Genomic DNA, 144,179 nt, shown 5'->3' with positions numbered 1-144,179 from the left:
TAGATAGGGGTAATACAGGAGTAGGTTTAATAATGAATAAAAAAATAGGAGTGCGGGTAAGCTACTACAAACAGCATAGTGGACGTATAATAGTGGCCAAGATAGACACGAAGCCCACGCCTACTACAGTATTACAAGTTTATATGCCAACTAGCTCTGCAGATAACGAAGAAATTGAAGAAATGTATGATGAGATAAAATAAATTATTAAGGTACTGAAGGGAGACGAAAATTTAATAGTCAAGGGTGACTGGAATTCGAGAGTAGGAAAAGGGAGAGAAGGAAACTTAGTAGGTGAATATGGATTGGGGCTAAGAAATGGAAGAGGAAGCCGTCTGGTAGAGTTTTGCACAGAGCATAAATTAATCATAGCTAACACTTTGTTCAAGAATTATCAAAGAAGGTTGAATACATGGAAGAACCCTGGAGATACTAGAAGGTATCAGATAGATTATATAATGGTAAGGCAGAGATTTAGGAACCAGGTTTTAAATTGTAAGACATTTCCAGGGGCTGATGTAGACTCTGACCACAATCTATTGGCTATGAACTGTAGATTAAAACGGAAGAAACTGCCAAAAAGTGTAAATTTAAGGAGATGGGACCTGGATAAACCGACTAAACCAGAGGTTGTACAGAATTTCGGGGAGAGCATAAGGGAACAATTGACAGGAATGGGGGAAGAAGTAGAGTAGAAGAAGAATGGGTAGCTCTGAGGGATGAAGTAGTGAACGCAGCAGAGGATCAAGTAGGTGAAAAGACGACGGCTAATAGAAATCCTTGGGTAACACAAGAAATATTGAATTTAATTGATGACAGGAGAAAGTATAAAAATGCAGCAAATGAAGCAGACAAAAAGGAATGCAAATGTCTCAAAAATGAGATCGACAGGAAGTGCAAAATGGCTAAGCAGGGATGGCTAGAGGAAAAACGTATGGACGTAGGGGCTTATGTCACTAGGGGTAAAATAGATACTGCCGACACGAAAATTAAAGAGACGTTTGGAGAAAAAGAGAACCAATTGTATGAATATCAAGAGCTAAGACGAAAACCCAGTTCTAAGCAAAGAAGGGAAGGCAGAAAGGTGGAAGGAGTAAATAGAGGGTCTATACAAGGGCGATGTACTTCAGGACAATATTATGGAAATTGAAGAGGATTTAGATGAAGATGAAATGGGAGATACGATACTGCGTGAAGAGTTTGACAGAGCACTGAAAGACCTGAGTCGAAACAAGGCCCCGGGAGTAGACAACATTCCATTAGAACTAGTGACGACCTTGGGAGAGCCAGTCCTGACAAAACTCTACCAACCGGTGAGCAAGATGTATGAAACAGGCGAAATACCCTCAGATTTCAAGAAGAATATAATAATTCCAATCCCAAAGAAAGCAGGTGTTGACAGATGTGAAAATTACCGTACTATCAGTTTAATAAGTCACAGCTGCAGAATACTAACGCGAATTCTTTACAGACGAATGGAAAAACTAGTAGAAGCCGACTTCGGGGAACATCAGTTTGGATTCCGTGGAAATATTGGAACACGTGAAGCAATACTGACCTTACGACTTATCTTATAAGAAAGATTAAGGAAAGGCAAACCTACGTTTCTACATTTGTACACTTAGAGAAAGCTTTCGACAATGTTGACTGGAATACTCTCTTTGAAATTCTAAAGGTGGCAGGCGTAAAATACAGGGAGCGAAAGGCTATTTACAATTTGTACAGAAACTAGATGGCAGTTATAAGAGTCGAGGGGCATGAAAGGGAAGCAGCGGTTGGGAAGGGAGTAAGATAAGGTTGTAGCCTCTCCCCGATTTTATTCAATCTGTATGTTGAGCCAGCAGTAAAGGAGTAGTTATTTAAATCCATGGGGAAGAAATAAAAACTCTGAAGTTCGCCGATGACATTGTAATTCTATCCGAGACAGCAAAGGACTTGGAAGAGCAGTTGCGTGGAATGGACAGTGTCTTGAAAGGAGGGTATAAGATGAACATCAACAGAAGCAAAACAAAGATAATGGAATGTAGTCGAATTAAACCGGTCGATGCTGAGGGAATTAGATTAGGGAATGAGACACCTAAAGTAATAAAGGAGTTTTGCTATTTGGAGAGCAAAATAACTGATGATGGTCGAAGTAGAGAGGATATAAAATGTAGACTGGCAATGGCAAGGAAAGCGTTTCTGAAGAAGAGTATAGATTTAAGTGTCAGGAAGTCGTTTCTGAAAGTATTTGTATGGAATGTAGCCATGTACGGAAGTGAAACATAGACGATAAATAGTTTGAACAAGAAGAGAATAGAAGCTTTCGAAATGTGGTGCTACAGAAGAATGCTGAAGATTAGATGGGTAGATCACATAACTAATGATGAAGAATTGAATAGATTTGGGGAGAAGAGGAGTTTGTGGCACAACAAAAAGAAGGACGGTTGTTCTGAGGCATCAAGGGATCACAAATTTAGTATTGGAGAGCAGCGTGGAGGGTAAAAATCGTAGAGGGATACCAAGAGATGAATACACTAAGCAGATTCAGAAGGATGTAGGTCGCAGTAAGTACTGGGAGATGAAGAAGCTTGCACAGGATAGGGTAGCATGGAGAGCTGCATCAAACCAGTCTCAGGACTGAAGACCACAACAACAGCAATAACACATCTATGTCATACGATTACGAGAAAGGCATAAATATTTTGTAAGGAAGCTAAAAATCAATGTGCGGAACTATTCAAAGAACACTGAAAACATCGCTGACTGGAACGCAACTAAAGCAGTACAAGACGATGACAGTGACGGTTATTCCACGTGCCTGTGAAAGGTGGACATTAAGACAGAAAGATCACAGCCATATATAAGCCACAGAAATGGAATTCCTAAGGGCACTATTGGGACACGCGCGCCTCCACAAAATAAGGAACCAGGGCATACGAAATCAGTTACAAATTTTTGCAATATGGGATAAAATGGATGAATATAGAACCAAATGTGAAGAGCACTTAGAAAGAACGGACAGTACAAGGATTCCGAAAGCGGCACTGTCATGCAGACCTATTGGCGCAGAGACCTAGGAAGATATAGACAAATATGAACTGAGGCTTGCACCAGCCGATAGGCCTAATCTCTGAAAGGTTGATGATCATGATGATGATGATGGTGTTTATTCAGGTACGGGTCAGGTTTAATATAATGGAGTAACATTTCAGAGCACAAAAAACAGTCATATGCTATTATGAACTGACAGTTAAATGTAGAAAGAGGAGGGCGAATTTTCAAAGAGAACAAGAAAAGAAAGGATGCGCCATGTCAAAATAAAAAGATAAAAAATAAGTTAATCATGACACAAGGATGGGACAATAACAAATACAGGGAGTCTGCTCGAAAGTGTCCATTTCTGCACATCAGCGAAAGCAAAGCCTACTGCTGGGCAACATTTAATACCATGTAGTTACATTGTCATACTTTGTAACAAGCTTTGATCATCTTCAGCTAGTTGCCCACAAGTTGCATAGATATTGCTTTTGAAGCCCGTCCCACTTTACTACGGCAACCTTCATGATGTCGTTCGGGTTATGAGATGGTTTCGTGCAACGACAAACTGCGAGTTTCAACTAGTCCCAAGTATAACAAATTGGATTCATGTCAGCAGATACCGGATACCATTTCATTCGATTGACTCAAGGTTTTCCCAAGATGTGCACAGTGTGCCCCTATTGACTGTCAGCCTGGACAGTAGTATGCAGGACATCTGACATGATACTTCGCAGCCCCAAATTATCCTCGATAGCTATGATAGGCGTCCAGCATGCGCACATAATACCGGACCTAGAAATGCCTGAACTATGAACCCTGGTTCTGCTTGCCTGAGATACGCTTTGATACCTGGTCACATCCACTCATTTCCAAGGCAGACATAAGGTGTAAATTAAATCCTACATTCATAAGTGAAGAGGACTTGACATTGTTGATCTAGGTTCCATCTCAGATATTCCCTAACCCATATTCTTCGGATATGGTTGGGCTCTGGGAAGGGAGTTGTACAGTTCTCAGTGAGATTATCTGATAAGCGATACTACATGCGATGTGACTCATGATACTGGAACAGGCAACAAGAGCGTGTACCTAGATCGAGGAGACAAACAAATGGTTCAAATGGCTCTGAACACTATGGGACTTAACATCTATGGTCATCAGTCCCCTAGAACTTAGAACGACTTAAACCTAACTAACCTAAGGACATCATACAACACCCAGCCATCACGAGGCAAAGAAAATTCCTGACCCCGCCGGGGAACGAACCCGGGAACCCGGGCGTGGGAAGCGAGAACGCTACCGCACGACCACGAGATGCGGGCGAGGAGACAAACAGTCATGTCTGAGAGAAAGGGCGGCGGAAAACCATTGAACGTTATTTGTTATTAAGTATATCCTCGGAAATTTTATTAACCAACAAGAAATTAATTAATACTTGTGCTTCGAAACTGATAAATGACCTTTACTTTCAGAGAACATGATTATTTTCTGTTCAAAAAGAAAAATATAAAAGATCAGCTTTAAGGAAATACCAGATGTTAAACAATTTAAACATGCTTCACAATTTTAAAAACATCGCAAACGATCGAATAAATTAAATATTAATGAATTACAACTGACCATATCGATGTCAGGTCGGGGCACAAACCCGCTGGCGGCATAATAAGACCCATCGTAGACCTCGGGCGCAGAACCCAGTGAAGACAAGGCATCCGAGAGGATGCTGGCCGCTGCAATATGTACAGCAAACACTCTCTTAAACAGGGAGAGGGTAAAACAAAACTAAAGCTTTTGGCCCAACCCTGAAATATATCACACTTAGAGCTGATATAGACTTGGGGATAACGAAAAACCAAAGATATTTTTAAATGTAAAATAAGCATTTGAATAACATTTTAAACATCCCACTTATTCCACTAAAGAGTAAAGAGGGAGATATACTGCTGGCTACAAGAACCAAGTCACTGCCACTGATTAAAGTGGATCTCCTTTTTTAAGTTCAACACAGTGGCAAGATGAAATCAAAACTTAAAATTGAGCACAGGCCGCAAGATCTTAAACTCCAAATCATAAGAAAACTACAGTTTCTAGTATGATAAAAGAAAAAAATAAGTTAAATATATTTCCATATTTTCAATTTTAATCTGATAATTATATATATATTGTGTTTCATACAAGAATATCGTGTTCCCAGTTTGGTACATCTTTGCCACAGAAAACACGAAAGCTGTCGAAGACCCGTCTTCTGGTCGGTTCCTGATCGTTGTCAGTAGGAGGATAGTTTTTGATTACGCAAAGGCTCCTATTACTTGTAAAAGAACAAGCCGGATTTCTTTACGTAATCAGTATGAATTTTATAATTACCTAAGTTACCTTTAACAACGAACAATAAAAAAATTGCATTTGCATATGAAATCATTAATAAATGGTGCAGCTATGAGTTGTATAGAAGACAAGGAGCGGCCTTTTGTCTACGACCTGGATGCCGCCGTATTCTCTGCTGTAGTAAAGGCTGTTTGACATTTATAAAAATAATATGACATGGAGGTAAAAAAATAAAGGGAAAGAATAGAATAAGAAATCTGGTAAACACTAAATATATTCAAATAATTCTCACAAGCAATTACGGCTTATTTATAACCATTATCACTTACATAAGCAATTTTCTGACTGTATGGTGCGATCAGATTTCAGCCTGCCAGGTGCTAACTTCTTGGTTCACGTTTTTGTCACTAATTACAGTCATTACTTTTCTCCTTCTTCCGAGACAATTCTTGCACCGTTCAATACCTTCATAACAATAACTTGCCGATTTACAGTATCTAACATAAATTACTTGAATTTTACTAATCAATAACTGTTGTCTGCACGCTGGCAAGACCGCTCACTTTTATGGCTTAAAGCCGACCTTCTTTACGCTTTCACATTACAAGAAGAAGTACGACAAAATCTGAATATCTACAAAGGTTTTCTACCGTCATATTTTTGTTTAGATTGACGCGGAACGCTCATTTCAGCTTCTGTTAAAATGTTTCTGTGACTGTGCAATCGATGTATTAGCGTTTGCGCTGGATGCGTATCTTTACAGTTACGTAAATTATGAGAAACAAATGTCTTTCAAACAATAGGTCTCATCTCATAAGTTGATCATTTAATACACAGCTAGGTGAATGCCTTGCCAAGGGTACTCACAGTTTTCATACGATGGAAAGTATCAACTTTTACTTAAAATCTTGCACCCGAAATTTTAGAAAAAAAACGTCATCTAAACAGATAAGCCAAATTCTACATGTGAGGGAGCTAAGCACACGCCAGAGACCCCTTCAATTAATCACCATTTAAATGTAAAAATGCAGCTGAAGTTGAAAACCAAGCAGAAGGCAAGCACTATGCTGCTTTACACCAACGGCAGACAACTGAGACGAGTTTCTGGCGAACACTTCAAACGATGCTAACCATAAACAGAAGGAGGCAGGAGGTGGCTCTGTCCTCCACTAGAAAACCAAAAAAGCCCTTGACCAGGTGTCCAGCAAACTCCCACAATGAAGGCACTCCAAGCGACTTGGGCAGTCTGGGGCACTATCTGTACACTTCGCCGTATCACGATGACTTTTGCAGGAGGAACCCCAAAACCACCCGAACTAGTACAGCCAGAAAAGGGATAGCCTCGCCAACCACGTCACGTCAACCACCTCTTGTGCGGTATACACTGGCTCTCGATGCTAGTACCGAAAAGTCCGTGGGTCAGCAATACTGACCAATTCGTCACCAAGAAGCATGTACTCTCAGCCGACACCACTATCAACAACCGTCCGCTTCAATCACCTCCCTCTCCCTCGCATGTCCCTTTTGTTGCACCACTGAGAGAGACCAAAGATTCTCGAACCGGTAAAGAAAGTGCTCAACTCGCCGGGTGCGAGTTATCGACCTTGTAGCATGGTCACATGCCACACAGAAGCAGCGCGCATTGGTGGAGTGTGGAGGAATGTAGTTGAAGCGAATGAACTGGTTCACACTGGCATGACAGCGCTGCAACACTACTAGCGGGGCAAAGCCAGTTATAATATCAAACTGATATACAAATTAATTAATGACCAAATAATTACCCATAGCCCATCCTCACCCACGGATGACATTATTGGTTTTCCCCCGCTGGCTCATGGGTCCTTGTCCTCCTCCCCTCCCCTCCTCATCCCGTCCCACTTCCTCTCTTGCCCTATTAGCGGGAATTTCGAATTTTGGCGGGAAATTAAAAAAAATGGTGGGAATATCAAAACTGGTGGTAATTTCTTAGTCCTGAGACAGTGGTGACGTCCTACCTCTATTAATGGGAAATTCTGATTTGGGTGTCCTCTCTGGGATCAAACCCCAGTCATTCTAGGCGGAAAGCCCAACTGCATCCTCTACACAGAGAAATGGTCAGTATTTGTCCCGCTCCATAAAAGGAAGGTTAGGTTAGTGTTTTTTATTTATTTTAGATGGGAAACTACAGTACAGATGGGTCCTAATTAGTCATAAAGATTGGGCCTACTTACTCAACTATACACACAGCGTTATATGACTAAAATCGCAATACAGCTCAAAAACTGATGAAGAAGTATAACTGGTGTTATCTGGTTACGAAAAAACTTCACAATATCGATTGAAACTGCTAGCAGACGTACTCAAAGAAACTCTATATAGGATCATTCCTCTACTTATAAGTCGAAATAAATCTGTCTGCTCCACTTGTGAACAGGCAGGAAACAGGCTGGAGCGGAAGGTGCTATATATTTGGTGGGAAATGTGCTCAACTGATAGATGTTGGTGCTCGACAGAGAGAAGTTTAACAAGTGTATCATCTGTAAGCATGCAACTGAGGACTGTGTCAATAGCCTCCTACATAATATCTCATAACTTTTTGAAAAAGTGAATGAAATGAAATATACTGTTAAATTTCGAATAAATGTTTTGTTAATAATTCTCTTTTATGTTCGTTAAAAGCCATGGCTAAATTTTCTCAGGGCGCTATCTCCAGAAACATCATATGCATTCCAACGTGAAGACGTCCGTCTTACCCACGATGGATACGAAAATATTTTTATTTAATCTTACACAATAAGCAAATTAAATATAATACTCAATTAATTATTTATTTTTGTCTATGGTACTTGATGCTCCAGTATAGCTGCCTATGTGCAATGGCAGCGTATACAACTAAAATAATTATTTTTGCCGGCCCATGTGGCCGAGCGGTTCTAGGCGCTTCATTCTGGAACCGCGCGACCGCTGCGGTCGTAGGTTCGAATCCTGCCTCGAGCATGGATGTGTGTGATGTCCTTAGGTCAGTTAGGTTTAAGTAGTTCTAGGGGTCTGATGACCTCCGATGTTAATTCCCAAAGTGCTCAGAGCCATTTGAACCATTTTCATTATTTTTAATAAAACTGTAACTCTGGCCTACAAAAGGAAATGAAAAATATTACAAGACGTGGTTCTGAAGTTATGTAGAGTACTATCTATAATACATTTTGCAGTTAAATGATTATTAAAATAGTTTTATCATTTTTAACACCAATGGCGTCGCTGCAACAGTGGACTTACACAAAATGGCCTGTGCAACATTTATTTATACGTAAATAATAATTGTGGGTCAGGGAAGGTACTTTTTGCTAATCCCAAAACCCACAAACCACCAAGCTATTTGCCTGTGCATTTAACAAAAATTATTACGACACTACACATGATTGAAATAATTACTTACAGACTGTGATCTATATGCGACCGTCAGATAGGACATCAGAACTAACCAGACGTAGAAGACAAAGAAGAAGACAAGAGCGTGAAACAAAGAAATGTTTTTCTTATATACTACGATACAGAGATAGTAGTAATTACAATTCTATGATCTCGTATAGCTGTGCCATTGCAGTTACCTATCGATAAGTTTATTTACATTTCTTTTTTTAAGAAGCGATGCTATAGTAAGAAGTGGAAGGATGTGATACAGGATGAGCATAGGAGGAATGTCCCTACATAATATGACGTGATAGCTCTATGGTATATACCAAAGTGCATGTATTATTCGCGTCATATCTATGATATGTAGTGAAACGAATGGTTCACCATTTGAACTTACAGATGCAACAAAGACACAAATTATCGAACTATTCTACATGCAAATATAACTCTGCAAGGAAATTAATTAGTATTATTGTAATATTCCGACTGCGGGTACCAACGATGATGCGCTACCGCAACTGAGACGACAACGCTCTTTGCTGTTAAAAATAAATAAATAAAGAAATAAAAATAAAAGAAATAAAAAATCTATGCTTTTTGTAATTTTGGAGATAATGAATACATATTAGACATTGGTTTTTGGGGGTCAGATACATAGTTTGCATATCGATGTAATTTGAAGTGTAGAGGAGATAGATTTTCAATCACAATTATCAAGAACAAGAAAATTATTTTTTGAAAAAGAGTTAATATCGTCTATGAACTTTTATTCTCTCTTGAGTCCCCGGACCTTCATAAAATGGGTAGTATGTTTAGCAACCCAGTGCATAGTGATTTCTTCACAAATTAACAACACTGGGCGAATCTGCTACTATCACGGTCCGCCGTCAGCTTGTGTGTTAGAGACGTTTCCTAAGCGACCAGTTTGTTAGTAAGAAGTTATCGTATAGCCACTGTTGTTTCATCCTTCTCAACCTGAAAGTATTTCCAGAAAATCTTACCTCAGACCGCCAACTCATCCTGTACCTAACGCGTTCTCTCCTTACAGTAACCATATTCATCTACAGGCAAATTTTTTCACAGACTTTTATATTAGAGAGGTCAAAATTTTAAAATCTTTGTATCTTGGTAAAAAGATCAAAAGAGAGTTTAAACGCAGTACCTATGTTATCTGTGTCGAAGTCAAAGCTCAAAATAATTTTTTTTGACGATATAGCAGTCCATTATAAACGGGATGAACTGAAGATGTATTTCACAACCAATAGATACCCTTGCCTGTGTTACTGAAACCGACGCTCAATGCACAGTGCAGGAGACGACTTCACATGCGCTCAGGCATCCCTCTGTGTGTTGTTTAGCTAAAAGTGAGCTGCGGCAGCACTTCCCCTGCCGCAACCGATTGCTCCTGCTGGTGCCCACCGCTCTGTGAGAAGCATTTCAGTGTAACAGTTATGTTTAACATCAACAGAACTCTTATAAGTGAATATCTATTTTAAAAAAACACAATCGCGATAAGAATTAGGAACAGTGTCACTTTCCGAAAATAGGCACGGTAGACTTTCTTTTAGTTTTACGAGCAAAATAAGTAAAGTTGGACGGCATTCCTCCCGTTCACATTATAAATTGTAGTGCATGAAGGCATTACATTCTTTTCAGACAATATAGAACACCACCTACATAGTATTTTTTTACGTTCTACTCCTAGACACAATCTCTCTCTGTCTCTTTCTTTCTCTCTCCCCCCACCTCCCTCTATTTTGTGACATCCAATGACATCAAAAAAATTACTACAACTCCGTCGATTAGAAATTACCAAACTGCAGAGGTCGGATCTCTATAGTGATACATCCGACAGATGTATTAACTTCTCACATCTTCTATACATATCCACCAAGCATAAAATTGGAAAGACATCCGCTATTTTCCTGCAAAAACTACCGACCACTGCAGAATGTCGTCGTTATATCGAAACATTCATAGGAGTAAAGAAAAAGTGAGAATTTAAACTCTGAAGAAAAAAGAACATTCAGTCTAACGAAACACCTAATTTAACCGATGTCTTTCAGTTTGATGGACAAAATTACGTGGATTGAGAGCGTCCCTGGCGTTCAAATCATTGTCTGCGGATAAATGATCACGCACGTGGATATTACAGGCATTTCTAACATGTGAAATAACATTGGAGAATACAGTGATCCACGCTACCTGTTCACATGCGGGATATAACATAATCGTTTTGCGTTCGGTAACAAAAAGCTATTATTCAAGAGGATCCCATTTAGCCAGTGCATCCCATTTAACACGTGCATAAGAATAATATTAATTATACTCGCGATGGACTGTCTCCCTCCATTCAGAGGACATCTAGGACACTGCGGAAATGGAATGATCATGTGCCATCGTCGTGGATCTTTAAGAGTTTAAAAGGAGGTGTGATAGACGCAACAGGATCCTTTGGTTGGTTGTTATTAATGGATAATCTAGACAATCTTGTTACAAAATACCGACAATACACTCCTGGAAATGGAAAAAAGAACACATTGACACCGGTGTGTCAGACCCACCATACTTGCTCCGGACACTGCGAGAGGGCTGTACAAGCAATGATCACACGTACGGCACAGCGGACACACCAGGAACCGCGGTGTTGGCCGTCGAATGGCGCTAGCTGCGCAGCATTTGTGCACCGCCGCCGTCAGTGTCAGCCAGTTTGCCGTGGCATACGGAGCTCCATCGCAGTCTTTAACACTGGTAGCATGCCGCGACAGCGTGGACGTGAACCGTATGTGCAGTTGACGGACTTTGAGCGAGGGCGTATAGTGGGCATGCGGGAGGCCCGGTGGACGTACCGCCGAATTGCTCAACACGTGGGGCGTGAGGTCTCCACAGTACATCGATGTTGTCGCCAGTGGTCGGCGACCTGGGACCGGACCGCAGCGACGCACGGATGCACGCCAAGACCGTAGGATCCTACGCAGTGCCGCAGGGGACCGCACCGCCACTTCCCAGCGAATTAGGGACACTGTTGCTCCTGGGGTATTGGCGAGGACCATTCGCAACCGTCTCCATGAAGCTGGGTTACGGTCCCGCACACGTTAGGCCGTCTTCCGCTCACGCCCCAACATCGTGCAGCCCGCCTCCAGTGGTGTCACGACGGGCGTGAATGGAGGGACGAATGGAGACGTGTCGTCTTCAGCGATGAGAGTCGCTTCTGCCTTGGTGCCAATGATGGTCGTATGCGTGTTTGGCGCCGTGCAGGTGAGCGCCACAATCAGCACTGCATACGACCGAGGCACACAGGGCCAACACCCGGGATCATGGTGTGGGGAGCGATCTCCTACACTGACCATACACCTCTGGTGATCGTCGAGGGGACACTGAATAGTGCACGGTACATCCAAACCGTCATCGAACCCATCGTTCTACCATTCCTAGACCGGCAAGGGAACTTGCTGTTCCAACAGGACAATGCACGTCCGCATGTATCCCGTGCCACCCAACGTGCTCTAGAAGGTGTACGTCAACTACCCTGGCCAGCAAGATCTCCGGATCTGTCCCCCATTGAGCATGTTTGGGACTGGATGAAGCGTCGTCTCACGCGGTCTGCACGTCCAGCACGAACGCTGGGCCAACTGAGGCGCCAGGTGGAAATGGCATGGCAAGCCGTTCCACAGGACTACATCCAGCATCTCTACGATCGTCTCCATGGGAGAATAGCAGCCTGCATTGCTGCAAAAGGTGGATATACACTGTACTAGTGCCGACATTGTGCATGCTCTGTTGCCTGTGTCTATGTGCCTGTGGTTCTGTCAGTGTGATCATGTGATGTATCTGACCCCAGGAATGTGTCAATAAAGTTTCCCCTTCCTGGGACAATGAATTCACGGTGTTCTTATTTCAATTTCCAGGAGTGTATATAACGTGCACCGACGATGTTATACTCGTTAGCAGAAGGAATTTAAATGTGCTTAGATCCTCTGCAGAACATCAACATCAACATTTGTATTCCGCAAGCCACCCAACGGTTTGTGGCGGAGGGCACTTTACGTGCCACTGTCATTACCTCCCTTTCCTGTTCCACTTGCGTATGGTTCGCGGGAAGAATGACTGCCGGAAAGCCTCGGTGCGCGCTAGAATCTCTCTAATTTTACATTCGTGATCTCCTTGGGAGGTATAAGTAGGGGGAAGCAATATATTCGATACCTCATCCAGAAACGCACCCTCTCGAAACCTGGACAATGAGCTACACCACGATGCAGAGCGCCTCTCTTGCAGAGTCTGCCACTTGAGTTTGCTAAACATCTCCGAAACGCTATCACGCGTACCAAATAACACTGTGACGAAACGCGCTGCTCTTCTTTGTATCTTCTGTATCTCCTCTGTCAACCCGACCTGGTACGGACCCCACACTGATGAGCAATACTCAAGTATAGGCCTATAGGCCGAAAGACTGTTTTGTAAGCCACCTCCTATGTTGATGGACTACATTTTCTAAGGACTCTCCCAATGAATCTCAACCTGGCGCCCGCCCCACCAACAATTACTTTTATATGATCATTCCACTTCAAATCGTTCCGTACGCATACACCCAGATATTTTACAGAAGTAACTGCTGCGAGTGTTTGTTCCGCTAACATATAATCATACAATAAAGGATACTTTCTATGCATTCGCAATACATTAAATTTGTCTATGTTAAGGGTCAGTTGCCACTCCCTGCACCAAGTGCCTATCCGCTGCAGATCTTCCTGCATTTCGCTACAATTTTCTAATGCTGCTACTTCTCTGTATACTACAGCATCATCCGCGAAAAGCCGCATGGATCTTCCGACACTACTAGGTCATTTATAAGTATTGCGAAAAGCAATGGTCCCATAACGCTCCCCTGTGGTACGCCAGAGGTTACTTTAACGTCTGTAGACGTCTCTCCATTGAGAACAATATGCTGTATTCCGTTTTCTAACAACTCTTCAATCCAGCCGCACAGCTGGTCTTATATTCCGTAGGCTCTTACTTTGTTTATCAAGCGACAGTGCGGAGATGGATCGAACGCCTTCCGGAAGTCAAGGAAAATGGCATCTACCTGGGAGCCTGTATCTAATATTTTCTGGGTCTCATGAACAAATAAAGCGAGTTGGGTCTCACACGATCGCTGTTTCTGGAAACCACGTTGATTCCTACAGAGTAGATTCTGGGTTTCCAGAAATGACATGATACGCGAGCAAAAAACATGTTCTAAAATTCTACAACAGATCGATGTCAGAGATATAGGCCTTTAGTTTGCGCATCTGCTCGACGACCCTTCTTGAAAACTAGAACTACCTGTGCTCTTTTCCAATCATTTGGAACCTTCCGTTCCTCTAGAGACTTGCCGTACACGGCTGTTAGAAGGGGTGACAAGTTCTTTCGCGTACTCTGTGTAGAATCGAATTGGTATCCCGTCAGGTCCAGTGGACTTTCCTCTGTTGAGTGATTTCTGTTACTTTTCTATTCCTTGGACACTTATTTCGATGTCAGCCATTTTTTTCGTTCGTGCGACGATTTAGAGAAGGAACTGCAATGCGGTCTTCCTCTGTGAAACAGCTTTGGAAAAAGGTGTTTAGTATTTCAGCTTTACGCGTGTCATCCTCAGTTTCAATCCCACCATCATCCCAGAGTGTCTTGATATGCTGTTTCGATCCACTTACTGATTTAACGTAAGACCAGAACTTCCTTGGATTTTCTGTCAAGACGGTACATAGAATTTTACTTTCGAATACCGTTTTGCGAAGAGTATCTCGCTATTTTCGGGGCTGTAGCTCCGTCGAAAATAAAGTAAGAGTGGTTGAAATCAACACTTTGCGATTGGTAATTGCATGCGGAGTCTCTATGTATATGTGTGTAGAACTGTCATGGGGGACAGTTGCGATTCGAATGGATAACTTGCTAACTGTTCGGCTATACATTATGTTGCCCGGGAGACGCAATCTGTAAGTAGGGAGAAAGGAAACTCTTAGGGTGCAGGATGCTATGTGCAGTGGACACGCTGTCAACTAACGAATAACTTGTTACTAGAGGAAAAACAACTGAAATCTATAGTTCGTATATGTCCTGACAGGGTCCTGGCAATGTATCAGAGTTGGAAGGTATAAGCAGAAGTAGCGAAGCTCACCTTGGTAAGCAATAAGAGCATATATTTATGGGAAAAATATCCGACCAGCAACAGAAATCAACTCTGTACACATGTCAGCTCCCTGATGCAGATCCCTACAGCACAGAGTGGAAGTCAAATGAACATGCAGAGCAGATTCCAGACTTTGAAGTTCTGTCAGGTGCATCAACTCATGAGTCTGCAGAGAAGCTCCCTGATGTGGTGTAGCAGCACTAGGAATTGTTTCCATACTTCGAGTATCCAATGTATGCATCATCTCCACCACTCGTTGAGCCTCATCTAGGTATGAGGCTCATATTACTACAATTTTCATGATCGTGCTATCCAAAAGGCACGCATGTAGATCATCGGGAAGAGGGGAATTCTTCGGATTCTTCAGTAGGCTGGTATATAACACACGAAAATATTCTCGTATGAAACAAAACAACGCATTGGTATGTCAGCAGTGTGACCATATACATATGAAATTCTTTTATTTTGAAAGTGATAAGTGCAGTAACCAACTAGAAAGTGTTCATCGTGTGATTGTATGTGTTCTGAAAGTATCCGGTAATTTCCCAATAAAATTATTTAACAAAAAATTGGGAAGATCGAGATTATAGCTCATAATATAATGTCTACATCTGCAAAACATGTTTCAGTTAACTCTCAAACATCATATTTTATCGTACGTCCCCTCTAAAAGGAACAGGAAGGTCTAAAAAACAAACTATGGAAGAAATTTGTGCTGGTTGTACACAAAAACAGCAAATTTACTGAGTGAGTTTCGTGCATCAACTGTTCTACATTATTGTGTTACCAGTCGAGGACGACTCATTTAAAGAAACTCCCATACTAACACAGCTCCCTCAGGCATACCATCAGTAACAAAAAGTGGTATACCAGCAGACTGTGTTGCAGTGAGTGCAAATGCTATGAGGCTCTTTAATGCTATTTGCGGTCAAGGTTTCAAACAACTAGGTCAAGAATATCTAGGTGCACATAAGGGAGAAGTCAGTGTTTCAGATGTGCTACATGTGTCTGCTCTAAGCAATCATGTCAAGGAACGGGTTGAACGAATTTGAAATAGTATAATGCCTTCTGTTATTGTGGCAACATTTCGATGGACCATCATCATCATTTAAGACTGATTATGCCTTTCAACGTTCAGTCTGGAGCACAGCCCCCTTATAAAATTCCTCCACGATACCCTATTCAGTGCTAACATTGGTGCCTCTTCTGATGTTAAACCCATTACTTCAAAATCATTCTTAACCGAATCCAGGTACCTTCTCCTTGGTCTGCCCCGACTCCTCCTACCCTCTACTGCTGAACCCATGAGTCTCTTGGGTAACCTTGTTTCTCCCATGCTTGTAACATGACCCCACCATCTAAGTCTGTTCGCCCTGACTGCTACATCTATAGAGTTCATTCCCAGTTTTTCTTTGATTTCCTCATTGTGCACACCCTCCTGCCATTGTTCCCATTTACTAGTACCTGCAATCATCCTAGCTACTTTCATATCCGTAACCTCAACCTTGTTGATAAGGTAACCTGAATCCACCCAGCTTTCGCTCCCGTACAACAAAGTTGGTCGAAAGTCTTGGTACTGACTTCCTTCTTGCAGAAGAGAGTAGATCGTAGCTGGGCGCTCACTGCATTAGCTTGGCTATACCTCGCTTCCAGTTCTTTCACTATGTTGCCATCCTGTGAGAATATGCATCCTAAGTACTTGAAACCGTCCACCTGTTCTAACTTTGTTCCTCCTATTTAGCACTCAATCCGTTTATATTTCCTTCCAACTGACATTACTTTCGTTTTGGAGATGCTAATCTTCATACCATAGTCCTTGCATTTCTGATCTAGCTCTGAAATATTACTTTGCAAACAATCGAATCTGCCATCACAACTAAGTCATCTGCATATGCAAAACTGCTAATTTTGTGTTCACATATCTTAATCTCGCCCAGCCAGTCTATTCTTTTCAACATATGATCTATAAATAATATGAACAACAGTGGCGACAGGTTGCAGCCTTGTCTTACCCCTGAAACTACTCTGAACCATGAACTCAATTTACTGTCAACTAACTGCTGCTTGACTATCCATGTAAAGACCTTTAATTGGTTGCAAAAGTTTCCCTCCTATTCCATAGTCTCGTAGAACAGACAATAACTTCCTCCTACGAGCCCGGTCATATGCCTTTTCTAGATCTATAAAGCATAGATACAATTCCCTGTTCCACTCATAACACTTCTCCATTATTTGCCGTAAGCTAAAGATCTGGTCCTGACAACCTCTAAGAGGCCTAAACCCACACTGATTTTCATCCAATTGGTCCTCAACTAATATTCGCACTTTCCTTTCAACAATACCTGAGAAGATTTTACCCACAACGCTGATTAAAGAGATACCTCTGTAGTTGTTACAATATTTTCTGTTTCCATATTTAAAGATTGGTGTGATTACTGCTTTTGTCCAGTCTGATGGAACCTGTCCCAACTCCCAGGCCATTTAAATTATCCTGTGTAGCCATTTAAGACCTGACATTCCACTGCATTTGGTGAGTTCCGACTTAATTTCATCCACCCCAGCAGCTTTATTGCACTGCAATCTATTGACCATTTTCTCCACTTCCTCAGATGTGATCCTATTTCCATCATCATTCCTATCCCATTCTACCTCGAAATCTGAAACATTACTGATCGTATTTTCACCAACATTGAGCAACTCTTCAAAATATTCCCTTCATCTGCCCAAGGCATCCACGGGATTCACCAGCAGTTTTCCTGACCTGTCCAAAATACTTGTCATTTCCTTCTTACTTCCCTTTCGAAGACTGCTAATTACACTCCAGAATGGTTTTCCAGCAGCTTGACCCATAGTCTCCAACATTTTTCTAAAGTCTTCCCAAGATTTCTTCTTGGGTGCTGCAATTATCTGTTTGGCTTTGTTTCTTTCTTCAACATAACTTTCTCTGTCTACCTGAGTTCTAGTATGCAGCCATTTTTGATACTCCTTCTTTTTCCTTTTACAGGCTGCCTTGACGTGTCATTCCACCAACTTGTTTGCTTCTTCCTACTTTTACACGCTACTGACATTCTTTAGCCACTTCTAGTACTGTGTCCCTGTACCTTGTCCATTTCTTTTCCAATGAGTGTAATTGGCTACATTCAACTAACTGGTGCCTTTCTGAGATCGCTGTTATGTACTTGTGCCTGATTTCCTTATCCTGAAGTTTCTCCACTCTTATCCTCCTGCATATGGACCTGACCACCCGCACTTTCGGCCTCACAATCCCAATTTCACTGCAGATTAAATAATGATCAGTGTCATCAAAGAATCCCTCACAGCCTTCCTGAATTCCTGATCTGTTATTATATAGTCAATGACAGATCTGGTTCCCCAGCCTTCCCAAGTATACCGGTGAATGTCCTTATGTTTAAAAAAAGGAGTATAAGAACAGTCACCGGTATACTTGGGAAGGCAGGGGAACCAGATCTGTCGTTGACTATGTCGGGTATGTTACATAATTTCGATTTTGTGCCCTAACAGTGTGGCAACGTAAACACAGATTTCTGTAATCGCGAAAGGTTTCTCCGAGGCACTCATCCTCTTAACACAGCACATAGCTACAGATTCGAGAATTCTGCTTACAGATTAAAGGGACATCATAATGAGCTACCAGGAGGAATTGTAGATTTCCAAAACTACTTAAAGAGACCACAGGTGAATTAGAAGGCAAAAAGAACCTAGATACTGACAGATATATATTTATTAACAGGTAGTACAAGGGATTAAAAATCGTAGTCTGATGTCTTTCTGTGATGTTAGTATGCCTGACATAAGTGAAAAGCGGGAAATTCTTAGCCGTGTGCGATAAAAGTGTGCTGGTTTTGCAGTTGCAATCATTAATGTAACCGCTTTTGTGTCGTTAGTACATGGTGTCGTATAGAAAAACGGAAATATTTTAATTCGTATAAAATTTTACTAACATGCTGTTCTCTATCCCATGCCTCTGTGTTGATTATGAACTTTGAGCCTTCAAGTACAGTGTCATCCACACTCAGAAGAGAGATCCTTTCAAGGACTGGAAGAATAATATAATCTCCGTTGCAGAGGATGTAGAACTCTACATTTTAATGCATGTTGCAGATGATGACATGTGAAAGTGATTTTGTAGACATGAAAAGGACCTACCAGTGCTGCTTCAGTTTCATGACATATTTTATGTATCCCTTCAGTAAGCACACCTGGTGGACGGTGCTTTACATTTTGGAAACACTGACATGTTATTAACAAATCGGCCCAACCATTTGTATCCAGAAAGCGCCTATGATCTACAGCTCATCAACAGTAGCTACGAATTTTCTTGAAGTGAAAAGTTTGAGAAGTAGCAGCTGTGAATATGTAATGTTCTTCGTATGTTTTCGGTAGTGCTTATTCAAAGTGTATGTAGTTTCCTGTTACTGACAACCAGAATACACCTTCCGTTTAGAATGAGTCTCTTTTTCTGTGCTCTTACTTCTTCTTCTTCTTCTTTCTCTTCTTCACGACATGTATCAGACAAGCTGTTTGTTACGGTACCAGTCTCTTGTATGGTCTTTCTGAATTTCTTCTTCCTGTTCATTAATTAAGAGCCTTTACCGGGAATCTTTCACCAGCCACATGGTCTACATGTTCCTTCCAGTTTCTCCTATTTTTCTATATTTTTTCGTTTAGGTTATGTACACCTAAACCTTTCCTTATAAGTTCATTTCTTTTTTGATTTTCCCTTGTTAGAACCTTCCACTCTTCTCAATGTTGTCATTTGTTGAGCCTGTATTCTACTTCCTCGGCTTCTTGATGTTGCCCGTGCTTCACTTCCATAAGTAAGGGTTGGTCCTGCTATTGTTTTGTAACAATTCAGCTGGGTTCCTTTCTTGGCTTCATTCTGCAAACATTTTACAGTGGTTCCACATATGTAAGTAAATTTACTTAACTTTTGGTTCACATCATGGTCATATTCGTACGTGATGTCGGATCGTAGATATTTAAAATATTTTGCTTGCTCCAAGATCTTATTATTCAGGACTGTTTTAGATCTTACTCGTTCTGGCCTGAAATGACGTTACTTTCGTTTTATGTATCGACAATGTTAGGTTGTAATCTTAAGCTATCTGTTGCAACTTATGGACATGAATCTGAGGTCATGCTCATTCTCTCTAATCAGAGTCAGTCATCCACATATATGATTACATTTAGTCTAGTGTCACGATCTAAAGGGACTCCACTTACATTCAACATTTTCCATTTGCTGATACCTTCATCTGTAATACAGTCTCCTTATATTACTTCTTTGTTTCTGGTCATTGGCTTTATTGTTATACTTCCATATCTATAACTATGTCGATGTTTGTGTATAGACTCTTGCCAACGGCCTTGCCGCAGTGGTAACACGGGCTCCCGTCAGACCACCGAAGTTAAGCGCTGCCGGGCTGGGCTAGTACTAGGATGTGTCACCATCCGGTCTGCCGAGCGCTGTTGGCAAGCGAGGTGCACGCAGCCCTTGTGAGGCAAACTGAGGAGCTACTTGATAGAGAAGTAGCGGCTCCGGCCTCGTAAACTGACATACGACCGGGAGAGTGGTGTGCTGACCATATGCCCCTCTATATCCGCATCCAGTAGCGCCTGTAGTCTGAGGATGAGACGGCGGCCAGTCGTCACCGTTGGGCCTTCCAAGGCCTGTTCAAACGGAGAGAGAGTATAGACTCTTGATGGAGCTTGTCAGGTGAAACGGATAACCTCGCTCAGTCATAATATTTCATAGCTTTTGTCTAGTCACAAAGTCGAACGCTTTTTCAAAACCACAAAAGCAAGATAGGTTTCCCTATTGAACTTTCGTTTCTTTTTTATAACTTGTTGCAGCGTAAAATCACTATCAATAGTCGATGGTCGTTTTCTAAAACCTGACTGTTCTTCAGATATTACCTTTTCCAGGATTTTTTAATATAATTTGTAGACTGAATCCAGCAGGATTATACCTCGTTAATTACTACAGTTTTGTTCTCCACATTAAAAGATAGATATTATTTTGGCTCTCAGCAAGATTTTCGCACCTTATAATTACTCTAATATTGATTAAATAGATGCAAATGTCTTAGATGTAGGAATAACACTCCCGGAGTCCCATATTAATACCATCTAAATCAGTAATTTTCCTACGTTTCTACTGTATATCCGAGCCATTATCCCATAAGTACCCATTCTTCTGAATATCAGCTTATTTTCCTCGTACTGTACGAAGTTAACTGTGTCACTTACCCGTTCTTGGTAACATCGCTTTTTCTTTTGCATGGAGCCACAGTCATACAATTTTTTTGAAAGATATAACTGCCATTTGACTGTAGAACAGGTTTATTTTACAATCTAGATTTCGGCCTTAGGAAATTGTGAAGTGTTACGAGTATTATAAATCATTAGATTTGAGTAGAACCCAAGTCATCGTCAAAACATACTTATGTTTACGTCATTGGCTGCTTAGACACAGTGTAGCAAAGTTTGGAAACCTGCGATTTGGTCATCTATTTTTCCACAAAAATATCAACTGAGTCATGCTAATTGCCAGTAAATTAGAGTATTACGCAAATGTTCTTGCATTTATTTTTGACAAAATTCGTTTATGTAACCGTAGATACATGTTTTGACGATGACTTGGGTTCTACTCAAATCTAATTATTTATAATACTGGCAACACTTGATGACGGCCTAAGGCCGAAGTCTAGATTGTGAAATAGTAGCTGTTCTACAGTCAAATGGTGGTTACGTCTTTAAAAACATTACTTTTACTGTTAAAAAAGAGAGAGAGAAAGGAAGAAAGAAAGAAAAAAAGAAAGAAGGAAGGAGACAGATAGGTTTGTGCAGTACGACGAGGCGAGGGGCGGCGAGACGAAGCGACGTGTCATGACCTGTTATTCGTGTATCTAGAGTCCTGAAAAACGGACGAGATGGGAGTACGTCACCGAGCCAGGTCATGTGCTACCGGATACTGGAGGCTCGGTCTTCCCTTCAGCAGGCGGGACGTAACCGGCCAAACATAGAGTACTGACGCACTCGGTCTGTTGACCGCGGGCGGCTAGTATGAGACCAAGCTTCACTTGTTTTGTGTCTAACAGTCACGGTTGGATTTTCTAATGTTATCGCGGTGGCGTGCGCCAGTTTGACGAGCAGTGTTTTCGTTCTGAGAACCTTTGTTGCTGTGAAGTTAAAAGGATACGCGGTTACAGCTCGAAATGATCCATCGAGGCATGCTGACAGACCAAACACTGTTCGCGAGTCGCAATGTCCGGCTCGCGACTGGAGAGACACTGTGATCTAGTTAGTTACACTTAGAATTATTCATGTTTAACTTTACCACCGTTACACATGTGGCTGCGCATACAGATATGCTGTGGTTAAAAAAAAATTCTGTGTCACTGAAGATAAGTAAGAAATGGACAAAATTAACAAAATAGACCATGCCGTCATCGCTGTTGCTTTTAATGCTAGAGTGGAAAACTTACATACACAAGGAATAGGAGGACCATTTGGAGAAAGAGCTCTCGGTAATAGTGGGCAAAAGTACCGTCGGTTTATATTTTTTAATAATTTTAAAATTACTAACACATTTTGCAGGAAGACGTTCACAAGTTTCCATGGAGTGCTCGAGGATCAAGGTCTCTGATTTATTACGTACTAATCTCATGAAAGATTAAGGTATTTATAGAGGAAACGACGTAGAAAGAAAATATTTCCTTTTAGGCAGTAAGATGGGGCTACTATCAAAGTGGAAGAAACCAAAGGAACTTCAAAAGAAGTCACAATATGATTGGTTCGAGGTACACCTCCTATTGGGATATGGTATTAGATAACTTTACCAGCACAGACTTCAACAAAATCTTGCTACACCGGCGCTCAACAAAGACATCAATATAGAATGTATTAATATTAATTTTTGGTTTTAAGACTCTAACCACGCCGTGTGTACATGAAATGTAAAACTAACGTATTTTAATGTGTTGTACGATATCACAGTACTGAAAGCCGGATAAGGTCATATTTTTCTCTTCTCTCATACGGGCTTTGTGCCTGAGACAGTTGTGCTCTCAACTACAAGGATTGTAAGACTTCTTTATTATGGACGTCATCAGATATTGCTTTCTCTACACAGATCTGTGCAACATAACATATACAATAACACTTTTACCCTGTGACACATGTAACAGAGGCAAACTGTAAATGTTGAAGGGAGCGACATATCTAACAGCTAAAGCACGAAATAATGAGATAATATATATACACCCTACGCAGGAAAATGCCCCCCTCAAGAAATTCGCAGCGGCAAAGGATCCATGTACACAAAATATTATTGACAGACATTAACACGTACATGATCGAAGCAGCCGCAGAAGCATCCGGTAAAAAGGAAGAAAATAGATGGTTAACGACTATACAGAATATGGAATACAGAAGTTAAAGAGGCTGTTACACGAAAACAGGTAGCTTATTTGAAGCTTCTACAGATAAAAGCAGAGTGTTCGGAAACATACAAAAAAAAGAAACGCTACAAAAGCAGTAGTGCACATGGCACATCAAGAGCCATGGGGCACATTTATAAGTGGCTTAGAATCCGACTTAGGAGGCGGGCAGCAAGGTGCATACAAAGTCATGAAAAACTGGACAAGGATGATAAAGACACTGCATCACTGAAAGTTATGTCCAGTGATCAATGCATAAACTATTATACGGCCTTATTGTGCCGATAGAAGGCCGCACATTACATCGGAGAAAGTACGTTCAATGAAACAGGAGGCTCTGAACGATATTAAAAACAGAGAAGCTACCGGAACTGACGGAATAAACGTCGAACTAACTAAATATGAAAAGCTTATTACTAGAAAAAAGATTTATACATTTAACAAATGAAAGTTGGAGAACTTACAAGACCTCAAATTCTTGGTACCTATACAGCCGATATAAACTCGCTCTTTAAGAAAAACTAAGGCGCAGTCGCTCTAAAGGCTATTGCGTCATCCGTCTTTTGAATAGTGGCTAAAATCTGTACCCGAAAGAAGTCAATAACAACGTGAAGAATATCACAGACGCCGTTTTTCTCAGGAACCAAGTGTGTTTAGGTCAGTTCGTTCGTATATGGACAACTTATTTGGAATTAAGAATATTGTAGAGAAACCCAGTGAGTTTAATCTAGAAACCCATATACTCTTTATGGATCTTGAGAAGAGTTTCGACCATGTGAGCAGTGAGCCGTAGTAGCCCATGGAAGATTATGTCTGAACGTGGATATCGTTATCCCGTAATAAAGGTGAAAATGTGTTTTTATAGAAATACACGGATTGTATTAACCATAAGCAGAAATCAGTTAGAAGGAATAATTATTAACCAAGGCATAAGAAAGAGACTGTCGTCTGCTCTTTTCAAATTTTGCATTGCTTTCATTCTTAGTAAATCGACATCTAAAGTAGACAAAGAATTAAAATAGCGAATGATGAGAACCTGAACGTGTTACTCTTTGCAGAAGATATCGTTATTATTCAAAAGAATGAAGATGACCTCCAAAAATGAGCACTGAACAAAATACACAATGAATACAATTTAAAAGGTTGCTAGAAATAAAACGGATATAATGGCGTTCCGAGCAAATATCCAGTCGGATTAAAAATCGTTTTCAATAATTCAGTTTTAAAATAGGTCTCTGGAATCTCTAACTCGGGCAATGATGCAACTTTTGATTTTGACTCTGATATCGAAAATAAATTACATGAATTCCAAGCTGTCTGTGGTGCCATTAGCAGAACATTCTGCCGTAAGGAACAAAAACAGTCACCGTGAAACTCGATCAAGTGGAGTGGGATCCGTACCAGATAGGGTTGATAGAAGAGATAGAGAAGATTCAACAGAGAGCAGCGTGCTTCGTTACAGGATCATCTATTAATCGCGAAAGCGTTACGGAGATGGTAGATAAACTCCAGAGGGAGACTCTGCAGGCGAGACGCTCAGTAGCTCGGTACGAGCTTTTGTTGAAGATTCGAGAACATATCTTCACCGAAGAGTCAAGCAGTATATTGCTCCCTCCTACGTATATCTCGCGAAGAGACCATGAGGATAAAATCAGAGAGATTAGAGCCCACACAGAGGCATACCGACAATCCTTCTTTCCACGAACAATATGAGACTGGAATAGAAGGGAGGACCGATAGAGGTACTCAAGGTACCCTCCACCACACACCGGCAGGTGGCTTGCGGAGTATGGATGTAGATGTAGATCGTAGATCTTGCCATCTGCCTGCAGACAACTCTATCACCTGCGAACATTCTACATATAACATAAACACAATGCAAGCTGCTGTACAGTGCTTGATGGAGTATACATCACACCAGTGTTATTGATTACCCTTCCATCCCAGTCTGACTTTCTGAGTGAGTTAAAAAATGATTCTGTATGTACTTCCATACATACCTTAATCAAGCTTTATGTTTCCAAGAAAAATAAATCCTCTTTTCCATTGATTCTCCCTTAAATATTTGAATGGGATATGCCAACCTATACGATCCTAGTACCAACACCAGATGTTTTTATACCCGTGTCAGCTACATAACATGAACAGATGTGGGCTCACATGGTTTTTAGACAGTGACTATGTAGTGTTTTGTTGAATTGAAGTTAGTGTTTACAGATGGATATCGTTTAACGACAGGTGGGTCTATGCGTATTAATGTCAGGACAGCAGGTGACATGGCCTTCTAGGCGCTACAGTCCTGAACCGCGCAACCGCTACGGTCGCAGGTTCGAAACCTGCCTCGGGCTTGGATGTGTGTGATGTCTTTAAGGTAGTTAGGTTTAAGTAGGTCTAAGTTCTAGGGGACTGATGACCTCAGAAGTTAAGTCCCATAGCGGTCAGAGCCATTTGAATTTTTTTTTTTTTTTTTTTTTTTTTTTTTTTTTTTTTTGTTATATGGCCTCACACAGGTATGAAAACTGGGTCCCTTCCTTTCAGCTTCCTAGTTTCGGTTACTTTTAAAGGCCATCCAACTACACATTTCCTCTACCTAAAATAAATTCTTGTAAATCATTGTAAATAGGAAATGTCTCAGGATTTTTGGCAGTTGGCGAAGAAGACAAACAAAAATTCTCTAACAAAATGGTTATTAATTTCTGCATATACATTTACACATAGAAAACAACCCTTTCTTTATGTTTGTTGGGTGTAGTTTTAATAATATCTAGCCTAATCATTAACTTATGACTTAAATTCTTATCTGAATCAGATATTTCTTTTTCCAGCTAGTAATTTGACATTTACAAACAATGTATGTTCTCGAATTCAAATATATATCTATTTTTGATCCTGTAAACTATCTCCATGGCTTTAACATTTAGCTCTGTTCTTTCTTGCAGGTCTTCTAAATGAAAGTATTTGGGGACTTTAATTTTACGACTTATTTCGTCTATGACACTATTGTTGAAGCGCTCCACATTTTCTTGTCTGCACACCAACAGCTCTACTCGTACACGTTCTAGCAAAATTTCTGTATAGAACTTCGTGTCCACTACATGTAGATTTTCCATTGCTTTTAATCTCTTCAAATGGCTTTTCTGTTGTGGCATGCACAAGATCCAGTTCCCCACATTTAGATATAATATAACCATTTTTCAGCCAGTCCAAATGGGAATGGAAGTTTATAAAAATATTATTCTTGTATTCTTTAATGTATGAAACATTCTCGATTCCACTGATTTCAGCAAGCACTCCAACACATGATAAATTTTCAGTGCTATTTACTGTAAATGCAGATATTATACTGGGTGAGTCACTAACTACTGCCACCTAGAAGGTATGATAGTAGCTCAAAAGTTTGTGGGACAAATGTTGCATGGGACAATGGGGACATAATATGACATTGGTTTTTTGTTGCTAGGTGGAGTCGTGGCAGAGATATAAGGGTCAGCTTTATTTTTTTTTTAATGGGATCTGTAATTAGGTACTGATTTTCTGATAGTGGCTATCGAGACGAATCCAATGATGCGTAACAGTAAGGTCTTCGCAGTTCAACGAAGGTCAAAAAGGTGGCATGAACGTCCATTTACAGAAGGTATTCAAAGTGATGACCATTGGTATCAATGCAGTGCTGCAATCTCCTTATCATGGACTGAGTGGTATTCCTTATCTGTTCAGCACTTTTTAAAGCACGTGCTCTGACAGTTCTCGCTCGTATATCGGTGGTAATGGTAAAATCCGACCGGGTAGGATGTTTACAGTCGCTTATCGTTTCCTACTGCTTCTGCAAGTTTCCCTCTGTAGCACTGGTTAAACCAATTTTCGTGTACTCCACGAAATTACAGGCCCCTGCGAGTTACTGCTGCGATATTAATAATTTTTAGTGGTTGGGATTAACCTATCGGTAAAAATTTGAATGCAATAGATAACGCAATCTTTGGAACCACTACAGAAGGCACCTATGTAGGTCTTAATAGGGAGCATAGAGCTTTTATTTTATTTTCATTTGTCGAACCAGCATTTAGGGGTTGGTGCTACCCTACCACAGAACCACTCTACTCATGCAGGCTACAACCTCTGACTAAAGCTTTCTGCTACTTCACATAATTTCTCATTCATACAGCCCAGGTCAGACAAGGGAAAGGATGAAGGGAAACTTGGCACATACGACATAAAATCAATATATAAACAAACGCCGTTTGGTCCATTCACACCTGAATGTTACTAACTGATTTATTTCTGCAGAATAAAATAAAAACCCTCTGGCTATTAATTCTCTTGTACCGTAAATTTATTGAGAAAAATATGGAACAGTACAACAAGTTCCGTTTCAACTTCCAAGCTGAAAGATTTCCTCATCGCACTCACCATACATGTCGTACATTTCAATATATGTATGATAAATTGACCACACCTGGATCTTTAACGCATCGGAAACATATCCAGCAAAGAAAAGTTACTAATGAGGAAACAGAAATTGGTACTCTCGCCACTGTGGTTCAAGATCCTTGTGTTAGTTCACGTCTAATCGCAAGGAAATCCGGCATGAGCCCGAGTAGTGTTGTTCGTGTTCTGCATCATTATCAATATCATTCTTATCATATCAGTCTGCACCAAGAATTGACTGGTATCGACTGTATGCATTGCACTGAATTCTGCTGATGAGCTCAGCTTCAGATTCAGATGGATGACACATCTATTTATTTGATTTTATTTACTGACAATGCTACATTCACGAACCATGGAAACGTTAATTTGCATAACATGCATTACTGGGCAACTATAAACCATGTTGGCTGCGGCAAGTTGCACACCAACAACCATGGTGGGTGAATGTATGGTGTGGGATTCCGGAGGACAGAATTATAGATCCCCTATTTCATCGCGGAACTCTTAATGGTAAGAAGTACAGCACATTCCTGCAACAAACGTTAGGTCTGTTGGAAGAAATACATTTAGGAACAAGGAACAGAATGTGGTATTAACATGATGGGTGCCCGGCAGATTTTTCGTTGATGGCTAGAAATGAGTTGCAGAGACAATTCCCAAATCGTTGAATTGGTTGTGGCGGACATGTTTCGTGGCCGGCTCATTTACCAGATTTGACACCTCTGAATTTTTTCTTGTGATTATTCGTAAAAGACATTGTTTATAAAAACGTTCCAACTACACCTGAAGGAGGAGAAATGTCAGTGTGTGTGCTTCGATAAGTGCTGATGTGATAAGAAATACCACTCATTTCATGATAAGAAGATTGCAGCGCTGCATTGATACCAATGGTCATCACATCGAACACTGTATAATGGAAGTCCATGCCACCTTTGTGATCTTCAAAGACCTTCCTGTTACACGTAATTGGATTCGTCTCGATAGTCGGTATCGGGAAATAAGTACCAAACTATAGCATCCCACTTAAAAATAACAAAGTTGACCTTCATATCTTTGATGTGACTCCACCCAGCAATAAAAATCCAACGTCATATTATTGCCCCCATTGTCCCATACAACTTTTGTCCTACAAACTTTTCAGCTCTTATCATAAATTCAGAGTTATTCTTGGTAGCAATAGTTAGTGACTCAGTCTGTATATCCCTCAGTTTTAAACGTATTTCCCCATACACTATGTTTAAAGCCGTAAATAAACCTTGCTTACACATCTGCAATAGTTACTTCTTTTTCTAATAGCAACTTATATTCATCATTTATGGCGGTTGTCTTCGCCATGTATTCGACTCTTCGTTTCTTGACTTCAGTGTTCTCCATTACTGCCGGCCGGTGTAGCCGTGCGGTTAAAGGCGCTTCAGTCTGGAACCGCGTGACAGCTCCGGTCGCAGGTTCGAATCCTGCCTCGGGCATGGATGTGTGTGATGTCCTTAGGTTAGTTAGGTTTAAGTAGTTCTAAGTTCCAGGGGACCGACGACCATACGTGTTAAGTCCCATAGTGCTCAGAGCCATTTAAACCATTTGTTCTCCATTACTAGTTTTCTTTTCATGTGGATAACACGTTAACTGTAATTAGATGAGTGATTTTCTTAATAGTGAATGGTTTAATGCTGTTTGACATACTGGTTCTTTTCCTTGACACTTGTCAAATAACGTTGTTTTTTGAAAACAAGACCCAATTCGGCAATATCTATATTTGATGATATTCTGGCTAACAATGTCTTAGACTGTGAGAAATATGTTTCACCTACTTTAATATAACACTTATACCATCTTTGTTGGAGTCAGTGTTTAGGATCTCCACATATTTTACAAGAAGACAATTAAATCTGTAAGCAGACTGAAAAAAACTTATAAGTTCATCCCACTTTTGAGATCCTAGCAGACTTACTTCTACATTAGGCAATTTATGGGTATTTGTACTCTAGTATACAAACTCCAGAACACTGTTAAACACAGCACAGCACCTAATCTTTACATTATTAGTAAGCTGATACCACAAGGATTTGATTGGCACAAAGTATAGTGAATAACAGTCTAAATGCTGTTTGTTGGAGTCTAATACACTTAAACAGCCTTGCACTGGGTTCTGTAATGATGTACTGTAGCCACCAGACCCAAACGTCCATCTATCATGGATCTGGCCGTGAGTCATGCTCAAATAGTCAAATGGCAGGATGACCACTCGCGATAAATAGGAATTACGTTTTCGAGTCCTAGTCAGGTACAAATTTTCAATATACAGCTGACAGTTAATCATATTCACCATTGCACGTAAATTTCTTGTATTGCACAACAGTTGCAGTCGCCACAGTGCCTGTTCCTTCAGCCATGCATACATGAATGTCTGTAGGAGCACTGTATCATAATTCGGAATAACAGAGGCATTGCAATATCGTAAAATTCGAATCTTCTCACTGATTTTTGAATACCTACCAATAGCAGGCGAGTAGTTAGACCATGATGAACCGTGAATTTACTTTCAAAATCTTTTCTTAAAGAATTTACTTTATTTACTAGCGATTCATCAAGAACATTAACAAATTTAATCACACTATGTGAGCGTGGAAGTAGTAGCCAGTGGGTAACTGACGAAAACAAATTTCTTTCAACAAATTAAAATTTTAGTCCTAAAAACCCTTTCTTCTTTTTTAAAAAAGAAATACAGATTTAAAAATTATAATCAGAAAGCACCCTCTAAATATCAAATTACAATTTATTCAGAGGCAGAAATAATTTTTTTTTTTTTTTTTTTTTTTTTTTTTTTTTTTTTTTTTTTTTTTTTGAGAGTATGAGCTTTCGGGCTGAGAAGCTTGCCGCTTCGTAGTCCCGTAGTCACGACCGCCCACAACAACCTCTGAAAGACTACACTGGTGCAAATTTGCAACACACCAGATTACTTTACACTAAAAATTTTAACAACTCACACAAACACACAAACTATGCACCCCGTAGGAGGGATGGAAGTGGTACAAAGCACTCACATTTAAAAAAGTTACTTGCCACCGAAGGTGCAACTTGTTTTTAAAATAAAACTCTTACGGTCGAAGGGTGGCCACTTTATATACTAAAATGACTAAAAGAACCATGAAATACAGTCTTACATAAAATATACAAACATGCTCTGCATTACACATATACCGCATCTCTAGATGATAGGCAAGATAAAAGCACATTTCAGGAATTCGGCCTTTACGCCTTAAGCAATAAATTCGTTAACACCGAATCCGACAAACATGACAGAGGCAGCTACTAACGTACGGCAGACCGACAGACAGCCACTAACTGCCTAACAAATGCGGACGGGAGACAGACGATCAAGCTGGGGACGAGAGACTGACCAGGAAAACTAGAAGAATTTAACAAGTAAATGAAACAACATATAACGAATCAATAACTTCTAATAAACTGCGACGTCTGGCAAAGACACAGAGCAGCACCCCAAAACCCTCTCCCGAACCGTCCGCTGCCAGCCGCGTCAACGGACGCAGGAAGGCGCGCCGATCTCCCGTCTCACGGCGTCGCAGCTCGCCCCGGCCAGACCGATGTCGTGGGTTGACTCCTGTCGCTCTCGTGTCGTCCGCGAAGCCACTACCCCTCGCTATACGGCGCGGCCAACTGGACTCACGTGGCGACCTCACATGCGCCGACGTTAAAGACGGACACGTCATCTTGTGTCCCAGTGCGCGACCTACCAACCGATCGATCCAACCGCCAATCGCCATTGCCTGAACAAACTCGAGCAGACTGGCGGACTAACACATACTGGCACTCCGGACGACAGATAGACACTCTCTGTCCCACACTGACCCGGCTGACCAACTGACCAGACTCACCGCCTAGCGAGCTCATAGCGCCCCTCAAATGCTCGTGAACAGGCAACATTGCCCCTTTCACACCAGAAGGAGACACCACAGCTGCGATAGCCACAGCGGCGCCACCGCCAGAAACGGAGGGCTACTACTTTACACTACGCGCTGCGGCGCGCTCTTCAAAACAACAAATTTTGCCACGAACCACAAGCCAGTATTCTGGGTTGTTCGTCTTGTGTTCTGACGTCATAGTTAGAGAGTGTCAGTATTCCAAAGCTGATGAAATAAGGGCAGTACCTTACATCCTTCCACACCGCTGATATGGAAATTGAATTTAAATAACTCCGACTCCTCTCCGTCCAAACAGGCCTTGGAAGGTCCAATGGCACAGACAGGCCGCTGTGTCATCCTCAGCCCATAAGTGTCGCTGGATGCGGGTATGGAGGGGCAGGTAGTCGCCGCACCGCTCACCCAGACTGGAGCTGCTACTTCTCAATCAAGTAGCTCCTCACTTTGCCTCACAAGGGCTGAGTGCTCCCTTCTTGCCAACAGCGCTCGGTAGACCGGATGGTCACCCATCCAATAGCTAACCCAGCTAGACAGTGCTTAACTACGGTAATCTGACGGGAACTAGTGTTGCCACAGCGCAATAAATACAGAATAAATTATTATTATTATTTTCTTCTTCCCTTTCTCATACCTTAGGTCTGGTTAAAAATGGAAAGTGATGCGGACCTTGATCAAGCGTGACTTCCTTTTAACTGTGCGGTATATGTTACATTGCATTTAGGAACTTTCGGTAATTGAACATGTATTAATAATTACAGATTTCTGTAGTTGTATATATAAGTTTGGATGTAGCTGTATTGCGTTGATATACTGGTAGATATTGTGTGGTATGATTCCTGTTGTTGATAGTATAATTGTTATAATGTCAACTTTACCCTGGTGCCAGATGTCCTTGACTTCCTCAGCCAGTTGGATGTGTTTTTCAATTTGTTCTCCTGTTTTCTTCTGTATCTTTGTTGTATTGGGTATGGATATTTCGATTAGTTGTGTTGATTTCTTCATTTTATTGGTGAATATGATGTCAGGTTTGTTATGTGGTGTTGTTTTATCTGTTATAATGGTTCTGTTCCAGTATAATTAGTATTCATCATTCTCCACTACATTTTTTTATGCATAATTGTATGTGGGAACATGTTGTTTTATTAGTTTATGTTGTATGGCAAGTTGTTGATGTATTATTTTTGCTACATTGTCATGTCTTCTGGGGTATTCTGTATTTGCTAGTATTGTACACCCACCTGTGATGTGATCTACTGTTTCAATTTGTTGTTTGCAAAGTCTGCAGTTATCTGTTGTGGTATTGGGATCTTCAATAATATGCTTGCTCTAATATCTGGTGTTTATTGTTTGATCCTGTGTTGCAATCATGAATCCTTCCGTCTCACTGTGTATATTGCCTTTTCTTAGCCATGTGTTGGATGCGTCTTGATTGATGTGTGGCTGTGTTAGATGATACGGGTGCTTGCCATGTAGTGTTTTCTTTTTCCAATTTACTTTCTTCGTATCTGTTGATGTTATGTGATCTAAAGGGTTGTGGAAGTGGTTATGAAATTGCAGTGGTGTAGCCGATGTATTTATATGAGTGATTGCTTTGTGTATTTTGCTAGTTTCTGCTCGTTCTATAAAGAATTTTCTTAAATTGTCTATCTGTCCATAATGTAGGTTTTTTATGTCGATAAATCCCCTTCCTCCTTCCTTTCTACTTAATGCGAATCTTTCTGTTGCTGAATGTGTGAGATGTATTCTATATTTGTGGCATTACAATCGTGTAAGTGTATTGAGTGCTTCTAGGTCTGTGTTACTCCATTTCAGTACTCCAAATGAGAAGGTCAATATTGGTATACAATAAGTATTTATAGGTTTTGTCTTGTTTCTTGCTGTCATTTCTGTTTTCAGTATTTTTGTTAGTCTTTGTCTATATTTTTCTTTCAGTTCTTCTTTAATATTTGTATTATCTATTCATAGTTTTTGTCTGTATCCTAGACATTTATAGGCATCTGTTTTTTCCATCGCTTCTGTGAAGTCGCTGTGGTTATCCAATATGTAATCTTCTTCTTTAGTGTGTTTTCTCTTGACTATGCTATTTTTCTTACATTTGTCTGTTCCAAAAGCCATATTTATATCATTGCTCAATACTTTTGTTATCTTTAGTAATTGGTTGAGTTATTGATTGGTTGCTGCCAGTAGTTTCAGATCATCCATGTATAGCAAATGTGTGATTTTGTGTGGGTATGTTCCAGTGATATTATATCCATAATTTGTATTATTTAGCATGTTGGATAGTGGGTTCAGAGCAAGACAGAACCAGAAAGGACTTAATGAGTCTCCTTGGTATATTCCACGCTTAATCTGTATTGGCTGTGATGTGATATTATTTGAATTTGTTTAGATATTAAGTGTGGTTTTCCAATTTTTCATTACTATGTTTAGGAACTGTATCAATTTAGGATCTACTTTGTATATTTCCAATATCTGTAGCAACCATGAGTGGGGTACACTATCAAAAGCTTTTTGGTAATCAATGTATGCATAGTGTAGCGACCTTTGTTTAGTTTTAGCTTGACATGTCACCGCTGTATCTATTATCAGTTGCTCTTTACATCCTCGTGCTCCTTTTCAGGAGCCTTTTTGTTCTTCAGTTATAATTTTGTTCTGTGTTGTATGTGTCATTAATTTCTGTGTAATGACTGAAGTTAATATTTTGTAAATAGTTGGTAGGCATGTTATGGGGCGATATTTAGCTGAGTTTGGTGTGTCTGCTTGATCTTTAGGTTTCAGATAAGTTATTCCATGTGTAAGTGCACCAGGGAATGTGTGTGGGTCTGTAATGTAACTGTTAAATAATTTAGTTAGATGTGAATGTGTTGAGGTGAACTTCTTTAGCTAGAAATTTGCTATTTTATCTTTTCCAGGGGCTTTCCAATTGTGAGTAAAATTAATTGCTTGGGTGACTTCATGTTGCAAAATTATCACTTCAAGCATTTGTGGTATCATCTTGTATGTATCTGTTTCTGCTTGTATCCACCGTGCATGTCTGTTATGTTGTACCGAGTTTGACCATATGTTGCTCCAAAAGTGTTCCATGTCTGTTACGTTTGGTGGATTGTCTATTTTAATGTGTGTGTTGTCTATTGTCTGGTAAAATTTCTTTTGGTTTGTGTTAAATGTTTGGTTTTGTTTCCTTCTAATTTCACTTTTTTTGTATCTTCTATGTCGTTTGGCCAATGCTTGTAATTTCTGCTTCTTTTCATCTAATTGCTCTACCGCTTCTTGTTGTGAGATTTTACCTAACCTTTTCCTTTTTTTATCTGATATTTCATTTCTTATAAATTGTGATAGCTGTCCAATGTCTTTTCTCAGTTTTAATTCTGATCTGTAGCCTGTGTTGCCATGCTGGTTTTGTGGGTTTCTTCTGTGTGTTGGTTGGTTCTGATCTCTGCCTAGTGTATATATTTAGTGTAGTGAGTGCTCGTACATAAACCAGTAGTTGTATTTCTTCCATAGTTGTATTTTCGTTTATTTTGTTGTGTATGATTGTGTTGATAGTTGTTATTGTTGTTTCAACTTGTGGGTTATTTGGTGGTCTATGCAAGAATGGCCGAATGTCTGTATTTGTGTCTTTGTATTCTATATATGTCAACTGAAATTTGTCTTCTATATCTAACATGTGTGTCACTTCATGTTCTATTTGTGCTTGTTCTGGTGGCTGTTTTAAGATTTCGTTTTCCTCTGATTGTTTAATTGGTGCGTGTTGTTCTTTGTTTGTTCGCTCTGGGATGTTTGAGTCCATTACTGTATTTTCTTCTTCTTCTAATTGCACATTATTTTGTTCCAGAATTTGTTGTACTTGTTCTTTGATGTTTTCTAATTCTGACTGAGGTATCCTGTTATTTTTGATTATTACACAGATCTGATGAGCTAGTCGTTGTTCTGTTAGAAATTTTAATTCTGGGTATCTGGTAATAAATGTTGTGTATACTTGTGATCTGTATCCAGTTGTGTTGGTTCCTAAGTTTGTTGCTTGGTAATACCAGAACATGAGGTGTCGGTTAACTTCATCTGACCATCTCATCCTCTGCCTTTGTTTTCCTTCTAGAGTGGTTGCAGTCATTTTAATATAATACAGATACATCCATAAGAAATAGTTCTGGTGCTATTAACGCATGAACATATTTTAAAGTGTAAAGAGACAGTTCAGAGGAAACTGATGTCAAATTTTTATAAAACCGATTGCGTATGGATTAGTATCTTTCACAGAACGCCTAAACATATTGACGGTATACAGTTATTCAGATAGACTGACCCAATTTATTAATTTGCATTTCACGATATGTAAGTGACACATGAACAGTCTACATACGGAAGAAACGAGGTAGGTCCGAAGTTTTGTTTGTTAACTATTGGCAGCGTAAACGACCGCTAGATCGGTAATAGTTGCGTGAACGGCCGCTATGGTACTCGCGCCAATAGGCAGTTGTGAGTACGATGGAGCTATGATATAAATAACGGAGGATGCCGTGTTTTAATTTTTAGCGACGAAGCTACACTCAACTTCGCGGAAAAGTGAATGAACACAATGTTCTTATATGGGGTCTGCAAAATCACCATACAACATTGCAGCATGAGATTCAGCGAAGCCAAACGTGTTCTATGCTTTTTCGCGGATAAAAGTTTATTTATCGTGCATTTTTGCGGGAAGTACTGTAAGTAGAATAAAATACCTAGACATGTTGAACGATGGCTTTTTCCTCAACCTGCCAAAGATTCATTTTCCTACATGATTCAGCCCCGCCCCATTGGAACCGTCATGTCCGAGGATTCTTAAAACAATGCCCACCTCGGCCATCGATAGGTCGTATGGGAAATCAAGCCTAAGTTCTAGATTTCTGGCCTCCGAGATCTCCTGATCTCACGCCCTGCGACTTTATCATGTCAGACTATGTTAAGGAAGTTGTTTAGGTCCCACCTCTACCAATAACTCCGGCGGACCCGCAAAAGGGCGTCACTGCTGCGGTGAACTCCGTAACACAAGGCATGTTCCCTCGCGTGTGTGACGAGTTTGGCTACCGCTTAGACGTTTGCCGTGCAGCCAAGGAGGGCACACTTAACATTCATAATCTGTGTTAAAAAAAATTAAACTTTCTCCTATCATTGGTTTGTAGACTGTTCACGTACAATCGAAATAACAACCAGTTTAATTGAGTCCATCTTGTTGAACAACCCTGTATTCTACTTCAACAAATAAATATAAGTAGTCAATGTTCAGTTTCTGCAACTACAAACAGATCGAAACCTCATCTAAAAACCCATACCCTAAACCCAGCGAAGTGTCATGGAACAGCTAATTCCCAGTACGCAGGATTAAAGTTTTAATTTATTCAAAAACTGATTTGTTCTGCAAATTTACCGTAATCAACGATCAATAGGATTATTATTTGTTCAGAGGCGACTCAGAGAAACAACATTTTCAGAATACAGAAGTCTTATAAGAATCCTGTCTGATATTAATCGTGAAAGACCTTGCCGTTTCCTGTTCTTTGAAAAGTTTCCTAATTTGACAATCGTCCATCAACACTTATACTCAGTGTTGTCCTTTATTGTTGCTTGCAGTTCCCTTCCCTAAATGGAAGTGCAAAGCGTGGTTGTAACACTACAGCATAAAGAAATCTCAGTGAATACTTATAGTGGCACAGAATAAAAGCAAGTACAAGTGTTCACATGTACTCAAAAACCCACCTCACCATATTAAATGATTGTGTGATTTAATAGTGAAGTTTAGGAGTAATTAAAGAAATGTGTGGTAGTCATTTCCTTCTAGTCTGTCTTAAACTTAATGTCTTTGATTCTAATACAGATCACATTAATACTGAAATTCTGTAATATTTTAACTGTAAATCGTTCTGTTATAGCGTCTGAAGCTCCGAAATGTGTTAAATATGTAGCTTCTGAAACGTTTGATCTTTTTTTTTCCGATTACATATAGCGAGGTGACAACGGTTAAGGGGGGTAGTGATATCCACGTTTACAGATGGCTGTGGTATCGCGTACAGACGGTGTAACAGGGCATTGCGTTGACGAAGCTGGCATTTGTATTCAGGTGATTCATGTGAAGAGCTTTCTGTCGTTATTATGGCCGCACGACGAGATTTTATAGACTGAGCGCGGAATGGTAGTTGGAGGTAGATGAATGGGCATTCCACTTCGGAAATCGTCAGGGAATTCAACATTCTGATTTCCACGGTGCCGAGTGTGTGCAGAGAATACCAACTTCAGGCATTACCTTCCACCACGCAGAACGCAGTGGCCGACGGCCTTCACTTAACGGCCTAGAGCAGAGGCGGTTGCGTAGAGTCGTCGTTGACAACAGACAAACAACAATACTTGAAGTAACAGCAGAAATCAGTGGGGGACGTACGACGCATGTATCCGTTACTACAGTGCGGAGAAATTTGGCGTTAAAGGGCTACGGTAGCAGGCAACCGACGCGACTGCCTTTCTTCATAACGTGACATCGCCTGAAGCACCTCTCTCCGCTCGTGACCACATCGGTTGTACCTCAGAGGCGTGGAAAATCCACCCTGGTCAGATGAGTCCCGATTTCAGTTGGTTTGGAGTAAGAATGTTTCGAGTGTGGGGTAGATTCCGGGAAGCCATAGACCCAAGTTGTCAACGAGGCACTGTGCAAGCTGGTGGTGGTTCCATAATGGTGTGGGCTGTTGTTCGGTTACTAGGAGACCAGTTGCAGCCAAAGAACGATGGAATTCTTATTTTTTATGGATGACATTGCATCATGTCACCGGGCCACAATTGTTCGCGATTAGTTGAACAACATTCTGACGCTTCGAGTGAACGCTTTGAGCACCCAGATAGCCCGTCATAAAGCCCATCGAATATTTATAGGACATAATCGAGAGGCCAATACGTGCACAAAATCCTACACCGGCAACACTTTCTTAATTATGGACGGCTATAGAGGTATCATGCCTTAATATTTCTTCAGGGGACTTCCAACGACTTGTTGAGACCACGCTTGTAGAGTTGCGGCACAATGCCGAGCTAAAGAAGGGCCGACACGATATTGGGAGGTATCTCACAACTTTTGTCATCTCAGTATAACATGTGCGTCAGATAGAAAAGGAAATTTGCTATCTAATATGAAATTCTTTGTTGCGATCAACTAATTATATTCCATAGACATCTCCCTACTAAACAAAAGTGCCACCTGTAGTATAAACTTCGCTGATAATCTCATCGTTGAGTGCCTATAACCCTTGCCCCTCCTCCTCCACCATGTAGTGTAAATACATTTAAATTATCCTCTGAGGTCTTTTGTTTCTATATTTATGAAGCTTCATAAATGTACTATAACACACACTTTTTGTTTCTTAATATGTTCAGTAGATGTGTAATAACAAAATTTTCAAACAGATTTCTTTATCGTTCACTTTGTACATTTGATTAATGTTTGCTGTTTGTAGGAGGCAATGATGTGTCTTCTAGTCTTCTAAAACGGATGTATAGCTTCACAGGAAACGCCTGTTATGGCTGTAACATCATCACTTTCAATATCAACTGCAGTTCAATAGTCGTTAATTTGAATATAATCTTCTGCTGGGTTTCTAAGTCCAGTCTGTAATGAATGGTTCACGACTAAAGTACATTTTATCTCGTCATGGTGACAGAAGGTAGATACTAAGAATATCATCATACATGAGTTAACATGTCATTTAGCTACTAAGGAACAGAAGATTATGCACAAAAACAATGTAGGTATGTTCCACTGTTTAAATTATTTATATGATTTTTCCATCATTCACATGTCAGTAATTCAGTGATTCAACAGAACTTAAATTATATGGTTTTCATTGTCACTGTTAGGAAAATGCAACTTGAGAACCGGAAATAAACGCAGAACTGTAAAACTCACAGCAAAGAGAAACATCACTAACTATATCAAAAGTCCAAAAAACAAATATATGCAGTTTGAAACTCCAGCAAAAGAATATGCTTCCATCAGAGTAATCTGGAATGTATCCTCATCTCTGCCTTAGTAGCCAGTGATAGCAGTCACTAGAACACGTTATGAAAGAGGTAGAGAAATACACTGTGATCAGCAAACCGTTAACACCTGTACGTACTGAAGATTATCTCAGCACAGGGATCTAAGCGCCGATCGTTTAGAAGTTGAAGATGAACGTGACGTGGCTTAATGCCCTAGAATACTTGTCCTTCAACACCTAAACTCATGACATAGCTTTCCATGTACTTCTTTCATTTGTACCCTTCTTAATCTACGTCTATACCCCGCAACTTAGCTTATGGTGAAGTTGGATGAGAATCTTGGCGCTTTCACGCTTACTAAATGAACCGGTAAAGAAACCTTCTGGTACCTCTGCGTCTTCTTCATTTCCTTTACTAATCCTATCTCGTATTGATCTCAGTCTGACGAACAATATTCAAGTACGGGTTGAACGAAGGTTTTGTTCAAAAATGGTTCAAATGGCTTTGAGCACTATGGGACTTAACATCTTAGGTCATCAGTTCCCTAGAACTTAGAACTACTTAAACCTAACTAACCTAAGGACATCACACACATGCATGCCCGAGGCAGGATTCGAACCTGCGACCGTAGCAGTCCAGCGGTTCCGGACTGCAGCGCCTAGAACCGCAAGACCACCGTGGCCTGCCAAGGTTTTGTAAGTTGCCTCCTTTATGGGTAAACCACAGATTCTGAGAGTTCTTCCAGTGAGTCCGAATCTGGCACCTGTCATACCTATAATTAGTTTTATGTAGTCATTCCACATTCAATCGCTCGTTACGGACAGACTTGTGTGTCCTATTCAATGCGTGTAGCTATTTCCAATCATTGTCTTTCTGTCGTGTAATCACACAATAATAGATCTTTCTACCTATATATCGCTATACTTTACACTTGTCTACGTTGAGTGTATACTGGCAATGCAGCAACGGCCAATTCTCTGCAGGTCTTCCTACATTTGGCCAAAAAAATTTCTAGCGCTTTGACTTCTGTGCATACAACAGCATCAGCCGCGAGAAGCTGCTTGGTACTTCCAACGTTACCCAGTAGGTCAGTTGCAACTTCGGTGACACTAGCTAACTTAGAGAATATCCTTAAGAAGAGTGCTTTGTATTCGCGTGCGTTGCGGTGTATCCATCCACCTTTCCGCTGCACTGTCGGACCTCGTGCAACAAACACATATTCCGTTTCTGCTCCCGTGACGTATGACGTCCGATATGCTTTTGTTATCACATTTGTCTTCCGTAGCGGTCGCTCGGTTCTAGACTGTAGCGCCTAGAACCGCACGGCCACTCCGACCGGCAGTCGCTCAAAAGTGAAACTAATTACGCCATTATGAGGATTCAAATCGGATTTGTTCTAGTAAAGTGCTGAGCGTTAGTTACCTTTGGGATTGAGCGTGGTGAGTCTATGTTAGCCAAGAATCCCTTTAAGGCGACAAAAATGCCATTATCAACATCTTACTGAGTTTGAACAGCGCTACTAAAAGCTGCACGTTCCTTCTGCGGTAGTGCAGAAAGGCGGGAATGCAGCCACTATAGATCAGTGCAGGCAGCGATATAGTCACGAGAATATTTGGTCGCGAGAATACAGGGCTGCGAACAGCCACGTGGCATTGCTTCGAGGGAAGACGTGAGACCATCGTGTTCGGTAGCATCGCAGCACTTGGAGCAGCAGTGACTCAACGACCTTTAGAAATCGGTTACTTCGAGCACAGCTCCGAGCCAAACGCTCTTTAGCGTGCATTCCACTAAACCCAAATTATCGCCATTTGCGACTTCAGTAGAGTCAAGCGACAGCTTATTGCAGCACCGAATCGAGGTTTGTTGTGTTTTCTGATGAGAGCAGGTGCTGTCGATGACGGTGATGGCCTTGTGTTGGGGAGACGGAAGCTTGAGGGACTGCAACCAAACTGTATGCTGGACCTAATGTGGTGAGATTCGCATGATAGCAGGAGCAATCTAGTGGCTATCCAGCTTACCCTGACTGAAAAATCCGTACGTCGATCTGCTGATTCGACCTGTTGTGCTGCCATGCATAAACCGCATTCCAGGGGATGTTTTCCAACACGATAACGCCCGCCCACAAACCGCTGTTGTAACCGAACATGCTCTACAGAGTGTCGACGTCTTACCTTGGTCTGCTCAATTACCAGGTCTGTCTCCAGTCTAGCACATATGTTATATCATCGGACAATAATTCTAGCGTCATCCACGAACACCATTACCAGTCCCTATACTGCACTGACCGACCAAGTGCAACAGACAAGAAACTCCATCGCACAAACTGACATCCGGCACTTCCACAACACAATGAAAGCACGTTTGCGCGCTTGCATTCAACATTCTGGCGGCTACACCGGCTTAATGTACCAGCATTTCACCATTTTAATGTCTTATATCGCGGTTACATTAACATGTGATCTTGCAATGTTGATCATTTCAAAATTCACGAATTTACATTTATTTGTTGGTGTTGCAATGTTTTCCGTCAGCGTTTACAGCAGATGGGGAATATTAGCGGGCAGTGTTCATTTACGGTTAGTATTGAAATATCACATAAAAGAATTGAGCCGTGGTAAAAATTGCGGTTTTGAAGAGCGCGCCGCAGCGCGTAGTGTGAAGCAGTCGCCCTCCATTTCTGGCGGTGGCGCCGCTGTGGCAATCGCAGCTTTGGTGTCTCCCTCTGGTGGGAAAGGGGAAATGTTGCCTGTTTACATGCATTTAAGGGGCGCTATGAGCTCGCCAGTGGGGTCAGTCTGGGTCAGTCTCTCGTCCACAGCTTGCTAGTCTCTCTCTCGTCCGCATTTGTTAGGCAGTTAGTGCTAGTATGTCCGCCGTCTTTCAGATCAACTTTTAAAGCAGGCAGAATGAGAGTCCTTCCACTAAGCGAGTGGTTGCCCGGTCGGGGCTTAGTTCCTACATCTGAGTCTGCGCGTTAGGCCGCCAGTCTGCTCTAGTTTGCTCAGACAATGGTCATTGGCCGTTGGATCGATCGGTTGGTCGGTCGGGCACTGAGATACAAGATGACTTGTCCGTCTTGAGCGTCGGCGCATGTGAGGTCGCCACGTGAGTCCAGTGGGCCACGTCGTATAGCGAGGGGTAGTGGCTTCGCGGTCGACAACAGAGCAACAGGATTCAACCCACGACATCAGTCTGGCCGGTGCGGGCTGAGACGCTGTGAGACGGGAGATCAGTGCGCCTTCCCGCGTCCGTTGAAGCGGCTGGCAGCGGACGGTTCGGGAGAACGATTTGGGGGTGCTGCGCCAGGTCTTCTCGATAAATCGCACATAATTAGAAGTTAAGTGATTGGTGACATGTTGTTTGATTTACTCTTGTTGCCGGGAGGCCGTGGTTTTAGGCGCTTTAGTCTAGAACCGCGTGACCGCTACAGTCGAGGGTTCGAATCCTGCCTCGGGCATGGATGTTTGTGATGTCCTTAGGTTAGTTAGGTTTAAGTAGTTCTAAGTTCTAGGGGACTGATGACCACTGATGTTAAGTCCCACAGTGCTCAGAGCCATTTGAACCATTTTTTTTCTTGGTGAGGTCACCAGCCGTTTTGCTTTGGGGTCGTCCCACCATTCTTCACCGTTTGCCCACCCGCGGTAAGGTGGTTGTTTATAAATTGGGTGGTCCGTTTTTTCCCTTGTGGAGTAGGGGCGGGTTAGAGCAAACTGCGGTTCGGCTTGTTCTGTAATCTCGCTATCAATCTACCGTACGTTAGTAGCTGCCTATGTCATGTCTGTCAGATTTGGTGCGTTAACAAATTTATTGCTTGGAGTGTAACGGCCTAATACCTGAAATATGTTTTGATCTTTGGAAACTTTGATATTATTGCCTATGATCTTGAGAGGTGGAATCTGTGTACTGTAGAACACCTTAACTATTGTTTGACCAACATTGTAGAATTTTATATAAGATTGCATTTCATGGGTTTTTAGTTAAATGATCATTTTAGTATATAAAGTTGCCACCCATTCACCGTAAGACTTTTCTTAGAAGTTAAAATCAAGTTGCACCTTCGGTGGCAAGGTTAATATTTTAATTGTTAGTGTTTTGTACCATTTCCATCCCTCATACGGGTGGGAGGGGGGGGGGGGGGGGTGCATAGTTTGTGAGCTTGTGAAAATTGTTAAAACTCTTACTTTAAAGTTATGTGGTGTGTTGCAGATTTGCACCAGTGTAGTCTTTCAGAGGCTGTTGTGAGCGGTCGTAACTATGGCCGTGTCAAAAAGGAGCGGTAAGGTCCTCTGCCCGAAAGCGCATACAGTCAAAACTTGTTTCTTTCTGCCTCTGAATAAATTGTAACTATTATATTTAAGGAGTGCTTTCTGATTATAATTTTTGTCTTACCAGAAGAGCCAACACCGTGTTACGAGTGGAGGCCGAAATGCACGCGAATTAGATCACGCAGGCTGGCGTGAAGAGGGAAGAACTATACTGACGTGAGGTCTGGTTACATGACAAGAAATAAGAATGCAGAAAACGGAAATAATTATTTTGATACTTAACTATAATCTGTTGATGATAAACGTCGCTCTTGACGGTACATGAGTCACAATATTATCTGTTCAGGACACATTCTTGAAGATATCAATTATAGTAACTGAATATGGCGCCTTGCTAGGTCGTAGCAAATGACGTAGCTGAAGGCTATGCTAAACTGTCATCTTTGGAAATGAGAGCGTATGTTGCATGCCCCCATGCAACATACGCTCTCATTTCCAAAGACGACAGTTGATTAATTTATAATGCTAATAATTTTAATTTTAGTCGCTGTTTGTCCGGTTACGCAGTCTCGTAACCGGTTGACCCTGAAAATATTAGTACGCAATCTGACTGCAGAGAATAACAACAAAGAATGAAAGAAAATTTCCGTTAATACAATTAATTAATTAAGTCCCCAGCAACTATAAGAGCTATGAAACAACAAAGCACAAGTATAACTATTATGTGTGTGGAAGTGTGATTCAACGTACACATCTGGCACGGTTCTACCTCAATGTGATAAGATGCTTTAAACGCCATTTACAATGAAGCAATAAAAAAAACAGAAATACCATGATTGCACATAGAAACCAGAATTAAACTCTATTACATAAACATAAGCCAGATGCTTTATTGACTGAACCTGTGACCAAGAGGCATTTTAATGAAGACATTTGAAATAAAAAAATTTCTTTAGCTTCAAATATATTGACGAAAAATACACTCTGATCATTACAACATCCCCAATCCAACAACATCTGGTGTCTTGCCCAACAGAACAACTGCACACGACATGGTCACAATTAGTTCTCTAACTACGGCTACCTCAGTACTACTACTGCCCTCAGCAACTTCTCAGCTGTTAACTGCCAGTGGAGGCGGCTGAATAATACTCTTTGGCGCAATCTCTGGCGCTGTGACTCAGTGTAGCCATCTTTCATATGCCCCTCCTCCACGGGCTAGAATTTGATGGTATTTTTGCCAGCATTGGTGGTGAAAATACCACCAAATTCGTCCAAAAAAAATACAGACAAAAATGTAGTTGACAGTTCCAACAGTAGCACCCAGCAATGGTCAACAGGTGAAAATAGCAGTCTCATAACATTTCATCAGCAGTATTTAAACAGCGAGCAGAAGCAGACACCAACAAGTGACATTATCTCAGTAGAAGCAGTTCCATCAGTGGCACCCAGCAATGTTGAGCAGGTGCAGACACCAACAAGTGGCATCATTCCAGTAGAAGCAGTCCATCAGTGGCACCTAGCAATGTTGGGCAGGTGCAGACAGGAACAAGTGACATCATCTCAGTAGGAGCAGTTCCATCAGTGGCACCCTGCAATGTTGAGCAGGTGCAGACACCAACAAGTGACATCATTCCAGTAGAAGCAGTCCATCAGTGGCACCCAGCAATGTTGAACAGGTGCAGACGCCAACAAGTGACATCATTCCAGTAGAAGCAGTCCATCAGTGGCTCCCAACAATGTTGGACAGGTGCAGTCACCAACAAGTGACATCATTCCAGTAGAAGCAGTCCATCAGTGGCACCCAGCAATGTTGAACAGGTGCAGACACCAACAAGTGACATCATTCCAGTACAAACAGTCCATCAGTGGCACCGAGCAATGTTGAATAGGTGCAGACACCAACAAGTGACATCATTTCAGTAGAAGCAGTTCCATCAGTGGAACCCAGTAATGTTGAGCAGGTGCAGGTACATCTACATCTACATCTACATGACTACTCTGCAATTCACATTTAAGTGCTTGGCAGAGGGTTCATCGAACCACAATCATACTGTCTCTCTACTATTCCACTCCCGAACAGCGAGCGGGAAAAACGAACACCTAAACCTTTCTGTTCGAGCTCTGATTTCTCTTATTTTATTTTGATGATCATTCCTACCTATGTAGGTTGGGCTCAACAAAATATTTTCGCATTCGGAAGAGAAAGTTGGTGACTGAAATTTCGTAAAAAGGTCTCGCCGCGACGAAAAACTTCTATGCTGTAATGACTTCCATCCCAACTCGTGTATCATATCTGCCACACTCTCTCCCCTATAACGTGATAATACAAAACGAGCTGCCCTTTTTTGCACCCTTTCGATGTCCTCCGTCAATCCCACATGGTAAGGATCCCACACCGCACAGCAATATTCTAACAGAGGACGAACGAGTGTAGAGTAAGCTGTCTCTTTAGTGGACTTGTTGCATCTTCTAAGTGTCCTGCCAATGAAACGCAACCTTTGGCTCGCCTTCCCGACAATATTATCTATGTGGTCCTTCCAACTGAAGTTGTTCGTAACAGTCCATAATATTCACTATCACTAATAAGACATTTCATCAGAGTTCATTAGCAGAAATTAAACATTTCCAAGTGGCACCCATCATGCTGAAGAAGTGCAGGTAACAGTCGACAATATTCACTATCACTAATCAGACAGTTAATCAGAGTTCATTAGCAGAAATTAAACATTTCCAAGTAGCACCCACCAATGATAATACGTGTAAGTACGAACAACAGTTTGAATTCACACACAATTGCTTTTACAAAATTATTATCAATGCTCTTACACTAAACATACAAATTATAACAAACACACAAATGATATTAGTTTATAGTCATATTATCTATTACAATACACAAATAACAGTAAACCTATAACATTTATGGGTGTCAGTGCAAGCCACAACAAACAAGTGTAATAATATTTAACAGATAGGTCGGTACCAATTATTTGGGGTTAGGAAAGGAAAATACACAAAACACACTCACTCATCTTTTATCCACATTTAAGTACTACTGTGTAATTGAGTAATATTAAGTGTGTAAATGCAATTCTGTCAAAATTTGATGCTCAATATGTGTATCAAGTAATAGTGGTACAGTGTATAAGTCAATAATAGTTAGTCAACGTCATATTCATCATGTAAAGGCCAATGTTTGCCAAGCCAACTTTTTCTGAACAACTGTCAGTGTGCCATGATATGCAATTACTTCCACTCTCCAAATATATATATATATATATATATATATATATATATATATATATATATATATATATATATATATATATATATATATATACTGCTTATTGATTTAACAAAGTGTGTGTGTGTAGACAATCTTCTAGTGTTCTAGTCTGCAATCTTCGTCCTCTTTGTTCCATATAAACCAACAAAAAAATATGCTCCTCACTCACTTTACCTCTTATCCACCAAAACTCCAATAATCATCGGCATCACATAATCTTAATAACTCAATAATACCTCTTATGTCGATACATATAAACCTTATTATCAATATCATTTGTCTTACCTCTTGTCCACCAAAACTCCAATAATCATCAACTTCACACAATCTCAATACCTCAATAATACCTCTTCAATATGTCGATACATATACCAATATCATTTCACTTCCATAACAACTCTTTCCTCTAGTCAGTCTCCTCGAACAAGTACAGATAAAATCCTAGTGCAAACTTCAATTCATTATCCTATACAATCCAAAGACATAATGTCCACACACAACCTCTGTGTAATCCATCTGACCCAAATCCTCAACTCATTATGAATTATAAAATACCTTTTGGTTACCTTGTCCATCATTAAATAAAAGAAATGCGTACATGACCTCTAACAGCCTTTAGTTTGAATAACTTTCAGTAAGTAAGTACGAGTACGGAGTGTGAATGATCGTAATATTTCACAGTGTGTACACCACTTCAAGAATCATGGCACAACATGTGGAGTATTTATTGTGTCAAGTGTCACTTGCTATTTCAATTGCTCACGAAGAATGCAGTGTAATAACTGTCAATGGTCTAAACCTAGTGTTGGTATGCCATGTTGTTGGCTTCCTCTCTATTAGCATAAATTTAAACAGCTTCCATAAAACCTCCAGCTCATGTTACTTCCATGAAGTTTCTTGTACCAATGTCGTTCATAGAATTATAGCAGATCATTTTCTTATCTTAAAATATAAAGCACTGAGCGTAAGCAAAACATGCAATAGCGAGTAAATATACCAGTAGAGAACAGAATGTTAACAAGTGGATGTAGCACAATCCCTAGAACGAGGCTCTGCCAAGTGAACAATCTATAATTAATACCACAGTGTGACCCAAACTCCATGTTCGTACACCGCATATCAGCATTTCTACATACCAAATTAAAGAGTAGTTATGACAACAAAACAGAAATGTGTAAATATGCAATCCAAAGCAGCAAATATACATCTCACATAATAAACAGATCATTAGCATCATATCAGCTTAAGCAAATAAATGTAAATATGTAATCTTAATAAGTAAACATGAAGGCGGAAGCAGATAAATGACAAAGTATGACTTACATACATAAACATATCAGCACGACTAATCAGGTGACAATTATAATTTAAGTAAATAAGGACAGCAGGCACATAATAAAAAAAAATGGGACACCAGTAAAAGAGCAGTGCAGACAAGCGATAATATACACAAGTAACAACCCTGTTGTCAAAATCAGCAAATGTACGCAAGCACTTCGCTTCAAGTAAATTCATAGAACATAAAATTTAGCACAAAGTATAAATCACGTAATCGCGAGAAGCAAATTACGTATAAAGTACATACCTAAGTAGAAATATGTTACCTGGAAAATAAAGTCAATAGTTACTTTTTTAGTTTATTACTTTCTTCTTCGAAATTAGATTCTTACTGATTTTTTTTATTTATTTTTTTTTTTTTGTTAACAAGTCCTCTTCACGTCGGACACACACAGAATTCACCTGAAGTTCTTAAATATTTTATACGACCGTATCCTGAAACATACTGAACGTTAATAACATAATTCATCAAGTCGCTATAGCTTTATACTGAATTTATTCGGTGAAATTAGACTGTGTATTTGTTTACGGCTATCAGTGCATTCGCACTGAGCGCTCGATCAGCTGTAGGTACGCGTGACGTAGGTTGTAATTGTTTGCGGTCAACGACTGCCTTGTGCGGCGCGCAGACTTGACTGTTGCTTTGAGTATGTGCCGCCGCCAGAACACGCCGCGGTATCCTTGTATTCTCTGCGTGTTTACGTATAACTGTTAGTTGCTCAAAAGTATGTCATTCCACAAAAATTTTCACGTTCGATATGTGATGTATTCCCTTAGAGCGCCGAGATTTAACAGTTTCTACTTCGACAGTGTTATCATGAATAATTTTGCGAATTCTATATGGACCGTTATAAAGCACAAAAATTTTTCGACACAGGCCTTTTCCTTTGTGAGACCAACGATGAGGCTTAATTAACACCTTTTGACCAACTGACAAGGTTTTTTAAACGACCAGGACGTTTAGCTGATTTCTCTCTTCTAGCACCCGCAGATGCAAAATTTTGTAGAGCCAGATTGACAATGTCAGAATGCCGCAGTTTCCGTGAAGGCGGAAAAGGAACGATTTCAGAAATGCGATTTGTCGGTGCTTTATTTTTTAATATCAATATAGGCGGTAAAGAAGTTGAATCATTAGGGAGTTCATTCAGAATGTTTTGAAAAATATGAAGATACTGATACCACGTTCTGAGATTCTGATGACAATAAAGTCGACACAATTTATTGATTTCCTTCATCCATCTCTCTGAAGCGTTAGATTGAGGTTGAAAAAGTGAAATGAAAATTGGTTTAATTTTACGACGCCGTAGAGTATGAAGCCAAATTTTAGAGCGAAACTGTGACCCATTACCTGATATAACCTTATCAACATGACCCACTTCTTTAAGAAAATGTTTGATGAAAGCATTAGATACTGAGCGAGCTGTTGCTTTGCGTAAAGGTGTAAAACACATATATTTTGATGTCAGTTCCACTGCTGCCAAAATGTACGCAAAACCATTAGTAGAACGAACCACTGGACCGAACAAATCGACTGCAGCCATGTCCTTTAATTTCGCTGGAATGATAGGAAACAACGGTGCTCTGTGAGAAATAGTTGGCGGCTTAGCTTTCTGACATAATTTGCATTTGGCAAGAACACATCGAATACGTTTTTCCATGTTACTGAAGTAGCAATTTTCTCGTAATTTATGAAAGAATTTTCTGGGACCAAAGTGTGCATAACTGAAATGTGTATACCAAATCAATTTATTAACCCACTCATCAGGAATGCAAACTAACCGAACAGAGTTGTCGACCGATTTTCGTTTAAAAAGAATATCATTGCGAACTAAATAATACTGTCTAATCGCTACGCTTTCCTTCCTCCTCCACTTCTCCTTAATATCCTTCCAGATTGGATCCGTATTTTGCTCCTTAGCGATGTCCTGAAGCGAAGACGAAATAAAATTTTCAAACGCAACACCTTGAATATACATCAAACAATAATTGTTTTCTTTTCAGTCCTCCTGAGCACTTTGTTTCAAACCCATAGGTGCACGTGATAAAGCATCAGCAATAATATTTGAAGAACCCGATATGCAAACAATACTACAATCAAATTCCTGTAGATACAGCGCCCATCGTGATAACCTTCCATGTGTTAATTTTGTTGACATAAGATATTCCAGAGCACGATGATCGGTGTAAACCTCAGTATGTCTGCCGTACAAAAAGATGCGAAATTTTGTGAAAGCCCAAACAACAGCCAAGGCTTCAAGTTCCGTAATCGAATAATTCTTTTCTGATTTAGAGAGAACACGACTTCCAAATGCAATAGTTTTCTGTAATACAACGCCGTTTTCTTCTATCTCTTGAAATAAGTGTACACCCAGGCCTTTGTATTATGAGTCCGTCGCCAAACAAAAATCTTTAGATAAATCCGGATGTGAAAGAAGTGGAGCAGCAACTAAAGCATTACGAAGTTGTTCAAATTCTTATTGAGCTTCCTCATCCCAACACCAATTAGAATTCTTTCCAGATAGTTCACATAAACGAGGTGTGGCCAAATTGTCCAATCTAAAAAAGCGTCTAAGAAAATTACAGACTCCAAGGAAATTACTAACATCACGTCTTGCAGTAGGAACAGTATAATTACGAATAGCGTCTAGTTTCTCTGGATCAGGAAGAATACCTTCTGTAGAAATAATATGACCAAGAAATTTCACCTGAGAACGACCAAACTCTTGCAAAAATACGTAATAATGAATCCAAAATTTTGTTGTGCTCAATCCAAGAACGTTTAGCAATAAGAATATCGTCAACATATGAAGTAATATTGTCACGAAGATAAACAGGTAAAATTTCGTTTAAACTACGAATGAATGCTGCAGAAGATATAGTAAGTCCAAACGGTAATTTCCGAAATCACTTTTGGGTAAAATAGTCATATCCGGTTATTCTTTACCGACTCTCTAGATAGACTGATAGTTGAAGAATTGTTTTGATAGATACAAAGAATAGTAAAAGAGTAGTCAGCGGTGCAGAAAACTAAAAGGGAAATAGCACCACTACAGCTCGGAGCCCTGTGCACGCTACGGCACATATTCACCTAGTGTAGCGAATCCCCTGAGGACATAAACAGCCGCACATAAATTCCAGTTTGTAACTTAGTGGCCAATTTGGTGGAAGTGCGTACATAAACTGATCTAACCATGAACATGGATGTATGTCATTCTTAGAATTGCGAAAGATTTTAAATTTCCGACCAGTTAAGAAGTTTATAGTCAAAGTTTTCGACTCATGGCGACAAAGACCTACCGCGTCTGTCCCCGTCCCAATGTCGATTATTGTCAAGTTTGCGCGCCTGGCGCTCTCTTGTTGCTTCCCGTAAATGAAACAAATTATTTTCTTCAAAGCCCTCTGCTATCTGTGATTCTAAATTTCTTCTGCTATCTTTTCCTACGATTTAGCTTTCAATTTGTCTGACTTGCTTTCGTAACGCCTCAAATTCCTTTTTAACGCGTTCATTAAATTTTCCCTGATTTTCAACATGTTTATTTATGTTCTGGTACGCTTCGGTTTCTGCAAATGGTAATAGAGCTGTATCGTCTGAATCTCTGTCCCCATTTAAACTAAGACTTGTCAATTTATCGGAAAATCTCCTCAACTCTTTCCGATAAGTCACCTATTTTTTCTTTCTGTTTATTTACGTCTTCCGTAAGTGTCGCCACTCGGGTTTCAGTATTGACACATTTAGTAGTTGACTGTTCATACTGTTGTGTTAGGTTATTTATTCTGTCATTTGGTACAGATTCCTCGATTCTTTCGAATATTTCTTCCTTATCGTGTGCGCGTTGTAAATTTAACTCTGGAAACTTTTGTACTACCACGCGATCTGTTTCTTCCTTTCTCTATCATGTTCCTTTTGTCTGATTTCTATTGCAATTAATCTATCATTGTGAGCATTCAAAATCGGTTGTACTTCTTCTCTAATTCCTTTCTTTAATTCATCTTCCATGTTTTTAAAACATATCCCAATTCGTGAGTCTAACCGTGTTTCCATTGTTTCCATCTCGGTTTTAATTGTTCCTATTTGTGAGTGTAACCGTGTTTCCATTGTTCTCATATCAGATCCAATTGATCCTATTTGTGATCCCACTGTTAGTAATTCCGATCCTCACTGCGATCCCAGTGACTCAAACCGTGTTTCCAGTGATCCCAGTGAGTCTAAACGTTTTTCCATTGTTCTCATATCAGTTTCTAACCGTGTTGCCAAAGTTCCCATCTCTGTTTTAAATTGAGATCGTAACTGTGATCCCACTGTTTTTAATTCAGATCCCAAATTAAGTATTGCACTCATCAGTTGCTCCACATTAAGTGGTTCGAAATTCTTTTCGCCCCTAAAGTTTTCCGTATAACTAACTTCCTTCGGCATAGCCGTATAGCTATCTGTGTTCAATACTATTTCAGAATCTCCAATCGTTAATCTCGTATTTTTTGAATTGATATTTGATTGAGAAAAATTTTGAACTGGTTCCGGACTGTTTTCCCCACTTATTAAATTGTTTTCTACTTCATTATTCATTATACTGTTCTCATGTGTTGGTGAGTTCGCCATGTTAACAATTTCGTCATTCTCACTATCCATCATTTTTGCCTTTTTCATTGGTCGCGTAATCATTTACAAAACATACAAAACTCGCCACAATACGAAAATTACACAGAATATAACACTTTATCACCAACAATACCATTCACACGAAATGCTTCCCGACAATCACGCCTAACGAACAATTAAAATCTTCATAGTTGCACAAAATTGTCAAACCCGTATACAAGACATCAAAAATTAAATTCTGCCAAAATACCATTAAAAGAATGACAAGACAACTACAAATGTTCAATTACCAAATCTACACATGCAATATAGACTACAATTACTAATCTACAAATTACTACAACAATACTACTGTCTGCTATTTTTACTATCAAAAGAATTCCAAGGGACGATCCGAAGCAGCGGTCGCCACGTGCATGGGGGCTTAATTAATTTATAATGCTAATAATTTTAATTTTAGTCGCTGTTTGTCCGGTTACGCAGTCTCGTAACCGGTTGGCCCTGAATAATATTAGTACGCAATCTGACTGCAGAGAATAACAACAAAGAATGAAAGAAAATTTCCGTTAACACAATTAATTAATTAAGTCCCCAGCAACTATAATAGCTACGAAACAACAAAGCACAAGTATAACTGTTCTGTGTGTGGAAGTGCGATTCAACGTACACATCTGGCACGGTTCTTCCTCAATACGACAAGATGCTTTAAACGCCATTTACAATGAAGTAATAAAAAAACCAGAAATACCATGATTGCACATAGAAACCAGAATTACACTCTAATACATGAACACAAGCCAGATGCTTTGTTGACAGAACCTGTGACCAAGAGGCATTTTTATGTAAGACATTTGAAATAAAAAAATTTCTTTATCTTCATATATATTGACGAAAAATACACTCTGATCATTACAACATCCCCAATCCAACAACATCTGGTGTCTTGCCCAACAGAACAACTGCACACGACATGGTCACAATTAGTACTCTAACTACGGCTACCTCAGAACTACTACTGCCCTCAGCAACTTCTCAGCGGTAACTGCCAGTGGAGGCGGCTGAATAATACACTTTGGCGCAATCTCTGGCGCTGTGACTCAGTGTAGCCACCTTTCAATGTAGACAGTGAACCATCGCTAGTCAAAGTCGGCTGTACAACTGGGCGAGTACTAGGGAGTCCCTCTAGACTAGTCCTGCCGTGTGGTGGCGTTCAGTCTGCAATCAGTGATAGTGGCGACCCGCGTGTCCGACGTATACTAACGGACCGCGGCTACCACGTGGCAAGTGTGGTGTCTGGCAGTGACACCACAATAATTTTAAATCTGTTTTTTAATGCTTTTAGGCAGTATTTAAGTGAATAAAATTCCCATTTGTTAAAAGGAATTTGGTTATGATTTCATCAGTTACTCCCTGGCAACTACTTCCATGCTTACATAGTGTGACTAAATCTGTTAATGTTCTTGATGAATCGCTAGTAAATAAAATAAATTCTTAAGAATATTCTTTGAAAATAAATCACCGTTCAAGAATGTCACTGCATAGGGGTTTTTATTATAAACAGACAAGCTTTGAGGCGTGCTTATTGTGAGGGACAAGTAACTCCAGTTCTCCCTGTGCTGGAGCCACGGCATCTGGCCGACGCCCGACGACGTCGAAGTTGGGGAAGCAGAGGAGCGAGTTGCCGACCGCCGGTGCCGTCGCGCGCCAGAAGCCGATGCGGCTGTTGCTGCAGTTCGCCCGGGCACGCCTACAGGCGCTCCGGACGCACGAGCGCAGAGTCCGCCTCTGGCTGCCGTCCAGGCGCGCAATTGGGACGTCCGCTCCAGCAGTCGGACAGACCGGAACCACGTCCGTCCGCCGCTTAGCAGTCGCGGCCTACCGGAAACGAACGTGCACCGCATAGTTTCTCGCTTCGCCGCACACGAGTGGTAGCTAAATTAGTTTGAACAACCATGCAGCACGTTATAAGGACACCTCTGCCATCTAAAGCAGCTAGGGAACTCCAGGGACTCGGTATACAGGGTATTACAAAACGGTACGGCCAAACTTTCAGGAAACGTTCCTCACACACAAAGGAAGAAAATATGTTATGTGGACATGTGTCCGGAAACGCTTACTTTCCATGTTACAGCTCATTTTATTACTTCTGTTCAAATCACATTAATCATGGAATGGAAACACACAGCAACAGAACGTACCAGTGTGACTTCAAACACTTTGTTACACGAAATGTTCAAAATGTCCTCCGTTAGCGAGGATACATTCATCCACCCTCCGTCGCATGGAATCCTTGATGCGCTGATGCAGACCTGGAGAATGGCGTATTGTATCACAGCCGTCCACAATACGAGCACGAAGAGTCTCTACATTTGGTGCCGGGGTTGCGTAGACAAGAGCTTTCAAATCCCCCATAAATGAAAGTGAAAGGGTTGAGGTCAGGAGATCGTGGAGGCTATGGAATTGGTCCGCCTCTACCAATCCATCGGTCACCTAATCTGTTGTTGAGAAGCGTACGAACACTTCGACTGAAATGTGCAGGAGCTCCATCGTGCATGGAACCACACGTTGTGTCGTACTTGTGAAGGTACATGTTCTAGCATCACAGGTAGAGTATCCCGTATGAAATCATGGCGGTGAATCGAGGAAGTACAGTACATACTGACGAAAGTAAAATGAGGTCTAACATGGAAATTATGCGCTTTCGGACACATATCCACATAACATCTTTTCTTTATTTGTGTGTGAGGAATGTTTCCTGAAATTTTGGCCGTACCTTTTTGTAACATTCTGTATACCTTTTTGTACCTTTTTCTAACACCCTGTATGTATATCAAGAATAGCTCTCAATGTAGTTCATACAATTCCCTAAGAGCAGCTGGAGGAGGCTGTTGTTTGTTGTGGCCTTCACTCCGATGAAAGGTTTTATAATGCTTTCCGTACTAATCAATCTCGTGCAAGTGCTCTCCAAGACCACAAAAAAAAGCAGACGCATCATGAAGGAATCATCATACAGGGACTGAAATCGGTAGATGTGCCGTACATGTAAAGACAAACAAATGACTAGAATTTCAGATCAATCTTGGATGATTTATTCACAAGAAAGAGGTTTGCAAATTGAGCAAGTCTATATAGTGTAGCTCCACTTCTGACCCTCACGCAGGAACTTTCTCGGCTTGACATCGACTGATAGAATTGATGGATGTTCTCCCGAGGCATCTCGTGCCAGATTCTGTCCACTTGACACGTTAGAAAGTAAAATTCCCGAGATGGTTGTAGGATCCTGCTCATAATGCTTCCGACGTTCGAGCAACTGCTCTCCAAGACTACAGTAAAAAATAGACGCATCACGAAGGAATCATCAAAAAGGGACTGAAATCGGTAGATCTGCCATAAATGTAAAGACAAAAAGATGACTACAATTTGAGAAAAATCTTGGATGATTTATTCAAGAGAAAGAGGTTCACAAATTGTGCAACTCGATACAGTGTAGGTCCACTTCTGACCCTCACGCAGGAAGTTTCTCGGCTTGGCATGGACTGGTAAAATTTATAGATATTCTCCTGAGGCATGCCGTGCCAAATTCTGTCCAACTGACACGTTAGATAGTGAAATTCCCGAGCTGATTGGATGGTCCTGCTCATAATGCTTCCAACGTTCTCAACTGGGGAGATACCTGGCGACTTTGCTGGCCAAGATAAAGTTTGGCAAAGACAAGGACTAGCATTAGAAACACTTACCATGTGCAGGTGAACGTTATCTTACTGAAATGTAGGCTCAGGAGGCCTCGCTAAATGGGCAACAAAACGGGACATAGAATATCGTCGACGTACCTCAGTGCTGTAAGGGTGCTGCGGCTGATAGCCAAAGGGGTTCTGCTTCCTGCTACGAAATGAAATGGCAGCGCTATACGTACCCTTCAAAATCGAGTCTGCGTTCCAAGTAGAGAGTTGTCATTGAATTTCTTTTGGCGGAAAAGCAGAGCATCACACGTATTCATAGGTGCTTGGAGAATGGCTACGGAGACCTGCAAATGAACAAAAGCACGGCGAGTCGTTGGGCGAAGCGTCTGTCATCATCGCAACGAGGTTGCACCAACCCGCCCGATCTCTGCGTAAAGGCCTGCTCCACACAGCAGTGACTCCCGCAATGTTGAAACGTGGAGACGCTCTCATTCGCGGTGATCGACTGATCACAATGAAACACCTCGCAGCACAACTGTATATCTCTGCTGGTACTGCTGACGCACTCACTCGCCCGTTGGAGCACTCAAAGAAGTGTCCGCTGGGTAATTCGCTGCCGAACAGAGGACCACAAAGAGCAACAACGGACTAGTTGCGTGGAATTGCTTGCGCGTTTTGAGGCCATTTCTTGTTGAAAATCGTCACAGGTGATGAAGCGTAGTTTCATCACTTCGATCCGGAAACAAAACGGCAATCCATGGAGTGGGGCCACACCAACTATCCCAGGAAGCAGAAGTGCAAATCTGCACCCTCAGCCAGTAAACTCATGGCTACCGACTTCTGGGACTCTAGAGAGGTTATTCTGTTTGATGTCACCCCTCATGGTGCAACCATCAACTCAGAAATGTACTGCGCTCTCTCTTCAGCCAATTGGAGAAACGACTCCAGGGTGTTCGTTGCAACTAGAATGTAGACGAACTTGTCCTTCTCCATGACCACACAAAGCCTCAAACTCACACAGGTCTGTGGAGCTCACAAAACTTCATCGAACTGTACTTCCTCACCCACTCTACTGCCCGGATCTCGCGCATTCCGACTTCCGCGTGTTTGCCCCAATAAAGAACGCACTCGGAGGGAAGCACTAAAGGGATGACGGGGATGTTACTGATGCAGGAAGACGTTGTCTCCGTGTCGACCAATAGAGTAGTACCACGTGGTGATTCAGACCCTCCCAGTAAAGTGAAGTAAGGCCGTCGCACTGAACGGAGATTATGTTGAAAAATAGTGTTTTGTAGCTACAACGGAGGGGGCATATGGTATATTCGAATCCTGAATAAAAATAATGGTATTTATGGATTCTTCCGTTTCTTCTTGGTAGAAAAGTTCCATATTTAAGGTTGATAACAAGTGCAGTGCTTAGAACAAACCTTAGAAACCAACCTGCTTTTGAAAAAAATGAGTTGTGTTACTTGCTGAACGCCGCTCATACATAGAAGGAAGAAATATATTGGTTAACCCCTCCAGTAACGTAAGGTCTCGTAACTTTAACCCTGTTACTTACTGAACGCCGCTCGTACATAGAAGGAAGAAATATATTGGTTAACCCCTCCAGAAACGTAAGGTCTCGTAACTTTAACCCTTAACCCGAAACATTGGTCTCTCAGACCCCTCGTTTATTTTAAATGTCGAGTGTGGCAGCACTGTAAAAAAGGGCTGCTTCACTTTCCCAGTACTTTCACCCCAATACTTGCCGCGTGTAAAGCAGAAGTCAACAACCAGTTTTACTTCATCGGTGAAGACATACAGAGTATTATGTAGAGGAGTGCGCGAAGTTGTGTGCCTGAGACACCGCATGCTTCGCATTACGTACAAGAATTTGAAAGGTTCAATAGACAGCATGTTTCTAATTACGACATATTCTGCTTTCTGTTGCTGTTGTTTTATAGCGTATTCTTGTATGCGTGAATTTATGTCATATTTCAGGTAGAATATGGATCGACTTTCTAAGAAGAGTAACATATTTGCAGCTAATCCAGATTTGGAAGCTTGAGTGCAAGCGCAGTTAGGGATTTAGATGAAGAGTTAAATGGGTCGATGACGACACATTTGACGATTCTGTTGATGATCCAGATGTCGCGATAGGTGATAGTCACCATGAAACACAGAGTCATACTAATGAACTAAATTTTTTATTGGAAGAATAGCCTGGAGCGGTCTATACTACAGATAATACCTCTTAGCAAAGACAGTACTTTTATGGTAAAAATAATTCCCAATGGGAACGTACTGAGTCTGTTAGAAAGACAAGAACACCAGATCACAACATTCTGAAAGGTGGAATGCTTGTCCTAACAGCCAAAAGTCGAAGTTTGTGACGAAGTCTTACTAAATCTTAAATATGTGAGAATTTATTTGGAGATGACAGTTTTACATAAAAACGTGAAACTGAATACGATAAGGGCAAACTGGTAGGAAACAACTAATCTGAGATACTGACAACGCTGAAATCAAAGCTTTCATACGCCTTCTAAAGATGACATCAGTATTCAAATCGTCTCGTGAAGATATGTTGTCTCTTTTCGAAAAGGATCTGACAGGTCGTCCTATATTTGTGGTGACAGTGTCGGTAAAGCACTTTGAAATACTTCTAAGCAGCCTGAGACTTAACGATGCGACTACCAGAGACGAAAGAGAGAAGTCAGATCGTGTATCTGCTGTACCAGACATTTTTGAGAAATTCGTTTTCAATTCTCAGCAATTATACTGTGTAAAAGACAACGTTACAGTGGATGAAATGTTAGTACCATACAAGGGAAAATGTCCTTCGCACGTTTATACGGCTAGCAAACTAGCCAAATATGGCATAAAAATTACGTGCCTGGCAGACTCTGGAAGCACTTACCTCTTCAATGCCTACATATCCTCAGGGAATGATAGTGGTGGATGTGGTCTGACAGAAGAAGAGAAAAGGTTGCCAAACCGCCTCAGGCTGTTTTACGTCTGTGCAAACCAATAGAAGGAAGTAACATAAACATTACCGCTGACAACTGGCTTACATCTATAGAACTCATTCTTCAGCTGAGAAAGAGAGGACTAACATACACAGGAATGGTCAGAAAGAACAAACACGAAATTCTCCAAGAGTTTTTGGCTGATAAAAGAAGGCCCGTTCGGTCAGCATTATATTGATTCTCTGAGAGTACAACACTGGTTTCATTTGTTCGTAAGAGAAACAAAGCAGTAATTCTTGTATCGTCAATGCATCATTCCATTAAAAATAATACCATAAAAATAAGCCAGAAATTATTTGTTACTACAATGCAACGAAATTTGGAGTAGATTTGCTCGACATGAAATGTGCCAATTATTCGTCAACCAGACGTATAACACGCTGGCCAATGGCAGTGTTTTACTCACTTGTAAACATCAGTTGCGTGAACAGTTTTGTTCTGTATTTGTGCTACAGAGGAAACCCGATGCTATCTTGTCTCAAATTCCCAAAAGGCTGGCCTTGGAGCTCTTAGAGCTACAACCAAGAAGACGCCTGTAAATTCAAAATTTACCAATAAATATCAAGTAAATGATCCACAAAGTTTTTGGAGACACTCAGCAATCAAGAGAAGGCATACCAAGTGATAGACTGGACAAAAGGAAGAAGTGTATGAAGTGCCCTGCGTCCAAGAACAGGAAAACGGCCTTTATGTGCATCAGATCTGGTCACCCAGTTTGCCTGGAATGAATCAGAAAGATGTGTGTCGACTGTGCAAAAGAGATGTGATTTAATATTTCAGTTCAGTTGATTATTATCTTTTTTTACATTTTCTGCAATATTTTATTTATATTTAGTAATATTTTGTCTGGTATAACAGTGATGAAAATCATATGAAAGCTGACACTGAATGACTGCACATACTTGTGATATTTCGTGTTTATTTTAGATAATTTAAACAACAAAATGTTTATATGGACCGAAAAGTGTTAAATTTACTTAGAACATGAATTAACTGAGTATTAACTTGATTTCTGTCAACCTATGTGGAGTTCTGTGATATAAAATATTAGGTGCTCTGAGAAACATACAATAGTGGCTCTTTTTGTCTATTTATCCGCGGAATGCTACATTTGTTTATTCCCCCTTGTTTCCCATTCGCGAGCGGTGCGTGTGAAGGACAACTGTCGGTAAGGCCCAATATTAGCTCTAATTTCTCCTACTTTCATGTAGTGATCATGTCGCAAGACGTATGTATCTGGAACGTAAGCACTCGGAATTTGTGTGGCAACCACTCTGTAAAGCACAACGCCTCTCTTATCTACATCTACATTCATACTCCGCAAGCCACCCAACAGTGTGTGGCGGAGGGCACTTTACGTGCCACTGTCATTACTTCCCTTTTCTGTTCCAGTGCGCGCTCGAATCTCTCTAATTTTACACTCGTGATCTCCTCGGGAGGTATAAGTAGGGGGAAGCAGTATATTCGATACCTCATCCAGAAACGCACCCTCTCGAAACCTGGCGAGCAAGCTACACCGCGATGCAGAACGCCTCTCTTGCAGAGTCTGCCACTTTAGTTTGCTAAACATCTCCGTAACGCTATCACGCTTACCAAATAACCCTGTGACGAAACGCGCCGCTCTTCTTTGGATCTTCTCTATCTCCTCCGTCAACCCGATCTGGTACGGATCCCACACTGATGAACAACACTCAAGTATAGGTCGAACGAGTGTTTTGTAAGCCACCTCCTTTGTTGCTGGACTACATCTTCTAAAGACTCTCTCAACCTGGTACTCGCCTTACCAACAATTAATTTTATATGATCATTCCATTTCAAATCGTTCCGCACGCATACTCCCAGATATTTAACAGAAGTAATTGCTACTAGTGTTTGTTCCGCTATCATATAATCATACAATAAAGGATCCTTCTTTCTATGTATTCGCAATACATTACATTTGTCTATGTTAAGGGTCAGTTGGCACTCCCTACACCAAGTGCCTATCCGCTGCAGATCTTCCTGCATTTCGCTACAATTTTCTAATGCTGGAACATCTCTGTATACTACAGCATTATCCGCGAAAAGCCGCATGGAACTTGCGACACTATCTACTAGGTCATTTATATATATTGTGAAAAGCAATGGTCCCATAACACTCCCCTGTGGCACGTCAGAGGTTACTTTAACGTCTGTAGACGTCTCTCCATTGATAACAACGTACTGTGTTCTGTTTGCTATAAACTCTTCAATCCAGCCACACAGCTGGTCTGATATTCCGTAGGCTCTTACTTTGTTTATCAGGCGACAGTGCGGAACTATATCCAACGCCTTCTGGAAGTCTAGGAAACTAGCATATACCTGGGAGACTGTATCTAATAATTTCTGGGTCTCATGAACAAATAAAGCGAGTTGGGTCTCACACGATCGCTGTTTTCGGAATCCATGTTGATTCCTACAGAGTAGATTCTGGGTTTCCAAAAACGACATGATACTCGAGCAAAAAACATGTTCTAAAATTCTACAACAGATCGACGTCAGAGATATAGGTCTATAGTTTTGCGCATCTGCTCGACGACCCTTCTTGAAGGCTGGGACTACCTGTGCTCTTTTCCAATCATTTGGAACCTTCCGTTCCTCTAGAGACTTGCGGTACACGGCTGTTAGAAGGGGGGCAAGTTCTTTCGCGTACTCTGTGTAGAATCGAATTGGTATCCCGTCAGGTCCAGTGGACTTTCCTCTGTTGAGTGATTCCAGTTGCTTATGATGTGTGCCACAGGAGTTTGGTAAGCATCTCATAGCAATGTTCTCGTGATCGCTATATCTGCATCTACATTCTCCGTAATACACAGTAAAGCGTATGGCGATTGTTCTCCTACTACATTCGCTTATTTAGTAGGGTAACAGTTACCGTCTGCAAGCTGCGATACGCACCCTGACTTCCTTATATTATTCCAATTATCCCCACACGCAATCTACAATGTGTGCGGCCTTCCTTGACTACAAGTTCTCTAAATTGACTCATCAAGATATCCTAAGAACTGGGTCATCTTTGTACCAAAGATATACATTCACGTTACAAGAGCATCACTTTTATATGGACTATAGCGACATTTACGAGCATAGCAACACCCATCTAAATTCGTTCGACGTCTATTAAACGATGACTGTTAAATTAACTCCTGACGAAACACTCCGCTCCTCTAAGTATCTTCTCTATCTCTATTATCAATCCTACCTTATAAGTGTATCACACTGGCTAGGAGCACTCAAATTTTGGTCGAACTAGTGTTTTCTCAGCCACCTATTTCATGGATGAAATACGATTGCTTAAGATTCTGCCAATGAATCAACGCCCGCCATCTAATTTTCCTGTAACTAATTTTATGTGGTTTATTTTTTTCTGCTTACAAAGACGTGTAGCGTGGTATGTAAAAGGGCAACATTTTCTGGTCGAAAAGGCGTGAAATGTTGCGCAACGCGATTACCATTCCGTTGCGGCGTGCAGACATTTGGCAGACAGATTAATGGCTGCCCGGCCATATTGGTCACAGGGGGCGTTATTGCGACGGGTACGTGTCGCTAGTGAACGCACGGCCCGTCTGCAATGCTGGCGCTTATGTGGCTGTTTTTACAAGCTGTCTCCGTTACCCCTTGTATGTACTGCTGTTGTATTCACGTCGTAAGTTTCGTCTGTTGGAGCATGTTTTGTGCACGCTCTTCGTCTCTTTACATCCATTTGAACCTGTTTTCTGTTTCAGTCCATTCAACTTAACAATATTTAGTCCCTCTTCCTTCGTCCCCCCTCCCTCCCCCACAAGCCACCCCCCCCCCCCCCCCACACACACACACATACATTCAATTTTCTCTATCGCCAAATAACCTATTCTTTGATGCTTCAGAATCATGTTCGAAGGTGGCTACACTGAGTCACAGCGCCAGAGATTGCGCCAAAGAGTATTATTTAGCCGTCTCCACTGGCAGTTGCAGCTGAGAAGTTGCTGTGGGCAGTTGTAGTTCTGAGGTAGGCGCGATCAGTGCGTGTTGAGACGATGTCGATAGAGTACTAGTTGTGAGCATGTCGTGTGCAGTTGTTCTGTTGGGCAAGACACCATATGTTGTTCGATTGGGGATGTTGTAATGATCAGAGTGTATTTTTTCGTCAATATGTATGAAGATAAAGAAATGTTTTTATTTTAAATGTGCTAAATAACAATGCCTCTTGGTCACAGTTTCAGTCAACAAAGCATCTGGCTCGTGTTCTCGTATTAGACTCTAATTCTGGTTTCTATATGCAATTATAGTATTTCTGTTTTTTTAATTACTTCTGTGTAAAGAGTGTTTAAAATATCTTGTCTTATCGTGAAAGAACCGTGCCAGATGTGTACGTTGAATCACACTTCCACATACAGAACAGTTACATTTGTGCTTTGTTGTTTCTTAGCTTTTATAGTTGCTGGGGACTTAATTAATTAATTGTGTTAATGGAAATTCCCTTTCATTCTTTGTTGTTATTCTGTGCAGTCAGATTGCGGAGTAATACTAATCAGAACCAACCGGTTACGAGACTTCGTAATCGGACAAACAGCGACAAAAATTAAAATTATTAGCATTCTATTTAATTAAGCCCCCATGCAATGTGTTCCGTCAGTTTGCTCACTCCGTTAATCAACTTTTGCCATGAAGCACTTTTTCCCTCAGTTCGATTCAGCACCTACTCATTAGTTATGCAATCTATCCGTTTAACGCCCAGCGTTATTTTGTAGTACACATATTAAAATCGCCTACTCTCTTCCTCGTCTGTACTGTCCTTCCTCCAAGTTTCACTTAACGCAACGCTACTCTCCAAATATAAATTTTCATAAAAGACTTCAAAACACATTTATATTCACTGTTAACTAATGTTCCTTTTTCGGTAAAACTTTTCTTCCTTTCGTCAGGCTGCATTTTATAACCTCATTACTTATGTCCTCGTGATTTACTTTGCTGTCTATTTCTACATACATTTCCCTTCCAGTTCGACTCGCAAACAGAGCGAAAAACGACTGTCTAAATGCATCTGTACGAGCCTTACTTGTCTTATCTTCGTGCTTCTTATGCGAAACGTACGTTAGCGGCAGTAAAGTCGTTCTGCAGTAAGCCTCAGATGATGGTTCTCTAAATTTTTACACTAGCGTTTCGCTAAAAGAACGTCATCCATCAGCGATTCGCATTTGATTTCAAGAAGTATCTCCGTAATACTCGCTTGTTGATCGAACCTACTGGTAACAAATCTAGCAGCCTGCCTCTGAACTGCCTCTACGTCTTCCTCCTTAAACAGCTGTTGGCGATCCCTAACACTTGAGTAGTACTTAAGAACTGGTCGCAATAGCGTTCTGTAAGCCGTCTCATTTACAGATGAATCACAATTACCCAACTCTCAATTAACCGAAGTCGACCATTCGCTTCTCCTACTACCGACCTCACGTATTCATTCCACTTCATACGGCTTTCCAACATTAACCCTAGATATTTAACAGATGTGATTATGCCAACATTATGGGATTGTTTTTCTTACTCATCTTTTTCTACGTTTGGGCAAGATTCCATTCGTTACTCTAGCTAGAAATTTGCCTAATCCATCTTGTATTTCCTACAGATACTGAATAACAACACCTTCTGGAATACCATAGCGTCATCAACAAACACCCCCTGACTGCTTCTCACTCTGTTCGCCATATCATTTATCTACTCTAGCAAGGTGCATTCCACTGACCCCTGGTCACAGGAGAGCCCGTAAAGCCTGGTGCCAAGAACACAGTACATGGTCATTGGAACAGTGGTCACAGGTTATTTTTACGGACGCGTGCAGGTAGAGTCTGAACAGTGATCCTAGCCGAGTTTCCATCTGGCGTGAACCAGGAACCAGATACCAACCCCTTAATGTCCTTGAAAGGGACCTGTATGGAGGTCGTGGTTTGGTTGTGTGGGGTGGAATTATGACTGGTGCACGTACACCTCTGCATGTATTTGACAGAGGAACTGTAACAGGTCAGGTGTATCGGGACGTCATTTTGCACCAGTATGTCCGCCTTTTCAGGGGTGCAGTGGGTCCCACCTTCCTAATGATGGATGATAACACACGGCCCCAACAGCCGTCGTGGAGGAGTTGCTTGAAACAGAAGATATCAGGCGAATGGAGTGGCCTCCCTGTTCTCCAGACCTAAACCCCATGGAGCACGTCTGGAATGCTCTCGCTCGACGGATCACTGCACGTCTTCAAACTCCTACGACACTTCAGGAGCTCCGGCAGGCAATGGTACAAAAATGAGAGGCTATACCCTAGCAACTGCTCGACCAACTGATCCAGAGAATGCCTGTGTACTTGTGCATGGTGACCATATTCCATATTGGTGTCGGGGTACATGAGCAGGAAACAGTGGCGTTTTGGTAGCGCATGTGTTTCGGGATGGTTTTCTCAACTTATCACCAATACAGTGGACTTACAGATCTGTGTCGTGTGTGTTCCCTATGTGACTATTCTATCAGCGCCAGGTTAGTGTAGTGCCACGTTGCGTGGCACCACATTCTGCAATTATCCTTAATTTATGAGTGGATATTGATAATATGTGCTGCTGTATCACACATCGCTAAGGCACTCCTGACGTTACACTTTTCTCCGAAGAACACTCGCAATTGAGGACAATATTCTGCAAGTCTTCGTACCACTCCTGTATCTGGAAACCTATTCCAGGTACTCGTCCCTTCGTCAACAGCTTGTAGTGGGGCACCGTATCAAACGCTTCCTGAAAATCTAGAACTATGCAGTCTGCTCATTGTTCTTCATACGTGGCTCGCAGGATATCCTGCGAGGAAAGAGCAAACTGCTTTCAAAATTTGTACTGATTCCGTCTCAAGGAATTTTATTATATTCAGACACAGAATACGTTTGAGAATTCTGCAGCAAACCGATGTCAAGCATATTGGTCTTCAACTTTGCTGGTCCGTTCTTTTACCCTTCTTGTATATAGGACTCACCTGCAATTTTTCCAATAGTTTTGGACGTTTCGCTGGGCGAGAGATTGACGATAAACGCAAGCTAAGTAAAGGGCCGATAACGTAGAGTGGTCTGTGAAACCACATTCCGAGTCTATCTGGAGCTCGTCCCTTTTTTCCTTTTTTTTTCAAGTCTTTCAGTTGCTTCTTTACGCCAGGAATTCCTCCATATGGGAATGTGTCCGATGGACAAGCGATTGGATACTTGTTCGATTCTCCTGCATGACTGACTTCTTAAACGCGAACTTTAAAACTTCAGTTTTCCTTTTACTGTCTTCTATTGTCACTCCATACTCGTCAACGTGTGACTGAATACAAGCCTTCGACTCGCTCAGCGTTTCACGTAGGACCAGAATTTCTTCTGGCCCTGGGCAAGATCTCTAGCTATGTTACAACGATGGTAGTGATCTGTTTTCATACGCTGCAATTTCTACTAACTTTTGACTATCGTCACTTGTGCGTTTTTCTTTGAACTGAGGGTACAACCACCTCTGCTTTCACAGCGTTTTCCAAATTCTACTAGCAAACTGCAGTGTATCTTTTCCGTCTATAATCCACTAACTCGGAACGCAAAACGCAATTGGGAATCCGCTTAAACTTTGTTCATAATCCCTCTACATCCATCATAATGGAACTAAAACTAATGGTGGAAGTAGTAAGCTGTCCGACTCTTCCTGGATAGAACTCTGCCGGAATTTCAGTAGTAATCACCTATACGATGCACAACACCTCTCTTGTAACGCCTGCCACTGGAGTATTTATAGCATCTCGGAAACGCTCTCACGCCAACTAAAAGATCCTGTGACGAAACACGCCCCTGTTTTTTGGATCTTCTCTGTCTCTTATATCTGTCCTACCTGGTAAGGGCCCCACACTTGTGAACAGAACTCAACAATCAGTCGAACAACAGCTGAGTTGCAATTCCTTATAGTTCTTCCTATAAATCTCTGACGTCAGCTGTTCCTACTATTTCTTTTATGAAATCATTCCACTTAATGTCGGCCTGGATAGTTACTACTAGATATTTTACGGAATATAGGGTTTTGAGCAATTTTCCATCAATAGTATTTTTATTGTACAGTAGTGGGTTTCTTTTCCCACGTATGTTTCATTTATTTACGTTCATGGTCAAGTGACAATGTTAGTAACGTCTGGCCAGAATTTTACTTATAGTTGAGCGCAGCATTCGAAATCCAAATAAAGAGTGCAATAGAATCTTACAGACAGGAAGAGAATGAATCGTGTGTGGAGGCCTGTGCCAATCACTTCCATGTAGTATCAACCAACGAACACCCTCCAGACAGCGGCATGACGTGGGACGGGAGGGGTGGGGTTTTGGGAGGACGGGGTGGAGAGCGGGTTGCCAGGGGGGGCGTGGCCCCGGGCGGCACAAATGAAGGGGCGGCAGGTAGCGGCCAAGCGCGATAATCCAGTCTGCATGCTCATTAGATTAGTTACCGCAATGTCATCACGACTACATAGGCATTTACCGAGCGAGTTGGTGCAGTGGTTAACACACTGGACTAGCATTCTGGAGAACGACGGTTCAAACTCGCGTCCAGACATCCTGATTTGGGTTTTCTGTGGTTTCCCTAAATCGCTTCAGCGGGTGTGCTGTTTCAAAAGTCTAATCAGGAAGCATCGCGTTTCTTTACCGCTTGAGCGACGCCAGGTAAGATACGTTAATATATATGTTTATTTATTTGTAGTATGTTAAGTGGACACTTATTATTCAAAACGATTTTGTTTCTTTTCTTTCATGTCGAGCGTGGCAGCAAGATGATCCAGTGGAGACTCCAGACGCGGCGGACGACGAGAGCTAACCACTATTGCATCGTAGTCGACGGTCGACGGCCAACGGCTGGAAGAACTGTTGAAACATCATGCTGACCGTTATTGAAATATGTTTTTATGTTTTTTTTTTAATAAAATGATAGGGAGTTCAGTATTGAATATGGAATGATAAAGTTTGTAATTGGATGTCAATTGGTTATCAACTGTTAAATAAACTTCGAGTCGGGAGTTAAAACAGTCAGTTGACTCTGTTGTTACGACATACATCGTAAATATTACCTATGTGTGAAATTTGCAAATTTTATTAAAATTCAGACTTCTTCAAGAGATTCTGGCAGAATTTTATCAGGAATGTGGACGATCTTCAATAATTAACTAGTTTAAAGTTTTATTAATGAGAAGTCGACACGTATTGACATATTGAAAATAATCGATACTGTGAAGTGTATTAAAATTCTGTTTTAAAACTTTATCGGTGATTGTGGTCAAGAAGATCGGTTTTAAAGTGGAATATTTCGTTACATATGAACAAAATTGATTCTTTGGTGACATTAATTAATTATTTAAGGAAAAATTAGGAGAATTTCTATTTATTCTGGCAAAGATATCAAGGAGTGTCAGACCCCACAACGAACGTATAGAAACTCTGTGACTCTGCTGACCTGTCAAAATTTTTTTTACGATAAAATTTTTCTATAACCGGGACTGCTGAATTTTTCTGCGTCTATCCTTATCTTCTACGTTGAATCTGCTCCAGCTTAATGTTTTCTTTATGGATTTTTCAAGTAACTGCGAAAAGAACTTATAATTTGATTAGCGGCGGACCGTCGATATTGGGTACACGGTTAGGCTGTTGTGAAGGCTGTTGGTTTGCAGATTGCCTTTCGTTCCCCTGTTGCAGACATAGTTGCTGATTTGCTGCGACAGGATGTACGGTTCAGCGCAACGGAAGGCAATTTTTATCCATATTCTGCCAATGCTATTTTACACTTTGAATAGGTACACTTTTCAAAAGAACTCTAAGTGATAAAACAATGAAATTTTTAAAACATATATGCCTAAATTTACAAGTAAAATGAACATAATACCACTTATGGTTTTGAAGAAAAAAAATCGTTCTTTGACTGGTAAAATTTAACTTTTCTTTGTACGTTAATTATTACAAAAAAGTTTCTGATTGTTTGGTGGTTCTCAATTTACTTGTAATAACTTATTACCATCTGCAGTACAAATTGACCAAATTTCATTAGTTTATCAAACAATGGTATCTGAAAGTAAAAAACAATGTAGTTTTGAGAATCATCCAATTGCAAACATTAGTATAGTTGTTGATGAGAATTACTTACCACTAATGTTTTCCTGCACCATACTGAGCATCATCTGAATCATACTGATCTTCTTCTCTTCTCTTGGTCCCTCTTCTTTTATGTCTGGCTTCTTTTGTGCATTTTAAATTAGCAATATCTGCTTTGTGGATTCTCTCTTTATCTATTTGCACCAAGGATTTTGCAGTATTTCCACTAGCTTTTAAGCCCAATAGCTCCAAAACATCCAGTTTTCTAATTACCTCATCATTGAAGCTTAAAACAGCATCATAAACACCAAATTTGAGGGTTGTAAGCTGAACAAATACAGTTTTCGGTAACCGGTTCCAAATGACAGAATTCACACATTCATTTAAATTCTGGGTTTTCCTATGAAGACATTTCTTCAAAAAGGTATCTTTACAAAGGTCTCTAAATATGGGTTTAATTTCATTCATTACTGATGCAGGTAAAGAATGTTTGTGGTCATTTCTGGCACTTCTCCTGTACTTGCACCGTGTCAGGATCATTCGGAGAAAGAGCGTGCACTGGATTTTCATTTGTGGAAAGCTTATGGAAAAAGATAATCCATACAGCTTTCTTCATGTTTTCAAAATTCTCTGCATTTCTTCTTATGGCCAAGCCAACAGCAGTATCTTCAGCACACATTGTTGTTGTTGTTGTCTTCAGTCCTGAGACTGGTTTGATGCAGCTCTCCATGCTACTCTATCCTGTGCAAGCTGCTTCATCTCCCAGTACCTACTGCAACCTACATCCTTCTGAATCTGCTTAGTGTACTCATCTCTCGGTCTCCCTCTACGATTTTTACCCTCCACGCTGCCCTCCAATGCTAAATTTGTGATCCCTTGATGCCTCAAAACATGTCCTACCAACCGATCCCTTCTTCTAGTCAAGTTGTGCCACAAACTTCTCTTCTCCCCAATCCTATTCAATACCTCCTCGTTAGTTACGTGATCTATCCACCTTATCTTCAGTATTCTTCTGTACCACCACATTTCGAAAGCTTCTATTCTCTTCTTGTCCAAACTAGTTATCGTCCATGTTTCACTTCCATACATGGCTACACTCCAAACAAATACTTTCAGAAACGACTTCCTGATACATAAATCTATATTCGATGTTAACAAATTTCTCTTCTTCAGAAACGCTTTCCTTGCCATTGCCAGTCTACATTTTATATCCTCTCTACTTCGACCATCATCAGTTATTTTACTTCGTAAATAGCAAAACTCCTTTACTACTTTAAGTGTCTCATTTCCTAATCTAATTCCCTCAGCATCACCCGATTTAATTTGACTACATTCCATTATCCTCGTTTTGCTTTTGTTAATGTTCATCTTATATCCTCCTTTCAAGACACTGTCCATTCCGTTCAACTGCTCTTCCAAGTCCTTTGCCGTCTCTGACAGAATTACAATGTCATCGGCGAACCTCAAGGTTTTTACTTCGTCTCCATGAATTTTGATACCTACTCCAATTTTTTCTTTTGTTTCCTTTACTGCTTGCTCAATATACAGATTGAATAACATCGGGGATAGGCTACAACCCTGTCTCACTCCCTTCCCAACCACTGCTTCCCTTTCATGCCCCTCGACTCTTATAACTGCCATCTGGTTTCTGTACAAATTATAAATAGCCTTTCGCTCCCTGTATTTTACCCCTGCCACCTTTAGAATCTGAAAAAGAGTATTCCAGTCAACATTGTCAAAAGCTTTCTCTAAGTCTACAAATGCTAGAAACGTAGGTTTGCCTTTTGTTAATCTTTCTTCTAAGATAAGTCGTAAGGTCAGTATTGCCTCACGTGTTCCAACATTTCGACGGAATCCAAACTGATCCTCCCCGAGGTCTGCATCTACCAGTTTTTCCATTCGTCTGTAAAGAATTCGCGTTAGTATTTTGCAGCCGTGGCTTATTAAACTGATAGTTCGGTAATTTTCACATCTGTCAGCACCTGCTTTCTTTGGGATTGGAATTATTATATTCTTCTTGAAGTCTGAGGGTATTTCGCCTGTCTCATACATCTTGCTCACCAGCTGGTAGAGTTTTGTCATGACTGGCTCTCCCAAGGCCGTCAGTAGTTCTAATGGAATGTTGTCTACTCCGGGGGCCTTGTTTCGACTCAGGTCTTTCAGTGCTCTGTCAAACTCTTCACGCAGTATCGTATCTCCCATTTCGTCTTCATCTACTTCCTCTTCTATTTCCATAATATTGTCCTCAAGTACATCGCCCTTGTATAAACCTTCTATATACTCCTTCCACCTTTCTGCCTTCCCTTCTTTGCTTAGAACTGGGCTGCCATCTGAGCTCTTGATATTCATACACGTGGTTCTATTCTCTCCAAAGGTCTCTTTAATTTTCCTGTAGGCAGTATCTATCTTACCCCTAGTGAGATAAGCTTGAACATTTTTAGTTTTTTCATCAACAATTATATTTCCAGTTATTGATTACAGCAATGTTATCCTACGTGGCCAATCTCAGGAAAGCTAACGGCGTCTGGAACTAGTTATGAGTGCCTGCGTTCGTTATACCTGTGACGTTCGGCTCTTTGATCATGTATCACCATCATATGCACAGCCCTCCTGGTTGTGTGCAGACAAGAGCAGAGATTTCTATGCCTCTGTCTTCTCTACTGTGTTATCAACCGACACTGTCCTTTCTCCTCGGCCTTAGCGTTCTTATTTGGAAAACATGGTGAAAATTCCAGTTCCCATCATAGCAAAATCCTTTCTGTGCCACTCCATCGATCAGCTACTTTCTCGAAGTCCTTCTCGGTAAATCGAACCAGAATCTGAAATAACCTCCCGCATCACATTAGAGAAATGGATAACTTCTCCTACTTCAAAAGACAGTTAATGACATATCTACTAAAGCAACAATAAGGATTATCATTGTCCCTGTAGACGCTCGTTTCGCCGGTACAGATTCTTCGCTGGTGCAGTCTCCTTAAATTTTCTTTTCTCAGAACTTGCTATATCAGAAACATCTACCACGTACACCTACAAATGTTTTGTACCTGTCACTATCATTATCGTTATTATTATTATTATTATTATTATTATTATTATTATTACTATTGTCACTACTAGTGGCAGGAGCTACAGTAATGCAAGTACTGCCAGTATTAACTTTATTAGTTCATAGTATTATTTATTCACATTGACACTACACGCACATCATTGTTTACAATATCAAAAATGTTAATTTTAGGAAATTATGATGTAAAAAGGTACTTGTAAAAATAATTCAAATAATGCATGCACTATAATTTACTTTGTTAAATGCTGTTCAGTACAAAAAGTCACCTGCACAAACGTTAAGACTGTCTGTGCTTTGGGTGACACGAAATGAATGTAGTTAACAACTGCAACCGTTAGAACTGGATGACAAAGGAATTGTAATAAGCAAGCGAACAAAGTAAACAAACTCTAGGAATTAGTCTTCTTATCGAGTCATGTTTGTTTAAAAAAAACTACGCAACTTCCCATAACTTCTTTTCTTGCTCATTTTGTCTCCTCAAAAATGGCAAAGACGTGTCTTATCAGTTTCTCTCCATCAAAACCATTTTTGTAAAATTTTACGATTTTACCGACGCCTATAGAATGTCCACGAGTAAATTTTTCAAACGATTAAAAAAAAGAAACTTGCAGAATGAGTGTCGAATCTTCTCTTGACAGGTGCAATCAACTAGCTGAAAACTTTAGTATATGATTTCCTTAAAAATCCTTGAAGCGTTTTGAATCTGATGTATTCTTTACTATCTCGATCGAGGCGTTTTGGAGTTTTGTGCTAACGCAGAAGCTCAGGTTTCTGAAGATCAAAATCTGCAATCCCGTGATCACTTTTACTGCAAATTTTCTCAAATGTGTAATCACTCACTTTCGAAAATCCAAACTGAAGAAAACTACCATCTGTTCCCCATAGCCCGCAGGATGTCTACCCGTGCTCTAGATTGCGCAAGGGATTGTTATTAGGTCCTGTGAGTCTCTAGCCTGGAGGACATTCATTTTAGATTAAATGTTTCAGCCATCACGTGCTATGGAAACGGATTGACCGGCTTCCGCTCCGGGATCTTAAGAGTGTTCGGGGCACATGCTGGAGCACAAGAGGTGATGCATAAACATGTCACAAAATGATTACAAAGAAATTTTGACAACGCTAGAGAAGGCTAAAAACGGCAGAGGAAGGGAGACACGGGAATACAGACATAAAATAATTTATGACGTAGGCTGCAACTGCTACTGTGAAGCGAAGAGTTTGGCACAGGAAAGCAATTCGTGGTGGCCTACAGAAGTAGGCGAAACCTTTAACACACGAAACTCTGCACTAACTTTGTTGGGTGAAGTGCAATAATTTTCATTTCTATGTTTCCTGGGTCTCTGGCAACAGGAACTTCATGAAGTGAATGATGCACAAAATTATTTGTAAACGGGGTACTTCACCTAGCCCAGTGGGCCTAGAAAATTAGAGCCTTACAGATGGCGTTGGAAGAGAAGCAATGGAATTCGTCGACACAATTATGCTAAAAGCTTGTATGAAGAACTTGGCATTTCTGTTGAACCTCCAAGATGAAACAGGAGGAGCCACATTGCTGTCGGCGGAAGTAGAGGTGCAAGCACGTCATACGAAGACGATTCAAAACGAAAAGTGTTTTCTCCATTAGATAAAGAAACTTTTGAAATTCGAGAAACGTCCCAACAACTTCAGAATTTGGCCGAAAAACATGCCGTCCTTACGACCTGCAGTGATACTGGGCATTGACGATGAGGAACACAACTTCGACCAAGTTTCTCAAGATATCGACAGAAGAGTTTAATCTTGAGTGACTGCATCTACCAGATTTCATAGCTACAATAGACTATAAGGAAGAACTTATTGACTCCGTCCACTGGGCTTATTAAAGTTTGTTTTCAGTCCAGGGTTGAAAAAAGCTTACGTTATGTACCTGTAGTTACAATGCTGAGAATTTTATTCAAAGTTGTCATAGGCAATGTTAATTGTCAGAAAAGCTTCACTAAATTGAAAGTGATTTAAATTATTTAAGGTCAACAATGTCAGCGTGGAAAGTAACAAATCTAGCTATCGTGGCACTCGAGCAAGAGGTACGAATTAACACTGAGAATGTATCAGAAATTTTGCGTTGCAAAAAACACGCAAAGTAAAATTTTAATTTAAAAATGACGTTTTGTTTAGAACCCATTTGAAATAGTGACAAAGTATCAGAGGTTTCTTTCCAATTCTTCGCATGCATTTTACAGTCATATAAAGTAAGTCAGTGCTTGCATTAACTTTCTGGTACTAGATATGGTTGGACTGATTACTTTATTTCAGGTTCATTTGTGAATACGTTCTAGGATTTGAAAAGAGAGTCTTACATTCTAGCAAAACTTATCCTTTCTGTGGGGGAGAACACGATTTACACTGCGAAAATAATTTTGCATTCTGTTAAATATACGCACATCAAAAAAGTTTTGCATCACCTCGGCTCCGAGAGTTCCGGAAACTGTGCAGAAAATTGGAATAGAGATCAACATAAACATCATTTCCGCCCCTGTGTGAGAACCACATTTTGCATGTTGTACCACAATACAGCTAGACCTTCAGAGGTGGTGGTCCAGATTTCTGTACACACCGGTACCCTAATACCCAGTAACAAGTCGTAGTGCATTGATGCATCCCTGTATTCGTAGTGGCATACTATCCACAAGTTCATTAAGGCACTGTTGGTCCAGATTGTCCCACTACTCAACGGCGATTCGGCGTAGATCCCTCAGAGTGGTTGGTGGGTCACGTCATCCATAAACAGCCCTTTTCAGTCGATCCCAAGCATGTGCGATACGGTTCATGTCTGGAGAACATGCTGCCCATTCTAGTCGAGCGATGTCGTTATCCTGAAGGAAGTCATTCACAAGATATGCACAATGGCGGCGCGAACTATCGTCCATGAAGACAAATGCCTCGCCAATATCTGCCTATATGGTTGCACTATCGATCGGAGGATGACATTACGTATTGTACAGCCGTTACGTCGCCTTCCATGACCACCTGCGGCGTATGTCGGCCCACATACTGCCACCGCAAAACAGCCGCGAACCTCCACCTTACTGCAATCACTGGACAGTGAGTCTAAGGCGTTCAGCCTGACCGGGTTGCCTCCAAACACGTCTTCGACGATTGTCTGATTGAAGGCATATGCGACACTTATCGGTGAATACTACGTGATGCCAATCCTCAGCGGTCTATTCGGCATATTGTTGGGACCATCTGTACCGTGCTGCATGGTGTCGCAGTTGCAAAGATGGACCTAGCCATGGGCGTCGGGAGTGAAGTTGCGTATCATGCAGCCTATTGCGCACAGTATGAGTCGTAACAAGTCGTCCTGTGGCTGCACGAAAAGCATTGTTCAATATGGTGGCATTGCTGTCAGTGTTCCTCCGAGCCATAATCCGTAGGTAGCGGTCATCCGCTGCAGTAATAGCCCTTGGGCGGCCTGAGCGAGGCATGTCATCGACAGTTCCTGTCTCTCTCTGTATCTCCTCCGTGTCAAAAAAATATCGCTTTTGTTCTCTTCGAGACGCCTGGACTCTTCCCTTGTTGAGAGCCCTTCCTGGCACGAAGTAACAATGCGGACGCAATCGAACCGCGGTATTGACCGTCTAGGCGTGGTTGAACTACAGACAACACAAGCCGTGTACCTCCTTCCTGGTGAGATGACTGGAACTGATCGGCTGTCGGACCCTCTCAGTGTAATAGGCGCTGCTCATGTATGGTTGTTTACATCCTTGGGCGGGTTTAGTGACATCTCTGAACAGTCAAAGGGACTGCGTCTGTAATACAATAGCCACAGTCAACGTCTATCTTCAGGAATTCTGGGAACCGTGGTGATGCATAACTTCTTTTGATGTGTCTATGTTCAGGCTCCTCTTATATTTTTCGGTGCTCTATGAAAACGCTCCCTACTTCCAAATATATCAATCAGATCGAAGTCAGATAATGTGATATTTATTCTTACATCAAAAGAAACATCTAAAAGATGTTTTTTACTGAGGTAGTATCAGTTATGATCTACGTTTCACTCAAAACGGAGTAGGAGGCTTTCACACATTAATCTGATTTTGCGAAAGACAGACTGGAAAAATGTACACAGCACACCTGATGTCAATAAAAAATTTAATGTATTTTTTAAGACAGCCTACAGTTTCCAGTAAAAGCGTTCCGAAACAGGTTTAATAAATTTCATTTCGTTTAAACACAGCAGCCGGCCGCGGTGGCCAAGCGGTTCTAGGCGCTTCAGTCCGGAACCGCGCTACTGCTACGGTCGCAGGTTTGAATCCTGCCTCGGGCATGGATGTGTGTGATGTCCTTAGGCTAGTTAGGTTTAAGTAGTTCTAAGTTATAGGGGACTGATGACCTCAGATGTTATGTCCCTTAGTGCTCAGTGCCATTTGAACCATTTGAACCGAACGAATCGAAAACGCAGCAAACTTGTGTGTTCCTTTTTCCTTTTTTGAGAAGTCCGCGAGAACGTCCGCTGCCCTCGTCCCTGTGCTCCAGGTAACGTGAGTTGCAATCTGATTTGTTACGCAAAATAGTCTTAACGGAATCGTTAATTACACTTTTATTGAAGGTCCTAGGAATACTTAAAGATTGGCATTAAATCGCTACTACGCCACTTTAGCCCTATCTATAGATAAGCCAATTTTACCAGTCCAAAGCCTTCTTCAACGTACTATTACCTCTACAACCTAACACATGGCAACGAGCGAAGAGTAATGCCATGTATAAGTTAATACGCACTCACTCACTATCGATAATGAGAGCTGCAAAATTTTAAAAAAAGCTACCATTTGTTCCCCATACCCCACTGCAAATTTCCATGTGCTCTAGACTTCACAAGAGTTTCTCATTTGTTCCTCTACATCTCTAGTCTGAAGGAGATTCCCTTTAGAGTAAATGTTTCAGCCAACAAGTGCTGTGGTAAAAGACTGACTGACTTCCGCGCCAGTATGAGCACTGCTATTGCCTTCTGTTACCAGCTCTTTCCTCCTTGGTGTTTCTTCCTGGCATGACTCCTCACTACTATTATTTTCATTCTAACGCTACGGCAAGTTTATACATCAGTGTAAGCTCTTGTGAATGGTGAAATTCCCCTGAACCTAGTGTATCATGATTTAACTGAATTCATCCGATCACCTAGTGTTAAACCGACGTAGTAGAGCGTGACACTCTACAAGCAGACTGGATGTATCTCGTCTAAGGGAAGTGGAAATAGCGACTAAAATCCTATTCACAATTATTGACTTACGTAAAAGTAGTCCCCAAACTTAAATCAGAACAGCACACATTTTTGCTATGAAAGATCGTTCCCTGTAGGTGCAGATGTAGGAATTTTTACTTCTCATTGCATGAATCTGTACATTTTCTTTGTTGAAACTGTCTTAAATAGTATATGTTTTTCTCTAATCTCACGGACGACTCACGCTAACAAGTTAATACATAATCTTCGAAAAGGATTTGTTCAGCATAATGGAAAGCATAGAAGACACACAATAAAAATTGCAGATGGAAAGTAGATATTAACGTCTCTATCTTCTGATTGTAAGTATTAAGCACATATTGCAATTCATTTGTGGGCGGAAAATTTAGGCCTCGCACCGATTAGGAGAAATCCACGCTACGCAACTGGCCACAGAAAGGTTGCTGTGTGGTTGTAACCTTACTAGAGCCCACTATCGTGGATCTGTGGTGCACAAATGGAAGCATCCGTCAGCTATTAGGGATGAAAACGATGTCAGCCGACTAACGGTTTGGTCAGTGGTTATTGTTGGAGAACCTGGATTATCGGACATTGGCAACATAAGGTACACTACTGCTTATCAGGAAACAATGAAATGCGGTGACACCCATTACAGAATAGTTTTTGCGCTAACTCTGTGATAGTGAGTATCTGTGATCAAATAGACATGTTAAAGAAGGATATATGTGTGACATTTAACTATTATTACCGTGGTAAGTTGGACAAGATTATCACTGTGAAATACGGTGTCAATGCAAAGCTACCGTGTCTCCTACATGGTAATGACAATGTGACAGCAAAAAGAATTATTGGAAATCACTTCAGAGAAAAAAAAAATCTGTAATTAATAAAATGGAGGTGAAGCGTTCATTATTATTAGCGTATACTATCAACACGGGACAGAATCTGAAGTGAGAAGCAGTGATTAAACAACAACAAAATGGTTGAAATTTGTTAATATTATGAGATATTCTACTTCAACTTTGCAGTGAGGGTGGTCTTATAACATTAACGTTTTGCAGAGATACTATGATTTAGAGTTCATAATATACAGAAACAGATATGAAATACTCGTATTTGAATGATATTTCCGCCATTTTACTGTACAGACTTCTTTATTTTGTATTGCTATCATTTCAGCGTTCAGTCATTATCAAGTACAACAACGTTGGACATAAGCGTACTTTGTTAAGTGAAGTAATCTTCAACATCTACAAAACTGGGTGTCCAGGAGTGTACAAAAATACAGAATAACTTAACAAAGTATAATTGCATGCAACATCGTAGTACTTGGTAATGGCTTGAGGTCTAAATCATGACAGTAATAGGGAACTTCCTGGCAAATTAAAACTGTGTGCCGCACCGAGACTCTCACTCGGGACATTTGCCTTTAGCGGGAATACAGTCTACCAACTGAGCTACCCAAGCACGACTCTCGACCCGTCATAACAGCTTCAATTCTGCCAGTACCTCGTCTCCTACATTCCAAACTTCACAGAAGCTCTTCTGCATACCTTGCAGAACTAGCACTTCTGGAAGAAAGGATATTGCCGAGACATGACTTAGCCAAAGCCTGGGGGATATTTCCAGAATGAGATTTTCATTCTGCAGCGGAGTGTGCGCTGATATGAAACTTCCTGGCAAATTAAAACTATGTGCCAGACCAGACTCGAACTCGGGACCTTTGCCTTTTAAGGACAAGTGCTCTACCAATTCAGTAACAAGGAAGTTTGTACAGTCAAACGGTGGAAGTCATTCAAACACTATTACATGACTGTGGCTCAAAAATATGAGGAGATCATTAGAGATAAGATAATGCGGAGGCAGCAGTGAAAATGGTGGGGAATCACTAATAACTGTTGAAGTAACGTGCTTATATTTCGTAACAGAGTAATGTATCGGTCCACTAATAGACGTTACATAAGCAGGATCAAGAGTCTCCGGAAATTCTTGCCGTAGATATAACTATAGGCCTTTAGCGCACAATATAGCGTAATCAGTTTACGTAATGACTTTATTAAAAATGCTAACGAAATTCGCAAGATAAATCTGCGTCATTAAGGATGACTTAATACTGTTAAGCGCAGTGTGTAGTCGTCACACACGCACATACACATTTCGGGCGCTAATGACCGTAGCAGTTTTGCGCCCTAAAACCATAACAAAAGAAAAAACGCACGTACACACACAAACACACACACACACACACACACACACACACACATATGGAGATGGCACGCACACACGCTCGTCGCCGAGAGACAGATTTGGAGGTCTGACGGACGTAAACCTCTCACTGCTGGGAAAATAGCCAGGCAGATGAGCTGTTTTTTTGTATTTTTTGTTTTGATTTGAAGTTCTTTGATGTACTCTCTAGTAGAAATACGAAAAGAAATAAAAAATTAGTGTTGCACAAAAATTCTTGAATCTAAGGAGCATCCAATGATGAATCGAATTCCACTCCCTCCCAACATTATTAAATGCTCCCTAAAAAATATATACGTCATAACGGACCTGCAAGGAAACATTTTACTCTTCTCTAGATTCCCTACTTCTTCTATTAATACTATTTCATAAGCGTCTCAAACTGGCGAGCAATTTTCAAGTATCGGTAGCGCGAGCGTTTTATCAGCTGCCACATTTGTGAGTCTGCTGCATTTCATGACGACATGTACAATGAATCTCAGTCTGGCAGCTGCCTTACCTGCGATTAGATTTATCGCGTCCTTTCACTTTATATCGCTACGTGCACACAATACTAGATATACTGAAGAAACAAAATCACAACTCGAAGAAGGAGTTGTCCAACAGAAACGAAAGTTGGCACCCGTGTTTCTACATCTGAAAGATTGTCAGTTGAAATTGCTCACCAGTCGCATAAGAGTGGCGCTGGTAGCGCCAGTATGAGGAAGCAAATCAGATATGGTTTAAACATACGCTGTTACGGTCATGAGTGTTAGTTAGATTTTAGACAGCGTGCTGAGTTGACGTTAGTCACGAATGCGTTTAATGTGTCCAAGATGCCACTATCAGCACCTCAATGAGTGTGAATGAGGTCGTTTAATAGGGATACGAGAAGTTAGATGTTCCTTCTGCAATGTTCCAGAAATACCTGGCAGGAATGTAGCCACTCTACATGATTGCTGGCAGCGGTGGTCACGAGAATGTACGGTCGCAAGAAGATCGGTATCCGGCTGGTCACGTGGCACTACCGAGACGGAAGACCATCGTGTTCTGCTCAAGGTTCTGGCGCTTCGTACTGCATCTGCAGCGGGAACTTGAGCATCAGTTGGCACCACAGTGACACAACAAACTGTTACAAATCTGTTACTTCAAGGGCAGCTCCGAGATAGATGCCCTGTAGCGTGCATTCCTCTGGCCGCAAACCACCGTCATTTGCGACTTCAGTTGTGTCAAGCGAAAGCTCATTGGAGGGCAGGGTGGAGGTCTGTTGTGTTTTCTTATGATAGCTGGTTCTGCCTCGATGCCAGTGATGGCGGTGGGTTGATTAGATGGATGCCAGTTGAGGGCCTGCAACCAACCTGTCTGCATGCTAGACACGCTGGACCTACATCGTAAGTTATTGTCTGTGGTGCGATTTCGTATGGTAGCAGCAGCACTCTAGTGGTCATCACATTCACCCTGATTGATTGGTTATTCGGCATGTTGTGCTGCCATTCTTTAACAACATTCCAGGTGGTGTTATCCAACAGAATAACGCTCGCCTCATACCACTGTTGCAACCCAACAAGCTCTACATAGTTTTGACATGTTGTAGTTCACAAGATGTGTTTCCAATAGAGCACAGACGGGACTTTATGGACAACAGCGTCATCCGTAAACAGCATTGTCCCTGTATTGACCGACTAACTGCAACAGGCCTATACCACCATACCACAAACTGACATCGGATACATGTTAAAAACAACGCACGCACGTTTGCATGGTTGCATTCAACATTCCAGTGGCAAAGCCCATTATTAATGTGCCAGCATTTCACATTTGCAATGGCTCACCTCCAGCTTTCATTAACTAGCAAACTTGCAATGTTAATCAATCAAATACACTACCTAGACGTATGTATTCCCGAAATTTCATTACTCTGCACTAATAATTTTTTGGTGTGACGTTTTTTCCGTCATTATATACTGTGGGATGTAATAATTCTACGGGCCGCGCGGGCTAGCCGTGCGATCTTGGGCACCTTTTCCCTGTTCGCGCCGCTGCCCCGTCGAAGGTTCGAGTCCTCCCTCGGGCATGGATGTGTGTGTGTGTGTTATCCTTAGCGTAAGTTAGTTTAAGTAGTGCGTTAGCCTAGGGGCCGATGGTCTCAGGAGGTTGGTCCCATAGTCCTTACCACAAATTTACAATAATTCTACAGAACGTAACAAAGACACAACTGTTCTCTTTACAGGTTTGCCAGAAACTTTAGACCGTCAGGATCGTGGCACAGTCTACAGTGATGTAACACTAAATGTCTCGCACGTTCAAGAGTTCCAGCAATCGTTACTGGAACTGGATAGCCGCGAGCAGTTCGTTGTTATCGAAACGAAATAACTCTGTGACGAACCATCGAACATCACTAGTCCCTTACATCGATTTACTCAGAAAGTATCCCTGGACAACATCCACAAATTTTTTCGGTGGCGTTCTCACACACCTAAAAGCTGAAATACGTCTGCGCTACACGTGACAACAGTCTTTAGTAGCGAAATGAAGAGAACTTAATTTATTTTCTTTATTTCCATTCGCCAAAGGACAACAGGAATTTTCAGTTATCGGACGTGTTGTAGAAAACTACGCTACTGGCCATTAAAATTACTACACCAAGAAGATATGTAGATGGGAAACGGGTATTCATTGGACAAATATGTTATGCTAGAACTGGCAAGTGATTACATTTCATGCAATTTGGGTGCATAGATTCTGAGAAATCAGTATCCAGAACAACCACCTCTGGCCGTAATGACGGCCTTGATACACGGGGCATTGAGTCAAACAGGGCTTGGATGGCGTGTACAGGTACAGCTGCCCATGCAGCTTCAACACGATACAATTCATCAAGGGTAGTGACTGGCGTATTGTGTCGAGCCAGTTGCTCAGCCACCATTGCCAACTTTTTCAGTTGGTGAGAGATCTGGAGAATGTGCTTGCCAGGGCAGCAGTTGAACATTTTCTGTATCCCGAAAGGCCCCTACAAGACCTGCAACTTGCGGTCGTGCATTATCCCGCCGAAATGTAGGGTTTCGCAGCGATCGAATGAAGTGTAAGCCACAGGTCGTAACACATCTGAAATGTAACGTCCATAGTTCAAAGTGCGATCAGTGCGAACAAGAGGTGACCGAGACGTGTATCCAATGGCACCCCATACCACCACGCCGGGTGATACGCCAGTACGGCGATGACGAATACACACTTCCAACGTGCGTTCACAGCGATGCCGCCAAACACGAATGCAACCATCACCATGCTGTAAACAGAACCTGGATTCATCAGAAAAAATGACGTTTTGCCATTCGTGCACCCAGCTTCGTCGTTGAGTACACCATCGCAGGCGCTCCTGTCTGTGATGCAGTGTCAGGGGTAACCGCAGCCATGGTCTCCGAGCTGATAGTCCATCTGTTGACTCAGGGATCGAGTTGTGGCTGCACGATCCGTTACAGCCATGCGAATAAGACGCCTGTCATCTCGACTGCTAGTGATATGAGGCCTTTGGGATCCAGCACGGCGTTCCGTATTACCCTCCTGAACCCACCGATTCCTTATTCTGGTAGCAGTCATTGGATCTCGACCAACGTGACCAGCAATGTCGAGATACGATAAACCGCCATCGCAATAGGCTACAATCTGACATTTATCAAAGGCGGAAACGTGATGGTACGCATTTCTCCTCCTTACGCGAGGCATCATAGCAACGTTTCACCAGGCAACGCCGGTCAACTGCTGTTTATGTATGAGAAATCGGTTGGAACCATTCCTCATGTCAGCACGCTGTAGTTGTCGCCACAGGCCCCAATCTTGCGTGAATGCTCTGAAAAGCTAATCATTTGCATATGATAGCGTCTTCTTCCTGTCGGTTAAATTTAGCGTCTGTAGCACGTCATCTTGCTTGGTGTAGCAGTTTTAATGGCCAATAGAGTACAAGATGCCACAAGAGGAACGATAAAATTTTCAGGGATATGAGAGAAACGATCATTCGAAGAAAAATTGTGTGCTATTCATGGGCTCTAAAATGCATACCTTACAACGTATGAGCACAAGTTCATATTCGCTAGTGTGAACTCTCCAAATGATTCTAAGCCGAACATCGTCAAACACGATCGCTTTCGTGGTTCAGGTGCTGTGGTGTGGGTGGAGGCATGGGCGTACTGGTCTCCAAATCTTTGAACGCGGTCAACGTTACAGTGACGCTGTACTGTACACCTTTCGTTAGGGCGTCGTATGAGGGGTGCATTCAGCCATGACTTGACTTTGAAGGGTGGCAACGCGCTGGCGCACTGAACTGCTCAAGTGGATTAGCCCTTGGAACGAGAGGATATGGCCATGTTCATTCCTTGAATTAAAATCACACCGAGCATGTGCGCGAATCGTCGGGGAGACGTATTGCACCATACCTACATCCACAAATGACTATCCAGCAGCTGTCAGCCGGATGAATGGAATGCCTTACCACAAAAACCCTTTACCAGCCCCTTGGCCAGCATTGGAACACGTTGCAGAGAACGCAATGCAGTCATGCTGATCACTCTCCCTACGAAGAACCAAGTCTCACCTTTCGTAAGGTCCAGGGCTTATCATAAATCACAGTGACTGTAGCGATTAAATGTGGTTTTTCTGTTGGTCTCATTGAGTATTTCTTTTAGTTGGGTCATCTTTGTGTTGTAGTAGTTATTTCTATGCATGGTCGAAGGTTCATGAATCTATCTTACACGACAGTGATACATCTTACGAAAATGACTTAAGTTTTTTCACCAGCGTAGTTGAACACAAACAATGTGTGTGTGTGTGTATGTGTGAGTGTGAGTGTAAGTGTGTGTGTGTGTGTGTGTGTGTGTGTGTGTGTGTGTGTGTGCGTGTGTGTGTGTGTGTTTGTGTTTGTGTGTTTGTGTGTGTGTGTGTGTAATCTGCAACAAGCACCTTATCAGAGTGATACTAAGACAGAATGGAATCACCGCGGTGCTATCGTCTAGCTGCACATTGTCCGAAGTGTAATTTTACTGTAACACCTCCATCCGACAGTGGGCCCGTACTGGCACGAAAAAGTAGTTAATTGTACAGAAAACAAATCGTATCAATAATCACAAAACTAATTGCTTTCGTATCATACCCACATAAATCACCAGTTACTCTCCTTCTTTTTGTGAAATGCACAATTTTGCGTTTCTGTACATTTACAGCAGGTTGCCTCTCTTTGAACCACTCTGAACCGGGACCAGTGCGGCATAAATACCGCAACCTGGAAGTAAGTTTAGCTTTCTTAGCTGAGTGACTATTTGCTACTAAGCAGCGAGCGGTTGAGCTAAGTGAAGCAGGGTACGTTTTCGCAGGTAACGGTGATGGAATAGTGTGTTTTCACTGTGGCGGAGGTCTCAGGCATTGGCGTGAAGAGGGTGATACACGAGCAGCACAGGCTCTGTGGCTCTGCAAATGAGTTTCTGATTCATGAAAAGGGCGATGATTTTATGGATACTATCTACCAAACAAAAATGCGATAATTACAGAAAGCGACATGTTAAATAATAAAATTATCGAAATTAGTATGAATGAAGCAGGTGGCTCTGGGTACCAGTCTGTATAAAATTTGTTTCCTGGATGAGGTGGGTGCCAAGTTTTATCCGTGCGGGGCACATTACTAACTGCGTCATGGGTGCTCTTTCCATTTCCTCGTGTTTTGCGTGTTGGAAGCCTATAGCTTCTACACTTAGGGTACTCATTCAACATAATTAAGACAGCATCAGCAAACAGTGCACTTTTCCTTGCAAAGTATAAACACGACAGTTAAAAAACTAATACGTATCTGTTGTAAAGCACGATGAATGTGTTTTATTTTAAGCAAGGTCACATATGTAGCTATACCAACACCATCAAACTTCATGATGTGTTATGAATTTTTTAAGCAGTACTATTAGTGTATGAACCGTACACAACGATGTTCAGACTCTGAGAAGCAAATCTTATTTGTAAATTCATATTAGAAAGGTGGAGTACACTTTCTTCCAGAGCTCCAGCAACAGATGCAAATCTTTCCATTTCGTATCGTTCTTAGTGTTACCACTCAATACTGAAACTATGTGGAGTACTCCAGGTAGTTGCTTCTGAAGTTGCGCCGATTATACCAAAAAAGTATAGCTTATTGCTGTAAGCTCAAGCTGGATGAAGAGCGGCAGACGTGTTCCACATTCCTAGATTTCCGGAAATCATCTGATACCGCGTCCCACTGCAGACTATTAACGAAGTTCTGATCATCTGGATTAGATTCCCAGTTACACGAGTGGCTCGAAGACTAAGTAAATGGTGGAACCCAGTGCGTTCTCCTCGAAGGTGAGTATTCATCAGAGAGAAGGAAATTGTCAGGAGTACCCTAGGGAAGTGTGACAGGACTGCTCTTATTTTCTACAAACATAAATTACCTGTTAGACAGATTGAACAGCAATTTACAGTTGTTTGCTGATACCGGTGTTGTCATTGAGTGACTATGGGAGATGAAATTTCAAGTTTGCCTGATGGCAGCTTGCTCTAAATGTAATTTAACGTGGATGAGCATGCAAAAATAGGGTTACTATAAACCGCATTAGAGAAATAGCAACAGAAGATAAATGATATTTTCCAAAGCATTATTAAGTGTTTCTCTGAAAATGGACTGTCGCTAAATTCTGAAAAAGAAAAATATACTACACTCATTTTTCTACAATACATAGGCTCAAGCCAATAACTGATATAGCACATGAGCAGGAGTCAGTAAGTAGGAATAATGTTCCAAATTTTTGGGAGTACATATTAGTAAACTAGAAGAATCATATTAGTGAGCTTCTCAAACAATTAGGTTCAGCTACTTTTGCTCTTCGTATAATTGCTAATTCAGGAAACAAACTCATCCATCTCTTGAAATATTTTGTGTATGTCCACGCAGTACTGTCGTAAGGAATAATGTTTTGAGGGAACTCATCACTTAGAAAGAAAGTATTGATTGCACAAAATCGACTTGTAAGAATAATAGGTGGTATTCATCCATGGTTGTCATGCAGGTTCCTCTTCAAGAAGCTAGGCGTTTTAGCTGAGTCATCAAAATACATATATTCGCTTATGAAATTTGAAAAGAACCGTGATGTATTATTCGCGCCAACAAAGTTGACACTTGGAGCGGTGGCTGATGGAAGCGGACATAAATGGGAAATGCCTTTACTGTCGCTCATATCAGCCACTGCCCCCGAGTGTCAACTTTGTTTGCTCGTGTAGTACATACCTACATCACTAGAGGGAAAAATTACCTCTGTTACCCATTGCTGAAGCCTTCTGGCACTAGGTGTATGGATATAAGCTACAGTTGTGTCATGTCCGCTTGGGATGGCTTGCATGGGCCCTGGCACTGAGGAATCCTGTAGGTGAGGAAACGGGAAATAAGAAGTGAATAAATAAATACAAAGTATTTTCTAAAGAAACGATTTAATTATTAGCAGGCTACATACGAAAAAAACCAGGCTATTGCATGTACTCACGCCACGTGTAACTGACAGAAAACAAACATCGTTTAACGAATAGAGTTACAGTTAAGCTCTTATGGAAATACCTTCCATAAGGGTAGGCATTGCTACTGCCAAAACGTTACAGCGTAAGTTGTTCATTGACAGCGGAAGGCTGTTAAAACTTCAAAAAAAAAGGAAATATTGTTTCATGAATTACTACTTCCATCCAGCAGGCACTAAAGAAAACGTAGAATACGTTTCAACTGTCGCGATTGCAAATATGGTAAAACTGTATCAAATAGGTAATGGCCCTGACTTTAGCCTCCTGTGTTGATGATCTTACCGTGTTGTTCGCTGCATAAATTAGTTTCTAGTATTACGAGGTTGGTGCATAAGTTCGTAGCAATGTTGCCATAAGCTTAAAAGCCTAAGAGATACACGTAACAGAGACCTTAGTAATCAATAATACACTCTCCTTCAATATTTACGACAATCTGCCAATATTGGGGTAACTTTTCAATTCCACGACTGCAGAAATGATGTACATTACTGGCCATTATAGATGCTACATCACGAAGATGACGTGCTACAGACGCGAAATTTAACCGACAGGAAGAAGATGCTGTGATATGCAAATGATTAGCTTTTCAGAGCATTAACACAAGGCTGGCGCCGGTGACGACACCTACAACATGCTGACATTAGGAAAGTTTCCAACCGATTTCTCATACACAAACAGCAGATGACCGGCGTTGCCCGGTGAAACATTGTTGTGATGCCTCGTATAAGGAGGAGAAATGCGTACCATCAATTTTCCGACTTTGATAAAGGTCGGATTGTAGTCTATCGCGATTGCGGTTTATCGTATCGCGACATTGCTGCTCGCGCTGGTCGAGATAAAATGACTGTTAGCAGAATATGGAAACGGTGGGTTCAGGAGGGTGATACGTAACGCCGTGCTGGTTCCCAAAGACCTCGTATCACTAGCAGTCGAGATGACAGGCATCTTATCCGCATGGCTGTAATGTTCGATTGCTGCCTTGGCCAGCACATTCTCCAGATCTCTCACCAATTGAAAACGTATGGTCAATGGCTCGTCACAATACGCCAGTCACTACTCTTCATGAACTATGGTATCCTGTTAAAGCTGCATGGGCAGCTGTACCTGTACACGCCACACACGCTCTGTTTGACTCAACGCCCAGGAGTATCAAGGCCGTTATTACGGCCAGAGGTGGTTATTATGGGTACTGATTTCTCAGGATCTATGTACTCAAACTGCATGAAAATGTAATCAAATGTCTAGTTCTAGTATAATATATTTGTTCAATGAATACCCGTTTATCATCTGCATTTCTTCTTGGTGTAGCAATTTTAATGGCCAGTAGTGAAGTTTTTGGAGAAGAACCATGTTCGGAGTGCATTTTTATCCAGAATGGCAAGTTGTTTTAATGCTGTTCGACAGAGAGCGGAAAAGGTGAAAATCTAAATGCGCAGAAAAGTATGAATACTGTGGTTGCAAAACGACTTGCCAACCCAACTCCTGTACAGCGATTTTTGTTATTCTAGCAGAAAGCGAGCGGGCGTTGTCGTGGAGACTTCACGAAGTCTTCCTGGTCGTTGGTATTGTATTGTGTCTGCGAGACGTCTCAGATGTTGACAATAATTGTTAGCAGTGATGGATACACCTCGGGGAAGCAATTTGTAGCACACACCATCGTCGCTGTTCCACAAGAGTCTTAGTGTTATCTTTTGTGGATGTGCTCAGGTCTTTGTATTGGAAGTTGCTTCTTTATTTGGGCTTGACCATTCCTTTCTTTGCCTTATGTTAGCATAAAGACACCATTTCCTGTCACCAGTAACGAAACACGTTCATGTTCACGAGGCAGCTGATGACGGGCAACCAGAGACGCACGTATGGCCAGCCACTGATTTTTGTGATTTTGGCCTAGAGGATACTGTGCACCTACAAACGATTTTTACATCTTCCCCGTTGCATGCAGATGTTTGTCGATGGTGGAATTTTCATTGTTCGTCACATTTGCCAGTTCTGGGACACACTGGTGTTGATCGTTATAGGTTAATACGTTCAAACGATGTTCATCAAACCCCGAAGATCTTCCTGAACGTGGAGAGTCCCTAATGTTAAGGCTTTCCTCCTTAAAACGAGAATACCATTTTCTTTCCGTGCTTCGTCGAGTAACATTATCTTCATGTTGTTGTTGTTGTGGTCTTCACTCCTGAGACTGGTTTGATGCAGCTCTTCATGATACTCTATCCTGTGCAAGCCTTTTCATCTCCCAGTACTTACTGCAACCTACATCCTTCTGAATCTACTTAGTGTATTCATCTCTTGGTCTCCCTCTATGATTCTTACCCTCCACACTGCCCTCCAATGCTAAATTTCTGATCCCTTGATGTCTCAGAACATGTCCTACCAACCGGTCCCTTCCTCTTGTCAATTTGTGCCACAAACTCCTCTTCGCCCCAATTCTGTTCAATACCTCCTCATTAGTTATGTGATCTACCCATCTAATCTTCAGCATTCTTCCGTAGCACCACATTTCGAAAGCTTCTATTCTCTTCTTGTCCAAACTATTTATCGTCCATGTTTCACTTCCATACATGGCTACACTCCATACAAATACTTTCAGAAACGACTTCCTGACACTGAAATCTATACTCGATGTTAACAAATTTCTCTTCTTCAGAATGACCTTTTTGCCACTGCCAGTCTACATTTTATATCCTCTCTACTTCGACCATCATCAGTTATTTTGCTCCCCAAATAGCAAAACTCTTTTACAACTTTAAGTGTCTCATTTCCTAATCTAATTTCCCCAGCATCACCCGACTTAATCCGCCTACATCCCATTATCCTCGTTTTGCTTTCGTTGATGTTCATCTTATATCCTCCTTTCAAGACACTGTCCATACCGTTCAACTGCTCTTCCAAGTCCTTTGCTGTCTCTGACAGAATTACAATGTCATCGGCAAACCTCAAAGTTTTTATTTCTTCTCCATGGATTTTAATACCTACTCCGAATTTTTCTTTTGTTTCCTTTACTGATTGCTCAATCCACAGATTGAATAACATCGGGGAGAGGCTACAACCCTGTCTCACTCCCTTCCCAACCGCTACTTCCCTTTCATGTCCCTCGACTCTTATAACCACCATCTGCTTTCTGTACAAATTGTAAATAGCCTTTTGCTCCCTGTATTTTACCCCTGCCACCTTTAGAATTTGAAAGAGAGTATTCCAGTCAACATTGTCAAAAGCTTTCTCTAAGTCTACAAATGCTAGAAACGTAGGTTTGCCTTTCCTTAATCTTTCTTCTAAGATAAGGCGTAAGGTCATTATTGCCTCACGTGTTCCAACATTTCCACGGAACCCAAGCTGATCTTCCCTAAGGTTGGCTTCTACTAGTTTTTCCATTCGTCTGTACAGAACTCGTGTTAGTATTTTGCAGCTGTGGCTTATTAAACTGAATGTTCGGTAATTTTCACATCTGTCAACACCTGCTTTCTTTGGGATTGGAATTATTATATTCTTCTTGAAGTCTGAGGGTATTTTACCTGTCTCACACATCTTACTCGCCAGATGGTAGAGTTTTGTCAGGACTGGCTCTCCCAAGGCCGTCAGTAGTTCTAATGGAATGTTGTCTACTCCCGGGGCCTTGTTTCGACTTAGGTCTTTCAGTGCTCTGTTAAACTCTTCACGCAGTATCGTATCTCCCATTTCATCTTCATCTATATTCTCTTCCATATCCATAAGTTGTCCTCAAGTACATCGCCCTTGTATAGACCCTCTATATACTCCTTCCACCTTTCCCTTCTTTGGTTAGAACTGGGTTTCCATCTGAGCTCTTGATATTCATACAAGTGGTTCTCTTTTCTCCAAAGGACTCTTTTAATTTTCCTGTATGCAGTGAGATAAGCCTCTACATACTTACATTTGTCCTCTAGCCATCACTGCTTAGCCGTTTTGCACTTCCTGTCGATATCATTTTTCAGACGTTTGTATTCCTTTTTGCCTGTTTCATGTACTACATTTTTATATTTTCTCCTTTCATCAATTAAATTCAATATTTCTTCTGTTACCCAAGGATTTCTACTAGCCCTCGTCTTTTTACCTACTTGATCCTCTGCTGCCCTCACTACTTCATCACTCAGAGCTACCCATCTTCTTCTGCTGTATTTCTTTCCCCCTTTTGTGACAATTGTTCCCTTATGCTCTGCCTGAAACTCTGTACAACCTCTGGTTTAATTAGTTTGTCCAGTTCCCATCTCCTTAATTCCCACCTTTTCGTAGTTTCTTCAGGTTTAATCTACAGTTCATAACCAATAGATTGTGGTCAGACTCCACATCTGCCCCTGGAAATGTCGTACAATTTAATACCTGATTCCTAAATCTCTGTCTTACCATTATATAATCTATCTGATACCTTCTAGTATTTCCAGGATTTTTCATGTGTACAACCTTATGATTCTTGGACCAAGTGGTAGCTATGATTAAATTATGCTCTGTGCAAAATTCTACCAGACGGCTTTCTCTTTCATTTCTTTCCCTCAACCCATATTCACTATGCTTCCTTCTCTCCCTTTTCCTACTCTCGAATTCCAGTCACCTATGATTATTAAATTTTCGTCTTCCATCACTACCTGAATAATTTCTTTTATCTCATCATACATTTCATCAATTTCTTCATCATCTACAGAGCTAGTTGGTATATAAACTTGTACTAGTGTAGTAGGTGTGGGCTTCGTGCCTATCTTGGCCACAATAATGCGTTCACTATGCTGTTTGTAGTAGCTTACCCTCACTCCTATTTTCTTATTCAATATTAAAGCTACTCCTGCATTATCCTCATACACGGCGCAAATGTTCCTGTCTGCCTCCGCTGCAGTCACCCTTCTGCTGAACTCAAACAGAAAAATATGTCGAATATGTTCCGATTTTTCCAGTTGGTAGTCCATTTCCTGGCGTCCACTCACTAGCTCCGAATGATAAAACAACAAAATGTAAACGCAAATAATAACAGTGAATTACAAATAAAGAAAATGGCAATCGATAAATTAACCCATAGCAACCAGAATACAAACATGCAAAACATAAACGGTACGAACTGATGCACCAGCCTAATAAATTCTGGGCATGTAACTAAGGAATTCGCTCGTCACTGTAAACTTTGGTTTTATACCAATAACTTTACTTGCTTGTCGTGTTTATGAAGGTAGAAGACAATAACAGTGAAACTTTACTCGAACACTATTAGAAAATTGGGCTATCTGTAGAGCTAATATATGAAATTGAAACAGATATCGTTCCAAAACCAGATTTTCATTTATCTCTTTCAACTAAGTAATTACGGTACAAGAATAAACCTGAATGAGTACCGAAATTCAAATAGTACAACGTACAGTCTCTTAACGAGGGCGAAATACACTCCTGGACATAGAAAAAAGAACACATTGACACCGGTGTGTCAGATCCACCATACTTGCTCCGGACACTGCGAGAGGGCTGTACAAGCAATGATAACACGCACGGCACAGCGGTGTTGGCCGTCGAATGGCGCTAGCTGCGCAGCATTTGTGCACAGCCGCCGTCAGTGTCAGCCAGTTTGCCGTGGCATACGGAGCTCCATCGCACTCTTTAACACTGGTAGCATGCCGCGACAGCGTGGATGTGAACCGTATGTGCAGTTGACGGACTTTGAGCGAGGGCGTATAGTGGGCATGCGGGAAGCCGCTTGGACGTAACGCTGAATTGCTCAACACGTGGGGCGTGAGGTCTCCACAGTACATCGATGTTGTCGCCAGTGGTCGGCGGAAGGTGAACGTGCCCGTCGACCTGGGACCGGACCGCAGCGACGCACGGATGCTCGCCAAGACCGTATGATTCTACGCATTGCCGTAGGGGACCGCACCGCCACTTCCCAGCAAATTAGGGATACTGCTGCTCCTGGGGTATCGGCGAGGACCATTCGCAACCGTCTGCATGAAGCTGGGCTACGGTCCCGCACACCGTTAGGCCGTCTTCCGCTCACGCCCCAACATCGTGCAGCCCGCCTCCAGTGGTGTCGCGACAGGCGTGAATGGAGGGACGAATGGAGACGTGTCGTCTTCAGCGATGAGAGTCGCTTCTGCCTTGGTGCCAATGATGGTCGTATGCGTGTTTGGCGCCGTGCAGGTGAGCGCCACAATCAGGACTGCATATGACCGAGGCACACAGGGCCAACACCAGGCATCATGGTGTGGGGAGCGATCTCCTACACTGGCCGTACACCTCTGTTGATCGTCGGGGACACACTGAATAGTGCACGGTACATCCAAACCGTCATCGAACCCATCGTTCTACCATTCCTAGACCGGCAAGGGAACTTGCTGTTCCAACAGGACAATGCACGCCCGCATGTATCCCGTGCCACCCAACGTGCTCTAGAAGGTGTAAGTCAACTACCCTGGCCAGAAAGATCTCCGGATCTGTCCCCCATTGAGCATGTTTGGGACTGGATGAAGCGTCGTCTCACGCGGTCTGCACGTCCAGCACGAACGCTGGTCCAACTGAGGCGCCAGGTGGTAATAGCATGGCAAGCCGTTCCACAGGACTACATCCATTATCTCTACGATCGTCTCCATGGGAGAATAGCAGCCTGCATTGCTGCGAAAGGTGGATATACACTGTACTAGGGCCGACATTGTGCATGCTCTGTTGCCTGTGTCTATGTGCCTGTGGTTCTGTCAGTGTGATCATGTGATGTATCTGACCCCAGGAATGTGTCAATAAAGTTTCCCCTTCCTGGGACCATGAATTCACGGTGTTCTTATTTCAATTTCCGGGAGTGTAAAACAGGTCGGTGGTACTGATGTGCCTACCGTGTCACGCAATTTTTTAAAAACATAATTGAACTTTTAACGTTTTACAGAACCAACGCTTTGCATTTCTGTGGCAGCAGCAGGATATCCACATCAAGTAACGTACAAATCATTCGTTTCTACGGACCCCAGTAACCCCATAAATATTCACTGTCCTCTCACATTTTAAAACATCAAAATCAAGTGACGAGTCACTGCTCCTGTCACTTCGCTTGCTCTGATAGATGCAACATAACTTAGAACACTGCATAAATGCAACTCATAGGAACTCCTTAGTCCTACAAGACTAACACTCTAGCAATAGCGAAAATCTGCTACTGTAGCTACTCCTTGTTGATACAACAGTACAATGCCATCGGTAACCACGTTAAACTCATCCACAATAGAACAAATAAAACAAATTGCATCGCCAGATTGGATCAATGTGACAGAACACTAGCACTATAAATTGAAAAAAAAGGTGGCGGAGCTTACCCATGACATGGCAAGGACAATTACAGCAGACAGTTTAATTTCCGCTTTAACAGGAGAAGCACTGCGTACTGAATATTACACTACTTGGCTGTCAAGTGTCTCAGAGTCATTATTTGCAATATTCCTCTGGAAAGTACTGCTGACCTATAATTTACACATAAAAAAGAAACATAACATTTCATTGTTCAACGTCAAGATTTTATTTTGACACAAAGGAACACTGAATTTCTACCATAAGCGAACTACGATCATCCCACCCTTGCTGCTACGATTTAACTCGGCAGCCACAGCTTCCTTTTCTCAGGGATGCACTTCGCCCACAGTATTACAGACACCACATTCTTCTACCAATTCCGTAACCCACTTCACTTTTCCCGAGGCCTTCGCGTAGACAACCGACTCAGCTGGAATAACTGAGCGTATACAAGTCAACACTGTCTCCGATGGCATGCCAGCTGTGTTGCTGATTCACCATTAGCCATTCTGTGGATCATACAGCTGATGGAGGCACGTTGTCGATTCCAGCATAAAACCACCGGATGCAATCACACTACTTCAATCACCACTCGGCACCCTGAATGCTATTTCTTTTGCAACAAATCGATCGTCTGCAGCGCGGGATCCCTGGCAATCGCAAAACACGTTGTACAAAGTTCTGCTTTCAGAATAACACGGATGCTGCTGCTGCTGTCGGCACTGAGACTGACAATGATTTGCTTTTACAGCTGGTAGACCGATTACAACTGTTCCTGTTGCCTTAAAAAATCGGTGGGAGCGCATTTGCCCTCCACCAGTATCCATGATTTGGTAAAGGTTCAAAAATTCAGCTTTTATGTGGTTAGTGCTTATGTAGGTGATACAAGCTAGCCTCTCAAATACCAACAACAACAGTATTTGCAATAAGCTCACTGTACTCTGTAGCAATTACCTGCAAGTGCTGATCCCTTGTCTCCTTGGCCTCGGCACATGGTGAGATATAATTCCCGCTATGACCATGAAGATAAGGTTGGTGGGTTGGGTTTTGGGGAAGAAACCCAACTGGGAGGTCATCTGTCTCATCAGATTAGGGAAGAATGGGGAAGGAAGTCTGTAAGGTGTCAGGCAAATCCAACACCTTCCATGAAAACCCTGACATCATAAGCAAATCCAGTAGTATGTCACATAGCTCCGAAATCATGACATTAAATTAACCAAAGTAATACGAGTAACGAGTGAGCAAATGGAATACCACAGACTAACACAAGAATGCCTAAATGCATGTCATACCTTCCCACCGTGAGACAGACGCAGTTATGAGGGGAGAAACGAGAACAGAAGCCGAGAGCAGAACCGTGTTAAGCTAGAAGGCCCCACGATAAGGGACGGACACCCACGTCCCCAGCTAACCGTTAGGACCACCCCCGCCAGCCCATGTTAAAAGCTACAGCCGTCCATAAGAACAGTATTGATCTTACGATAACTCTAAAAGGGCCACACCAGCCGCAAGTTTTAGCGTGAGACTTTTTCGCATCTCTGTTACGTTGCAAACGTTAAAAACATTGCCCCACCACGAAAAGTAACCGCCGGGACAACCCCCCAGCCCATGTTAAAAGATAGAGTCCTCCAGAAGAACAGTGTAGATCTTACGATAACACTAAAAGGGCCACACCAGCTGCATGTTTTAGCGTGAGACTTTTTCGCGTCTCTGTTACGTTGCAAGCTTTAAAAACATTGCCCCACCACGAGAAGTATAACGTTACTCGTTGCATAGACAGAATTTTTGGAGTCAGAGCTTAAGGTTAACATTGAGACCCTGATTGGTCAGATGAAAACACAGCCAGATAGTTTTTTAACCAGATTCGGTAAATTGTAGTAAGGAGAAGTTAGGAGAGAGTTGCTTCCGAGTCGGCGAGGTGCGTGGAGCTGTGCCGGCCGACGCCCCCTGACACTGCCTAACCAACGACAAGGTAATGAACGCACGCGATGCCGCATAACAGCGCATAAAACTTCACTCAGAACTGCAGAAGTCTCACCCTTTTTGCGTAATACTAGTGTCGATCGTCAATTAAAGCTCATGGTATTCACATTTGCTACGTAAGTTAAAATCTGAAACACAATGATTTTTCTGTTATATAATTATTGAGAATCCACATCAGTCACTGTAATTTACGACAAGTTAGATAAGTAATTAAAGGTAATTGAGGGTCACTGTAGACCATTTTGATAGTTTTCTCTTTTGTGAAACTTAATTTAAACCTAGATTATAGATGTGATATGGCATAGGTCATCCTTCGATCGATTGTAGAACTTGGAAACCCATTCAGGGAATATTCTTTCACATTTTTGTTGAACGCAGTTGGTTTTTATCATCCTGTATTAAAATATTTCCTTTTATCAATAGTGCAATTTATAAACAATACTTTGTGAGTAGAATAAAATTTCCAATGGTAAACTTAACTGCTTTTTCGACGTTATTTTACCAACTAACTAAAAATAGGAAAGCCTTGAAACTCTTCCACTAAATTTAGTTAGTATTAAGATTCTTTTACAGGGAGTGCAGTGGAGCTGACGCTGAAATCATTAAGTATTTGGTTATATCATCGCTAGTCTCACTGAACTCTTCTGAACTCTACATGTCATGTGTGGTCTGGTGCCTCCTTACCAGCAATAGGTCCCAGGTTCAAACTAGTCAATTCCCTAAAAAACACGCCCAGAGCGTCGTTGCGAGAAAGTGGTAGGGAGACACGACTTACAACAAACAGACACCACGCAGAATGTTAGAAGTCGGCCATACCCTTTCGAAGGAACCATCCCGGCATTTTCCTGAAGCGATTTAGGGAGATCACAGAAAACCTAAATCAGGATGGCCAGACGCGGAATCGATCAATCGTCCACCCGAAAACGAGTCCAGTATGGTAACCACTGCGCCACCTCGCTCGGTGGAGATAAAGAAGTGCTATTGCTGCTGTCAGCAAAATATAAAAATATAACATGCGCAGTTGTCTCAACTGTAATATGATAGCATAGGTAAAAAAAAAAAAAAGAGCTGATGAATGCTGCGTCAGCGTTTTTGGCATGTACGCTGACTGCCACGCTGTTACTAAATGACGTCATTCACTGTCTAAGTGTATTGCTAACAACTGCTTATGTGCTCTTTCCAGCAAAAATAATCTCCTAGACTTCTTCATGGATTTGTTTACTTTCGTAATCATCGTCACTATGACGACATCATGATTCTAATCCCAGACACCATTGATAAGGCCAGGCTTGTTTGTAGCAATAAGATGTAATATACAGGGTGTTTATAAATGAATATCGGGGTTTTAACATTTTATAATATTTATTACATTAAAAGTAGTGTTATAACTGATACGTCAAATGAAAGAGCAACTCAAACAGTTGTGTTCGGCACCAGTGCACATGCGCAGCGCGCAATGTTTCCGCCGCAATCGACTAGATTAGTTGAACTTCACTGTACCCAAGCGCTGGAGAGGCCGAGGGGCCCAATGACAGCTTGTTTTTCATGGCCTCCACGTTCACCCGGCCTACGTCATGCGATTTTTGCCTTTGGGCTTCATCAATGATAGTGTGGACGTGCCTGGATTGAAGCAGCTGTTGCTACAATCACTAAAGACACAATAAACGTTTGGGAAGAACTCAGCTACAGACTTGTTGTGTGCCGTGTGACAAATGGTGCTCTCACTGAACATTTATAAGGTTCTTGGTAAAACTGTTTGAGTTGCTCTTTCATTTGACATATCATTTATAACTGTAAATTTAATGTAATAAATATTATAAAGCGTTAAATCTCTGATATTCATTTATAAACAGCCTGTATTTCCACTGCGTGTCCAAGTAGCAAAACTCGTCTACTACTTCATGGTCTCGTTCCCTAATCTAATTTCCCCAGGATCACCTGACTTGATTCAACTAGACTCAATTATCTTTTTTCTTTACTTTTATTTATCAACATTTTACAACGTCTTTTCAATATCCTATCCATCCTGTAGTCGGTATTATCCCTCCAATGCTCTTTTAGACGACAAAGGGTGGCGCAACATTACTTGAAAGACATTATGTTGGCAGCGGACTGGCGACACATATCCAGCTCGCACTGCAGCTTGTGATGAAACAGAACATCCTCGAATATTAATCTAGCTAGAAACGACTGTGCTCATCTAATAATACGATGAAATCGTGATACGCCACGCATAATTTCTCATGTACAGTAAGTTCTGAGGTAACTCAAACAAAGAATATTTAACTTTTCCGAGCATTAACTGAATATGATGCTCACGCACACAAGCAAAGCTCATAAAACTGATGAATATTTAAACAACTGTCGAAATCAAAAGTCTGCACAAACAAAATATCGCATCAAACGCACTGGACATGTCGTGGTGCGCTACTGTTTGCAAATGTAATGGCGGACTGCCCACAACGTGCGTTTCTAATGGACACAGAACCATAAACCACACGAAAATTAGCACAAGAACAAGGAAGCACACACATACAGATAGACACTCAGGAATAACAAAATAAATATGCATAAGCGATTAAAAAGCAAATAAAAAGACTGAATAAGTATAGTGTCATTAGAAATACTAGCAGTTATTTGCAATAGCGAGGGTAATGTCAGAAGTTAATGGATTTGCAGTAAAATAAAAAAAAAATGGTTTAATGAACGAAACAAGTTTTAAATGTAATTCTGAGTGTTATAAAGGACTGCAGTTCATTGCGATAACGAAGGGACTCATGCGAAACTTTCGCACTTTTATAGTTTTAAATAATGATAGTATTTGGAATGAGCGTAGTCGTTGGGATAAGGCTGACTGTGGGAATGAAGAGAAAACATAATTAAAAATGAACCGTATCGCACGAAAGAGTAATCATGAATTTATAATTCATCCTTGTATATACATTTCTCGGCACATATTTTGAACAAAATTCCGTACAGAGCATTAAAATACCTCGGTGTAAATAATATTTGATGTAAGAATGTAATCTTCGTGAACTTCTCGTTTTTTATTTTCCTTAGGGGATACCGAAATGTTAGCTGATTTAGTTACACTTCAAAAGGCTACAAACAATTGTCTGTAGGTAAAGAAGGGGTTTGGTAAATACAGAAGTGCTGTTTGAAGCGATCTCCCTACGATCTGTTTATAGTGATCGCAAACGCAGTTTTAATACGCACCTGTCTTCTTGTCAACTGAAAAAGCATGCTCGTATCAGATGGTGTTAATTTTATTTGTGGTATTACAATAGTTTTCCCGGTGTCAATCATCTGAGCATAAATTGTAAACCGGATACCGGTGCGAAACTTTTGCACTTGTATAGATGTAAATAATGACAGTATTTGGAATAAATGTAATCATTGAGATAATGGTAGTTGTGGGAATGAAAAGAAAAATCTTAGAAAATGAACCCTCGACGTGAAATGATAATCATTAATTTATGATATCTCCTTATGTATACATTTCCATGTATAAAATTTCGACCAAAATTCTTTACAGACCATTACAAAAGACATCTTACCTATGAATGTAATCTTTGTGTATTGTTTGTTTTTCGTTTTCCTTATCAGATAGGGGCAGAGATAATGGATTACTGCAGTAGTTACTGTTATTATCTTCGGCTACTTGCATACAAATTATCCAATTAATAAGTAGTTTAAAACAAATAAAATGTTATTGTAATAAGATACTATGAAAAGGAATTCTCTTATTTGTGATTAATAAGTTAGCTTTGTAAGATATAGGAATGATCCTGGGCATCCATGAAGCCGGTTTGCCTGCTGATAGCTAAAAGTCTCATTTAAATTAAAATTTTCCACAAATAGTACGTTTCAGCGCAAAATCGGTATGCATTGTCAGAAACCGGTTAAAAACCTTTGAGCCTGTATGTCATTCTTCCCTGTGCGATTAGCATGTGTCAAGAGAAAGCGATGTACTTAGCCAGTGCTTCCGGAGAGTAATCGACGTCTGCATCGTTGGTCCATATCCTTGAGCAAGCAGTCTAGCAGTTATCGTCATCTTGCTGCTCCTATTGAACACAGCCGCGAGTTTGGAATGTAGAATTAGCGGATCTACATGCAGCGACGAAAGTGTTACCTGCTTCATTCAACTCACACGTGACGTGTCCTGACGTCATAATTTTTATTAGTCGGTACTGGTCATAGTTTCGGATTTATAATTTTCCTTTCGATCGCGGCTCCGTACATTTCACAGTACTACCGTCCGCAATAATAAAGTACATCATATTACATGTAACTTATACCACCCTGCTAGCAGCGCGGTCTAATGCGCTGCATCCCGAGCGGGAAGGCGTGCCGGTCCCTGGCGCGAATCCGACCGTCGGATTCGTGTCGAGGTTCGGTGTGCTGGCCAGCTTGTGGATGGTTTTTAAGTCGGTTTTCCATCTACCTCGGCGAAGGTGGGCTGGTTTCCCTGATTCCGTCTCAGTTACACTATGTCGGCGATTGCTGCGCGTACACCATCATTACTCTACCACGTAAACATTTGGGGTTTCACTCGTCTGGTGTGAGACGTTCTCATGGGAGATGGAGGGAGGGGGGGGGGGGGGGGGGGGGATCCACTGCTCCTGGGGGTCGAACCGCACAATACCCCTGGGCGGTGAGGTGGGTGGACTGCTGTGTCCTGTTGTGGGATTGTGAACCACTGAGGGCGGACTCCGGCGGGACGAAGTTTCTCCGTCGTTTCTATGTCCCCGGTTTAATATACAGTACATGTAACTTGACTGCTGGCCGAGCGGTTCTAGGCGCTACGGTCTCAGGTTCGAATCCTACCTCGGGGCATGGATGTGTGTGATGTCCTTAGGTTAGTTAGGTTTAATTAGTTATACTTCTAGGGTACTGATGACCACAGATATTAAGTCCAATAATACTCAGAGGCATTTACACCATTTTTTTGTAACTTGACTTGACGGTCCCCTGTAAACAGCAAACAAACCGTGCACAATGGTCACAGCAGTCACATTAATTGGGCGGAGATCGGCAAACCAAGCGTTCAAGGTTCAAGTTCTTGATATCAGTTCACGTAAGGAAATGCGTTAGATACTCCTGTTTAATTGTACTGTCCGCGATATGCACTAAACAGTCTGTGCCGTCCACAATCAAAACAGTGCACATACAGCGTACACGAAGCTCTCAGGGGCTCAGTATTTGTTTGCTGGACATGGTAACCCCAGGGTTGCTGAGCTGTGGACTGGTAAGCGTCGCCAGGTCTCTGTCACTATAAGCTCTGGAGATGCTTCAGCGACCGCCGTGCAGCGTGGTGGAGGAATGTTGTGTGCCACAGAGACCGGGGATCTTGGCTTAATCGCCCGTATCCCAAGCCTGGTAAAATCTCTATGGGATATAAAGACCCTCAATCTCAAGGTGTGCTGAGCTCCAATCAGGTGCATGGCTGTTGAAGTGGAACAATCGTTAGCGGGCAACCTATGGGGAACTTGCCGAACCTCAGTTTAAGGTTTACCCAGGGACGCTGGGCTCTGTCTGGGTGGACAATTATTTCCCTAATTGCTCGTACATCAAAGATGGATCCCTAGAAATTTTCTCCTCCTCCTCCCAGTGGAATAGGTGGACCGCTGGTAAGCACCAACACACAATCGCTCAAGAGATCTAGTGTGACAAGCACTCCAGATTCTGAATTTGTGAAGCTTAGAGCATTACTTATTAACAGAGTTCATGCTGCAGGTCAGAATGTGTCATTTGATACTTAAAGGAAGAGAGGGCATTTGGAGAAAGTTTCCCCTTTCTACATCCAAAAGTGTTTAGATTATTGGTTTTCCAACTGCAGGCGGAGCAGCGCCCCTCCCTCCCCCCCCCCCCCCCACCCCGCCCTCCCCCAATGGGGTGTGGCAACGTATAAAACAGGGTGCGACCGGAGTGAGCAATACTAACGCATTACGTTACTAAAAAGTAGCTATTTAATCAAGAGAGATGAGTGAGTTCTTACGACGAACTGTCTACTGGGTACCCAGTATTTCCTGTGTACTCTGAAATTCATTGTATTCTTAGATCATTAGCTTGAATGTAAGCACAATAACAGACCGTAGCCAATCCGGCCGCTGGAAATCGTAGCGTAAGAACACAGCAGACGTGCGAAAACTAGGCCGATCGTGGCACGACGGCCCAAAATTCGGATTACTTCTTTCCAACTGCATTCTGTATAGGATTTCTCATCGCTTCAACGAAACAGCAATTGTTGGAGTAGTGGCTTTGTCCCTAAGCAGCGCTGACGCTCGAGTCTTTCTTGGACTGTGTTGTTCAGTCAGTATCGACCAAACAAGCAGTTTAGCCGTGTGCACTTTTGGTGTGAGGGTGAACTGTCGACTTGTACAGCTTTTTTTCTCTTTCTTTTGTCTTCAGTTTGTCGAAAAACGCAAATACCGGGCTGATTACATTGAATATTGTTCTCTTGCTCTAGGAAACCATGGTGTCGACCAGCGGGAATGTGTTGTCTGTTGTGAACAGTTGACCTACGGCGCCATGAGAACTAGCCGTCTGGAACGGCATTTGTGGGCTAAATAATGCGCTTTAAAAGACAGGCCGGTGGAGTTTTCTGCTGCAAAATGTTTGAAATACATGGATCCATTGCTCAGTCTTCTGAAAAAGCAATCCTAACTTCCTATATCACTATTCACGGCAAAGGCTAAGAGACGTCGTTTCGTCGGAGAAATATTTGTGAAGTCCTGTTTCTTAAAATCGGCTGATATTCTTGGGCCAGAAGGTAAAGAGACTTTCACAAATACGTCGGATTGATGATATGGCGGAAGACCACAAACCAGGTAGTATAGGTCTACATCTACATCTACGTGATTACTCTGCCATTCACAATAAAGTCCCTGCAGAGGGTTCAATGAACCACCTTCATGCTATCTCTCTACCGCTCCACTTTCGAACGGCACGCGGGAAAAACAAGCACTCAAAATTTTCCGTGCGACCCCTGATTTCTCTTATTTTATAGTGATGATCATTTCTCCCTATGTAGGTGGGTGCCGACAGAATGTTTTCGCAATCGGAGGACAAAACTGGTGATTGAAACTCCATGAGAAGATCCCGTCGCAATGAAAAACGCCTTTCTTTTAATGATTGCCACTCCAATTCACGTATCATGTCTGTGACACTGTCTCCCATATTTCGCGATGATACAAAACGAGTTGCCCTTCTTCGTACTTTTTCGATGTCATCCGTCAGTCCCATCCGATGTGGACTCCACATCGCACTGCAGTACTCCACAATAGGGCGGACAAGCGTAATGTAAGCAGTCTCTTTGGTAGATAGATGTTGCACCTTCCAAGTGTTCTGTCAATGAATCGCAGTCTTTGGTCTGCTCTACCCACAATATTATCTATGCGATCGTTCCAGTTTAGGTTATTTTTTAGGTTATTTCTAATTGTAATCCCTAAGTATTTAGTTGAATTTACAGTCCTCAGATTTGTGCAACTTAACGCGTAATCGAAATTTAGCTGATTTCTTTTAGAACTCGAGTGGATAACTTCGCACTTTTCTTTATTCGGGGTCAATTGCCACTTTTCGCACCATACAGATATCTTATCTAAAGAATTTTGCAAATCGTTTTGATCATCTGAGGACTTTAAAAGACGGTAAATGAGAACATCATCTGCAAACAATCTAAGACGGCTACTCAGATTGTCTCCTATGTCGTTAATATAGATCAGGAACAATAGATGGCCTATAACACTTCCTTGGCAGACGCCGGATATTACTTCTGTTTTACTCGATGACTTTCCGTCTATTACTACTAACTGTGACCTTTCTGACAGGAAATCACGAATCCAATCGCACAACTGAGGCGATATTCCATAGGCATGCGGTTTGATTAGAAGACACTTGTGAGGAACGGTCTCGAAAGCATTCTGAAAATCTAAATACCCCGTCAATAGCACCATTACTTTATGAGTATAAAGATCTACATAGTTGTGTTTCACAAGAAAGATATGTTCTGAATCCGTGATATGTGTCAATAAATCTATTTCTTCGAGGTAATTCATAATGTTCGAACACAGCAGTACCCTACTGCCAACCGACGTTAGTGATATTGATCTGTAATTCAGCGGATTACTCTTATTTCCATTTTTTGTTATTGGAGTGACTTGAGCAATTTTCCAGTCTTCAAGTTCGGATCTTTCTGTGAGTGATCGGGTGTATATAATTGCTAAATATGGAGCTATTTCATCAGCATACTCTGAGAGGAACCTGAGCGGTATACAATCTGGGCCGGAGACCTTGACTTTATTAAGTGATTTGAGCTGCTTTATTACACCGAGGATACTTATTTCTATGTTTCTCATCTTGGCAGTTGTTCTTGACTGGAATTCAGTATTATTTATTCATCCTTTTTGGTGAAGAAGTTTCGGAAAACAGTGTTTAGTATCTCTGCTTTAATGGCGCTGTCATCAGTGACTTCAACGTTGTTATCAAGCAGTGAAAGTACTGATTGTGTCTTGTCACTGGTGTGCTTTATGTATGACCGACCAGCATCTCTTTGGGTTTTTTGCCAGATTCCGGTACAGAGTTTCGTTGTGGAAATTATTAAAAGCAAGTAGCATTGAACCACGCGCTATATTTCGAACTTTTGCAAAACTTTGCCAATCTTACGGATTTTAGATTTAGCATGCTTTTTTCGATGCTTTTGCAACAGCGATCTGACCCGTTTTGTTTACCATGGGGGATCAGTACCATCACTTATTAATTTATGTAGTACATATCACTCAGTTGCTGTTGATACTATCTCTTTGAAAACATTCCACAACTTTTCTACATTTACATTATCAGAGAGGAAGGAGTGAAGACTATCTCTTAAAAAGGCGTTAAGAGCATTTTATCAGATTTTTAAAATAGATATACTTTGCGTTTCCTTTTGATGGTTGTAGGTGTTACGGTATTCAGTCTAGCAGCAACTGCCACAACACTCACTATTTGTCCAGGATTATTTGTTGCTAAAAGATCAAGTATGCTTTCGCAACCATTTGCGCTTCTAGTGGGCTCTTGAACTAATTGTTCAAAATAATTTTCTGAGATAGCATTCAGTACAATTTCGGATGATGTTTTATGCCTGCCGTCAGCTTTAAACGTACAATTTTTCCAGCATATCGAGCGTAGTTTGAAGTCACCACCGACTATAATTGTGTGAGCGGGGTACTTATTTGAAATGAGACTCAAATTTTCTTTGAACTATTCAGCAACTATGTCGGGGGGTTGGTAAAACGATCCAATTAATAGTTTCAAAAACGGTTCAAATGGCTCTGGCACTATGGGACTTAACTTTTGAGGTCATCAGTCCCCTAGAACTTAGAACTACTTAAACCTAACTAACCTAAGAACAGCACAGACATCCATGCCCGAGTTAGGATTGGAACCTGCGACCTTAGTGGTCGCACAGTTCCAGACTGTAGCACCTAGAACCGCTCGGCCACACAGGCCGGCAATTAATAGTTTAGTCCGATTATCAGGTATAACCTCTACCCATACTATTTCACATGAACTATGTACTTCAATTTCGCTACAAGACAAACTACCCCTGACAGCAAAAAAATACCCCACCACTAACTCTATTTAATCTATCCTTTCTGAACACTGTTAGGCCGTTTGAAAAACTTTGTCTGAACTTATTTCCGGCTTTAGCCAGCTCTCCGTACCTACAACTGTTTGAGCTTCAGTGCTTTCTGTTAGGGCTTGGAGCTCTGGTTCTTCCCCAACACAGCTACGACAATTTAGGTCGTGAAAGAAACATAATTTTTCGCAATACAGTTAGACGAAGATACAGATGTTGCAAGTTGTTGTCAAGTGTTAGTTTTCGTTTGATGCATGCAGAACGAAACAATTAAAAACGAGATGCTGTTTTCTACAGAGCTAACGACTACTTCAGAAGGAATTCATATAATGACAGCGATATCTGAATTCTTTTTCAGATATGAACTGTCGTGGCAAAAGCTGATCGGCGTATGCACAGACGGCGCCCCGTCAGTGCTTGGGTCTCTCTCAGAATTGGTGCAGATAGTCAGAGAAAAGAATTCCACTGTTATTTAAATTCACTGTTTTATACACCATCAAGACTTGGCACCTGAAACACTTCCAAACGAATTCAACGACGTCTTAAAATTATGCATCGAAATTGTGGATCATATTAAAAAGAGCGCATAAAATACTCGTCTTTTTATGGCTCTTTGCGAAGATTTGAGAACAGAACATAAAAAATTGTCATTTGACAGCGAAGTACGCTGGCTCTTAAGAAGCAGACATGTCAGCTAGATCAGCCCCGCATCTACGATATTTCCGAACCTGGACAAAAACTTAATAACGGTGCTCCCCCTCCCCCCCCCTCCCATTCCAGCATTTGAGATAAGGCGTAAATTTTTCTTTTAAAAATCCATTTTTCAAAAATATGTTCTTTTTTAACGTACGTCTTTGTGAAGAGGGTGATAATCAAAACATAAATGGTCGAGGAAATGTAAGACTTGTTACTTGGTCTTAAGTGTACCAAAGTGCAGAGCTACGCCTCTTCATGCGGCATTCCTCTAACGCACGTCAGTGTATTTCGCTCTGTGGAATTCAAACGCGTATATTTTGTTACTGAAGCCATCAACCCTATAATAAGGGCAGTGGAAATTAAAATCTGTTGTGGCGCCTCTCCCGTTCACAGTCGACGGGGTAGACATCGTACCATCCTTGCAAAAACTCAAAATTAATGCTGAGTGGGACTATTTGCAGTCGGGAGAATAAGAGCTCTTCAGAAAACCTGCATTCTTATTGCCTATTAGCTAATAATTTTCTCTCTTTATGTCACATAAAACTAAATATAAGAAATATAAAACCAATAATAAAGATAAGAGACAATACACATTTCGTCAATCCTTAGGTGCCAGCGTGTTTGTTTGTTTCTTTGTTTGTTTGTTTTCAAATCTTGCTATAGTTTTACAAAGCGTGGTTTCTTCCCTGCGAAAGAAATTATTACCTCACCAAAGTTCATCAAATGTCTACATGAAAAATCTAAATGTCGTTGTCGAAGACTGAAAAAGCTGTTAATACGAATAATACCAGAGACTGGTTTGGTTTCTCTGTTTGATTACATCTATTTTGTCACTGTCTGATACATAAAACGAAATATGACTTTCTAATGCTGCAGCAGTTGTAACATACGCCAAATAACAGAGAGTGTTTTAGCACAAATGATCATTTTTATCTTTCTCATTTACATAAATGACACGACAGAATATAATTCACTATGTACCAGTATCAAATTACTATTACTACAAGCAAAAAGTTTTATGTTAGGGAATAGTTCCACATTTCATTCGTATGCTCCTATTTCTCAGGAATGAGATCGAAAATTTGAAATAATACGAAATTTTTATATAAATTTGGAATCGTCAATTTCTTCCACATAATCTGTGTTAAATCCCCGTTTCATCTCCTTCCTGGTTCTAACAAATAATCTTGTCATCACTAATTCTGTAATTATTCCTGCCATTGTCAAAACTTATTAGCCCGGTTTACTTCACTAACCTTGCCAGAATTACCAGTTTAGTTATCCCGCATTTATTCTCCATTTAATCATTATTGCATGTTCGTACAACGCGTTTTCCGCGTTACTAGGAGAATAGAAGTTAAGCAGCTGCTAACCGGGCACTGTCAACTAGACCTTAGTAGTGTAACAGTGTGGCAAAACTTTCCCTAATAATTATAACAACGCTTATCATTCGCACACCTAGTCAACCATAAACCTACAGCGACAAATATTCACCCGTTCAGGTTTATTCGACTCAGCTCGTATAAGCCCGTTACCTTTTGTCTGCTGGAAATTTTTTTTATTTGTAGATGCGACAGGGATTCCTCTGGCAGAGACATAAAATTCACTGTGCATGTATTCAAGAATTAACTGAAGATTCGTTCAAAAATCAACTTAGAATGTGTTAAAAATGTTTGTAATCCAACAGGGATGCTTTTCAAAATCGTATGAATAATCGATGCACCAACGTGCGCTGGATTCTTGGCGCTTTGTGAAACAAGGTTGCTTTTCTTCGAGAATATGAATTTGGCACCCACTGAAACTGCCGGGGGCAGATACCCCGGTTTGCCCCTCTCCTCTCCCTGCCCCCTAGATTCGGGCCTTGGCAAGATTATTTGTACTTAGAGATGAAGAGATTTGGCTTTAGGAAATCCAAAACCAAAGTGAAGTGTGTGTGGAACTCCGAAAGCCAAGTGTTAAGTTGTGTTTGGTTTATCTGTCAGATGTTTTCGGACTCACTGATCTTGAAATTGCGAGGTGGAGATTCGAACATAATTTACTATTGGGATGCCATCATAGCGTTTATGTTGCTACGTTGGAAACGTAAAACCTTAGCCTGCAGTTATTCCTGTTTTCCTAAATTATTTGGGATCCTTGAAGAAGCACTCTTTATGGATGTCTATGAGGAAACTGACTCTGAGAATAAAATATCAAATCATTTGCAGCATCTAACTGACGAATTCAAACGCTACTTTCCTAGCTCTTGTGATAATATCATATTCAGATTGACAACAGGTCATTTTCATGTTGACGTAGATGTGCCGTCAGAAACGCTGCAAGAACGAGCTTTGGAAATTAAAAAACGATTCGCAGTCAAATATGGCTTTGAGAAGATGGATAAGTCATTATTCTGGGTAAAATATCTAAAAGTTTATCCCAACATGGCAAAGGAAGAACTGCAACTGCATTTACCATTTTCAAGCACTTTTTTGTGCGAAAGGACGTTTTCAGCAGTTGTAGCAATGAAAACTAAATACAGAAGCAAACTCAATATTACCAGTGATTTATGTTGTGCGTTTTCTTCTATTCAACCAAGAATTGAAAAGCTTTGCAAGCTCATCCATCACTTTGATTTATATCTTTTTTATTGCCAAATGTATGTGCAAATCGTAATTGTCTACAATAAAATGCTTATATTACAATGTTTATGAAGTTTCTTTTCTGATTCTTTTTACCTTTAGCCACGCAAATAATTATGACACTCTGTGGTTCGGTCGTCCAATGTCCCCACCATACGAGGTATTTTGTGTGAGCTGTCTTCCTTTACAGTTTTCTCCCAGTCTCACAGATCTGTCAGCAGGTTGGTCCGTTAGGAATACACACACATACTCTTTTTTCTGCTCTCCAGCACTAGTTGACTCTGTTCAGTGAGAAGTCAACGATGTCCTTCGATCCAATGGCCGCTTCCCACTCCGCATTCACCTGCTGGATGGAGCTCTCACTTAAAGGACACAGTCACGTTGGATAACCAGCAGAGCTGAGTGGATACTGTTTAGCCGGCTGCCTGCATCTCAACTCCACGGCAGCATCCAAGAGTGGGTGGACCATATCACACGTGTTATCCCTACATCGTTTCAGGAAGCAGGAAAGCATGAAGGGAATTCCCGAAATGTTCGGACACCAGACTTGGAGGAAAATGTGACTAACATTGTGTAAGGTGGCCGCCGTGTCAGTATCAGGTAGTTGGCCCGCCAGTGGAACATTTTCCGTGACAGCTGTTACTACCCTTATCACTTTCAGCACATGCAGCGTTTTCTAGCGACAGACTTTCCGCTGCAGTTTCGTCACTGGTTTCTGCACCAGCCAATCACGATTCCGGGATTTGTGTCATCCATCCTATTCACTGATGAGGCCACCTTCACGATGGGTGATATCGTCAACTTTCATAACAGGCATCTGTAGGATAATAAGCAGAACCTCGATGGTATGGTGACAGCGAATCATCAGCATCAGTGCAGCAGGAATGTGTAGGCCGGGATAATTGGCGACCGTATTTTGGGACCAATTTTTCTTCTATGTCGCCTAACAGGACGAAAGTGCTGGCATTTCTTGCAGGAGACTTTGTCTCCCACTCTGGAAGAAGTACCATTGATGATTCGAAGGGTCATGTTGTTGCTACATGATGTTGCTCCAGCACACTTGGCCGTTAACGTGCGAATACATCTCAGTCATGTTTCCCCTGGTCGATGGATCGGACTAGGAGGTCCAATTACATGGCCTACTCGTTCACCGGTTCTCATCCCGTCCCATTTCCGATTACGGGGCCACCTCAAAAGTATCGTGTATGCAGAGCCCACTCCAGATGTGGAGACATTGGAACGGCGTATTCATGGTGCCTTTGACAATGTTCTGATGTGAACGTTTGCGACAGATCATATTACGGCGCGTACACGCATTCGTTGCGGCACATAGACACCATTTTCAGCACATAGTGTAACTGTTGCTGCATAATACAGAGCGAATTAGACGGAGCCTCTGTAACAACGTATGATTGAATAAATGGTCTCTACCATGAAAACCATGTACACTACTGGCTATTAAATTTGCTACATCACGAAGATGATGTGCTTCAGACGCGAAATTTAACCGACACGAAGAAGATGCTGTGATATGCAATGATTAGCTTTTCAGAGCATTCACACAAGGTTGGCGTCGGTGGCGACATCTACAATGTGCTGACATGAGGAACGTTTCCAACCGATTTCTCATACACAAACAGCTGTTGACCGGCGTTACCTGGTGAAACGTTGTTGTGATGCCTCGTGTAAGGAGCAGAAATGCGTACCATCACGTTTCCGACTTTTATAAAGGTCGAATTGTAGCCGATCGCGATTGCGGTTTATCGTATCGCGACACTGCTGCTCGAGTTGGTTAAGATCCAATGACTGTTAGCAGAATATAGAATCGGTGGATACAGGAGGGTAATACGGAACGCCTTGCTGGATCCCAACGGCCTCGTTATCACTAACAGTCGAGATGACAGGCATCTTATCCGCATGGTTGTAACGGATCGTACAGCCACGTCTCGACCCTAAGTAAACAGATGCGGACGTTTGCAAGACAACAACCATCTGCACGAACAGTTCGACGACGTTTGGAGTAGCATGGACTATCGGCTCGGAGACCATGGCTGCATCACAGACAGGAGCGCCTGGAATGGTGTACTCAACGACGAACCTGGGTGCACGAATGGCAAAACGTCATTTTTCCGGATGAATCCAGGTTCTATTTACAGCATCATGGTAGTTGCATCCGTGTTTGGCGACATCGCGGTGAACGCACATTGGAAGCGTGTATTCGTCATCGCCATACTGGCGTATCACCTGGCGTGATGGTACGGGATGCCATTGGTTACACGTCTCGGTCACCTCTTATTCGCGTTGACGGGACTTTGAACAGTGGACGTTACATTTCAGATGTGTTACGTCCCGTAGCTCTACCCTTCATTCGATCTCAGCGAAACCCTACATTTCAGCAGGATAATGCACGAGTACGTGTTGTAGGTCTTGTACAGGCGTTTCTGGATACAGGAAATGTTCTACTGCTGCCCTGGCCAGCACATTCTCCAGATCTCTCACCAACTGAAAACGTCTGGTCAATGGTGACCTAGCAGCTGGCTCGTCACAATACGCCAGTCACTACTCTTGATGAACTGTGGTATCGTGTTGAAGCTGCATAGTCAGCTGTACCTGTGCGCTCTATCCAACCTCTCTTTGACTCAATCCCCAGGCGTATCAAGGCTATTATTACGGCCAGAGGTTGTTGTTCTGGGTACTGATTTCTGAGGATGTATGCACCCAAATTGCCTGAAAATGTAATCACATGTCTGTTCTAGTATAATATATTTGTCCAATGAATACCCGTTTATCATCTGCATTTCTTCTTGGTGTAGCAATTTTAATGGCCAGTAGTGTATTTTCGGACATAAGTTCAGTAGACCTTTTTTTGTTCCGTATCCTCTCATCTATCAAACCCAAGAGTTTATATAGGGTGGAAAAAATCACCCTGTATATATATTTGCACTTGGTAGGCTGAAATTGCTGGAAAGAGATACGATCAACGTTTTGTGACAATGATTAAAGCCAAACGACACAGCTATAGTATCACGAAACAGAGGAACAACGTACCACTGTATAAAGTAGTTTTTGAAGTCCTCACATCATCTAGAGCTGGTTTGTTGCTCCCAAAGGATTGAGGAAATTGTTTCGAAGTAGATGGTAAAGTTTACCATAATTATTATTTTTTGTTTAATTTATGTATCGTTTCTCTTTTTCTTTTCTTTGTGCGATTTTGATGTGCTGGTAATTTTTTTCTTATCTTCTTCGCACATTTTCAGCGATCGGTAACAAACCACAATTCTGTTATACTTACTTCAGTTTTAGTTAATCCGGCGTTCATTGTAATTACACACGGGGTGCCTGGTGTTTGATCTCAATACCGCTTCTCATACTTTCTGGAATGTTTCGCTGTGTGGGATTTTTCGTGAATAATATGATATGATTGTTGTGGCTGGCTATCAAAGCTGTGCGTATCGTAAACACGGAAAATTTCGGAACCCTTCGTGCAGGTTGCTCTGAAAGTCACGATAGTTTCGGTTTTTATTTCCCTCTTTGTATTAGGTCCTACATTACAACATCTTTCATTTAATTTCATATTCCTTGTTATAAAGAACCTCATTTGAGGATGAGTGTCTCAATGCACCAATCATCCCTTGCACATGCGGGTGATTGGTGCTAACATTCATTATCACAGATCTATGTTACTACCGAATGAGATTTATAGCACAACAGCTCATCAGCTGCGCATACACCCTTATTTATCAGCACTGAAAAACAAAAAGGGAAGCATTCAAACCAAATGGATGAGTATCTTCTTCAGTCGCTCACTGAAGGAAATGGTGAATGGATTCTCGTCTCAATCCAGAACTTCTACCGACTTCAACTTTTCTCTTCGTCGCGCCTAACTAAATGATAACAACAGCCACGTCTAGTTTTTCAGATGGTACATTCCATAAGATATAGCGTAATCACTGCTTCACGAAATTATTTTTAAATAACCAGGCACAAGGATATTGGGCTCCTTCGTGTGTCAGTACGGTTGGTGCAAGAGAAGCTGTCCGATTACACTGTCTGAAGCCTGTAAGTGAAGACGTGCGTGAGGAGAATGCTGACGTAATCCACGCTCGGCGCTGGCAACCCGTAAATGGGGCACTGCTCGACGCCAAGCGCGTCTTCACCGATCGACTGCTGCGGTATAGCTTTGGCACGGAAATAACATGAACGAGTATTGCAGAGATGTTCCTGTTGACATGCGGTGCTCGTTAATAGCAAAGAAAACAACTCTACACAACAGAGTTATAATTAGCTTCGACACAGAAGCGTCGTGCTACGGTTGGCAGAGCCTTGGCGATGGCGACAATGGCAAAAAGAGGGCAGTCGACGTGAAATACACTCCTGGAAATGGAAAAAAGAACACATTGACACCGGTGTGTCAGACCCACCATACTTGCTCCGGACACTGCGAGAGGGCTGTACAAGCAATGATCACACGCATGGCACAGCGGACACACCAGGAACCGCGGTGTTGGCCGTCGAATGGCGCTAGCTGCGCAGCATTTGTGCACCGCCGCCGTCAGTGTCAGCCAGTTTGCCGTGGCATACGGGGCTCCATCGCAGTCTTTGACACTGTTAGCATGCCGCGACAGTGTGGACGTGAACCGTATGTGCAGTTGACGGACTTTGAGCGAGGGCGTATAGTGGACATGCGGGAGGCCGGTTGGACGTACCGCCGAATTGCTCAACACGTGGGGCGTGAGGTCTCCACAGCACATCGATGTTGTCGCCAGTGGTCGGCGGAAGGTGTACGTTCCCGTCGACCTGGGACCGGACCGCAGCGACGCACGGATGCAAGGCAAGACCGTAGGATCCTACGCATTGCCGTAGGGGACCGCACCGCCACTTCCCAGCAAATTAGGGACACTGTTGCTCCTGGGGTATCGGCGAGGACCATTCGCAACCGTCTCCATGAAGCTGGGCTACGGTCCCGCACACCGTTAGGCCGTCTTCCGCTCACGCCCCAACACCGTGCAGCCCTCCTCCAGTGGTGTCGCGACAGGCGTGAATGGAGGGACGAATGGAGACGTGTCGTCTTCAGCGATGAGAGTCGCTTCTGCCTTGGTGCCAATGATGGTCGTATGCGTGTTTGGCGCCGTGCAGGTGAGCGCCACAATCAGCACTGCATACGACCGAGGCACACAGGGCCAACACCCGGCATCATGGTGTGGGGAGCGATCTCCTACACTGGCCGTACACCTCTGGTGATCGTCGAGGGGACACTGAATAGTGCACGGTACATCCAAACCGTCATCGAACCCATCGTTCTACCATTCCTAGACCGGCAAGGGAACTTGCTGTTCCAACAGGACAATCCACGTCCGCATGTATCCCGTGCCACCCAACGTGCTCTAGAAGGTGTAAGTCAACTACCCTGGCCAGCAAGATCTCCGGATCTGTCCTCCATTGAGCATGTTTGGGACTGGATGAAGCGTCGTCTCACGCGGTCTGCACGTCCAGCACGAACGCTGGTCCAACTGAGGCGCCAGGTGGAAATGGCATGGCAAGCCGTTCCACAGGACTACATCCAGCATCTCTACGATCGTCTCCATGGGAGAATAGCAGCCTGCATTGCTGCGAAAGGTGGATATACACTGTACTAGTGCCGACATTGTGCATGCACTGTTGGCTGTGTCTATGTGCCTGTGGTTCAGCCAGTGTGATCATGTGATGTATCTGACCCCAGGAATGTGTCAATAAAGTTTCCCCTTCCTGGGACAATGAATTCACGGTGTTCTTATTTCAATTTCCAGGAGTGTAGTCTGTATGGAACCGATGGAACCGAACTATGGGCCCAGCGAACAATTATTCTTGTGCCCACTACATGAGCGTATTGAAATATTGTATTTTTCTCTACATCATATTGCCGATTCCACCGAACGGTCCAGACGCTCAATGACGTTCGAGACTACAGGAGGTTTGTCCAGTCAGCTAACGTCAAGATGGCTAGCTAGAAGTTTGAAAGAGTTACGGAACTCGTCGGGAAATAATCTAACAAAGACAAGACTTGAATAACTACAATATTTAATTGCAGTCTGGGTAAGAATTGGATGATTACTTGAATATAATCACACTACTCCTGATTGAAACATCAGGAGAAGTGTAAGTATAAGCTCAGTATAAGCGCAAGCAGAGACAGAGAAGTTGAGGTCCCGGGCCTCACCTACACAGACGTCCACTGCCTGTGCTGGACTCTGTTTTCAGGCGACGCCACCTCCGCCTGCATACTGTGCAGTAGGCCACGCCGCTCCATCCACACTGTGCCTGCGACCTCCTTCCTGCAGGGTCTCATATGACCATATCTGGTCACCGCCAATGCACTGCCATGCCTCCCAGCTAACGCGATCACTCTGAGAGCCTTTGTAACATTTATGGCCAATGCTCACATCAGTGCCCTTCCTATGGCGTCTCCTTCGTCCTGGCTGCTGTTCGTTGTCTTTCAGGCAGCATAAAGCATTTCCCAAATAGCACACATCTTTTCGAAAAAACTCGCGCTTGTCGTTTTAAATTGTGGCCTTTCGCATACCTTTCCTGCCACACATTATGAACCTGTAAGCAAGAGGCAAATTTCAGGATATCATGTAAATAAATGAACAATTTGTCAACTTGTAGTGTCGTCAAAATGGAGTTCGTTAACTTCTGAAATATACTAGGAGCTGTTTTAAGACCCATGGGCATTTGTTTCTACTCGTTATGCCCATACGGCGAACTGAAAGCCGTCTTTTCTCGGTACTTTTCGTCTTAAGACTTCGCTAAGTCGAGTTCGAGAAGTACTTTGCCTTTCCTAGGCCGTCGATGATTTCGTCTATTCTTCACAATGAAGACACTGAATTTTGGGACATCTCATTAAGCAGCCGATACTCCGCGAATCTTTTGCTTTCTACTGGCTTCCAGCTTTCCTAAATTAAAACTGAGGGAAAAATCCAACCACTTTTTCTTAGCACCACAATGTCATCCTCTAACATCTTTTCAATTTCCTGCTAGAGCACCCCCTTTTGTGCTTGTCGTATTGTGTAAGGTCACGAACATATCACTCTACCTTCCACTTCCGGTAGCAGTTTAATTTCGCGCCTGAAATTATCCGTGTAAGATAATATGACTGTGGGCAAATGGAAAATGTCGCTGTATATAGTGCATAACTCTATGATTGCTGTCATGTATGCAGATGTTCTCGTTTAGTACTATTTCTGATTTCAGCTGCGGCTTGTTTTTAGTGATGCGATTCACACTGAACGACTGCTGCAACAACGTCCGCTCCCGAAATGTTTCTGCTACCAGCCCGTGGGCAGTCTACTGACACACTCTCATCTGTAGTGCTCAGCGCACTCGGTAGACATTCTCCCGATTCTACTTTTACTAATGCCTCAGGCACATACACGCCGTTGATGATTTCCTACTGCGGAATGATAGCTTATCTCATTCCATTTGCCCTGTTTCTATTCGACACACCCATCCCTCCCGGGGTCCTATTGTTAATGCCGAAACAATTTGCGTTCTTTTTGCCTCTCTCCGGCGTTATCTGATACCTGTTTGTGTTGTGTTCCGACTGTTAATGAGTTTCTGTCACTATTCGCTCTCGCCTTTTGAAATGTTTCTCACTTTGCGCTCAAGGGCCTCTCACAAGAGCCTTCCATTTTCTTTGAATGTACTATGTGCAGCTCATCTTCATTTTCTCACGCGCCTGTTGCCCCGTATCTGAGTTTCTCGGAAAGGACCTTCGCTGCCTCACAGCTGCACAACTGTGTTACCAAGTTTCCGACTTCTAATATCAATCTGCACCGGCTCATACTCTGCCTTCGTTCTAATCCATTTCCCGTTGATCCGCAGGCTTCCGGTGACACAACTGATTACGACTCCATGTTCTTTGAAAATGTCTTGGCCAACCAGCCCCTCAGATGGAAGATCCCCAGTTATGTGGAAACAACGCCTCACTTGCATTCCGTTTCTCGTTCATAATTCGAGCGTTACAGATCCCTCTGTTCTTGCAACCGTATTAGCGATTCCCCCATTCGTAATAAATTCAGCTGGATTATACTTCCCACCGTTTCTCAAACTACTTCTCCGAAGGAGCCATATCAGCGCACCACTATCCACGAGAGATATAAAGCACTTAGTAATGCCGTGCTGACACTCCAATTGTATTATGTCATTTTTACTTTCGCAGTCGACCGTTAATATCTTTCCAGGTAAGGTGTAAGGCTTTCTTATGCCGTTACTTGGATTTCCTGGCTTTTACGTCACGTATGTGAATTCTGTGCATGGCAAAGGCTTTCTGGGAAGTCTGTCGCATAATGACCGTTTCGTTTGCATTTAAAACACGTGACGGACTTCAGACGCACACATGACTTGGCGAATTACACTGGGAGCACCTCACTACTCGTGACTGGATCTTATCCCTGCCTTTTCTTGATACAACCAGCCCGGCCTTTCTTATTCTTTTATCTTTACGACACTCTCGTGGCAAATGGACTGGCTTCCCACACGTGAAACACTTAGTGGGTTCCTTCTCAGTCAGTGGCGCCACAACTCCACCTCGGGTGATCATCTCTCGGCTTAAAAGGGAGTCGGAACAATGACAATGACAAAATTAACTTTTTTGTTTTTTCATTATAAAATTATTTGAAGTTTTCTGAATAACACAAATCAAGTTTCACCCTTCTAAGTGAATTCTAAGTGTGTTTTTTATCGCTACAAAGTTGACGCGCCGCGTAAACGGTTGTAGCGACTTGATGTGTCACCTCTGACGGCACCGCTCGCTGGCTGCAAGCAGGATATCTTTGCGGAATTAGACAGTTTTTTGTTTTCCAACGTTGTATGGCTTTATCTCTGTGACAATTGACTGTTCATATTGGTAAAAATAAACGCTATACCGTGTGTGTTGATTTGTGGAGTTTCGTTTGTGTTGTTTGTTTAGCTGTTCAATTTTTCAATTTTTCATATTTGACGAATTTTGCTCGTACCTGTTTTACGTATTTGATTTGTGGACATCAATACGTCCCGTTTCAGCAATCGAGTGTTTAAGAAAAGACTCAATGAGTGGAAGTAGAAATATTTTGTTGTTTCGAAGGGAGATGCTTCTCAGACTGCTTCATCAGCTACTCCAAATGAATGCGATAGAACTTCTTCCAGTAAGAAACTTTGTGACAGCAAAGAAAAATTTGAAAACTATGAAAGTGACAGTAATGATGTGAATGAAATAATTAACATTTCCATGCTCTCTAATACTTTCAAACATGGTGTATTATGCCAAGTTTGCAAAGAAAGAGGACTGGAATTGAAAATAACTTCACACATTGGTTTGGCATGTAAAAAAGTGTAACAAATGTGCTGCAGCAGTTTAGTTTTCTAATTTTAACAGTATTCCTCGTAGTGGTAATAGTGGAATGAAGGTGCAGAATACACTCCTGGAAATGGAAAAAGAACACATTGACACCGGTGTGTCAGACCCACCATACTTGCTCCGGACACTGCGAGAGGGCTGTACAAGCAATGATCACACGCACGGCACAGCGGGCACACCAGGAACCGCGGTGTTGGCCGTCGAATGGCGCTAGCTGCGCAGCATTTGTGCACCGCCGCCGTCAGTGTCAGCCAGTTTGCCGTTGCATACGGAGCTCCATCGCAGTCTTTAATACTGGTAGCATGCCGCGACAGCGTGGACGTGAACCGTATTTGCAGTTGACGGACTTTGAGCGAGGGCGTATAGTGGTCATGCGGGAGGCCGGGTGAACGTACCGCCGAATTGCTCAACACGTGGGGCGTGAGGTCTCCACAGTACATCGATGTTGTCGCCAGTGGTCGGCGGAAGGTGCACGTGCCCGTCGACCTGGGACCGGACCGCAGCGACGCACGAATGCACGCCAAGACCGCTCACGCCCAACATCGTGCTGCCCACCTCCAGTGGTGTCGCGACAGGCGTGAATGGAGGGACGAATGGAGACGTGTCGTCTTCAGCGATTAGAGTCGCTTCTGCCTTGGTGCCAATGATGGTCGTATGCGTGTTTGGCGCCGTGCAGGTGAGCGCCACAATCAGGACTGCATACGACCGAGGGACACAGGGCCAACACCCGGCATCATGGTGTGGGGAGCGATCTCCTACACTGGCCGTACACCTCTGGTGATCGTCGAGGGGACACTGAATAGTGCACGGTACATCCAAACCGTCATCGAACCCATCGTTCTACCATTCCTAGACCGGCAAGGGAACTTGCTGTTCCAACAGGACAATCCACGTCCGCATGTATCCCGTGCCACCCAACGTGCTCTAGAAGGTGTAAGTCAACTACCCTGGCCAGCAAGATCTCCGTATCTGTCCCCCATTGAGCATCTTTGGGACTGGATGAAGCGTCGTCTCACACGGTCTGCACGTCTAGCACGAACGCTGGTCCAACTGAGGCGCCAGGTGGAAATGGCATGGCAAGCCGTTCCACAGGACTACATCCAGCATCTCTACGATCGTCTCCATGGGAGAATAGCAGCCTGCATTGCTGCGATAGGTGGATATACACTGTACTAGTGCGACATTGTGCATGCTCTGTTGCCTGTGTCTATGTGCCTGTGGTTCTGTCAGTGTGATCATGTGATGTATCTGACCCCAGGAATGTGTCAATAAAGTTTCCCCTTCCTGGGACAATGAATTCACGGTGTTCTTATTTCAATTTCCAGGAGTGTATAAATGTTAGGCTAGTTGTAAGTAGGCTGTTTAGGTTTTTTTATTTGTAACACCACCTCTGTATGAAAATCACTGGCTGTGCTGTGTGAAGTCTATGGTTGGTTGCATTCTTGTTCGCCATTGTAGTGTTGGGCAGTTCGATGTTAACAGCGCGTAGGGTTGCGCAGTTGGAGGTGAGCCGCCAGCAGTGGTGGATGTGGGGAGAGAGATGGCGGAGTTTTGAAATTTGTAAGACTGGATGTCATGAACTGCTATATACATTAGACTTTTGATCACTAGTAAGGTAAATACATTGTTTGTTCTCTATCAATATCTTTCATTTGCTAACTATGCCTATCAGTAGTTAGTGCCTTCAGTAGTTCGAATCTTTTATTTAGCTGGCAGTAGTGGTGCTTGCTGTATTGCAGTAGCTTAAGTAACGAAGATTTTTGTGAGGTAAGTGGTTTTGTGAAAGGTATAGGTTAATGTTAGTCAGGGCCATTCTATTGTAGCGATTATTGAAATTCAGATTGAGTTGCGCTAAAAATATTGTGTGTCAGTTTAAGCACAGTCATGTATAATTTTTCTAAGGGGACGTTTCATATGGCGACCCTATACGCAAAGCATTTCACTTTCGGTTATGATGAGGTAAGTACACTGACTTCATCAGAACTTTGCTTACAGAGGACGATAACTACGACAGTTACACAGAATTATCTTACAGCAAGACGCACATTTAGCACTACAGGACACGTATTTGAGTGATTAATTTTGTACTTAAAACAATTATTTTTAAAGATATTTGAAGTACAATGATATAAAGGTTTTCCATGATACATTTCATTCCTTGTTGTACTCTGTAACACCTGAGGGTATAATTACATTAATCCTCAGGGGGGTACACGCTTACTTTGTGGATCATGTGTTTGGCAAGCACAAGGAGCCCTAGCTAATATGGCATTTGCTTATACAACTTTATACATTGGTACCATATTTCTCTAACACAGAATTACACAGCTATCTGATCATTTAACTGAGAGAGACAAATATTTATTTTACTACATCAGTGACAGATGTTTACGTAATTACACAGTTGGATAACTTCACACTTATGAAATTGTGTTTTGTCTGTACTTTGTGAACTGTTCATATTTTTTTTGGAACCATTGTGATACTACGAGAGCTTTGAATGATATATTTGGTATGGGATCATGATTTTTAAAGTACGTTTGAGGCAGATGACACTTTTGACATGAGCAGAGAATATTTTTAGGTACTGAAATTATTGAAGGAAGCTATGATGTTTTTGAGAGTTGACTGAGGTGTTATGATGTTATTATTACGACGACGATGTGAATTATGCTTCTGAGGATTGTTTAAGCTGATGCTATATGAGTTATTTGGTTATGCTACGCATCTGTTATGATGAAATATTGAAGAAGTGTCGACGAATATGTATATGTGTAATAAGGTAAGGAATAATGAGTAGTGGTTAGGGACTCTGGTTTGTGAAAAAGGATGTTGGAAACCGAGAATCGTACTTTAAGTGTTATGAAATGTGTGTATATGCTTGAATGTATCACTATGCTGGTGAATATTTTTTGGACACTATTATATTTAAAGGATTTTGTTTCTACAGATTTGTAACGCAAATTCTTGACCTGTGAAATTTTTATATGAGACTGTCACTGTAGCGGAAACTGCTGTCGTATATATTTCGGTAAGGAAGGTAAGTGACTGTGACGTAATGCATTGTGAGTGGCCAGGTGTGCCAGCCGCCTTGAGAAAAAGTCATTAGCGTGTGCCTTTCAGTGGCACAAGAAAAAAAAGAGGCCGTTATCCTCGCTATTGACATTCCTTTGTAGAAAGCACCGCAAAAACGACACGCTCATTACTTGGAAAGATACTTATTTACATCTGCACACCTGATAATGACAAGCGTCTTTCTACGAGAGTTGAGAGAATTTGTACTAACTTATGAAATGTCACATGACTATTGAATGATAATTTTCTGCTTTGTCTTTCATAGTTGCTTATTTCATTTGATATCTGGTTTCCCGCTGTGTTGCAGCATTGGTTTTATAAAACAAAATTAAATGCATTTGCTAATGTGAACACTTTCTGTCAACAGATCTATAAATAATCATTTTATGATCCACGTTCTTCGAAAAAGGAGCACTTGGAAAGGAAAGAACAATAAGAAGGGATTAATAACAGTTACTGCATACTTAATTTTCTTTTCAACTACTTGGTAATACCTTTTGGAGAATTAGTTTTGTGGTGCTCCACTTTAATTACATAGATATTAATATGTGAATAGACATTTCCCTATTTTGCATTGTTGTCTTTACTGTTGTATTTTTTCTGCTTGAGCTTTGTCATGTTTAGATATAGGTTATTGCATTTGCTGCTGCTGTTTGCCAGGCATAGTGTTACTGAATTTCACTTTCTGTTACTCTGTTAAGACAGTTTTACTACTGATTTATTTTTCTTGTTGCTGCACATTGGCTCATATTAGTTGTAATGTTGCATTTGCTTGGTAATTTAGATTTACTGTAGCTTTTTTTGCCAATTTGCATTTTTTTGTCATAGCTGTTTATGTTAATTGTTTTGTGCTGCTGCATTGCCTCTTCCCTTAGTTTAGCATCTGAGCTCAGTAGGTTTAAGTTAGCTTAAGAGGGGGTAGACTTTATAAGTAACTAACTATGATGAATTGGAAGAAAAGCATTGAGAAGCTATACGAAAATGGTATGGCCAAAAAAAGTAGTGTACAGTGGAGAAAAACTATTTTTGAAAGAGGATGTGAACAGAATGCAGGAAGCATGTTTGGATTTTTTTTTTTTTTTTTGCTGGGGCAAATGTTGAAATAAGAGGGACGATCTATGCAATGAAGTTTTGGGTTGGACTGCAGTACCAAATGTTACCCTGAAAACAAACCCTGTCCTTTCTTTTTGTGTTATCCCACTATGTGTTTGTGTACCCTTGTGTATTTGTTTTCTTCTTGTCTCTGTGTACTGTTTCATAGAAGTTTTTCTCTTCTAATACTCAGCTACATGAACTACGATGAGGAATACTGTTATCTTCAAATATAATTTGCATTAATAATATGTTATTTACTTTGTAAAGATGTTAGACATTATTAATTCTGTACTATTTTAATTCTCGCGTGTGAAGTTTATGTTTCAAAAGTTATTCTGATCTTTATGTATGTGCTTATATCATAATATTTGTAACACTGATGTGCATGTTTATTTCTATTCTTTTGTAAAGCCCCTATTACTACAAATGATATCTGAATTATTATGTTTTTAATGATGTTTTTTTGTAACTTTGTTATTGTATTCTTGTGTTATAAAATTGTAATTGACACCAGTTCATCAAATTAAGTAACTTGTAAATTACATTTCAATGCACATGTTTCTGTTGGTCATAGTATATGGACAATATGTGAGAAGTAGGGACTGATAGTGTTTGCACATGTGTTAATAATTCAGCAAGGGACTGGATAATAGCATTGCTGGTTCTAAGGACATTTCAAACAAATTCTTTGTGAGTGGACAAGTGGTGGTTTATGGACTTGCTATATTGTCCACAAGACTCTTCGATGGTGATTGTGCACCTGCACAGTCGCAACAGATGGCTGCTGGCCGTCTTTACATGGACTACAGTGAGTTTACACCTTTGATGTCCCGTGAATACCATTATTTCTACAAGGACTACAGTGGGTGTGCACCTCTGGTGGCCCAAGAATAACATAATCTCTACCAGGACTACAGTGGGTCTGCTCTGTGATGACCTACCTACCGATATTCTTCAAAACTTCGACTGACTCTGCTGTGGGTTTGCTCTGTTGTGGCCCATTACTTGTCTGCATGTCAAGATTCAACCCTGTCATTCCGTTGGAAGGACAACACTACTTCAAGACTGCATGTTATAGTGTTGCATTGCATTGCATTGGCAAGGGCAGTGCTGCAGGGACAATGTTATGTGGAATTATTAACTTGCCAAAACCACCAACCAAGTTTGGATTTTCTAATGAATTGGTGGGATCTTCTGCTGAATATATTCCTCAAGCAACAATGACGAAAGCAGTTGAAGAAGTTGTGACAGATAATGGGAATTGTAGAGATTTAACTGTTGCTTTAGATGGATCATGGCAACATAGAGGTCATAAATCTCAAAATGGAGTTTTGACAGCTACCAGTGGAGGCAGTTGCAAAGTAATTGATGTTGCTACTCTCTAGATGCCAGATGTAAGGGCAATACCAACGACGAACATAATGAAATTTGTGAAGCAAATTTTCACGGCACGAGTGGATCGATGGAAGTAGAGGGAGTGAAAGCAATTTTTTCCAGATCACTGGAGTGGTATAATGTACGATACACTAACTATGTACGAGATGGTGATTTTAAGGGATATAAAGCTGTAGAGGAACTCAAACCTTATGGCAATGAAATCCACATTCAAAAACAGAAGTGCATTGGACATGTGCAGAAGCGCATGGTGGCTCACTTATGCAAACTAAAGCAGACATTAGGATCCCAGAAGCTTAGTGATGGTAAGACCCTTGGAGGAAGAGGAAGATTGAAAGATGGAGCAATTGATAGATTGTAGAGGTATTATGGGTGTGCAATTAGGCAAAATAAAAGAAGCATTGGAGCATATGAGGAGAGCAGTATGGGCATTATTTTTTCATACTGCGTCAACATATGAGCACCCACAACATGCACTGTGCCCCACAGGTGACGACTCATGGTGTAAGTACCAATCAGGAAAGGAACATGCCAATAAAAACAGTTTGCCAAATGCTGTAATTGATGTAGTAAGCCCATATTCAGATATTTGTCACAGCCAAGTTTATTGGAAAAGTGTTTACATGGGAAAACACAAAATCCAAGTGTAAATAATTTAATTGGGATTAGGATTCCCAAAAGGGTGTTTGTACAGATAGAAACATTTCAATTTGGAGTGTATATTGCAGTTTCAACATACAGTGAAGGAAACATTATCAAATGTGATGTGTTGAAACGTTTAGGTTTCCAACCAGGACACAACACCATTTCCACAGTGCTCCTAGTTGATGGAGAAAGACTAAGAGGTGCAGGAAGAAGAGACAAAAGCCTACAAAATGCAGCGAAAGGGAAGAAAAGACCAGTGTGAAAAGAAAACTAACACTAGAAAAAGAAGAGGAAGCTGATAATCCATCAAATGGGGCAGGAAAGTATTTAAAAAATTTGGAAGCCATTTCCCGTAACTTTAAAATTTTCATCTCTGAGGAACATTTGTTTAAAACCTGCCAACAGTATATCATTGAAATTTATACACATTGTTGTTTACTTCTTTTTCTTCATTTTTATAACAAATTGTAAAAAACAATTTTAATGCAAGAGTTATAGAAGAAAAAGTGCATAGTTTTAGAGAAAAAATAATCATCTGCTTACAAAAACTGTAAAAAAAAATTTCTTGACATGGCATTATAACTTTGGAGAGAAATATTCACTGAACATGAAGTCCAAATTTCAGAGCAATATGTTTAATAGTTTTAGAAAAAAAGGTTCCTTCTATTTGCTAAAATTAACATGGAGGTGATGGATTGTTCCTGCTCCCTTTAAGGCTATTGCGCTCTCCTCTGTCAGAGCTATCTCTATACCCTCTGCTAACGTAAGCTGCTTACCTCACTCACGCTCTGTTGTGTTTAACCTGTCATCGTAAATCAGTTGGGTAAACATTGCTCGGCTTAATTTCCAAATTAGAGCAAGACTATCTTCTAGCACCGATTCTCGCATAGTATCTCTGATTGCTTCTCTGTAATGGTACTGCATGGTATCCAACCTCAAACTCCACTGAGCTATAGGTTCCCCATGTTCTTGCCGACTTACAGACGTCTGACATGTGCAGTCAAGTGTCCTTTTACTAGCATAGTTTGCTACTAATATGGGACACACATCTCGACTAGTTACCCTTAGATCTCTGATTGATAACTTGAGCCCCCTATTTTAGTTTAAACCAATTGCAGAAGGGCGTCATGCTTCAAATGGTTCAAATGGCTCTGAGCACTATGGGACTTAACATCTTAGATCATGAGTCCTCTAGAACGTAGAACTACTTAAACGTAACTAACCTAAGGACATCACACACATCCATGCCCGAGGCAGGATTCGAGACTGCCACCGTAGTGGTCGCACGGTTCCAGATTGTAGCGCCTAGAACCGCTCGGCCACGTTCGAGATCCTTGTGTTATTGTGTTAGTTAGCGTCAAATCGCAAGGGAATCTGGTATTAGCCAGAATAGTGTCGCTCGTGTGCTGCATCGCTGTAAATTTCATCCTTACCATATCAGACTCCACCAAGAATCAACTGGTTCGAATTATATGCGTCGTATTGAATTCTGCCGATGGGCTCATCTTCAGATTAAGAGAGATGACACATTTATTACTTTGATTTTATTTACTGACGAGGCTACATTGAGGAACCATGGAAATGTTCGCAGCTCGTTGTCGTGCGGTAGCGTTCTCGCTTCCCACGCCCGCGTTCCCGGGTTCGATTCCTGGCGGGGTCAGGGATTTTCTCTGCCTCGGGCATGGATGTTTGTGATGTCCTTAGGTTAGTTAGCTTTAAGTAGTTCTAAGTTCTAGGGGACTGATGACCATAGATAAGTCCCATAGTGCTCAGAGCCATTTGAACCATTTTGAAATGTTAGTCTGCATAACATGCATTATTGGGCAATCCATGCTGGCTGCAGCAAGTTTCATACCAACAACCGTGGTTGGTAAATGTATGGTGTGAGATTCTGGAGGACAGAGTTATAGGCCCTATTTCATCGAAGGAAATCTTAATGGTAGGAAGTACACCACACTCATGCAAGAAACGTTAGGTCTGCTATTGGAAGATATACTTTTAGGAACAAGGAACAGAATGTGGTATCAACAGGGTGGGTGTGCGGCACATTTTTCGCGGCTGGCCAGAAATGAGGTGCAGAGACAATTCTCAAATCGTTGAATTGGATTAAGAAGGAGACATTGTCATGGCCGATTTATTTACCAGACTTGACACCTATGGTTTTTTTCTTGTGGGGATTCGTAAAAGACATTGTTTATAAAACTTTCCATCTAAATCCGAAGATATGCGAGGGAGAATTGTCAGAGCATGTCCTTCGATAAGTGCCCCAGGCAGGATTCGAACATGCGACCGTAGCAGTCCCGCGATTCCGGACTGAAGCGCCTAGAACCGCACTGCGGTGTCATGCTGTTCTGGGTCTATAAGTTCAAATGTAAGTTCACGTTTGTCAAGGAACTAAATTTCAGCAAATCTGGAAAACTAATGAATTGCCTACTTTGCCTACTTTGTGACTCAGGCGCATCAGAGGCTGCGCCACAAACATTACCCCCCAGCTCATGGTATACCTGGAATTCTCTGTGTTGCCCTTGCTTTTGTGCTCCATCTGCTGCTAAGCGTTGCCTTTGCACCGCCATCCGTCGTCGCTGCCACCGCGGCTGCCGATGTCTGCCTTCCACTGTCCCGCACCACCGCCTGTGACCTTCTGCATCTGTCTGCGTTGCGGCCGCAGCTGGTCGCCCTCCCCTCACACCCCCTGTGTAACCCACACTGCTGTCTGTTGTTGCTGGTGTCGGTGCCAGTGCACGTCCTCTGTGGCTTAGGTGAGTCTGTGCTGCCCGCCGCGGCTGCACTGCTACTGAGTATCCTCGCGCCGGCTGCGGCCCTGCGCGACATCCTGAAGCTATCGCTACTATTGCATTGCCTCTGCGCGCAGTCCAGCGATCCCGTGCTGCCCGCCGTGGCTGCCAGCTGAACTTGCACCGTCGACTGGACCCTCGCGCTGTCGTCTACCGCCCTTGGCCACTTTCCTAGATGTCCTCCTCGAATGCGGGAGCCGTCAGTCCGCTGTTAGTGACACTGCACCACCCATGTCTGTCTTCCGGTATGTGCTCCTTATCCCCAGCCGCCGTCTGTTGCTGGACCTGTCACGGCCTCCTCTTCTTTCTTCGGGTGCCTTCTTCTTCTCGAAAGCGAGAGAGGAGCCCTCCTTCTTTTCTGTCCTGGCTACTGGCTTGCTGTTGGCCTGCGTACTGATTATTCGAGTACTGCAAAAGGGGTTCTCAAGGCCATTCCGTTTTTTACGTGATGTCAGGCTGAGCAGGTTCGGTATTCCAAAGAAATGCTACCTATTACTATAACTATTGGCGTGATTACTGCACGCTAATTCCACGACATAACCACCCCATCTGACACCAGAAAAATTCTCTGTGTCGTGCCCCGAGACACTCAATGACATTGGAGACTGCAGGTGGTCCGTCCAGTCAGCTAACGTGGAAACGGATAACTGGACGTTTGAAAGTGTTATGGAAAAAATATCGAACAATGACAAGACTTGAATAAATACAATCTTTAATTGCTCGTCTAAAGAAGCATTGGATAAATAATGTCAGTACACGAATACTGGTCGCAAAATACCATGGAGGAAGGTACGCAACTAAGTATGAGCACGAGCAGAGACAGAACGAATACTAAAAGTCAAGCCAAAGGCCTGACCTACAAAGATGTCCCTCCTGGACCACTCTGTACTGAACTCCCTTTTCGGTCGACACTACCTCCACCTTTACACTGTGCAGTAGGTTCAAATGGCTCTGAGCACTATTGGACTTAACATCTGAGGTCGTCAGTTCCCTAGACTTAGAGCTACTTGAACCTAACTAACCTAAGTATATCACACAAATCCATGCCCGAGGCAGGATTCGAACCTGCGACCGTACCAGTAGCGCGGTTCCGGACTGAAGCGCCTAGAACCTCTCGGCCACTCAGGCCGGCTGTGCAGTAGGTCACGCAGCTCCTTCCACTTTGGCGTTTCCGGCCTTTGCCCTGTGGGGCCCCATGTGACCATATCTGGTCATCGCCAACGTACTGCCACACCTCGCGGCTCTTCACATGAGCTCACATGACAACTGTTGAGTCTACAAATCATTTCCAGCCAATGCCCAAACCAGCGCCCTTCCTGAGGCACCTCCCTCGCACTCTGAGCACCGTTTTTTGAAAACTCGTTCATTCTGGCTGCTGTTGTGTTGCCTTTCAGGTGTTGCATTTCTAAAATATGTTACGTTTAAGTAGTTCTAAGTTCTAGGGGACTGATGACATCAGCTGTTAAGCTCAGAGCCATTTTAACCAAACTTAATGTCCACGAAATGTAAACGAACTAGGCCAGCATGGCAGTGCAATCTTGACGATGGAAGAATGATATCAAAGAGTCCCTATGTCCTGGCATTGTTGTTATCAGTGTAGCAATTAGTACTCCGAATAGCAGTTCGTAGTTCAACACAGAAAGAGCAGCCAGGTTACAGTATCACATCACAAGGATGACGTCAACGGTCTTCACTCGGTGAACGATATGTCCTTGGAGCTCCCGACCGCTGCTCATAATGGTTTTGTGGCTTCTAGGTGGTGGAACCAGGGCCCTATTTTGTATCTTTACGCCATTTTGCCGATCGGTTCGGTACACGAGCGCACCGAACGGTCTTGTTTTCGAAACAGAGCCCCTACATTATTCAGTAAACTTTCCGAAAGCGATGCTGAAGGGTCCTAGCGAACCGAAACGCTGTTGTCAGTTCTCCTCGCGTCAACCAATGAAAAGCAATCTGCCTCAGATTCGCTCATGTGCACTGCAGCGCCGCAGCGGCAAGAACCTGAAGCGGCTAGCAGCCGACACAAGTATGCCATTTCACAGTACCAAAAACTGTGGTTAGAGTACATAACACTGTTCAAATATTGTTGATAACAGGCTTTCATGAATGAATGATAAAGATAGAATATTGAATGTGTTCTGAAAACTGTAGTAAATGTCACATTATGCCATTGTATTCTCTTTCACATCAACACCTTGTTTTGGATTTTACGTTTCGGAATGTGAGTTAGGAATGGAGTGTAGTACCACATTGTACAAATACATCTACAGAAACACCCGAAAATTTCTTTATTTTTTTCTGTTTTCTGTAGTTCCTTAGTTGCTTCAAAATTCATGGAGATACGTTCCGTTTATCCAAATAATTGAAGGTAGTTTCTTTATTGCCATACGCGTTTCGCTTCCTTTATTCGTGATGGTACTTCACAAATAAAAGAAGCGAAACGCGTATGGGAATAAACTGCCTTCAATTAGTTTCATAGATAGAACACATCTCCACGAACCCAAAAATTATTTAAGAATGTGTCAAAGAATAAGAAAATGCATAGAATGTGGTTGTAGCTCTTTCCTAGAGATCCAGATGATGAAGTAGCCTACTTCCCTATATGATATGTCAACGATTTAGTTCATAAAAACAAAATTTTAAAAAATCGCCTTTTTGAAAGCGCGTGGCGAGTTCAGCTATAGAAGTTCGTTGTAGTTCATAACATGCATCTGGTGAATCAAAATGTTTCATATATGGTGGTATAGTTTGAAAATATTGTGGAGGGAGTCTTTCATCTCTGTCTACTGTTGTTAACGATTCGATCGCAGATAAATAGTTGTTACAAGAAAGAGTATAAAGACGATTGCTGCTAGTTTCATTCGTAGTAATTTGCGTTGTGCTCTTAGATTCCTGTCTCACCACACTCTCGGAAATCGCTACGTATTCCGAAAAAAATGGTGAATTGTTTGCGACAAGAAGAAGTATTAATGACACTGTCAGTTGTTTCACGAGCAGTAATCTCATCTTTCATTTCTTGAACACATGAATGTCACAAAATCATAGATACTCGTTACCGAGAAAGCGCGCTCTTACGTGCAATTACAACGAATATTTCAGAAAAATACTTAACTTTGACGATTAACGGAGTCTCAGAATGCGTTGCAAACACGAAAAACAATATTTTCGTATCCTACAGTATACGAACCTACATACATTGGCATGGCCTTACCAACTTTGCTACTACAGCTTGCGTACAACCACAGCTTTATTTTATGTAATTCCATTTCAGAGAGACGCCTACTGACTTCGTTGCTGAATGATGCCGGCACACTTCGGAAATGCATGAAATTTTGGGAGGTTTCCTCTACCAGACTTCACAATATTCCTTTGCATGGTTACGAAAAAGTTTTAAACGCGTTTCTATAGTTAATAAATAAACCATTTGCGGAAAAGAGCACACGAAGTCACTAGCAGTTTCAGAGCCGATGTCTTGATATTTAATGATCTTTAAACTCTTAATTGCATAAAAATAACAGGTATTTTGAGAGAATATTGACGGAAAACTTTTCTTTATTGGATGTTGTAATCATTGACAGTAAGAACTTAACGTAACCATATTTCTAACAAAAGAAAATAGTCTACTATGAACTCACTTTCCAACTGGACGCATCCTGTGGTGATTCTTTAGTAACACAATCACTAAATCCAAAGGTAAAACAGCTCAATATGTTTAAAATAACAAATTATAGGTGTAAATAAGCCACAGCTAACCGAACGACAGGACCATACCGAAATCTAAAACCTCTCAGTACTGTTGTCGAAAAAGCGGCAGGAGGACCGTTCGGTAACAGGTCTCAGAAGCTTACTGAATAGGAAATTCGCATAAAGAACCGAAAATGACGTCACTACCGAGACTAACCTACTGCACGGATCGTATGAACGATATAGAATAGGGCCCCAGGTGAGCCTAAGGGAGCGCCGCCTATTCTCAGTTGCTGTGCATCTCACCTCTTTTGACTCGATAATGTTTGATACTATGTGTGGTCGAATCGGTGTCGTTAGCTCGTCGAAATACAAAGTAAATAATTTGTAGTTCCCGGCGGATTTGTGTCGAGGTCCTGTGTGCCGGCCAGCCTGTAGATGGTTCTAAGGGCGGTTTTCCATCTGCCTCGGCGAATGCGGGCTGTTTCCCCTTATTCCGCCTCAGTTACACTATGTCGATGGCTGATGCTCAAACACTGTCTCCACGTACGCGTACATCATAATTACTCTACCACGCAAACATTGAGGTTACATTAGTCTGCTTTGAGACGTTCCCGGGGAAGGGGGGCGGGGTCCACTACGGGGTGAACCGCACAATAACCCTGGGTTCGGTGTGGAGCGGCGGCGGGGTGGGTGGACTGCTGTGACGTGTTGTGGGGTTGTGGATCACTGTGGGCTACGGCGGGACAAAGCCTTTCCGACGTTTCTAGGTCCCCGCTTCAATACATAATACACATACACAATGATGATATTATTACAATATACAGGGTGTATAACAAGATGTGTTACAAGACGTTCCAGTTGGTAGGTGGGTACCATGGAACCACGTTTCTAGGTCCCCGCTTCAATACATAATACACATACACAATGATGATATTATTACAATATACAGGGTGTATAACAAGATGTGTTACAAGACGTTCCAGTTGGTAGGTGGGTACCATAGAACCATATTTTGCTAATAAGTATTTTCGAAAACGCTTCGTTTTCGTGCCAACGTCTCCGAAATGTCAAGGAGGAAGTAGGCAGCTTGGACTGCACCAGCTAGGCAAAAAGTAAAGGAGACAATTTAAAGTGCATAGCTCTGAAACGTTGACGCGTTAAGGCCTCCTAAACGGGACTGCACCACTCTCGGTGGTGAAATGTTACTGTTCGTGCACGCTTCGTGTCGATATCACTGTAATGTAAGCTTGATAGCTTTTCATTCTGGGACTTTGAAATTTTTAACCATGTGCTGCCTTGTACAAAACTGGCATTCAAAAGTATAAAGGTATTGAGCACGCTTATTATGCAGAATCTCGCCATATAATGATTTATGAATTGAATATCTGGTTATAGAACAAATTTTACTTTTCCACACATGTCTGTAAAACGATGTGTTAATGGGAAATGCAGTTTTATGTTCGTTCGCCTGTCTTAGCCATTAGATTTTCCAACAAATTTTCTATTTTGTTTTCATTTCTTACGCTTTCTTCTGGAATGATGCACACACATCAAAAAAAGGTTTGCGTTACCTCCGTTCCGAGAGTTCCGGAACCTGTACAGAAAATTGCAATAGAGATCAACATAATCAGCATTTCCGCCCTTTTATTGCTCATGAAAACCACACTTTGCATGTTGTACCAGTATACAGCTATACCTTCAGCGGTTGTGGTCCAGATTGCTTTACACACCGGTACCTCTAATACCCAGTAGTACGTCGTCTTGCATTGTGATGCATGCCTGTCTTCGTCGTGGCATACTACCCACAAGTTCATCAAGGCGTTGTTGGTCCAGATTGTCCCACTCCTTATCGGTCTCAAATGGCTCCAAGCGCTATGAGACTTAACATCTGAGGTCATCAGTCTCCTAGACTTCGAATTACTTAAGCCTGACTAACCTCAGGACATCAAACACATCCATTCCCGACGGAGGATTCGAACCTGCAACCGTAGCAGCAGCGTGGTTCCGGACTGAATCGCCTATACCCGCTCGGACAGCGCAGCCGGCTTCTTAACGGCGATTCGGCCCACATCCCTTAGAGCGGTTGGTGGGTCACGTCGTCCATAAACAGCCCTTTTCAATCAATCCCAGGAGTGTTCGATAGCGTTCATGTCTGGAGAACATGCTGGCCACTCTAGTCGAGTGATGTCGCTATCGTGAAGGAAGTCATTCACAAGACGTGGACGATGGGAACGCGAATTGTCGTCCATGAAGATAAATGCCTCACCAATATGCTACCTATATGGTTGCACTACCGATCGGAGGATACATTCACGTATTGTACAGCTGTTACGGGGCCTTCCATGCGCACCAGCGGCGTACGTCGGTCGTACGTAATACCACCCCAAAACATCAGGGACCTCCACCTTGCTGCACTCATTGGACAGTGTGTCTAAGTCCTTCATCCTGACCGGGTTGCCTCCAGACACGTCTCCGACGGTTGTCTGGTTGAAAGCATATGCGAGAATCATCGGTGAAGAGAACGTGATGCCAATCCCGAGCGGTCCATTCGGCATGTTGCTGCGGGCATCTGTACCGCGCTGCATTGTGTCGTGATTGCAAAGATGATCCTCACCATGGACGTCGGGAGTGAAGTTTGGACCGTAACACGAAGTCCTGTGGCTGCACGGAAAGCATTATCCAACATGGTGGCGTTGCTGTCAGAGTTCCTCCGAGCTATAATACGACATCGCTTTGGTTCACTTCGAGACGCCTGGACACTTCCCTTCTTGAGAGCCCATCCTGGAAGAAAGTAACAATGTGGACACGGTCGAACCGCGGTATTGACCGTCTAGGCATGGTTGAACTGCAGACAACACGAGCCGTGTACCTCCTTCCTAGTGGAATGACTGGAAATGGTCGACTGTCGGACCCCTTCCGCCTAATAGGCGCTGCTCATGCGTGGTTGTTTCCATCTTTGGGCGGGCTTAGTGACATCTCTGAACAGTCAAAGGGACTCTGTGATACAATATCCACAGTAAACGACCATCTTCAGGAGTTATGGGAATTTGCGTGATGGAAAACTTTTTTTGTGTGTGTGTATTAGTGACGAATGTACTTTTATCTGCCACAAGGCCAACTCAAGTTAATCTGATCGTAAAACAAGAGTTTGTAGAAGGAAGTATTAATAGCAAATATATTATACGTTCGCTTCAGTTATTAGATCGTTTCGCAAGAGTTTATTTATTTTATTTTTTTCACTTTGTTCGGTTTCCTATGGAAGAACGTATTAAATCTACCGTTGCCTCTTACACACACAGCCTCATCGTTCGACCGTGAAACAACAATTTTATCTTCCTGTCGGTGATTTCAGTTGTTTTTCTGTACAAGAATGTGTTAACCGAATGTATATTTGTTTTATCTACTGGACATATACCCAGTACATTTCAGGATCTGTGTTACATTTTGATTGAGCGCAGTCTTACCGGTATTGAGTCATTCGAAACAACCAATAACGGAACACATCAACAGTTTGCAGTACCTTAATCTGAAACGACAATTGTAAAGCGAACAGATTTATATCTTTATTTCTTTTTAAAATGTTCAAATGTGTGTGAATTCCTAAGGGACCAAAGTGCTGAAGTCATCGCTCCCTAGACTTACACACTACTTAAACTGACTTATGTTAAGAACGAAACACACACACACACACCTGCCCGAGGGAGGACTCGAACCTCCGGTGGGAGGGACCGCGCAATCCGTGACATAGCGCCTCAAACCGTGCGTCCACTGCAGGCGACGAACAGATAATACATTCACTGTTTTACTCCTTGCCTATCTTGTGTAATCTTAACTGCCTACGCCTTCCTCCACTTTTCTCTGACGCTAGTATGCAAATGAAGTGTTTTCGAACACTAATTTACTGGCACAATATGTCCACATGGTACCCATCTATCAACCCCCAACGTATTATAACCTGTCTTTTGATACATCCTGTATATTGGCTGCCGAGCATCAAAGAACGGAGAATTGTTCTATTAAACACTTCGTGTTTAACTGAATATTTATAACATTGCATCACTTTCAAAATGCTGATTAATTGCGGTGAGGTCCAGACAAACCAGTGGGCGTATTCCTATCCTAACTGCTTCACCGAGTACACCCCTCAGGGCCCTCGCGTCAGTAACGCATAGCTCAATTAACGTCGCTCTCTTCTGGATTAACCTAGCCTAACTGATCTTCTCTGTCTTTTAAATATTTACATTTTTACGTTGTTTACTGTAAGTTTAATTTCATCTATTATAAACGGTTGGTGAAAGCCTGCCACTGTATAAATAATTGTTTTGTTTGTTCTAAAATAACATTTGCTGTTGCCAGCGCAAGTTTCCTTTTATTTATTTTCTGCACGAACCGTTTCGAGCAATAATTCCCATTATGAAGCGGATTTTTCGTGTGTTATGACATTTTTAGGTGTGATGTTTGCGCTGTGAGAGTTGCTGCATTATCCCGTTGCCTGCCGGATTCCTTGCTGTCGTCTTACACAGAAACTGACACATATTTTACTTCACTCACTGAGTTTACAGCCAACAGCACATTTTAAAAACAGGAACATTCAACGACAAACTGTACAAACATTTTATCGGGAACAAAAACATTTTCCTGTAAGTGTTACAAGCTTTATAAACAACTTTTTCGCTCTATTGACGTAACTTCTACTCATTTATATATATTTTGTTATCTGGTGGTTACGACATTTGCAAGGAAACCAATGATGGAAACTATTTCTATGTCGTTCGAGGTGCTACCATCGATAAAAAAGCCACTGAGAGCCATGACCGGCGAGCAGGTGTAAGATACTTCATTTCGATTTACGGCGAAAACTGCCTGACAATGAACGGTGTAAGATCGGGCGTATTGCCGTGGAGGAATAGACAATCATTTGAGTTACACAACCCAGGCCGCTTCTTCTACAGGTCCTCAAGGCTACTTTTAAGTCTGTAATGCAGGTTAACTGACTTTTTTCGTAAACAGACAGTAAATGACTTTTTTGCTGTTTCCAGCTGTGATGATAAAGCAGTCTTCTGTCAGCTCGGCTGTTGTATTTTGTCCTTTCTTTTTTCTGTCACTTTCTCAACCCTGCCACTCCTAAACCTAAATCATACTTGTACCTACCAATGTCAAGCCCTACTGCAACATGAATTCGATAAGATTACTTTTGAATACATTGTGGGAGTGAACAATGATCAATGTTGTTACAAACATTTACTGTCAAAAACAGTCTTGATCACAGTTTATTTACTTCTGTGACAGGTTTCAACCACTACTGTGGTCATCTTCAGACCTACAAGTTGTGTACCAAGTTTTAGTTAGAGGGCTACATACATTAAAGAAAAATACATAAAGTTACAAAGCTATAAAACGATGTATTACCAATGAGCAAGAACCTCCTTCTGGTTGTAAATCACCACTGGAGAAACCAGTGCATGTCTTACTATGGGAAATAACTTCGCACGGAGCTTATAAAGAATTACTCGCGCTCTGGCCGAGAATTAAGAATATTTGTCAGTAAGTTGTATGTGGTGCACTGGAGTACGTGCGTTGAACTGTACGAGTTTCTCCGTCGATTCTTCCTTCGCTTCCTCAGACTCACGAAATGGCGACACATTCGATGGTGGTGCAGGTGGCTGGTGGTGCAATTCATCACTTCAAACAGCTGCGCCATTTGTTGACCCTAAAATTGAATAGTTAGCTGAGCTTGATCAACTGCAGGCGTCGCAGCATGCGACTGCGGCGTGGCATTCGTAATATCTAAGCAACGCATATAATAATAAGACAAATAACCACAGAGAAAGCAAAAAGAGATCCAAAAGCAGCAGCCACAGAACCTAGAACATAAAGAGTACCCAGAAGACAATCAAAAAAAGCTAAAGTCAATCGTTAAGATGACGCAACAGAAAGAAGTCAACTTGAAGACTGCCACACGAAAATACGATGATTCGTCGCCAGGTATGCTGTGTACGACATCGTACTCATTGGTAAGGGGAGGTGGGCTACAGAGTCGTGCGGTAACAGTCGTTGTAGGAAAGCTGGACAGGAGCAGAAATTATCAGTGAACAAGTCAGCACAGTAAACAGAAGATTTACTTAAATACGGCAAGAAACAAGAAACAAGGTCCACCTATCACAATGTCAACAGGGATGAGACACTCTGAACTAAGCATGAACGATGCTATCGTAGCGAAGGGGCTCCAAGTGCGAGTGGGCGAGTGTCTGGCTGCCGCCGTTCATCCTATATGGTGGTCGCAAAGGGCGCTCTTATCCCAGAGCCACTGGAGGCGTCGCTCAGTGATTGTGCTCCAATGGGTGCGCTCGATCCCATACGGTCGCTATCGACGTCTGACGGAAACTTGCAAGTCTGTTGCCAACTTGGATCCTGTGATACCACAGTGTCTATGACACTCTCTCCCTTATATCACGATAATGCAAAATGTGCTGCCCTTCTTTAAACTTCCTCGATGTACTCCGCCAATTCTATTTGGTACGGATCTAACAAAGTGGAGCAATACTCCATAAGATAACGGACAACTGTAGTGTATGTAGTCCGTTTAGTAGACCTGTTGCATTTTGTAAGTGTTGTGCCAATAAAACGCGGTCATCTGTTCGCCTATTAGTACTCTTGTGGATGACCTGACACCTTTCGTTAGTTGCCAATTTTCGCACCATACAGACATCTTGTTTAAATTATATTGCCACTGATTTGACCTTCTAATGACTGTACTAGACGGTAAATGACAGCATCATGTGCAAAAAAATCTAAGAGGACTGCTCAGATTATCTTCCTAAATCATTTATATAGATTAGCAACAGCAGAGTGACTGTAACACATCGCAAGGGAACTTCCGATATGACTCTTGTCTTACCCGATAACTTGCCGCCAATCAGTATGAACTGCGACCTTCCAGACAGGAAATCACGAATCCAATCGCACAGCTGAGACGATAGTCCATAGGCACGCAGCATGATTAGAAGCAGCTTTGACGCTCGGTGTAAAAAGCCTTTGGAAGCCTAGAAATGTGGGATCAGTGTGAGTTCTCCTGACCGAAGCACTCATTTTTTCGTGTGAATAAACAGCTATTTGTGTTTAAAAAGGACAACATTTTCTTGATTCCGTGCTGAGAGTGTGTCAGTAGATCGTTTACTTCGAGGTAATTCATAATGTTCTATCATGCTATACGTTCCAAAATGCTACTGCAGATCGACTTAAGTGATATGGCTCTGTAATCGTGCAGATCATTCCTGTTTCCATTCTTGAATATCGATGTGCCTTGCTCAACTTTCCCATATTTAAGTACGGATCTTTCGTCGAGCGGTGCGAACTTTACAACATCCAGCTAAAACGACCATGGAACGGGACTTTGCACCGTCGCTGAACTTCTCTTGTCTTTGGCTTTCTGACGTACTCGAGCAGATACAGAGGTGTAGGATTTCCTTCTCCAACATAAACTTAGCCTGAACAACGTATGAATCTAGATGACACCACAGTGCTCTACATCTAGCAGGAGAAGGTGTTATTTTTCAGCGATACTAAAGTCACTTTCTTATACTATTTTCTCACCGATCGAGGCATGTTATGTATAAGCTGAATCTCAGACTTTCCAACATATTCACCATCTTGTTCGTCAGAAGCTGACTTACTACCGTACGATTACAGTAAGTATTTCTCATACAGGATTATTCATAAGTACCTCCAGGGTTTCAGAGGAGCATTGCGCGAAAACTACAAGATCCACAGAAAACAGACACATGAATGGGATGCAGCATCTCTCCAAATTTCTAACTTACATTACAGATGCAGAATATGGTAGCCGTTTGTTGCACGGCAGACGTCATTATGGGCGGAAGAACACGTGTGCGCATTTCAATGTAGTTAACGGCAGCAGCCTTCTGTGGAAATCCATTGTCATGCCTTTTATACGTCAATACGCAGGGGACGACGTGTCTACATTTCCTCACATGCCGTACCCTTAGTGGTATGCTCTGCAGCTACGCCATGGTGCATGCTACGAATCAAAACGTGGAAAGATGCTCTACCTAATGGTATATGTCATTGTTAGGGTTCCCTACCAGTAAATAAAAACGGAACCCTTAAAGGATGACTTTGTGGTCCGACTGTCTAACTATCCCACAGCTAAAAACCCATTTTATCATGCACACGTAAACGTATCATTTTGAAATTTACACTACTGGCCATTAAAATTGCTACACCAAGAAGAAAAGCAGATGATAAACGGGTATTCATTGGACAAATATATTATACTAGAACTGACATGTGATTACATTTTCACGCAATTTGGGTGCATAGATCCTGAGAAATCAGCACCCAGAATAACCACTTCTGGCCGTAATAACGGCCTCGATACGCCTGGGAATTGAGTCAAACAGAGCTTGGATGAGGTGTAAAGGTACAGCTGCCCATGCAGCTTCAACACGATACCACAGTTCATCAAGAGTAATGACTGGAATATTGTGAAGAGCCAGTTGCTCGGGCACCACTGACCAGACGGTTTCAGTTGGTGAAAGATCGGTAGAATGTGCTGGTCAGGGCAGCAGTCGAACATTTTCTGTATCCAGAAAGGCCTGTACAGGATCTGTAACGTGCGGTCGTGCATTATCCTACTGAAATGTAGGGTTTCGCAGAGATCGAATGAATGGTAGAGCCACGGGTCGTAACACATCTTAAGTGTAACGTCCACTGTTCAAAGTCCACTTCTACCATCACGCCGGCTGATACGCCAGTATGGCGACGGCGGATACACACTCCCAGTGTGCGTTCACCGCGATGTTGCCAAACACGGATGCGACCATCATGATGCTGTAAATAGAACCTGGATTCATCCGAAAAAATGACGTTTTGCCATTCGTGCACCCACGTTCGTCCTTGAGTACACCATCGCAGGCGCTCCTTTGTGTGATGCAACGTCAAGGGTAACCGCAGCCATGGACTCCGAGCAGATAATCCATGCTGCTCCAAAAGTCGTCAAACTATTCGTGCAGATTGTTGTTGTCTTGCAAACGTCCCCATCTGTTGACTCAGGGATCGAGTTGTGGCTGCACGATCCGTTACAGCCATGCGGATAAGATGCCTGTCATCTCGACTGTTGCAGCTCGTGGGCTTGCGGTAGCGTTCTCGCTTCCCGCGCACGGGGTCCCATGTTTGATTCCCTGCGGGGCCAGGGATTTTTCCTGCCTCGTGATGACTGGGTGTTTTGTGTCTTTCATCATCATTTCATCTCCATCGACACGCAAGTCGCAGAAGTGGCGTCAACTCGAAAGACTTGCACCAGGCGAACGGTCCACCTGACGGGAGGCCCTAGCCACACGGTATTTCCATTTCCATCTCGACTGTTAGTGATACTAGGCTGTTGGGATCCAGCACGGTGTTCCGTATAACGCACCTGAACCCACCGATTCCATATTCTGCTAACAGTCATTGGATCTCGACCAACGCGAGCAGCAATGTCGCGATACGATAAACCTCAATCGCGATAGGCTGCAATCCGACCTTTATTAAAGTCGGAAACGTGATGGTACGCATTTTTCCTCCTTACACGAGACATAACAACAACGTTTCACCAGCCAACGCCGGTCAACTGCTGTTTGTGTATGGGAAATCGCTTGGAAACTTTTCTTATGTCACCACGTTGTAGCCGTCGCCACCGGCGCCAACCTTGTGTGAATGCTCTGAAAAGCTAATCATTTGCATATCACAGCATCTTCTTCCTGTCGATTAAATTTCGCGTCTGTAGCACGTCATCTTCGTGGTGTAGCAATTTTAATGGCCAGTAGTGTATGTTAAATGCAAAGTTTATGTCCCTTGCTGGAGTAATAAACTGAATGTTTTAAGTCAGGGCAGTCAAAAGGTACGGTCATTTATGACACATACTTTGATACTTGCAAACTCATTCACGAAAACATATAGGGTACTTCTAGTTTACCTAGATTCATTACATTTGGAAAGAAGCATGGTTTTACAGTACATATAAAGGGAAAACAGTCCGAAAATTGTCAAGCTATAATTGTATCACACTAAACTTTTTTTGCCACTTGTTATCCAACTGTGTATCAGTCCGTCCTGTTTCTCAGGATTTGGTAGACGTATCAAGTTAAAGTTTGTGTCACATACTGAAATCTACCGTCCTTTGCGTTATAAAAAATTAAATCTTCTAAGTCAGTACAATAAAAAGATAAGCCATTTATGTCACATATTTGGATACTCGCAAACTCATTCATTAATACATACGAGTACAGGATACTTCCCTTTGAGTAGAATCATGAAATTTGGAAAAAAGCAAGGTTTCACAGTACAATAGGAGGGAAAAATCCAAAAATTGTTAATTTGTAATTATATCTTTTATCATTTATTATACGACTTCAGTCTTAAAATTAAACCATTACCGAAAGTGTTGGAAATCCCAGGATCAACTTAATGGCAGCATCCTTCTCAAAAATGGTTCAAATGGCTCTCAGCACTATGGTACTTAATCTGTGGTCATAAGTCCCCTATAACTTAGAACCACTTAAACCTAACTAACCTAAGGACATCACACACATCCATGCCCGAGGCAGGATTCGAACCTGTGACTGTAGCAGTCGCGCGGTTCCGGACTGAGCGCCTAGAACCGCTCGGCCACCAGGGCCGGCCATCATTCTCAATAACACACAAAAATAGTCGAGATTTTCGATTTCTGGGATCCATCCATCTCTCTATATACGTAATTAGTAACCCTTATTGCGCGAGTCCTATTCCCACCTAGCCAGTTTTTCTGTAATCTTCGCGCAGTCTTCTGCTGAATCCCCAGAGAGCACTTATGAATTGCTCTATTTAGTGGTAGGCTGGTTTACTGTTGGTGGAGTGACGTCACTTGGAGCTAGGTTTGCATGCTGAAACGCGGTAAATGGACTGTGGAGAGAATGCAGCCTCGCATCTCTCCCCTTATTCCATGGGACTCAATTACATGATGCGCATTTGATTGGAGAATTACTATGTGGTCGTGGTATTCAGTGGCAAATGACAGACCTGTTCCATCTCTGTACACGCTTTGATAGTCTGTTGTTGGCACTTGGCTGCTTACATTTACCCAGTTTGTTGCTACTAGGCGGCAAGGCTGGTTTTGTTTTATTGCTTTGTGGAGAAGTTTATTTTCGTGTATATCTTTCTAAAATTTAGTAATTATATAGGGAGGAACTCCAATGACTGGAATACTAGGATATTTCATATTTTCTTTGTCTGTTTCTACCAACTATACAGTTTCAAGTTTATGTTGTTTATTTTCTTTTATTTTACGCAGTTAATTGTGACGGGCAAACGCCTAATATTTTTTCAATTCGTTTCATTTAATTAATTTCATATTCAATATATTTTTTTCTTATACCTTGGATGTTTTCATTACTGTGTACACAGATTTCCGAGAACGAACGTGAACGAAGCAGCAGCTACAGGGTCTGCGAAGACGACAACATCCGTAAAACCGGTGTGCTCACCACCATGTGCGTCTATACGGCATCCAAATGATATCATACGGTTTAGGGGGATTGGCAGGTCTCCATGCGCTCGATCCTCTGGGCCTACCGCGTAATCTTATTGTTCTTTAATTTAGGAAATGACATGCACCCAGAATATAAGAACAATAATTGCCCCCACAGCGAACATCCGACAGCAAAGAGAGGCCACTTCGTGGGAAATTGAACGCACCTCTCAGAAAAAGACTGTTAAATGTTTTGCGTGTAAGTGTTTTAAAATGGCACAAAATAGTGAAAGACGCGGTAAGGAACTTGAAAGAGGATTAGAGGTCTTAGAGATGTGGTGAATGGAAAAC

The sequence above is a fragment of the Schistocerca gregaria genome, chromosome 7 (genome assembly GCF_023897955.1).
Source record: "Schistocerca gregaria isolate iqSchGreg1 chromosome 7, iqSchGreg1.2, whole genome shotgun sequence".
NCBI classification, from domain to species: domain Eukaryota; kingdom Metazoa; phylum Arthropoda; class Insecta; order Orthoptera; family Acrididae; genus Schistocerca; species Schistocerca gregaria.
This window is presented reverse-complemented; position numbering follows the sequence as displayed.